The sequence below is a fragment of the Hibiscus syriacus genome, unplaced genomic scaffold (assembly GCF_006381635.1).
Source record: "Hibiscus syriacus cultivar Baekdansim isolate YM2019G1 unplaced genomic scaffold, ASM638163v2 tig00113157_pilon, whole genome shotgun sequence".
Taxonomy (NCBI): Eukaryota; Viridiplantae; Streptophyta; class Magnoliopsida; order Malvales; family Malvaceae; genus Hibiscus; species Hibiscus syriacus.
The window spans coordinates 2,169-146,347 of record NW_024063447.1 but is presented as its reverse complement, the minus strand read 5'-3'; the positions used below and the strand labels follow the sequence as shown (position 1 = coordinate 146,347).

At 35.7% G+C, this 144,179-nt stretch overlaps 10 protein-coding genes, 1 long non-coding RNA gene and 10 pseudogenes across 11 annotated transcripts in view; 13 read left to right on the top strand and 8 right to left on the bottom strand.

Moving 5' to 3' along the window:
* Window positions 1-5,470: 5,470 nt before the first annotated feature.
* LOC120186064 lies at window positions 5,471-6,943 on the top strand (annotated as a pseudogene).
* Window positions 6,944-48,077: 41,134 nt separating this feature from the next.
* On the bottom strand, window positions 48,078-49,609 carry LOC120186044 (BAG family molecular chaperone regulator 1-like). Its single transcript, XM_039190100.1, has 4 exons — window positions 49,192-49,609; window positions 48,848-49,104; window positions 48,608-48,754; window positions 48,078-48,511 (listed from the first exon to the last, which is right to left on the bottom strand). Exons 1-4 carry the CDS (start codon window positions 49,427-49,429, stop codon window positions 48,221-48,223), a joined length of 933 nt encoding a protein of 310 aa, XP_039046031.1. The 5' UTR covers window positions 49,430-49,609; the 3' UTR covers window positions 48,078-48,220.
* Window positions 49,610-55,653: 6,044 nt separating this feature from the next.
* LOC120186051 lies at window positions 55,654-56,537 on the bottom strand (annotated as a pseudogene).
* A 426-nt stretch (window positions 56,538-56,963) lies between these two features.
* LOC120186067 lies at window positions 56,964-65,307 on the bottom strand (annotated as a pseudogene).
* Window positions 62,282-62,584, top strand: LOC120186063 (protein 108-like). The gene has a single exon (XM_039190110.1). It carries the CDS (start codon window positions 62,282-62,284, stop codon window positions 62,582-62,584), a length of 303 nt encoding a protein of 100 aa, XP_039046041.1.
* Window positions 65,308-68,546: 3,239 nt separating the features above from the next.
* On the top strand, window positions 68,547-70,156 carry LOC120186055 (berberine bridge enzyme-like 18). Its single transcript, XM_039190104.1, has one exon. It carries the CDS (start codon window positions 68,547-68,549, stop codon window positions 70,119-70,121), a length of 1,575 nt encoding a protein of 524 aa, XP_039046035.1. The 3' UTR covers window positions 70,122-70,156.
* Window positions 70,157-74,719: 4,563 nt separating this feature from the next.
* On the top strand, window positions 74,720-76,286 carry LOC120186056 (annotated as a pseudogene).
* A 1,568-nt stretch (window positions 76,287-77,854) lies between these two features.
* LOC120186052 (berberine bridge enzyme-like 8) lies at window positions 77,855-79,574 on the top strand. The gene has a single exon (XM_039190102.1). The coding sequence runs from the start codon at window positions 77,869-77,871 to the stop codon at window positions 79,465-79,467; it is 1,599 nt and encodes a 532-aa protein (XP_039046033.1). The 5' UTR covers window positions 77,855-77,868; the 3' UTR covers window positions 79,468-79,574.
* Window positions 79,575-90,151: 10,577 nt separating this feature from the next.
* Window positions 90,152-91,042, bottom strand: LOC120186062 (tripeptidyl-peptidase 2-like). The gene is made up of 4 exons (XM_039190108.1): window positions 90,984-91,042; window positions 90,743-90,893; window positions 90,533-90,655; window positions 90,152-90,241 (listed from the first exon to the last, which is right to left on the bottom strand). The coding sequence occupies exons 1-4, from the start codon at window positions 91,040-91,042 to the stop codon at window positions 90,152-90,154; spliced, it is 423 nt and encodes a 140-aa protein (XP_039046039.1).
* A 1,837-nt stretch (window positions 91,043-92,879) lies between these two features.
* LOC120186066 lies at window positions 92,880-94,936 on the top strand (annotated as a pseudogene).
* A 1,072-nt stretch (window positions 94,937-96,008) lies between these two features.
* Window positions 96,009-98,040, top strand: LOC120186065 (annotated as a pseudogene).
* A 1,131-nt stretch (window positions 98,041-99,171) lies between these two features.
* On the top strand, window positions 99,172-115,502 carry LOC120186053 (probable polygalacturonase). The gene is made up of 9 exons (XM_039190103.1): window positions 99,172-99,195; window positions 99,358-99,470; window positions 104,533-104,755; window positions 104,901-105,021; window positions 105,189-105,280; window position 110,556; window positions 114,453-114,534; window positions 114,622-114,692; window positions 114,779-115,502. Exons 1-9 carry the CDS (start codon window positions 99,172-99,174, stop codon window positions 115,456-115,458), a joined length of 1,407 nt encoding a protein of 468 aa, XP_039046034.1. The 3' UTR covers window positions 115,459-115,502.
* A 249-nt stretch (window positions 115,503-115,751) lies between these two features.
* On the bottom strand, window positions 115,752-116,947 carry LOC120186054. The gene is made up of 3 exons (XR_005522175.1): window positions 116,898-116,947; window positions 116,121-116,227; window positions 115,752-116,044 (listed from the first exon to the last, which is right to left on the bottom strand). It is a non-coding gene; the product is annotated as an uncharacterized LOC120186054 (long non-coding RNA).
* Window positions 116,948-117,000: 53 nt separating this feature from the next.
* LOC120186061 (protein REVEILLE 6-like) lies at window positions 117,001-118,937 on the bottom strand. Its single transcript, XM_039190107.1, has 5 exons — window positions 118,685-118,937; window positions 118,007-118,064; window positions 117,450-117,831; window positions 117,240-117,344; window positions 117,001-117,152 (listed from the first exon to the last, which is right to left on the bottom strand). Exons 1-5 carry the CDS (start codon window positions 118,843-118,845, stop codon window positions 117,001-117,003), a joined length of 858 nt encoding a protein of 285 aa, XP_039046038.1. The 5' UTR covers window positions 118,846-118,937.
* Window positions 118,938-122,450: 3,513 nt separating this feature from the next.
* Window positions 122,451-123,775, top strand: LOC120186060 (probable WRKY transcription factor 27). The gene is made up of 4 exons (XM_039190106.1): window positions 122,451-122,805; window positions 122,916-122,949; window positions 123,030-123,140; window positions 123,226-123,775. The coding sequence occupies exons 1-4, from the start codon at window positions 122,451-122,453 to the stop codon at window positions 123,773-123,775; spliced, it is 1,050 nt and encodes a 349-aa protein (XP_039046037.1).
* A 1,050-nt stretch (window positions 123,776-124,825) lies between these two features.
* Window positions 124,826-126,231, top strand: LOC120186046 (annotated as a pseudogene).
* Window positions 126,232-127,811: 1,580 nt separating this feature from the next.
* On the top strand, window positions 127,812-128,977 carry LOC120186058 (hydroxyproline O-galactosyltransferase HPGT1-like). Its single transcript, XM_039190105.1, has 4 exons — window positions 127,812-127,966; window positions 128,068-128,140; window positions 128,273-128,393; window positions 128,865-128,977. The coding sequence occupies exons 1-4, from the start codon at window positions 127,887-127,889 to the stop codon at window positions 128,975-128,977; spliced, it is 387 nt and encodes a 128-aa protein (XP_039046036.1). The 5' UTR covers window positions 127,812-127,886.
* Window positions 128,978-131,307: 2,330 nt separating this feature from the next.
* On the bottom strand, window positions 131,308-133,081 carry LOC120186045 (annotated as a pseudogene).
* Window positions 133,082-136,474: 3,393 nt separating this feature from the next.
* On the top strand, window positions 136,475-139,303 carry LOC120186050 (annotated as a pseudogene).
* Window positions 139,304-139,940: 637 nt separating this feature from the next.
* On the bottom strand, window positions 139,941-141,162 carry LOC120186057 (annotated as a pseudogene).
* A 2,212-nt stretch (window positions 141,163-143,374) lies between these two features.
* The window catches only part of LOC120186047 (serine/threonine-protein kinase prpf4B-like), a gene marked incomplete at its 3' end in the record, with an annotated part of 2,468 nt that continues 1,663 nt past the window's right edge, over window positions 143,375-144,179 (top strand). Inside the window, exon 1 of the mRNA XM_039190101.1 lies at window positions 143,375-143,464. Within this exon, the coding sequence (XP_039046032.1) occupies window positions 143,416-143,464 (49 nt within the window). The remainder of the gene's footprint in view (window positions 143,465-144,179) is intronic.

Here is a 144,179-nt window from a genome sequence, read left to right as displayed (position 1 = left end):
GAGAGAGAGGGCGATGGTGATAAGACGATGAGTGATGTGATGGTTTGAAAGTGAATAAATGGAGAAAAAAGAAAGAGGCTAAACAGCGCACACGTATTGGCCGTATAGACGGCTGGCCTGGCGCAACTCTTAAAACCCGATTAGCTGTATATTATCTGGTTTTTCTCCACCTCCTCTTGTTATATCCCATTATCCAATGGATTAATCCCTAGTATCACATGAGATGATAGTTGAGAATGATTATACTCATTATAATTATAAATACATTATTTAATTAATTTTTTATTATAAATAAATTATTTCATATTAAAAAACATATCTCCAATATAGTTTAATATAATTATTTTTTAATTTTTAAAATTATATATCCTATCATAAAACATTACTAAGTTATTACTAAATTAACAAGGGATTAAATAAAAGAACAAAGATGATAATAATAGTATTTTTAAATATATATATTATTAAATTAATTTGAATTAAGATTAAATTGATATAACGTATAAAATTTTACGATTAAAATTATTCTATATTAGATTACATAACTATTCTTTCAAAAAAAATTATGATAACATCATATTTGTAATAATATTTTAATTGAATAACATGTTTGTACAGTTTAAGAAAAAAATTAACTCAATTATCAAATACATGATTAAATGGCATGTAGTATAATTTACCCTATATTAATACAGTACTTAGACGGGTTTAAACTATCCCTATATCTAATAATAACATACATTCAAATTCACATCCAAATATTACAAATTATAATAAGGCTTATATTACAAATAAATATTCAAAATATACTATTTATTTTATCCAATTATTTTTTCAAAATATATATCTGAGCTTATATTTTTTTTATCAAAAATAGGTACTTAAAATATTTAATTTTTTATCAAATTTCTAAAAAAGCTGATATGTGACATTAATTAAAGAATAATTTAGGCACTTAGATAAAAAAAAATAATGAATACATTAGGTATCTATTCTGATAAAAAAAATAAGTTTAAACATTTATTTTGACCCAAAAATATTTTAGATACTTAAATAAAAAAATAAATTTAGATACCTATTTGTGATATAAGCCTTACCATAATAATCATATTAATTGAATAAAAATTCAATCAACATACACAATACCTAATACTCAATTTATATTATTCGATGTTTAAAATACATTCAAATTTATAAACTTTTAGATATTGTCAGTAATTTTTAAAATAAGTGGTTAAAAGTTTCAGTCGATATATTTTTTCTTTTCTTGTAGATTGTAGGTAAATTTCTCTTTCTTCTCCTAAGTAGGCATGGTTCGATATAAACTTTTAAATGTTACCAAATCAATAATATCTAAAACAATGAACGAAATGATTAAAAATAAATAGTAAAAGTATGTAAATATATGTTGAACTATTTGATTGTGGCATTGACCCGACCTAGGGTTTAATGAGGAGAGAATGGTCCCCCTACCCCTTGGTCCCTTTTTTAATATTAATATTAGAAAGTATAAATTTATGAAACATTTGTTAGATATCCTATAAAGACTCCCACGAAAGATAATGCAGCTATCGTTAAATTTCAATGCAATTATAACTTTAGTTTAAAACTATGCATTCTCCACAGAACAATTATATTTGATAAGATTGGTCCAATTACTAAAAATAAGATTGGTCCAATCATATATTTTGTAGAATAAAATAATTAGTAGATTGGTTTTTAAGTCAGAATCGAGAATCTCAAATTTGTATGATATATGAATATCACATATGAGAAAAATATATATGTATTTTATATGGTTATAAAAAACCATTTAAATTATAATAAAATAATATTATAAATATTTACAATTAAATTTAAACAAAAAATTAAAAATTCGCCTCGACTCGAAAAAATTTCAAGTCAACTTCAAGTTATAAAATAGAACTTGTCAAATCGAATAACTTGAAATTTTGACTCGACTGGATCAAACGCTCAATTCTATTTAAACATTACTGTATAAATGTTATATATTATTTTCAATTTAATTTAATTATATATAAATATTATTTAATTTATCAACGTGTTCATACTTTATAGTAATTCATAATTTATTTTTTACATTTGAATTATATAAATAAATTAAATATTTTTAAATTTTATTGTAATTATTAAAATAATTATATTCATGTAATAATATTTTAGTTGCAATTAAAATTCCGGGTACACACTAACAATCAGTTGATCTAGTAGGATGAAATATTAAATTTTTTAAAAAAATCAAAAATTTGAACCCTAACACTTACGAATAAAACAAATTAAGTTGAAAGTGTCGTGTTTACCTCTCAAATACCAAATCTAAATCAGTATGTTGTTTAACTTTCCCAAATCTTGTACACGAACCAATCGTTCCTTGCTAAAAACCTATTAAAGGCAACACATACCACAGCAACACCCCACCCCCCCAAAAAAAAACCACAAACACACACACACACACAAAATTCCCGCCACCGCCAGACTTGGATTTCATGGCAGATATTTTAGTAGAATCGATCTCGCCGGAGAATGGAACGTTAGCATTGGTCGAGAAGCGGCTGTTCGGCCCTTTTCCCGACCGTAAGACAGAGTTACGAATCATACTAACCCCGGAAATCAGGTGCCGACGTTGAGCGTGTTATGCATGAGAATGTGGTTCCGTACTCCGCAGAAGCAGGCAAGTTTTTTAACATTCTTCTTCAATTCATCTTTTTGATATTTTTTTATCTGCGAATCTTTTGAGCCAAAGACTATTTATAGACTTGAGAGTCGTATGAATCTTTCCTAAATCTGTGAATCAAAATGGAAGGACTTTGTCTTCAAGTTTCAAACCCACAACTATTCTTTTAGAAACTTAGTAGGAATTCATGAATGGGCTGGCTGAATTTGCAGATTTCATTTTCAGTGGTTGGCTGAATTCGTGAATGCGTCCAGTGCTGTTGACAAAGGCTAGCAGTTAAAGGCCAAATATATATTTTCATTTTCATATGATATTCTTTTATTATTTTCCAAATTTATGAATTCGTTGAATGCATATTCGGTGGTGGATTTAAAAATTTTGTACATCTCATCTTTCAAATATAATGTACACGTTTCATTAATGTCACTGATTTGTACTTGGTTCCCTGCTGCTCAAAAAAATCTTCGGAAGTTCGTATTCCCAGCTGCTCAAATGTTTGTGCCCTTGAAATTTATATATTCACACTCAATACAGATAGAGCCCTAAATGCATGCAGTCAAGAAAACAAAAGATACAAACAAGCATACCCTGTGAGATTCTCCATATTTAGTATTTTCTGCAACTCTCTTTCAGGGAATTTGATTACGAGTTTTCAATTAAGATTAGTGACAAGTATCTCGACTCTTAGTTCTAGAGATCTGGCCCAAACCATGATAACATAAATATATAAGTTAGTGACAAGCTTGCATGTGATGTAATGTTGGAGTAGCAAATAATGGATGTGTTGGGGTTCGAAATCCGCACAGTTGAATTCTATAAGCAAAATTCGACATGCTTTAGAATTAGCTTATGGATCAAATTGGGAGCAAATATGATTAGATACTTTTCTTCAACTTGAAAACTAGCCATCTTTATCATTCGGTCAGGCATAATTAATTTACATAACTCGCTAGGGATAGCATATATCTACATATAGCTTTTAGTGGCTGAAGAAATTGGATGCTCTTCTTCAATATTTTCCTTCAACATACTGACAAACAAACACGTACAATTACACTTGCTTACCCAGTGGTATCGTCCTTATCACTTGAGCCATCAACCTTAAACCTACCCACGTTATTCTCTTCATATGATTGCATGCGTGCGAAATGTATCTACAATGCGAAAAGAAGAAAAATGAAAAGGTGTTCCCATTCTCAAACCGACAGGAATGTGAGAAAAAGTGTTGGGGGCGGGGCAGGGCAGACCCATTCAAACAAAGATTGATGTCCGACCATGAATTCAGCACAGTGTTGTGACAGTGGTCGATGATGCTTGGGATTCAGCCCCTTTGAGGATTAATCGTTCCACCACTGCTTTTTCAGCAAAAAAGGCTCATTGTCTTTTCTAGGTTTAAGCTTCTTGTTTTTTAACTGATTTTTTACTTCTAGGTATCAGATTTCCCAATGATATCATTTGATAGATGATATGTAAGTATTACTTTTGATTTTCTTTTACCCTGTACCGGAACAATATCGTTTTGTTGTTTCATTTGAATACTTCTACCAACCGAAAGGTGGAAGATCCCCCCCTAGCCGCACAACTCGAGATGCGGCCAAAATGGTGGTGGTGGGACTTCACTCATGAATAAGAAAAGTTAATGCATAGGACTGGGTGTTAAAGGTAACACTTTCGGAAAGAAAATGAGAAACTCAAGTTTCTGGATAATCAAGCAAGTTATCAACTAACGAAGCTTTTATGAGTGCGTCCATATATAGTTCTCAATCTTTTCATGTTTAGATTTTCTCCATGTCCTGCATGTGAAGGGCTCAAAATGAATATATGTAGCAATTACACATAGTAATTTACATTATTAAAATGGACTAAACTAAAGTACATGAATATGTACTAGTTGAGTATAATATTGGAGGGAACGATGACGTAATTTAACCTCTACTCTAAAAACCAACCTAGACAATGTTCCCTTTGTTTATAGGATCTTTGTAATCTTTCATTTCATTCAAATCTCCCACGGCAAAAGCTTACTTCGGCTGTTACAAATCACCAAAACACTCAAAGAAACAATACCGAATGGGTTCTCAAGGAGCAACAGAGAGAGAACAACTGAACTAAAAGTTCCCCCTGAGGGACCTTCCAGGCATACACTCCCAATATTCATTTTCTCATGCAAAAAGTGTTGTGTATTGGAAACCCAATATTCATTTTTTGTCCTTTTTATCTGTGTATCACAGTTAAAAAATTCAACAGTTAAATCAAATTAAAATTTTCAGAAACTAAAATGATACTAAAAAACAACTTCTAAGATCAAGATATTCTTTAACTTAAGGGATCACAAGTGTTATATTTTTTACTCTTCCAAAAATTAACAATTTAATTTAAACCGTTTGTAAATAAGGAAAAGAATGGATTGCTTGTGATATCAATCAATAATTCATTTTAGCCAAATATATATATATATAATTACAGACACGATTCACCGGTTTAAAAAAATATATATATTTTTTAATATTTACCCATCACATACTAGTGTGCACTTGTGTCGATGGTTGATAGCACAAGACGACGTGTACAACTTAGAAGATTACAAAAGAGAAGTGGCTTAGTGTCAACTTTAGTAAAAATGCGTGTTAAGTAGCTAAAAATTCAAAGCAACTTTGAAATCATGAACCCCAAAACCCATTATAAAACCCTCTACTCCCCTTCAAATCCTTCCCACAAACTCTCTTCCTCAATTCCAACACCAAAAAGAAATGTGCCAGCTGAATCAATTGCAATTCAAATGTGCCTTACCTTGTTCTCATAAAGAATTCCAACATATACGAACCCTTAACCCCCAAATGTTCCAACATAACAATCTCCGCCCAGAAGCTTAAAAGTGCCCCTTTGGTCCCTCTTGCACTCGAGGAAACCTTTTCAATAGCTAAGATAGCTCTTCCCATGATATTAACGGGTCTCATGTTGTACTCCCGCTCATTGATTTCCATGCTCTTTCTCGGCCGCCTCGGGTCATCGGTTTTGCTAACATCACCGGTTACTCTATCCTTTCGGGTCTGGCAATTGGAATGGAGTCCATTTGTAGACAAGCCTTCGGTGCTCGAAAATATACTCTTCTAGGCATCACGTTGCAAAGAACGGTGCTCTTGCTTTTGGTTACCTCGTTGCCTATTTCTCTTATGTTGATGAACATGAGGAAAATACTCATAGTTTGTGGCAAAGATGAAGCTATAGCCATTGAAGCGCAGTCTTATCTTGTTTACTCTATCCCCGACCTCTTGGCTCAGTCCCTTTTGCACCCATTAAGAATCTATCTTAGAACCCAATCAATAACCTTACCTCGTATCGCACCTTGAATTAGGTATCAAGGGCGTTGCTCTTAGCGGGGTGTGGACTAACTTCAACCTAGTAAGCTCATTGATAATTTATATTCTCTACTTTAAAGCTCACAAACAGACATGGGGTGGATTTTCAGTGGAGTGCTTTAAAGAGTGGAAACCACTGTTGAATTTGCCCATTCCCAGCTGCATCTCTGTCTGCCTCTAATGGTGGTGGTACGAGATCATGATTCTTCTATGCGGATTGCTGTTAAATCCCAGAGCTACGGTCGCTTGGATGGGCATTTTGATTCAAACCACAGCGTTGATCTACATATTCCCGTCTTTAAGCTTCAGTGTGTCGAAGAGGGTGGGCAACGAACTCGGCGCCAACCGCCCCAACAAGGCAAAACTCGCGGCCGTCGTAGGTCTCCATTGTGGGATCATGCTCGGGTTTTCGGCCCTCGTGTTTACCGTAATCGTTAGGAACGTATGGGCAAGCATGTTTACGGACGATAGAGAGATCATAGCATTAACCTCTCTTGTTTTGACTGTAATCGGTTTATGTGAGCTCTGGAACTGCCCGCAAACCACCGGATGCGGCGTGCTGAGAGGCACTTCCAGGCCGAAAGTCGGGGCGAACATAAACCTGGGCTGCTTTTATCTGGTCGGCATGCCGGTGGCAGTATGGCTAGCTTTCTTTGCCGGGTTTGATTTCAAGGGATTGTGGGTGGGACTATTGGCTGCACAGGGCTCGTGTATGTTGACCATGATGGTGGTGTTTCTTAGAACGGATTGGGATTTGGAGGTTGTAAAGGCTATGGAGCTGATTGGAGCAGAGGAGATTGTTGGTGACAGTGAAGAATCTGAGCACAGGGCAGAATTCAAGGATTCTTCTTCTTTATTAAGCAGTTCAAATCATTATTGCCTCGTTTAATTAACTTCTTTTTCGAACTTGTCACATGTACTGCTCAACTTATTCCAAGCATAAACTATAGAAAATGTCACTTCTGTTTCATTTTCTTCTGATTTTAGCCATCCAAGTTTTAATTGTTACATTTCAGTCACTTGCATTATCGACTAATTACAATTTGATCACCGAAATATTTATTCATGTTACATTGAGGACGTGACATGTTAATAAAAAATATTAATTTTTAATTTAACTCCAAAATTTGTTAAGATCTCTCAACAACACTCTTAAGCACCTAAAGCAACCACAATCCTTTCTTAGTTCACCAGTGTTTATCACCAACACACACAATTGTTGAACCAATTAAACCCCGCCACCACTTGAGACGCAAACCCAAATCAAAGATACCACACGACAAAAGCCTTTACCCAAATGGACAAAAAAAAAAAAAAAAGCTCAACTAGAGGAAAGTTACAGTATTTGATTTCAAATTAATCTTACGATAAAAAAAAGTTTTAGAATTTAATTTTATCTTGAGATTTGAGGGATTTGAAACATTTTTTTGGTGCGTCTAAAGAGACAGATCTTTAGAGAGAGAAGTGAGGAGTCAAAAGACACTACTCATACATGAACATAACGTTGGATGGTGGTGCTACAATGATTTATAATAACCACACAATTTTTCTCGATTTAAGTTTCAATGTTTTAGTAACCAAATTATCGTTAATCGATAGTGTAAGTGAAATAATCGAAATAATTAAAAGTTAAATGAACAAAATCAAAAGAGAAATAACAAAAGTAACATTTACTATCGTTTAGCGCTAATTTTAACTGTATAAAAAAACATGATAAACAAATTAAAATTAAAAATTATAAGATACGCACAATTAGAATAATAGAATTGTTATTGGTGAGACAAAAGATCAGAATTGAAGTGCTGTGATTTATATAACATCACAAATGGAAAGGAACATATGCAGATGGAGTGGCATAAGCTCAAATTGCAGAATCCTTTGTGATGGAAGTCTATCGCATCGACCAATGGAGTTTGAAAATCAAAGTTGCCACTTGATAAAGCTATGTTTCTTTTGATGCATTAAAGTTAGAACCATGTGATTTAGTGTGTCTGAATAATTTATATAAGTAATAGCATGAGCATGGGGATTTTGATGTATACAAGTAGGCAAAGATGACAGGTCATATTCAGAGTCAAATGCATTAGATTTCATTCCCTTATTAAAAAAAATAAAAAAAAAAGAATACTATACCCATAGACTCTAGATAGAGAGAGAGATGGTTATACTATAAAATGGCAGTAGTTCAAGGAGACAAGACAGGCACGGGACCAAAGCTGTAATGGTTGAAAGAGATCCGGCCTTGGGTTGGAAAAATTATTTTATAGTCTGGTTCACCATATGAATCATGGTTCCAGTGAATAGGAGTCACAAATTATAAAATAACTTCTAAATAACAATTCATTCTTTATTTACATATAAGAAAGAGATAAAGATTTAGCTTAAAAAAATGAGATGAAAAATTATTATTAATTGAGATTACAGATTACGTGGTGAGTCGGATCTAATAATTTTTTCTTGGTTGGGATAAGTGTTCGGTATTTACATATAAAGTGTTGAAATTGTGGGCTGATTTTGCTTGAATTGTGGATATTATTCCCTGTTCAAAGAAGGCACATACATCTCCCCCTGGATCAGTGATCCCCAATAAAATACTAATAAACATTCTCACCCATTTCGGCTTTGGGGAACACAGAATTTGTTCTTAGCCATCTCTCTCTCTCTCTCTCTCTCTCTCTCTCTGAGGGAACATAATCTTTTATCTTCATTATGCCATGGAACTCAATTTCTGCATTTTATCAAACTCTATATGTCTTCTTGGGATTGCACAACTATTCTTTTCATGAGTAAAATGAATTTGAACTCAATGTTAATTATCATTTAATAATAAAGCAATCCAAAGATATCAACTATACTACCAATGCTCGTCACGGCTTATCTTCTAGGGCTACGAAACTTATAGAATTATACCAAAGATAACATTATTATTAACGTTCGTGTTGGGGATTTTTTTCGTAAATATGTTATTAATTAATATTTAAATAAATAATTAATGATATGTGAAAGTCAATGAAATTTTCAAAAGAATGTACCAATTTTTTTTTTTACATAATATATTAATTTATTTTATTAAAGATCGAGATCTAAAAAAGGAAGCATCTTTGCCTATTCAATGTGCTTTTTATTCCATGCAATATGCTAAATTGTCATGCGAAGAATATTACGTTTGAAGGCAACGCAAATATAGTTCTTTTATGAGTTTCTATTCAATGCAAAAAAGAACTATAAATTTATATCGTACCAGTTAATGACACCGAAATATATTATTAACAAATATATACTTAAAATTTATTAAAATAAATAAAATAATGATATTTTTAATAACAAATGATATACTTACATGAATTTAAATACAATATGTATATCGTATAAATTAATTTTAAATGCCGTTGATGTGTTGGCGGTAATGGGCAAACGCAGAAATCTTGAGATGCCAAAGTCCCATATTCTGCAACTCACGATATTCCGCTAGAGGTTCTTGCATCAGCACCAGTTCAAACGAATGACTCCACGCCATCTTCGCAAGCTTATCCGCAACTGAGTTACACTCCCGAGGCACATAACTAACGTAAACCTCCCAGTCTCGTCGGCAAAGATCACGCAAATGTGGAAGCAACGAAGAGGCTCCCCTTACTCCAGGAACATTATTTAACAGACCAGCAGCTTCCTTGCCGTCTTCCTTTGTTCCAAGCATCTTGGAGTCCCTCAAACAAACCCCGTAGCTCTGCATCCAAAGCTGAGCAACATCCGACAGTCCTCATGAAACCCGTGTAGACACCCGTTTTTGTCCGGGTCTTTTATATTTTTTTTATTATTATTTTTTATTTTATTTTATTAATTATTATTATTATTAATTTTACATATTACATCTTTTTTTGCAGGCTTAGAAGCCCAATTGGCCCAATCCCGGAGCCCAACAACCCATCAGATTAGGGTTTCAAACCCTAAATCAGATTAGGGTTTCAAACCCTAAAACAATTTAGGGTTTCAAACCCTAAAACAATTTAGGGTTTCAAACCCTAAAACAATTTAGGGTTTCAACCCTAATCCCCTAACTACACAGCCGCCGCTCAAGCCAGATTCCAATCCCCAGCCGCACGTTGATCTTCACCGAGCCACCAAGCCGAGGTGTCCCGTCGCCGCCGACTGCTCTCCTGCGTGAACAGTGACCGGTTCCTGTAAAAACAGTAACCCAATCAAATAACAGTGGCCTAAACTTACCCAAATCTAAAAAAAAATCCATTAGAATGGCACCCTAAAATCCCGAAAAATCTGGATTTTATTCACCCAATCAGAGAAATCAAATCCTAGCTACCTAGATATCATCATCATCTCACCAGGAATCCAGAGGCAAGCAAAGATAAAAAAGAACAGAAAAAAGAAACGAAGGAGGAAAAAAAAAATTTCGAAACAAAAAAAAAGGAGAGAGGAAAGAAGAGTTTTACCTCCTCCTCGAACCACCACCGTGAACCTCGTTGTGACCTTCTCCGATCCCAGCTAGCCCCGTATCTGAAGGTAAAGCCTTCTCCTCTTCTAGGTTGGTTAGGGTTGGAGTATAGTGGGTTTTGGGGTTTTGATTTGCTTAGGTTTTTAGGTGAGAGAGAGATGAGGTTACTCCCCATGGCCACCGATCTACGGTGGCCGGGGAGTTTTGGGTTCTCCGTTTGCTAGAGAGAAGGGTTGAGAAGGAGGAAGGTTGAGAGCCTTTTCGGCTCTCTGTTATGAGGGAGCGACGAGTGAAGCGGCTGAGGAAATGAGGGGGAGAGTAAATGATTTTAGGGTTTCATAATAACCCTTAAAAGGGTATATCTCAGACGTCAAACGACGTCGTTCTGAGACAGGGGAGGGTTGGATGCTGGGTTAAAAGGGGATAATGACAGTATGGGTCCTCATAACTTCTTCCGTGTTTTGTTATTTTCTTAGGATAACTACATTTTAAATCCCTTTAGCTTTGTAATGGTTGTAATATGATCCTAAATGAAATTTCATCTTTCTATTTTGAGCTCTTTATTTATTTCTTGTTCCATTTTAATCCTATATGATTAGTATTATATTTTCTAAGTGTTTAGATTTTTGGTTGCTTGTTTCGTATAATATTCGTTTTAGTCCTTATTTGCATGTGTTGTGTGATTTTAGCTGATGTTCGAATTTGGCCCTCAGATTTATGCATCTTCTGTTTTAGTCACTGTTTTGGCATTTGGTTTAAATATTTTGTTGATCCTTCATGTTTTTTTGTGTAATTTCAGTTTAGTTCTTTAACTTACGTTTCTTCGATTTTTGCCCTTTAATTTTCTGTACTTGTATTTTGGTCCTTAAATTTCTTTTTTTGTTGTTATTCTAGCCCTTCAAGCTTGGTTAAACGTCATTTTGGTCCCTGAAATTATCATATGTGCTTATTTGGTTTGTAATGTTAACTTAGTTTTATTTTAGTTATTTATGTATGAATGTATTTTACATATTTTATGGTTATTTGTATTATATTTAATTCAATTTAATGTAAATGTTTATATTTCCAATTGCATTTTATTTTCATTATATTTTATTTTATTTTCAAGAAAACATATTTATAGAACGGGCGTGGAAAGTATCACTTGATCGAAGTGGTACAATCCGATACGACGATCAAACAGAATAATAAAAATGCAAATTCTTCCTTTTACAAGCTTATAGAAATTATTTCTATTGTTTTTATTTTTTGATTAATTTATTTGATGGTCATATTGTTTAATATTTAAATTTTAATCTTTATTATTATTTCTTCATTGAATCTTAATATGAGTGATGTATGTTTTGGAAAAGTATAATATGATGTATTTTATGTCAATTTTCGTCATTATCTTTTAATTTAAAGAGAAAATATTCTTTACAAGTAAGAAATAGACGAGGTAGCTTTCCCGGCGGAGGATTGCAAATCTCGAGATTTCTTAACGAGAAAAGGATTTTTTATTTTAACTAATATTCAATAAATAAATCATAATTTATTTATTATTCTATTTTCATAATTTTTATTGTATTAATGGTTGTTATGTTAATATTAACGATACATAAATTAAGCATATTGTATTTTCTACTCATGACGATATTATTTAGTGGTAATTCAAAGATAGGATATACTTTATAGATAAGAAATAGATGAGATAGCTTTCCCGTTGGAGGATTGCAAATCTTGAGATTTCTTACCAAGTGAAGTATTTCTATTATTTTAATTTTAACAAATATTCAATAAATAGATCATATTTTTTTTTACTTCATATTCAAATTGTAATTTCCACCATTTACGACGATGTGTAAGCTACACAGTACCAATTTTGGGCGTTGTGGGGTGTTTACCCTTCCCCACACGTAACCGACTCCCGAACCTGTTTTAAATGAATCTTTGGTAACGTAGACCAAATTTTTGTCTTATAAAATTATTTTTCTTAAAATTGTTTTTAAAAGACGTTTTTAGGTATTCGACCTACCTAACCCAAAGGTCGATGGCGACTCTTTTCAATTTTATTCAAATCCGTTCAAAATCACCAAATTTTTTAAATTAAAGTCATAATTGTGTTTTAAAAAAAATAATATTTAATTGTTTTAAAAAAAAATAGTTATGACAGCTTGGCGACTCTGCTGGGGAACTCTAGAGAGTCAGGCTGTCGGTTGCTTATATATGGTCGTTATGGTGGAAATTATAAGTTCGGATCTTTAGTAAAACTATGATCTATTTATTGAATTTTTATGTATTATTTTATCTCTTTATTTTTATATACTAACATTTTAATTGTTTTCATTTTTTCAGATATTTCTTAGTTCTCGTTGGGTGTTATTTTTTTTATTTTTTTTATTTTTATTTTTTCCCTGTTTTTGAGTCAAAGGTTTGTTTGTTTCTCCTCACACACATCGCTTTCATTAGCATAACATGAGCTCTAGACATGAGTGTCGATCCAAATTAGTTAGGGTGATTGCTTTACTCTCGTAAGAATTTATTCTTCGTATGAGTTTTAGCAAATAACCCATGGGATACATACCTTATACCTTCGTAGGAATTTATTCCTCGTATGGGTATAAGGCAGTGAATCCCCTCGAATTGAACTCGGTCCGTTTGAAACCTGTAATGGGTGAGGATTGAGGGTTTGGTAGCCCAAGGGGGCACTGACATCAAGGACGATTCGAGTTCCTTTTTTCCTGTTAGAGCTGAAACCATGCATATAGTGAACCATAGAACGGTCACACTAGGTAGAATCATACTGAACCTCTGTCCGTCAATAGGTACCCAAAATAGGCGTACACAATGGAGAAACCCTCTAACCTTTTTATTTTATTTTATTTATTTATTTTTGAGTGTGTAGAATAGATTTATTCTTTTAAAGCATGTGAAATAGAATTTAGGTGCAGTTAGAATTTAATTAATTTAGGAGGGTAGAGAGCATGTTTGGGTAGGACCCTTTTTGAGGAATATTATTCGGGTAGATAATACATAAATAAAATAGATTTATTTCCTGTTTTATATATCCTTTTATGTTAAATTTATACAATTGTTTTGACTAACTGTTTTGTTTGTTTTGTTTATTTTTTTTTTCATACTGCATAGACATATCATTAGAAAAGGCGATTGATCTGTGAGTATCGATAAAGTGGAAAGACTTTCACGATGGAAAGGAGTTTTCTAAACAAAGAAGTGAATCCAGCCGATGTAAGGAACTGGTCCGAAGCCAAGCAGAAAGAGCAGGGAGATAGTCTATCAGGGAACTACGTGTCAGATCTGTCTGATTATACACCAGCTTCTTTAAAACAGAATGAGCTTCAGGGATTGAAAACAATTTGGGAAAGTTGGAATCTTATTGAGAGGCAAGCTTTTCAGCAGACTTATGGGGATATATTTCATCTGATATACGTGAAGGTAGACCCGGTTCTCATACGATGCATAATACAGTTTTGGAATCCGGCCTATAGTTGTTTCACATTCAACCGAGAGGACATGACTCCAACCCTCGAGGAATACCAATTTCTGTTGAATTTGCCAAGCATTAAAGTAGACAAAGTTTACTCCCGATCGATAAAAGGGCCTTCTTTTAAGTCAAAGCTTGCAAAGATCTCGGGCACAAGCGACAAATGGGTAAATGATCGCTTACAACGCAAGGGAGAAAGTGAGGGAGTGTCGTGGTCTCACTTACAAAAGATAGCTGAAGCACATGTAGATAAAAACGTGCGTAGAGATGTATTTGCTTTGGGTATATATGGTTTGGTAATCTTTCCAAAGTGTTTGGGGCTGATCGAGCTAGCAGTAGTCGATTTGGTTGAGAAGTTAGGAAGAGAGGTGAATCCAGCCCATGCAATTCTTGCTGAAACTTTCCGATCTTTGAATATATGTAGAAGGTTGGGGGGAGGTCGTTTTATGGGTTGTGCTCAATTGCTTACTGTGTGGATCAGAAGCCATTTCTGGAAGGAAGAAAAGGTCAACTATAACCGTTTTTTGAAAGATTATTCTCCTGTCGCTGAGTACCTTACGAAGGAGTGGCCTGAAGTATCTCAGAAAGATCAATGGATTGATTTCTTCCGGAATCTACAAAGTCAAAACATAGCATGGCGAACACCGTGGCTTATGCATACACAAATCTTGTTCAAATGTGGAGATTTGGATTGGATTATATTACTGGGACTGTGGGGAGGAGTGGGATACGCTCCTTTGTTGATATTGAGACAGTACGGTGCCCGACAGTTTGTTCCCGTGACTCATGGGTTGACTGGTGCTGAATTTGATTATAAAGAAGGCAATTATAGAAAGAAAATCAAAGATGTGGCTGATTCTTGGAGGATGACTTTTAGGACTAAAGTAGTGGGAGCAGATGTCATTTTAACGTCTGATTATGAAGCCTGGAGAATCAGGAGGGCAAATGATAAGATACCTTTAACATCTGGAGAGGGATCAAGGTCGATAGAAGAACAAATCAGAAATATCCCTTCGAATTTGGAAATCCAAAGAATTGAGTTTGAAATGGAAAAGGCTAAAGATTCCAAGAAAATAGAAGAGATGGAGAGAGAAAACTTCATGTTGACTATTGAGGCTGAATTTCATGCCAGACAGTTTATAATGATGAGAGAACGGAAAGAGGAGGTGGAAGCCGATTTAGAAGACTTAAAAAAAGATTATCAAAGGGTGCAGCAGGTGAGAAAGAAACTTGGATCCAGAGAATTAGCGGCTGCAAGACGGCGAATCAAAAGTCTGGAAATGGAGAACAAGTGTCAGATCAAGAAGATAGAAGCTGGAAAAGCAAAAGTATGCGAGCTAGAGGCCGATAAAAAGGAATTGATCAAGCAGTATAAAGCTGAGGCTCGTAGAGCTCAAAAACTCCAAGAAGAAAAAGAAGTCAGCTTGAAAGAATTAGAAGAAGAAAAGAATCAAGTCCAGGGGTTAAAAACTGAGATGAACAGTATAATTGAGGACTTTGAGGACAAAGATCGAAGAATTTTAGAGCTCGAAGAAGAAAGAAAGCAAAAGAAAGAAGAGATGTGGTCTGAGAGACAGGGATGGAATCGATTCCTCGATAGAAAGCAGGCAGAGATTGGATCGTGGATGCAGAGATTCTCGACAAAAAGTCAGCAAGTAGATGAGCTCACGGGAGAAATGGGAGAATTACAGATGAGATTCGAACATGAGACGAACCAATCTCGAGCTATGAATGATGAGCTCAAAAGTCATGTATCGAACCTCGAGCAATCCCTTCTGCAAGTGCAAGTTCCTCCCGCTTCAGTGGACCTAAGAGTTGCTCTCGAAGAAAACAAATCATTCCAGAAGGAAATCAGAGAATTGAAAGGTGAACTCCAGAAATGCTGAATTCATATTACCAGTCTAGAAAAAGAAATCAAACGCATCAATAAGGGATGGGAAAATACATACGAGCATTATCGATCCTTAGTAGAAGAGCGCGAGCGCATGATGGGGGAAGCTATTGCTCAAATGGGTGAGGTGGCTCGGTACATGAACGAATTAGCCAATAGAGCGGAGATCATCCAACTGCGCACAAATCCGGTTTCTGAATATACAAGGGAGATCATCGCCATTATGAATGAAATTGTAGAGCTGAGTCTGAGGGCTAGGCCTTATATGTAATAGAACTCCTTTGTAATGAGTGAAACTTTTTATCCAATGAAAGTATTTCCGAATGGTTACTGCTTGGGTCAACGCCTTTTATTTGCATTTCATACTTGCATCATTCATTATGCATAAGAATATTCATCATTTATAATGCATCACCAATAAAATGTATCATTTATAGCACATTACCAATAATATGCATTCGAATTTAAAAGAACAATAAAATTAATTTCCGAAGGGTTATGTGACAGACGATTCTGGCAAGTAAGAACTCCAATCCTTATCACACGCGAAGTAGAGCCATGGAGGCCAAGCTTGATCAATTAAAGAAAGAAATGCAAGAAGATTTACTAAGAATACAACAAGAATGGCAGGCAAAGATGGATCAGTCACAAAAGTCAATTATAGATCAAATCCTGCAAAGCCAGGCTAATATGATGAATGAGATGATGACCAAGATGTCTGGGTTACGTACTGAAACAGTTAAAGAACCAAGCGCTGCCTCTGTTGAAGTTTCTAGGCAGGAGTCTACCCCGAGACTAGTTATCTCACCTGAAAAGCTAGTGGAACATCCTGCAGGGTCTTCAGCTGTAAAGGTTCAAATGGCCACGACTAACCCTCAAAACAGTCCTTATGAGTATATTGATGTAGATCCTGAGGAAATGGAGAAACCTAAAACGGAAGTACCGGAGCATTTAAAGGACTGGTGCAAAGGGTTTTTTAAAGAAATGGGAAAGCAGGGTTCTCAAGACGGAATGAATGCAGAGGAATTGAGTCTTGTGCCAGACCTAGTATTACCACCAAAGTTCAAAATGCCGGAATTTGAAAAGTATGATGGAAAAACGTGTCCTGTTGCTCACTTGACCATGTTTTGTCGAAGAATGACAGGATTCGTGAAGGATGATGGGCTATTAATTCACTGTTTCCAGGCCAGCTTGACGGGGTCAGCTGTCAGATGGTATAACCAATTAACCCGAGCTAAAATAGGGTCTTGGAAGGATTTGGCCAATGCGTTTAAAGAACAATATCAACACGTTACCGATATGATGCCTGATCGTGTTACTCTCCAAAATATGGAGATGAAGCATAATGAGACCTTCCGACAATACGCTCAGCGCTGGAGGGATATTGCTGCTCAAGTGCACCCACCACTTATTGAGAGGGAGTTTATAACCATGTTCATAGATACGTTAAAATCTCCTTATATTGATCATATGTTAGGAGTGGCAACTAAGAGCTTCTCTGATATCGTGATGTGCGGAGAGATGATCGAGAGAGCATTAAAGAAGGGGCAGATTGTCGGTAGCCAAACTCCTGCAAAGAAACCCTATGTGAAAAGGAAAGAAGGAGAGGTGAATAATGTAAATTTCTCTGTGAGTAAGCCGAAGATGGGAAATTCTTCTTCATCCCAAGGAGAGACTAAGCGCGAGCATAACAATGAAAGGATGACGTTCACTCCCATACCAATGACTTACAGCGAGCTCTTCCATGGATTAGTCCAAGCTCACGTAGTGTCACCAAAATTCATTGATCCAATTAAACCACCTTATCCAAAATGGTTCAACGAAAATGAGACATGCGAATATCATGCAAATCTCAGAGGACATAACATTGAAAAGTGTCTCGCTTTTAAAAGAGTGGTGGAAGATCTGATCAAGAGAAAGGTGGTGTCCTTTAATGATTCTGAAGCACCATGTGTTGCTGCAAACCCGCTTCCAAATCATCAGAATCAGGGAGTAAACGTTATTGAGGAAAATCAGAGAGTTAAAAGGAGAATTGAAGAAATAAAAACACCACTGAAGTGGGTATATGCTCAAATAAAGGAGAGAGGGTTGTTGAGCCCTAGAAATGAATGCTCAATGGAAAAAACAGAGAACTTTTGTGAATACCATGGTGAAAATGGTCATCAGATTCAGGACTGTCAAGAATTCAGGCAAATAGTCCAAGAATTAATGAACAAGCAGGAGTTGCAGTTCTATGAAGAAAGAATGAGTGAGAATGAAAGATATATTTGCGCTTCTGAAGAAAATTCAAGGGAAGCCGAAAAGAATTTAAAAAAGCCTGTCCTGGTCATATCGAAGCCAAATTACGAGGCCAGCAGTGGAAGTATAACATCTAGGGTGGTGATCAAAACCCCTGCGCCTTTTGCCTATAAGAGTAACAAGAGTGTTCCCTGGGACTATACATGCCAAATTAATACTCCTGAGAGTAAGAAGGAAGAGGTTGCTGAAGTTGGATTTTTCACCAGGAGTGGAAGATGCTATGCTCCTGGAAAGGCTGATAAAGCAAGAGATGTGGTTATTAAAGATCCTGAGGATAAATTGAATGAGCCTGTTAAGATTGAGGAGGCTCAGGAATTTTTAAAGTTTCTGAAACACAGCGAGTATAATATTGTGGAACAGCTTCATAAGACCCCAGCGCGGATTTCAATGTTATCTCTACTGTTGCATTCGGAAGTACATCGAAATACTCTGATCAAAGTGCTGAATGAAACTTTTGTAGGGAAGGATATACCAGTGGAACGGGTGGACAGGATGGTAAATCATATTAATGCAGATAATTTTATTTATTTTTATGATGACGAAATACCTGAAGAAGGAAAAGGCAGGGGCAAGGCTTTACACATTACGGCTCATTGCAAAGGAGTTATCGTCTCAGGTGTATTAATTGACAACGGATCGGCCTTGAATGTTATGCCATTCGCCACTCTAAATAGACTTCCTGTGGATGTATCACAAATGAGGGTTTGTAGCAATGCTGTAAGGGCATTTGATGGGACGGAACGCAAGATAATGGGGAAGATGATTATCCCTCTCAGAATTGGCCCTACAACATTTGAAGTAGATTTTGTTGTCATGGATATTCATCCGAGTTATAGTTGCTTGCTAGGGAGACCCTGGATTCACATGGCTGGGGCAGTTCCTTCCTCCCTTCACCAAAAGCTCCGATTCATTGTTGATGGGACTCTGGTGACCATCAAAGCGGAAGAAGATATCATTGCCTCTATCACTACAGATGCACCATATGTAGGGGTAGATGAAAATGCACTAGAGTCCTCCTTCCAGTCCTTGGAATTTGTTAATGCTACTTTTATTTCTGAAGGCAAAAGAATTCCCATTCCTCATCTTTCAAAAAATACAAAGATGCAATTAAAGGAGACCTTAGCTAGAGGAGCAAAGGTAGGGAAAGGCTTGGGAAAGAAATTGCAAGGAATCACTAAAGGGTCGGCTCCAGTTCCTAAAAGAAATTATTTTGGTCTCGGATACAAACCAACGTACCATGATAAAGTCAAGGATGCACAAAAGCTTAAGGAAAGGAGGAAGGCAAGAGTAAAGGGAGAAGATCTTGTTTGGGGACCCATGGTCATTCCACCACTCTCCAAATCTTTTGTGTCTGGAGGATTTGTGATTGACACGCTGAAACAGTTAGGGGATATTGAAGATACAGAGTTTTGTTGAAGATTTATTGGGAAGCCTGAGCATCAACGTTATCACAGAAGAGTCTACTGGAGAGTGTTCATTGGCATCAATCCGTCCGTGTCCTCCTGGCTATGTTTTGAACAATTACACTGTTGAAGAACTCCCTGTGTTCTATAAGCACTTTTCAAAGTAATGCATAATAACAAATCTGTCTCCTTTTGACCCAAATATAATAGGGCTTTTGTAAAAGGACAAATTGTTATTTGTCATTGCTTTAATGAAACAGTGTTCTTCTTTCATTCTAATCTTAGCAAGTATTTTATTCATCTCTTGAGTATTCTTTATTCTTTATTGATAATTATTCTCTTAATAAATATTAGATAAAATTTTTGTCCACAGCCAAATATACTCCTTTTGATTCGCAGGTCTTCAGATATCAACTGTTCGAGTAATGATACTTTTGAACCACAAATTGATTTTGAAAATGACATGTGTCTCGAAGAATCTAAGGGTTATAAAGATGAAGAGGAGTGTGAGTTAAACTCTGAGCTTGTTAGAATGATGGAGCAGGAAGATAGACAAATATTGCCCCACAAAGAGACAACTGAAACAATAAATTTGGGAACAGAAGAGGATATAAAGGAAGTTAAAATTGGCACTTCACTCTCACCAAAAATAAGAGATGGTCTTATAAGCCTTCTTCGGGAATATAGGGATGTGTTTGCTTGGTCTTATCAAGATATGCCGGGGTTGGAGACTGACATTGTGATGCACAAGCTACCAATAAAACCGGAATGCAAGCCTGTTCAGCAAAAACTTCGAAGAATGAGACCAGATATGCTATTAAAAATCAAGGAAGAAGTGAAGAAACAATTCGATGCTGGATTTTTACAAGTGGCCAAATACCCTGAATGGGTAGCAAACATAGTGCCAGTTCCAAAGAAAGATGGCAAAGTTCGGATGTGTGTTGACTACCGAGATCTCAATCGAGCGAGCCCCAAAGATAATTTTCCACTCCCACATATCGATACTTTGGTTGACAATACGGCTGGTCATGCTCTTTTCTCTTTCATGGATGGTTTCTCAGGTTACAATCAAATTAAGATGGACCCAGAAGACATGGAAAAGACAACTTTTGTGACAATGTGGGGTACGTTTTGCTACAAGGTGATGCCCTTTGGACTTAAGAACGCCGGGGCAACATATCAAAGAGCCATGGTTACGTTGTTCCACGATATGATGCACAGGGATATAGAAGTGTACGTGGATGATATGATTGCCAAATCACAAACTGGAGAAGAACATGTAAAAGTCTTAAGGAAACTATTTTTAAGATTAAGAAAATACCAGCTCAAGCTTAACCCAACCAAGTGCACATTTGGAGCTACTTCAGGGAAGTTATTGGGATTTGTAGTCAGTGAGAATGGGATAGAAATAGATCCTGATAAAGTCAAAGCAATTTTGGAATTACCTCCCCCTAGAACGCAAAAGGAAGTACGAGGTTTTCTGGGAAGGTTAAATTATATTGCCAGATTCATCTCTCAGTTGACCGAGAAATGTGATCCAATATTCCGATTACTGAGAAAGCAAAACCCAGGAGAATGGGATGATAGTTGCCAAGAATGCTTCGATAGAATTAAGAGTTACTTAATTAATGCTCCTGTCTTGATGCCACCAATCCCAAATAAACCATTGATTTTATATTTGACTGTCTTTGAGAAGTCAATGGGATGTGTGTTGGCCCAACATGACGAAACTGGAAGAAGGGAACGAGCTATTTACTATCTCAGTAAGAAATTCACTGATTGTGAGACGCGATACTCCTCTATCGAAAAGCTGTGTTGTGCTTTAGTATGGACTACTAAGAGGCTGAGACAGTATTTGTTGTATCATACTACCTGGTTGATATCAAGACTGGATCCGTTAAAGTACCTGATGGAATCAACGGCTCTAACTGGAAGGATGGCGAGATGGCAAATGTTGTTGTCCGAATTTGATATAGTCTACATGAACCAGAAATCAGTTAAAGGAAGTGCTATTGCAGATTTCCTGGCAAGCAGAGCATTAGAAGACTATGAGCCAGTAAAATTCGATTTTCCGAATGAGGACTTGATGAGTATATTTGTTACTGAAGAAGATACTCCAAAAAATGAAGCATGGAAAATGAACTTCGATGGCGCTTCTAATGCTGTGGGACATGGAATTGGGGCAATACTAGTTTCACCTGAGGGAGATCATTATCCTTGTACTAGTAGGCTCGCCTTTGAATGCACTAACAATATGGCAGAGTATGAAGCATGTATCTTGGGTATTCAAGCTGCAATTGAGCGCAAAGTTAAAAGCCTAGAAGTATTTGGCGATTCTGCTCTGGTTATTTATCAGCTTCGCGGGGAATGGATGACTCGAGACTCCAAGTTGATAGAATACAAGAACTTAGTGATGGAGTTGATCAAAGAGTTTGAAGAAATTTCTTTGCATATCTTCCTCGTGAAGAAAATCAAATGGCAGATGCCTTGGCTACGTTGGCAGCTATGTTTAAGGCCGATGATCAATCTCGAATGATGCCTATTCGGATGAGTATAAGAGAAATGCCAGCTCATTGTTGCAACATAGAGGAAGAAGAGGATGATAATCTCCCATGGTATTATGATATTCTCCAGTATGTGAAGTATCGGGCATACCCAGCGGAGGCAACTGAGAATGATAAACGGACCTTAAGAAGATTAGCGATGGGGTATGTCCTTGATGGAGATATATTGTATAAAAAGGGCAAGGATCAGGTGCTTTTGAGATGTGTGGATAGAATCGAGGCCAAGAAAATACTTGAGGAAGTCCATGAAGGAGTTTGTGGAACACATGTTAATGGATTCACAATGGTTAGAAAAATCATGAGGTTTGGGTACTATTGGTCCACTATGGAAGGAGATTGTATCAGATTTGCTCGAAGATGTCATAAATGCCAGATTCATGATAACCAAATACATGTTCCTCCTTCACCACTCCATGTGATGAACGCACCTTGGCCGTTTTCAATGTGGGGCATCGATGTCATTGGGGCAATTTCACCGAAGGCCTCAAATGGACATCGTTTTATCTTAGTGGCTATAGACTACTTCACCAAATGGGTTGAAGCTGCCTCTTATGCTAATGTCACAAAAGGAGCAGTGTGCAGATTTCTAAAAAGAGAAATCATTTGTAGATATGGAACACCTGAAAGGATCATCACAGATAATGCATTGAATTTGAACAACGATTTAATGAAGGAAGTTTGCACAAAGTTAAAGATCAAACATCACAATTCGGCTCCTTATCGCCCAAAAATGAATGGGGCAGTAGAGGCAGCGAATAAAAACATCAAGAAGATCATCACAAAAGCAACTGAAACATATAGGGACTGGCATGAAAAATTACCTTTTGCGTTGCTGGCCTATCGCACGTCCGTTCGTACATCTACTGGGGCAACACCATTCTCTTTGGTATATGGGATGGAAGCAGTTTTACCTGTTGAAGTGGAAATACCTTCTTTGAGAGTGTTGATGGAGTTGAAACTGGACGAGGCTGATTGGGTACAAAGTAGGTTTGATCAATTAAATTTGATTGAGGAGAAAAGGCTGAGAGCTATCTGCCATGGCCAAATGTACCAGAAAAGGATGATACGAGCATATGACAAGAAAGTCAGACCTCGAGAATTTCGTGAAGGCGATTTGGTACTAAAAAAGATCCTACCTATGCAAAAAGACTTTCGAGGGAAGTGGATGCCGAACTGGGAAGGTCCCTATGTCGTAAAAAGGCATTCTCAGGAGGAGCTTTGGTGTTAACAGAAATGGATGGAGAAGATTTGCCTAATCCCGTAAATTCCGATTCGGTCAAACGATATTACACTTAAAAAAAAAAAAAAAAAAGAGGAAAAAAAGAGGAAAAAAATGAAAATATGATGAAAAAAAAAAGAAAGAAAAAAAGAAAATAAATAAAGGAGGGTTCAAGATGAAAACCCAAAATGGGCATCTTGAAACCAAAGGAGGATTCGAGTTGAAAATCCGTAATGGACGGCTCGAATAATCAGAAATTGAAATGGTGGATTCCCTCGGAAGCCTAACAGTTTAGGGAAAGACTCTCATGCTCACACATCTTTTGTACGATCTGAATCTTCGAAACACATGTCAACTTTCGAGAAAGATTTGGGGTGAAGAAATAGAAGGACTCAGCATTTGGATATTCACTATTTTTGTCCATTGTTTTTCCTTTGTATATACTTATTTTCTTATCCCATAAGATTGTACTTTCTCATTACCTATCTTCAGTGAAATTTTTGAATTTGATTCAATATCCTCGCATATATTCACCAAATTGCTAATCAATAACATCGGTTATTATGCCTTACTCGGAAAAGTGTCAGAGTATGGGGATTTTGAAACAGGTGTTCGCCAGAGAACACATACAAAGGCACGCTCCCATCAATCATTAAACAAATCATTGAGAAAAAGAGGGTTTAAATTAAGGAAATCAGTTTCAACATAATCATAATTTTCCCAAGCAAAGAAGTCCCAATTTAAAGGCATGCAACAAGGAAAGGCCATTCTGAATGAATTTTCTCTGAAAAAAATCAATCAATGACCAAAGAATCAAAGAGGCAAGATAAACTCTCTCGGGGTAGATCAGAAGGACCAAGTCAAAGAATATTTAACGAGAGGTCAAGGAAGTAACCAGGCATGGACAAACGCATAAGTATCGCATATTCCGGGCAAGGAGTATGGGAGATTCCCAATGCCAGGATCGAACTGAGCATAACTCTTTAAGCATGCATTTAGATCATCCTTAGGGCATATTGCTAACATGAAATCATGGCATATGACCATTTTTACAGGATCTTCGAGACTTATTTCATTATTGAAGCAATGAATCAGTCAACATCAACTGACCAGATCTCCTCATCACGTAGGAGAGTGTCAACATTAGGATAACCAGCCGTCCTCATCACGTAGGAACCGAGTTATCACCCTTCCTAACGATGGCCAGAGTTCTTCATCATGTATGAACCATGTCATCTACCCTTAGACGACCAGACTTCCTCATCACGTAGGAGCCGTGTCAACCTTAGATAATCAGCCGTCCTCATCACGTAGGAACCGAGTTATCACCCTTCTTAAAGATGACCAGAACTCTTCATCGCGTATGAGTCGTGTCATCCTTTGACCAGATTTCTTCATCATGTAGGAATCGTGTTTCCCTTAGACGACCCGAACTCTTCATCACGTATGAGCAGTATCGTCCCCAACAATCAACATTATTCAATTTCTAAATTTGAAAGGGAGAACCAGACAAAAACGTGTTGGCTTGTCGTCTTTGCACTGTTCTTGTTAACACAAGTATGTGCAAAGAGGGGCAGCTGTAGACACCCGTTTTTGTCCGGGTCTTTTATATTTTTTTATTATTATTTTTTATTTTATTTTATATTATTAATTATTATTATTATTAATTTTACATATTACATCTTTTTTTGCAGGCTTAGAAGCCCAATTGGCCCAATCCCGGAGCCCAACAACCCATCAGATTAGGGTTTCAAACCCTAAATCAGATTAGGGTTTCAAACCCTAAAACAATTTAGGGTTTCAAACCCTAAAACAATTTAGGGTTTCAAACCCTAAAACAATTTAGGGTTTCAACCCTAATCCCCTAACTACACAGCCGCCGCTCAAGCCAGATTCCAATCCCCAGCCGCACGTTGATCTTCACCGAGCCACCAAGCCGAGGTGTCCCGTCGCCGCCGACTGCTCTCCTGCGTGAACAGTGACCGGTTCCTGTAAAAACAATAACCCAATCAAATAACAGTGGCCTAAACTTACCCAAATCTAAAAAAAAATCCATTAGAATGGCACCCTAAAATCCCGAAAAATCTGGATTTTATTCACCCAATCAGAGAAATCAAATCCTAGCTACCTAGATATCATCATCATCTCACCAGGAATCCAGAGGCAAGCAAAGATAAAAAGAACAGAAAAAAGAAACGAAGGAGGAAAAAAAAATTTCGAAACAAAAAAAAAGGAGAGAGGAAAGAAGAGTTTTACCTCCTCCTTGAACCACCACCGTGAACCTCGTTGTGACCTTCTCCGATCCCAGCTAGCCCCGTATCTGAAGGTAAAGCCTTCTCCTCTTCTAGGTTGGTTAGGGTTGGAGTACAGTGGGTTTTGGGGTTTTGATTTGCTTAGGTTTTTAGGTGAGAGAGAGATGAGGTTACTCCCCATGGCCACCGATCTACGGTGGCCGGGGAGTTTTGGGTTCTCCGTTTGCTAGAGAGAAGGGTTGAGAAGGAGGAAGGTTGAGAGCCTTTTCGGCTCTCTGTTATGAGGGAGCGACGAGTGAAGCGGCTGAGGAAATGAGGGGGAGAGTAAATGATTTTAGGGTTTCATAATAACCCTTAAAAGGGTATATCTCAGACGTCAAACGACGTCGTTCTGAGACAGGGGAGGGTTGGATGCTGGGTTAAAAGGGGATAATGACAGTATGGGTCCTCATAACTTCTTCCGTGTTTTGTTATTTTCTTAGGATAACTACATTTTAAATCCCTTTAGCTTTGTAATGGTTGTAATATGATCCTAAATGAAATTTCATCTTTCTATTTTGAGCTCTTTATTTATTTCTTGTTCCGTTTTAATCCTATATGATTAGTATTATATTTTCTAAGTGTTTAGATTTTTGGTTGCTTGTTTCGTATAATATTCGTTTTAGTCCTTATTTGCATGTGTTGTGTGATTTTAGCTGATGTTCGAATTTGGCCCTCAGATTTATGCATCTTCTGTTTTAGTCACTGTTTTGGCATTTGGTTTAAATATTTTGTTGATCCTTCATGTTTTTTGTGTAATTTCAGTTTAGTTCTTTAACTTACGTTTCTTCGATTTTTGCCCTTTAATTTTCTGTACTTGTATTTTGGTCCTTAAATTTCTTTTTTTGTTGTTATTCTAGCCCTTCAAGCTTGGTTAAACGTCATTTTGGTCCCTGAAATTATCATATGTGCTTATTTGGTTTGTATTTTGGTTTGTAATGTTAACTTAGTTTTATTTTAGTTATTTATGTATGAATGTATTTACATATTTTATGGTTATTTGTATTATATTTAATTCAATTTAATGTAAATGTTTATATTTCCAATTGCATTTTATTTTCATTATATTTTATTTTATTTTCAAGAAAACATATTTATAGAACGGGCGTGGAAAGTATCACTTGATCGAAGTGGTACAATCCGATACGACGTTCAAACAGAATAATAAAAATGCAAATTCTTCCTTTTACAAGCTTATAGAAATTATTTCTATTGTTTTTATTTTTGATTAATTTATTTGATGGTCATATTGTTTAATATTTAAATTTTAATCTTTATTATTATTTCTTCATTGAATCTTAATATGAGTGATGTATGTTTGGAAAAGTATAATATGATGTATTTTATGTCAATTTTCGTCATTATCTTTTAATTTAAAGAGAAAATATTCTTTACAAGTAAGAAATAGACGAGGTAGCTTTCCCGGCGGAGGATTGCAAATCTCGAGATTTCTTAACGAGAAAAGGATTTTTTATTTTAACTAATATTCAATAAATAAATCATAATTTATTTATTATTCTATTTTCATAATTTTTATTGTATTAATGGTTGTTATGTTAATATTAACGATACATAAATTAAGCATATTGTATTTTCTACTCATGACGATATTATTTAGTGGTAATTCAAAGATAGGATATACTTTATAGATAAGAAATAGATGAGATAGCTTTCCCGTTGGAGGATTGCAAATCTTGAGATTTCTTACCAAGTGAAGTATTTCTATTATTTTAATTTTAACAAATATTCAATAAATAGATCATATTTTTTTTTACTTCATATTCAAATTGTAATTTCCACCATTTACGACGATGTGTAAGCTACACAGTACCAATTTTGGGCGTTGTGGGGTGTTTACCCTTCCCCACACGTAACCGACTCCCGAACCTGTTTTAAATGAATCTTTGGTAACGTAGACCAAATTTTTGTCTTATAAAATTATTTTTCTTAAAATTGTTTTTAAAAGACGTTTTTAGGTATTCGACCTACCTAACCCAAAGGTCGATGGCGACTCTTTTCAATTTTATTCAAATCCGTTCAAAATCACCAAATTTTTTAAATTAAAGTCATAATTGTGTTTTAAAAAAAATAATATTTAATTATTTTAAAAAAAAAAATAGTTATGACAACCCGATACTCATCTTTCCATGTGATCTCGAAGAACACCTACACAAGTTGCTAGCCCAGACTCCGATTTGCGCGCGCCATCAGTATTAAGTTTGAACCATCCATTTGACGGTCTCTCCCAGACTCGGGATCTGTTTCCAGTCGAAGAGTGCTGTTCGACATTTTTTGGGGGGTTTCCTTCACTCGCACAGCCCCTAAAGTTGATCTCTTGCTTTTGTGCAATATGCTCTCGGATGAAGAGAACTCCGGGTCAAAAACCAACGAATTTCTCCTCCTCCAAATGCACCAAATTATATTCCCCGATAGTAGATCCCAGTCAGTCGACACGATCGAGAAAACAATTCGATCCTCCAAGTTTAATTCTATCCACCTACTCACATCAAGTTGAATGAATTCTTCCATACGATCCAATTTAATTACTTTATTTCACGTCTCCCGCGCAGCCACACACTCTCTAAATATATGAGAAATTGATTCGACCGTCGCTCCACATATTGCTCATCCAGGATCCAAAGCCATATTCCGACGCACCTGTTCTTCATTCATTAACAGTCTGTTCTTACAGATCATCCAAAGCAGAGATTTACCTCTCGGTAAATCCGGATACTTTGCTAGAAGGCCCCAAATAGGTTGGTCAATCATAGCAACATTCACGGTAAAAGGTCGTTTGCTATCCCACTTCCAGCTTGGAATATCAGGTCCCCCAATCGACAATGGTGGTTTAACTGCCGCAATATTGAGCAATACATCGGACGGCAATGTGGCTCTCAACCAAGGCCAGTTCCACTCACCATTGGAATCTGTCATCTCACACGCCTTAGTCTCTTCTTCCATCGGATTCATGGGCAATGATAAAAAATTCAACAGAGGTCCAATCTCCCAACTACGAATCAGTCCAGAACTTCACTAACGTTCCATTCCCAAGAGTCCAAACGAGGTCGTCTAGCACATCCTCCCAAACAGTAGTCAAACATTTCCATAAACGAGATGCCCCTTTCGCTCTATTGACATCGGCACGACATCCCGCTTTTTATATTTATCCCGAAGAACCCGTGCCCACAATTGATCTCTACTTGAGATAAAGCGAAAAGCAACCTTCATTAGGAAAGTGTCATTTTGAGCATGTAACCGCTTTATTCTAAGACCACCCTGTGTTTCCGGCACACTGACATCCTCCAAATTTACTAGATGAAAGCCCCTCTTCTCTTCCGTACCCCCCATAGGAATCGACGAATTAGCTTTTCCATATCATCACATATTCCTTTCGGAAGGAGGCATATCTGTATGGCATAAGACGGCAAGGCTGCCAGGACAGTCTTTACGAGAACCACTCTCCCCGCAAACGATAAATACCTTGCTTTCCATCCTGATAATTTACCCGAATCTTCTGCACAATGAACTGATAAGTCGCTTTAGTGACACGCTGGTGCAAAAGCGAAACGCCCAAATACTTTCCCAAATCTTCCACTCACGAAAATTTGAACTCATCACTATCCTAATTTCCATATCCACATTCCTCGAATATATACACATATATATATATATATATATATATAGGTTTTAGGAAGACTTACTTTATGTCCAGAACTATGGCAATAATCCATCAAAATTTCCTGAATAATTGCACGTTACGCGGTTGAAGCTTCAACAAACAAGTTTAGATCATCTGCAAAGAGCAGGTACGATAACATCGGGCTACTTCTTGACAATCTAATTGGTTTCAACAAACCCTCCCCCACCGCCTTGTGAATAGCATGACTCAACCGTTCTATACACAAGATAAATAAAGAGAGAGACAATGTAATGCCTTGGCGAATGCCACGAGAGGGTACAAAGGAGTGCATAGGGGATCCATTGAATAAGAGTTGTGTAGAAGCAGACGACACAGAGTTCATGATAAGCTGTGACAACTGTCGTTTCGATGTCAAAATAATTTCTTATTCTCAATCAATAAATAAAGAAATACGTAGTATAGAGAAATAAGAGTCGAATCCTCAAGGACTTAGAAAATCACAATTTAATGTTTGAATGGTTCTAACCAGACGAAAATAGTAAAAAGGGGTTTGTAATATGAGATTAAAATGGTAAAAATAAATAAAAACAATTTAAATAAAAATAAGAGTATGAAGATTGTTTTCAGGCTTACCCCAAGTGAGTATTTATAGCCTCTCAATGACTAAAGGATAAACAAAGAAAATAATAAAATAATACAAAAGATAATAGTTTTTAAATTTAAATTCAAACTTAAACTAGTCTCCTAATGCAACTCTGCTCGTCAATCTTCCAGAAGGCGTGTGGACGAAGTCTTCTAGAAACCGCCGCTGACTGGACCTTCTAGAAACTGCCACGTCAGACCGCGTCGTGCCCAGAGTCGTGCCCATGTCTCCAGCCGTGACCAAATAATAAAAAATTACAGAATTCGCCTGTTTTGTCACAAATTCTGGAAAGCAAGAACCTGTACAAAAACAAGTATAACATGACCAATTCAGCAGCAATAATTCGACAAAATCGAAGAAATAACGAGAAAAGATTAATGATTTTAAACACTCATCAAATTCCCCCTCACTTATCTTATGCTTGTCCTCAAATATGATTAACCAAATCAGTTAAAAACTTCATTAAACGTTCTTTCTCAAGTTTCACATTTAGGGAAGCAAAGTAGAGACCACAATAACTATTCAAGTCAAGAAATCAATCAATTGAACATCACCAATTGGAACAAGTCAAGTGCAATTGTAATATCCATTCATTAATTAATTTCAATGCTCATAACTCAATACCTTACCGGGATTCACTCAAATCACTCAATGTGTTTGGGGTAAAGAAATGCTCAATGTCAGAATCGACACGGCATTACCATAAGCCTGCAAGTAAATCAAATATCCACTACTAATAAGAACGAGATGCATAAATCAAAGAGTCTTTTATTGGTTGCAACGGGGATTAGGTAAAGGTGGGGGAAAAGGCTAAATATATGGCTAAAAATTCAAGCCAATGAACTAACAAATAATAATCTCAACTCCATTAAAACATTAAGTACAAGATAAAAAGATGATATATCAAACAACAAATTTTTTTTCGAAATGCATTTTTTTTTCTTTTTCACACTTTATTGTTTTGTTTTCTATTTTTTTTCTTTCATGTCTTTTTTTTCTCTTTTTTTTCTTTTTCGAACAGCTTCTTTTTTTTCGAATTGTTGTTTTTTTTCGATGGAGCATACAATGGAAAAAATTATTCAATTGCCTTGAAAAAGATAGAAAAGAGGGATAAAATAAAAAGGTTCGGGTTTATGAATATGGTGAAAACAAAGAAATGGGAGAAGGCTCAAAAATGGTTAACTAAGGGGAAAATGCATGGGTAGGCTATTTAGTGGGGAAACGAAATGGTTAATCCTAAGGTGCCCAAATCATCTTTAAGCATCATGTTCATGTGTAATCTCGACAGTATTTAACATACAGGTTCTAGAATACCAATGTCAAATTTGACACACTCAATCAAACAAAATGAGAGCAAAAATGATATGCTCGTAAAGGCTCAAATCTCACTAAATTGTTTCATGCATTGAGCTAATCACATTTCAACCAACAAAGTCATGGAATATAACAAAAACACCAACTTATCACAATTCATGCTATTCGATATCAAGAACATCCTAACTTAAACAATCATGTGTTCCCAAATAATCATAGCATTCCGAAAATTTTCAACAAGACAAAAACAATCAATGAAATTTCCGACCAATTCAACCAACACATACTAGATTCAAAGCATAAAGACAAGCGAAATGAAATTCAATCCTACACTATACTCCCTCTCACTTAAAGCGTTTCGCCTCAAAACGAAAAATTAAAGTGCAAAAGAAGGAATAGAGTACTCCCCGAATTTTGTTACCGGCCACGACCATGGTGGGAGGCGCTAGGACAGTGAAGTGTGTTGCCCGGTTTGATTCCGTGAACTTGAAACATTATCAGGTGGTGTTGTCGGTGGAAAACCAATATCTAAATCCCTTGTAAAACTATAAACCTGATGAGTAATAATTGAATAGAAATATGATCAAAATTTACCTCCGAAGTATTTGCTAAATCGTCGAACATGAGAGAGACGGTGAGTGCGAACGCCGAACGATGTGGTCAGAGTGTTTGGTGCTAGTTTTGGCATCATCGTGTTGTTGGTTCCTCATGCGCACCATCGTGGATGGAGGGAATAAAACATGTTAACAAGACGTAGATGCCGCTGGTAGTGAGTAGAAGGAAGGCGATGGTTTCGTGCTTTGGGAGGGGAGCGATCGGGGATGGGGGAGATGAAAAGGAGAAGGTTGGTTGAATTAGGGTTATTTTGTCACTGCCGTGCGTGGGAGGGGGTGTTTAAATTTGAGTCAAATTGGTATTTTTTGTTAGGATAATGGGTGTTGAAAATTGAAAAAGTAAATGGATGAGGATAGGGGTGGGGTTCACGACAAGGTAAAAAGGGGAGAGAAGAGAAGGTGGGCGGCAGAAAAGAAACAAAATGTGAAAAAATTATTTTTGGGTTTTGCTATCGTGCGCCAAACCTTCCTTGGATTTTGCTAACGTGCGCCGTTAATGAAACGGTGCGCACAGCTGGGCTTCTTCTCTTTTCCTACTTTGTTCGACTATTTACTGCTCAACAGTCTCCGAAATTAGCATTGTTCGAATCATATTCTCACAAATCCTCGTCGTTTAAGTTTGAATAAAAATATTCGGTTTCTGCAAAATAAAAATAAAAATTAAATTAAACATGCTTGAATAAATAAAAATAAAATGAAACAAAAAGTAAAGATAAAAATAAAAAATATAACGGAATTGAAAACAATGGGTTGCCTTCCATGAAGCGCTTTTGTTTAACGTTGTTAGTTTGACGACCTGATTCAGACTACAGGTTCCGTGACAGACACTTTCACTTCATTCGATTTTTCCAACTAAGAAATTCCTTATGAGAAATTTGAAAATTCTCACAAAGATTTCTTCGGATATTTCCTAATTTTAAAATCTTGTCCAGAAGAATGGCCGTCAAAACATCTTTTTTACCAAAAAATGATTTCTTCAAACGGCTCCTTGATAATTTCGACTTAATTTTTGGTGCCTGCAAAAAGGAAGGTAAATCTTTAGTTTTTAAAGAAGTTGAGATCAAATTTGAATCAGCAACTGAAATATTTTTCAACTCCCTTATGTTATCTTTTTATAATCCGATTCATTGCATAAATCATCAACAAAGTTAGATTCATCATCAACAAGTTCAAAAATGCCAACAAAATTAATACTATGAACGTTATCCGGATATCTCATTACTTTATAAACATCAAATTTTAAGATCTCACCGTCGAACTCTATAGTAAGAATACCGCTTCGAACATCAATTTTTGCATTTGCCGTGCTCAGAAAAGGACGACCGAGGAGGATTTCAGAACCAATGTTGCTACGATCATTTTTCATATCAATCACATAAAAATCAGCAGGGAAAATTAAGTTTTCTACCTCCACTAGAACATTTTCTATGAGTCCTTCAGGATAAATTATTGATTTGTCGGCTAGCTGAAGTGTAACTCTCGTCTCCTTCAAAGGCTTGGTGGAAATTAAATTATAGACGAAGAGAGGCATTACATTGATAGAGGCACCTAGATCGCACATAGCTCGCTTGATTTTAACCTTACCAATTTTACAAGGTATTAAAAACATACCTTGGTCTTTATACTTCGGTGGAAGCGGTCGTTGGAAAACTGTTGAGACGTTCGCGCCTAAATCCACTTTCTCGACCACGATAAGCTTCCTTTTAGTTGTACAGAGATCCTTCAGAAACCGGCAATACCTTGGAACTTTCTGGATAACTTCGAGGAGAGGTATGTTAACTTCCACGTTCTGAAGTATGTCTAATATTTCCTTTTCCTCAGTTTTTTTATCCTTTTTAACTAACCTTGATGGAAAAGGATGTGGCACGTCGTAGGGAGATGGCTTCGGATCGTCCATTTGTTCTTCATCGTTCTCTTTCTAGGATCTTGCGTCAACTGTTTCTTCTTCCCTTTAGGAGTTCGAATCTTCTTCTTTCTTATGGGATCTTGCGATCACTTCCTTTGGGTCTGGTTGTTCAAAAATTGTACCACTTCGAAGGGTGATGGCGCTAACATTATCTATTGGATTCTGTTCAGTTTGTGATGGTAGCCTCCTTTGTGACTCTAATCTCCCCACGGTTTGAGCCAGTTGGCTCAATTGCTTGTCCATCTCTTGGAAGTGGGCTTCAGTTCGAGTCTAGAATTTCTCCTGGGATAGTGCTAACCTCTCGACAATCGATTCTAATGATGACTTTTGCGGTGGTGGAGGTCTCGCTTGATAGCCTTGGTTTGGTCTCGGGTTTTGCGTATAATTGAAGTTCGAATGATCCCTCCATCCTGGGTTATATGTATTACCATAAGGATTATAAGCTCTTTGGGGAGGTCCCGGAAAGTTTCCGACTGCGTTGACTTGAGCTGTTGCGTCGTCTTGAATCAATGGACAACCGTCTGTTGGATGATCAGGTAGTGCACATATTCCACATAATTGATTTTGTCCTGTCTTTCTTGCAACAAGAGAGTTTACGACTTCAGTTAACTTGTCTATTTTATTTTCTAAGGAAGGTGAACTTATCTCATGAACCATTCGAGAAGGTTCAATATTTGCACGGAACTGTTGGGAATTTGCAGCCATCGTCGATATTAAGTCTCTTGCCTCAGTAGGAGTTATATTCACTAAGGCTCCACCGCTGACTGCATCGATCATCTTCATTTCCAGGGGAGATAATCCTTCATAAAAGTATTGAATGAGTGTTTGTTCGGTTAACCCATATTGTGGGCAACTAGAACATAACTTCTTAAATCGCTCCCAGTAGTCGTAGAGTGACTCTCCATCAAGCTGTTTTATTCCAAGTATTCTTCTGCGTAGTTCACTTACTTTTGCCGCAGGGAAAAACCTGTCAAGAAAAAGACGAGTCATGTAAGCCCATGTAGTTACAGAATTAGGAGGTAGATAAAATAACCACTCTTTAGCCAGATCGGCTAAGGAAAAAGGAAAAGCTCTAAGTTTGATTTGGTCCTCGGTTACTCCCTGTGGTGTCATGCTAGAGCAGACCATGTGAAATTCCTTGAGATGTTGGTGTGGATTCTTGTTTGGCAATCCACGGAATGTAGGGAGGAGATGAATAAGGCCGGTCTTCAACTGGTACAGAGTTTCGCCTTGGGGAAAATCAATGCACATAGTTCCTTGTTCAGTGGGTGCCGCAGCTAACTCCCGAATAGTAGGTTCGGCCATCGGAATTGTATTAGCGAATTCACCTGAGTTTGATTCTTCTTCTGGATTTGTTTGGTACCTCCTTCTTTCCCGAAGTGTCTGTGCGTGGAGTCTCCTAGCTTCAGCTTCGATCTCCGGGTTGTACTCCACTAATGTGCCCGGATTAGTCCTAGTCATAAATCAAAAGCAAACAAAAAATTAGTAACTTTGGCGAAGTCCCCGACAACGACGCCAATTTGACAACTGTCATTTCGATGTCAAAATAATTCCTTATTTTCAATAAATAAATAAAGGAAATACGTAGTATAGAGAAATAAGGGTTGAATCCTCAGGGACTTAGAAAATCATAATTTAATGTTTGAATGGTTCTAACCAGGCGAAAATAGTAAAAAGAGGGGTTTGTAATATGAGATTAAAATGGTAAAAATAAATAAAAACAATTTAAATAAAAATAAGAGTATGAATATTGTTTTTAGGCTTACCCCAAGTGGGTATTTATAGCCTCTCAATGACTAAAGGATAAACAAAGAAAATAATAAAATAATACAAAATATAATAGTTTTTAAATTTAAATTCAAACTTAAACTAGTCTCCTAATGCAACTCTGCTTGTCAATCTTCCAGAAGGCGTGCGGACGAAGTCTTCTAGAAACCGCCGCTGACTGGACCTTCTAGAAACTGCCACGTCAGACCGCGTCGTGCCCAGAGTCGTGCCCATGTCTCCAGCCGTGACCAAATAATAAAAAAATGCAGAATTCACTCGTTTTGTCACAAATTCTGGAAAGCAAGGACCTGTACAAAAACAAGTATAACACGACCAATTCAGCAGCAATAATTCGACAAAATTGAAGAAATAACGAGCAAAGATTAACGATTTTAAACACTCATCAAGTTGTCTAAGGCGATCCGGGCATCCCACATTCATTAGAGTCTCATCGATGAAATCACATTCCAATTTATCATAGGTCTTTTCAAAGTCAATCTTTATTGCCATCTATCCGACCTTGCCTTTTGTAACACCCTCAACCCGTATCCGACTCGGATTCAAGTCTGAGGTGTCACATTGACTTTTCAAAGCATTTTCTTTTACAAAGTAACTAAAATTTTCATTTGACATTTATTATAAAATAGAATAATTTCTATTATATAAAACATATTGTTTTACAAAACCTATCATAGCCCACTTGATCCAAATCTTTAATTACATGCCAACTACTTTCAATAAGCCCAAAATACATATAATTCAAAATGCTTTTCTGATATGATCTTTGGAAAGGAGAAACTAACATGTCTTGCTCCTCTCTGTTCCTTAATCTTCTCGAAACCTACGTGTGAAACACTCACACGCTAAGTCGATGACTTGGTGAGACATAAATAAACTGAAATATAACATCTCAATAATAATTCCAACTATGCACAATTCATATAATCATCTTAATTATAAAACACATTATGTATCACACATAAATACATGCATATTCATAACATATCATTATCCTTATTATTTTTCTTATCATTATTAGCCTTATTTCTATTCTTATCTCTTAGTCATATGCTCTTGTATCTAACATTCTTAACCAAGCCATATATACATCATCATATCACATATATCACTTCACAACGAAACAAACATATAATCATATCAAGTTTATTTATATTATCTTTTATTAGCCCATGTATACATGTGAGAACTAAAGATATGTGAGTACATTGAGGTTGTGCACACATATGCTGTCACAATAGCTCGAATAATTCCCACTAGGGGCACTTAGAGTTTGTCCCGAATGACCACTATCCATATGTCCCGAAGAACATAGGTAACCTGTCTATATGTCCCGAAGAACATAGATAACCTATCCATATGTCTCGAAGGACATAGGTAACCCTCGACTCTTGGCATGCCAACTATACATCTAGCTCTCATTTCACATAACATGGACGTTCTCTTTCATATCATTTACTATATTCATATAAACATATGGTTCACTTTCACTTATCACATAACTTATCACATATTCACGTAATCACGTAGTTCACTTACATGTAAATCATTTTCACATATTTATATATCATATATATCACATAGCTGATATCTCTTGATCATTTAATCACATGCTTCTTATCACGTAGCTCATAGTCATATGGATTATCTCATAGTCATATTTTCATATATTCACCTAGTCATATAGTTCATTCACATATACATTTTCTCATATAGTGCATATCATCTCTCACACAATCACATGATGTAATTGTATCATTTAAAATAAGTTTCCATACCAACATGCATTCACATAACTCATTTAACATTCATAATATATCATGTAACTCATGCAATAACATATGACACATACACTCATATTCATAAGCTCTAATATGGAAAATAGACTTATCACAAGTCTTATTTCCATCAAACATCATATATTAACTATTATGCACTCACCTGAGCCTAACTAGCCATTCCTATACGTATAACTCTTGTGCACTCTTATAACTTCAAACCATCTAAAACTTGTATTCAATCGATATCTACAATATACATATAATCGATATGAATATCATAATTCTAATCACTTATAACCAATCATCAATAATCTAAACTAAATGAAGTATCCAATTCACATTTCACTTTGAGTAGTATCGGTACCCCCATGCATGGTACTGATACTTCCTAGCTATGGTATTGATACCAAGCTTGGGTATTGATACCCTTTTTGCATTCGAAATCCTTGTTTCAAAAATGGGTATCGATACTGACCTTATGATATCGGTACTCTTGGTATCGATACTGACCTTATGATATCGGTACTCTTGGTATCGATTATACCTTCCAGGTATCGATACCCTTTGAATGCGTTTGTCAAATTTAAGCTTATAATATCAATATTGTTCAACCAGTATCAATACCCCTTTACCAAATATCATTGTTTTGTTCTTGAAGTATCGGTACTTCTCAACCAGTATCAATACCCCTTTACCAAATATCACTGTTTTATTCTTGAAGTATCGGTAATGGATGAAGCAGTACCGATACTCAATGCCCAAATTTCACTTTTTAATCCCAAAAATTTACCCTTATCAGCTCAATTCCTTCATTTCTTATTTCCTCTCATATTGTTAACTCAAGTACACATACTTAAACCCATTTGTACTCATCTAACACATCTTTATCTTCAAAATTCTATCATTTATATGGAAATCAAGATTCATACCAAATTTTCAATATGTTCTAATTTCAATACTATCATTTCATATCTCTTAATTAAACTATTGACAAGTCAAATTTAATTTTCAAATCCATTTACTCATTCTTTTTCAATAATTCACTTTAAAACTCATTTTATTTAATCTCTCATAACTTGAAATTCTTTGAGTATAAAGCCATCTTAAGCTCCCCTTAAGCTTACCTAACATTCCAAGAATAGAACCAACTCAAAACTTGCAAGAATTAACCAACTGAAAGCATTCTCACCTTAGCTATGGAGACACGAGAGGAGAAGAAGCTTGCATTTCTCCAGACTTTTCCTTTTCATTTCCCATTTCCACGTGTTATCTCCTTTAAAAAGAGAAAATAAAAATCTTATCTTAGAAAAGACCATAATACATTTATTACTTTCAAACTTTACTATTAAATCCAATATCAAAGTTCTCTAATTAAGTCCCTAAACTTTTCAAAATTTTAAAATTGAAAACAAAATTTTCATAACTTCCATTTTAGTCACTAACCCTGTTTTGGAATGCTACACCTTTCTTCTTCTTCATCGAGTGAATGACTTCCTATGCAATAATTATAATATCTAAAATACTTAGACTTGAAACAAAACTTGTTTGGCTTTTAATTGTCCACCTTGGAAGAAACGACTTTAACCTATTGAGAATCAACTCGTAATAGTCTTGTACATAACTGTGTAGAGGCTGATAAGTAAAAAAATCACTAATCCTTTCTGGGTCCTGCACCTTCAGTATGAGAACCATTAACATACGGTTAATCTCTTCAGGGATGTACCCATGCAAAAAACAATATTGTACAAATCGAATCACACTCGGACCACCAATATCTCAATTTCGATGGTAAAAGAAAGCATGAAAGCCATCTACTCCATGGGTTTGGTCGATTGCATCTAAAAAATCACTTGTTTGACTTCACAATCCAAGACTGGAGCTTCTATAAAATTTGCCTCAGTTTCATTTAATCGCAAGAAGTAGCCACAAACTTCATAAGATCGAAAGTTACCCCACCACTCTTGAATAAAGTAGAGAAGAATCAACCGCGAATCTTTGCAAGAGGAGAGCATCCAAACACCACTCACCATCTTCAAGTCGTAAAGAAGTGATCGCATTCACTCGTATCATTCCTTTGGCACAAGCATGGTAGAATTTAGTATTTCTATCTCCTCTAAGAGACCAATCACACCATGTTTTTTTGTCTCCATATGGCATCTTCTTGTTCTAAAAGAATATCAAATTCTTCCTTTAATTGGACTTCAAGATCAACAAGGAAATTTGAGTCCCGATTGGTAAAGAACTTGTCAATTACCCTTAATCGAGGAAGAATATGCTTCTTGCTCCTCCCAATTTCTCCAAACGTATTTGAGTTCCAGTGGTCTAAAATTGGTTTAACCTTCTCCAAATTATTACGCACATCAACAGACATGTCCAATGAATTCTACAAGGCATCTTTAAAAGAATGATGCTCCTGTCATGCAAACACAAAACAGAACATCCTTGTGGGAGGATCAGAGAACCCCTTACTAAACTACGCAAGAGTGGGCCTATGGTCGGAACCCAAACGATCCAAATGCAATGCAGCTGTTACCGTGAACAAATTTAGCATACAGTTATTCACAATGCAATGGTCCAACCGTTGATGTAGTGCTCCTGTTGACTAAGTAAATTGACTTCCTCGAAAACCAATATCCATAAAAGTGTTATCAAACACAAATTCATTAAAACCCCTACTTACTCCGTCTCTATTTTGGGCACCATCAATTCTCTCGTTTGAGTTCAAAATAACATTAAAATCCCCCTATGAGCCAAGACATTATTTCAGTAGGATTAATATTTGACACTTGCTGCCACAAAGTGTTCTAAATACAAGCCTGCGGACTAGCATGCACAATCATCAAATACATCGGAACATGAATTATCGGGGAGTTAACTAGGACTTGGACAAACTAATTCGAAATGCACATAATCTCAAATCTTATTTCCTATTTCTAGAGGAGCCATAAACCACCACTAAAGCCATGAGCTTCGATGTGAAAATAATTCAAAAATCTCAATCTTCTTATTACATCATCCGTTCGTCGACTACTCACTCTTGTTTCAATTAGAGCCAACGAAGGCTTAAATTCCTTGACAAAACACTTGAAATACCATCGAAAAGAGGGACTTGTAGCACCTTGACAATTCTAAAACATGCACCTACTCATAAGGACAAAATAAATAAAATGAATGATTAAGCACTCTCACCCAATAGTGAAACTAAAACTTCTCCTTCAGCACACTTGGGCATGCCCTCAACATTTTTCTGTCTTGTACGAGTGTCAATACTCATCCCATGGGCAGATGTGACTTCCTCAATGATATTAGAAGTCGAGTTAATCCATTTGCTCAGAAGTGGCCTGTAACACCCCCAACCCGTACCCGACCTGAATACGAGTCCAAGGTGTCACATTGCCCGTTCAAAACGTTTACTTTGACAAAATCTAATGAAATTCAGTTAGAAACTTCCAATAAAATCCAAATAATTTCTATTGTATAAAATGTATGGTTTAACAAATTGGTCAGAACATATTAAGTACAAATCTTTTATCTTACATGCCAACTACATTTCTTATGACAAAATACATATAATTTAAACATATTTCTGATCTGAATTGTGGAAAGGAGAATCTGACCTGTCTTGCTCCTCTAAACTTCTCTTCTTGCTATCCGGAACCTACGTGTGAAACACTCACACGCTAAGTCTATGACTTAGTGAGACATTAAACACATAAAAGTAACTCTAACTACTTAATCATGCATGAACATATCATATCATGCTATCACACCAAACAATATAACATTTCATGTAATCAAATGTACATATATACACATCATTCATTCTTTCCATCATTAACATTACTTTACTATCAATATGATTATTATTTATATCTGGTAATCATATCCTTTCATACGTAACATTTTAACCAACATGACTCATTTAACCACGCAATACACATATCATCATTCAAATCATATGATACAATTCATCTCACAAAAGCATATACATCACATTTAATATATTTATTGTTATATCCTTGTTTAGCCCATGTACACTTTTGAGAACTATAGATATGTGAGTCTATTGAGATTGTGCACTATGCTGTCACCACAGTTCATATGGGGTCCTACTAGGGGCTATGAAATTTGTCCCGAAGGACCTATTTATTGTATTTGTCCCGAAGGACCACTCCTTAAGAACCATATACATATTCCAGTGGATCAAATTTGTCTCAAAAGACCTTGTAAATGTTCCAAATGATACATATATGTCCCGAAGGACCATGTAGACCCTCGACTCTTGGCATGCCAACTATATCTCTAGATCTCATAACACATAAAATGGGCAATATCTTTATATAATCATATGATTCACTTTCACTTGTCACATATACTTTTTCTTTCATATATCTCATGTCATATATCACTGGGCTCTTTATCTCATTCTCATATGATCATATAATCATGTAATTCACTTCTCATATCATTTTGCATGGTTTTACATAAACATATATCATATCTTATTCATATATATATATATATATATCCCCAAACACATGTAAACATATATTTTCTTATCTTATAACTTATGTTACCTATGCCTGTAATCTTATGACTTTTTGTTAAGTAACTCAAATAACATTGTATAATTACATACTTTATTCCATAACCATCTATTCACATAGCACATATACACTCATACTATCAAGCATACATACATTTCATATTAATCACATACTTCATGTACTATACTATCGGAATAGACTTATCGTAAGTCAATTTCCATATAATTATATCCAATAAGATGCACTCACCTTGGTATCACTAAGTTCCAATCCACTTTTGATTTCCTTTCTTTCGATCGAATCTTAATTTGATGATCGTTCTGGAACTTGTTCGAGTTCGATATCTACATAATCATACACGGATCCATATCAGTATCCAATTGATATATTCTAATATATCATTTCTTAGACCAAAAGAAATGTCTATTTCAATTTCCCTTTGAAGTGCATCGATGCATTCTGCAGTGCATCAATGCATTCTTTAACATGTGCATCGATGCACTACCCATGCATCGATACAAATCACCTTCGATGTTTTCATTTTAAGGGGATGCATCGATGCACTCCTTATGCATCGATGCACCAATTGCATTCGATGTTTCTTCTTTATAGAGTGCATCAATGCACATTGCCCAGAATTTGCATTTTAAGCCCAAACATTATCAATTCTTCATTCAATTCTTCTATTTTAAGCCCCTATTATGTCATTAAATTCATCTACCATTACTTAAACCAACTTATATCCATGTAAACCATCTTTATCTTCCATATCTCATCATGATTCTTAAAATTTAAGAATCTTACTAAACTTTCAACTTTGTTATTAATCCTTTCTAACTTCATATATTTCTTATTCTTAGTGATGACAAGTCAAATTCCTTCTCAAATTTCACTTATTAACTCTTTTCCAGAAATTCATCTAAAAACTCATTTTCTTTAATCTCTTCTATATCTTTCATCTTGTTGTTTTAGAACAAATTAAGCTTTCCTTAAGCTTAATTATCATCTAATTATCATAACCCAACCTTAAAATCAATAATTAATCAACAAACAAAGAAACTCACCTTTGAGTCAAGCCTTCACGTATGAAGAAGGAAGAAGAGAAGAGAAGAGAACTCTGGAACCTTTCTCTCTTCCCACGTGGTTCCTTATCTTATAAAAAAAAAATCTTCCTTGTCAAATGACCCTTTTACCCTTTAATTCATCTTATAATTACTAACAACTTTTATGATTTATTTCTAAATAAATCATTGAACAAATCCATGGTTCTACTCTAGTCACCAAATTCTGAAACTTTACAATTTGATCACTAACCCGGTATTGAGGATGTTACACGGCCACCCAGGAACTTTACTTGGAGTTTTTTTACCTTCATATTCTTCTTACTCAAAGACATCGACCCCTTTAAAATATTCGAACGGACCATGTGCCCTTTATCCCTTCCAACATTCCGATTGTTCAAAGATCCATCATTAATGGAGACTACAATATGATTCCTCCCATAGTTGTTCGCGACTGAATAGAGATAGATGGTTCCCTATTCCCTGATAATGGGGAGAATTTCACTACAACTACTCGTCTGTTTCTATTCGAAACTTCTACATTTTTCCCAATAGTGTTTTCTCGTTGCTCTCCCAACGGTATCCGAGTATTTGGTTCATGAATAATAACTCTACTCTTTTCGTCACCCTACTCGATTCACCATTTTTTAGTCGACACTGAAGCTATCCATGTCCCCTAATTCCAAATACTTTCCTCTTGCCTTGGTCGAACATTCTTCAAGACTCCCTAACCAACTATGTTTGGATGTTTTCACCACCGAACTACCTGCATCCCGTACCATATTTTCCTTAGCTTGTCTAGGACTTCATTTACGGTTTGTAGCGATCATCTAAGGACTATAGATTTCCTAGGAATGACTTTCATTTTCTTGTTGTTGAACCAGATTTCCATTTTCATTTTCCGCAATCTCCGATGCACTTTCATGCCTCTTATCACATTCCTCCTTTGAATGACCATATACACCACATTGAAAGCAGATATAAGGTAATCCCTCATACTCCTATCGTTGAGCAAATCCATCAATGCCAATGCACATAAGTAGCGGTTTATTGAGATCGACTACAACTACTAGTCTTACGAACTTCCCCCTCTCGCCAACGCTTGTATTGTAATCGATCTTTATGACCCTCCCAATTTTCGAGGCTATCATACGAAACAAAGATTTAGAATAATACCTGTAAGGGAGACCATGGAGGCAAACCCATGCCATAACCTGAGAGGGATAATTATATGATGTGTATTCATAATCCTTCTCAAATCGAATGAGATAATATTCATTCTCTAGGTCCATCAATTGAAACATACCCTGAGGTTGCAATAGCAACATAATTTTGTTCCAAATGACCCTATAACCAATCTTTCTCCCCAAAAGTCAAACAATTATTGACTTTTTCATATTTGCATCAATCGCATCATGCACTCTATCGGAGAAGTGAACCATAGGGTATGGCCCTTTTCTATCGACACGAACGTAGCCCTCCTGTAGTTCCACATCACAATCTAGAAAAACAACATCAACCAATCCCCCATCCCCCGTTGCCCCCATAAGCGTGCAACATAGGTTTTTGAAGCACCTCCTTCAATGTCGTTTGAGCAAGGCTGTCTAACATTAATCGAACCAGAACCAATATCGCCCACGTCCATCATTGACACCTCCTTCGAGCTCATCTGAATATCCCCCACATCTGATTGTAAATTCACAATCCAATCATCCCCTACGACTCCATCCCCCCAGATCATTCCTCGTTTTCTTAGCACTCCGTTGATTCTCCTGTGGAACCGGAGATCCCGATCATTCAAGAGTCACCGAAACATCGTTTAATCATGCAAAAACACTAATATCAGGAAGCCCTAAAGTTTATTTTATTTATTTATTGGCTCTTTTAATTAACTTTGTAGAATGTTTCCATTGTGGCATGACAGTACTGCCCAACATTCCACCGTTCGACGTTTGGTTTTATATAATATTGGAGATAAATTTGTAAAAAGAATAAAACCGATTATTACGAAAGTCTTAACCGTCATTCACTATATTTAAATTTTAAAAAATATATTAAGATTTTAATCCCAATTTTAGGTTTTACAAATTTACATATTAATTAAATTAAACTTTGATTCTCTCATTTTGTGATTGGGATATGAATCAAAGTCACTTTAATAAACATAATTTTTTTACTTCATTTTTTGATAAACATAAAAAAATTATTGCATTCCGAATTTAATCGATCAATTAATCACTTTAATTATAGTTTAAGTTATAACTTTTTTCCCCTTTCAATTTATTTTTCATTGCAATAGATAAGAATGTAGAAGAAAGCAAAGTGGATGAAAAAGTGAAAAACGAAATGAATATTAGTCTATCGACATCCATGAAACCGGCAAGCAAGTCGTGCCCCGTTGTTTTTCTTCTTCTTAAATAAAAAGATAAAAGAGTGTCGTATGGGTGGGTATAAGATCCCACATATTGGAGATAAAAGAAAAACCCATTCTTCCTTCAAAAGTAAAAGAAAGCAGCCAAAAAATATAATATTAGATTGCATTGCAGTAGATGACATTGGGAAGGATAAGTATGTGACGCATTGCTTGCAGGCAAAGAAGCACTTTAGAGAATATTAGAACAGAATAGTTGTCGTTTTCAGAGAACAAATATGAATAGAATATTTGGAGATAATGGGAATACTACGGGGATAATGGCAAAAGCTGAGGTAGTGGAGCCCTCTCATGCAGACAACCCTCGGATTATGACCCAGACAACCCGTGATCGGAGGCTTGGCTCCATCATCCTTCATTTCTCAGACACACTAGGACTTGGCTGCTCAAATGCCCCTCCAATCCGTCTCAACTTGGAACTCTCCTTTAAAGTAGGCAATACAATATTCAACATGTTACGCTACTGAATACCATCACACTACATTATCAACATCTCTTCAACTCTCATTAGTTGGAATATAATAATAGTATTACATTATACACCTTTATATCAAGTTTTATTTAGCACATGGAGATAATTTTGTTAAGATCAAATGTAAAATTTTGATTATCCAACCATAAACATATCAACACATAAGCGATTGCGGAAAGAGTATGCAATTTTACCTATAAATTAAGCTTCAATGAATGTTTGTTTGTTTGTTTTTTTCCTTAAAGAAGGCAGTGAAGAAAAAGATGCTTCTTTTGACAAGCCCTCTTTATTTACCCTTCATTTCTTGTTTAACCAATGTGGATTCACACCAAAATATCAGCCTTTGACAAGGACAGTAAGTAAAAGTTCTCACGGGTGAAGTACATTATAATCATTAAATCGTATAGAAATATCTTTTTGACCAATAATCTTTAAAATAGTTATTAAAAGATTATTATGAGACGGCCACTAATCTTTATCGAACTGTTATAGAATAGTTTTTAGATTTATATAATTATTATTTAAATATATCATTGCTTTAACGTTGCAAGGATAAAGATTTAATTATAATTGTGTAACAGTTAAAAGATTAGTAAGCAAAAAAGTGCTTTGTATTGTTCGATGAAGTGCTTTATAGGGTTAAAGCTAAGTTGGGGCAACCTTCACTAAATATTATTAGATTTAGTGGGCCGTTATAGTGACATTCCCCAAAGCCATTTTGGACACCAATCAATTAAATTACAATTACACTTGTTTACCTTCTCTTTAAACTATGGCTTTCAACTTTATATTAAGCATTAAAGATAAGTATGATTAATACACTAAATATTAACATCAAATATCCAAAGTGATCAGATTGTTATGCATTAACATTAATTTAACTTTCTCAATCATAATATATAAATCTATGGTTAGGTTTGAGAAACTGTCTTGGGCTTCCAATTACAACTAGAAATCCAGGTGATGGTAGAATGTGGGCTTAGTTGTTTTAGCCCATTTGTTCCCATTCGCTGGACACAAGGTTTTCCTATGTGTCCCCAAAATACAAGTGTACAAGCTAGGCATTTCAATGGTACATCATGTAAACACAGAAATAAAAAGAAGTTGAAATTTAACTCTATTTTTCATATATCAAATTGTTACTATTTTTTTTTGAATAGTCGTATATCAAACTAAAAAAATTAATTTGGTTGATTTTTTAAAATAAATTAATATTGTTACTATTCTAATTGTAATTGCATTTTTCCATAAAAGAAAGTTGCAAGATACATGTAGCAGAACACTGGGTTCTTTTGTCTGTAAATGACAAATTTTATTCTTACGATAAGAATTTATTTGTAATTTTTAAGGGGGGCGACCATCCCACCCTCCCCACCTGGTGGTAGTGTATGTATATGGACTCTGACTGGGTACACCCCTGGATCTCACCCCGTCCAACTCTGAATATAATATGAATTACGAACATCAAAATGTGTTTTAAGGACCATATATGGAAGGTTTTTCTCAACCTGCCTTTATTCTGTAAATGGGATCACTTGACATTTGTAAAAACAATGGTATCCTGACATATACAACACAACCCCAATCATTTCTTTGAGCCCATTTCATGATACTTGGCCTCCTATCATTGGACTGCTTAAATTATCATAGTCTTCCTTTTTGGTCTGTTTAAAGTTGGATGATGTCCCCACTGTAAGTAAGGTGTGAGGATTAAAATAGTTTGTATCTTCAAACCCTAAACTTCATCCACCGATGGGCTTATTTTAGTTCAATTAATATCGATGCCCATATATTTTATACGAAAATTTAAGTTTAAATTCAATTAAAAAAATATTAAGTTTAAATATATTTAATATTTGTTATATTTTTCGTATTCAAAAAAAGATATTTATTATCTTTTAATTTATAAGTGAAGAAAATTTTGGATAAGATACGAAGGAAAAAAGAACAACTAACCCCTTATCTTGTTCGAATCGGAACAAAAAGGTTGACAATTGTTGAAACTCGGTACTTCCGGTAAACTCTAATTATCAATCGAATTGTACACTAAAAAACTGAACATAAACATTTAAAAAAAATAAACACAAAAAACTAAATACGTGTTTGTCACCGTCAAATGTAGGAAAGTACAAATTGGGATATGAAAAATAGAGAGAAGTACCAGCTCCTTTTAACTGTAGTCATAACTTTGGTGGAAGGCCCCCATTTATTTTCCTGGTGAACTAAATGAGAGTTGCCCAATACAAATATAAGCACATAAAGAATGAAGCACATACCGAAAGAAGAAAAAGATTGCAAACCCAACTGCAAAGCAAACGCAAACGCAAACCTCATCCAACACATACAGTGAGTAACAGACACAATGGCTTATTTGCTTAGTCAAAGAACTCCCAAGGGAACTTTGGCTGGACTGAATTATTGCCTTTCGATGTCGAGGGGATCGGCAACAACGCCCGTGAAGAATCAAACGTCTCCCAATCCGTCGTAACCACAACCCCTTCCGAACCCGAATGCTTCGACTGCTGCTCTTGAATTGGGGCTAGGTTTTGCCCATTGGTGTGCCTATGCTGAGTCTGCATCTTTGTTTGAGCTCCATTGTTGCTTGGCATGGAGTTTTTGATCTTCAACATATCCAATGTTTCAACATATTTTTGGACTCTTTTGACCTAACATAAACAATGGCAAATAATTAAGCCTATAAATCCCATAAATTAACATATACTATCAGTAAGTTTATGAAATATTAAGCTTTTTCCCATTACCTGCATTTTTCTTTGCAATTTGACATCTCCATCACCCATAATCCCATCTAATTTGAGCAACTGGTTCATCAAAAGTTCAATCAAAATGACCACATCTTTCTCACCTACTCTCCCACCCTTTGAAATGATTGATTCAAACGCCGAAACCTAAGATAACGACACCGAAATTGTAATTCAAACCTTAATCAAAACCCAGAATAAGGACTGCATGATCATACGAGAATTTGAACGTAATCTTACCCGGCCGGCGAGACTATCGACTTCCAAGCTGATTTCGGAGATGGATTTTGAAGCCTTCTCCATCTTAGCATTCTTCCTCATCTCCAATAATCGTTTTTCTTGACTAATCGGGTCTTCGATTAGAACAATCTTGGATTTGTCCTTCACACCCGCCATATCCAGAAACGCCTTGGAATCCCTCTCTTTCTCTTTGTATAACAGCTTTTGATCTTGATGGTGTAATCCGGTTGGTACGGTCAACATCTTCTTCAATTCCCCTGCAACAAAAAACCCAATTTGATTTGATTAATTCACTGGAATTAAACTGATTTTTTTCTGCGGAAAATAGTTTTTTTTTTTTTTACCGAATGTAGCATGCGAATTGATGTGGATTTCGTGGTAGATGGAACCATATTTGACTCTAACACTAATAGTCGGTGGTGGGATTGAGATTCGATCGGAATCCGGGCTTCGCTTCTGAACCAACATGCCTCCGGGTCTAAGCTCCCATTCACGGGCGGCCGGTTCACCTCCACCGCCTGAGGCTAAGCGGCCGTGTATCTCTGCCGGCAGCGTTGTCTCTTTAGTCTTCATTGCCATCATTTTTTTTAAAGTAAACGAAAAATATTTACGAAGGCAAGGGAGAGTGAGATTGGTTTTAGATCTCTACGAAGACTGAAAGTGAGCGATCTCTGTAACAGAAATCATAGAGAAAAACATTTTTCAGACAAAGGTAGTTGAAGGACGGACATATTACGAGTCCAACTCCTACGGCCACGCGTGTTTACGACGACAAATGAAACTGAACTGGATGACTCTTGGTCTTCTTCGCCTTGTTGGTTTCCTTTTTCTACTTTTTTTCTTTCCAATGGCGCCTTGCAAAAGGCAAGAAAAAGAACAGAACAACACCTTCGATCCTTTCGCTGCAAGAAAACCCAACCAAACACCCGGATCGCTGACTATAACAGAACAGAACCTTAATCTCAGATCTCTTCCGACATTAGTGTACCCGAAATAGCTCGGAATTTGCTGGGCGGAATATATTGAGAATATGGGATTTCCCCCCCCCCCCGAGATAATTACCGGAAAAATTCAAATGTTAAGCAGGGGGAAAGAATATAATCTAGAGAAAAGAAAATCTCTGGGGATAACCGAATAAAGAAAAGAAGGAAAATGAATAAAAAACCAGAGGACAGCTAAATAAGCAGCTGTTGTGTTCTGACTTGAGAGACTGTAAGTTATGTATGTATGTGTGTATATATATATATATTAATATTTGACATTTTATGTATTCCTATAAATTCACATGCAATTTTTTTTTATAACGTAGAATATCCAAGGTCATCCTGAAGAATCCGATCTTACAAGGTAACTTCTGGAGGGGCTCAAAAAATCCACCACTCTGTTCTCCCGCTTTTTTCTAGGATTCTCAACCAACGTAGTTCGAACTTAGGACATATAATTTTTCTTTCAAATAATGCAATTATTTTAAATTTATTTTATATATTAAAATATTTTGATAATTTTACTCAAAATTTTCATAAATAATTTAAGCACATAAGTAAATTTGACATTTTCATCTGTATATTATTAATTACATTTTTCTTAAATCGCGTTTGATATAATGTATATTTACCTTATGTAACATTGGAAGTGTTATAAGGTGCGTGTCTATTGAAGGATCAATTTCAAAAAGAATTTTGATAAAAAAATAAATTTTATCTAGAAAAATACATGATGTATGTGTTAGCGTAAGTTAACTTGAATGAAGACGGTAGTTCGCTTTAGATATTTATTTTATCAAATAGTTAAATATAATATGTTATATATATATATATATATCCTAGTTTTGATTCATATAATTATATTAACACATGTATTCAATACATGCCGTTTATATATATTTTTCTTTTGAAACTAAATTCATTTATCTTTTTGTTGTTGTTTTTTCATTTTATCTTTGACTGTGCCTTGCTCAAAATATATGAAGGGTATGCTTAGTTATCGAATCTTTCATGGGTCTTCTATATTAATAAAAATACGTCATAACAGTCATAATTTCTTAAATTTAGCTGTTATTAGGGGCGGCCATCAGCGAGAAAAAATCGAAAACTTAGGGATTCAAACCGACCTGATATAGAATAATCGAAATCTTTATCTACTAGGATGGGATGAGGAAAGTTTTATTCCTGAAGTACATATGGAGATAGGGAATGAGATTATTATATACGAACCGTGAGGATCATCGTACCGTACCCGTATCAATAATCATGGACATCTCCGAAAAATATCCGTAGAGATCCCAATATTTTACAAAATTTTAAAAATATATTTATAATCATCTATCTATATACCCTTAATATATATTTTAATAAAAAATTATATATGATAAGATTATGAGATTACGTGTTGTTACTGTTACATCTCAAAAGGAATTGAAATTGAAGTTTAGATATTTTATCATTTAATATACATTGATTTGTTGCGCTTGAAAACGGTTAAGATTGTATATACATTGGGTGTTAGATGAATATTGACGTTTGAAACTTTCATATTATAGTTAGAGATCAATTTGAGACAATCTGATATATCTGACAAGTTTTAGGTCTTACATTAATTTCAAAAATATTTATTTATTTTTTGGATAAAGATTAATCAAAACCCACAAAGATTCATAAAAAATAAGTATGGAGACAAAAAAAATCTTCAAAACATATAATAACGATTATCCAAATCTATACCTACAAATATTAAAGACATAATGAATAACACAAAAACGTCACCGCCCTGCCCCTTTGCCACCCTAACTGTTACGTATAAGAGATATCCAATCATTCATATATTATTTTAGTTTCAAGTAAAGATTATCATTATTTTAATAAATGATCGAAAATGAGTATTATTTTAGTATTTAATTTCAAATTAATATGTCAACGCAAAATTATATGTAATTATAGTTACTTTAATAAATATTGTATGTATAAATATATAATGAAAATTAAAAACAATTAATTAAACTTCCTACCAAATTGTGGGTTTTTTTTTCGTTTAATTTCAAGGTTTTACAGGATGAATCTAAACTAACTCAGGTCGAATACATAATTTTACAAGATGAATCTCTTAATAAGAATTCTCTACATAAATAAAGACTCAAATCTAGGTCAAATTCTGCTTCCTTAGGGTACTATTTCAGTGCAACACGGTTTTACTAATAGAAGTAGGGCCATAAATGCAGACGGACGAACGCCTATGGTCTTTATAGGATGTTGGCAGATTATAGATTTACTGTGAGAACTAATTTACTGCCGCATCAGATGATGTCAAACGAAAAGAAACAATTAAATACAATTAAATATCCACCACCGACGCTACCCCATGCGTGTGAGGGACACGTGCGAGAGATGCATCAGTGATGTTCTCCAAGCCGGTTGCCCGGCCGCTTCTTGTATTTATTGGTTTAAACTTTCAAAGGATATTCGTTAATTTTAAATTTGATGACTATTTGTTTTTTATATAAATATTCGATCATTTTTATATAAATAAATTTATTTACTAAACTTATATATTGTACTTATACCCAAACAAATTATATTCATTATAAATTAAATTAACAGAGTGATAGGTGTCTTCGAATGTATTTAAATACAAGCGTATTGGGAACAAGCGTAGTTGAATGTATTTAGTAAAACTAACAAATGTCGATATCTATAAATTTGTGGGTATAATAATAGGGCATTTGGGCATATTTAATAGGGGACAGGATACCGACCAAATGGCATATAAATTTTGGGGTAATGTGATGACCAAAGGCATTTGTTCCTAACATTTATGTGAGGCTTTTTGGTCCATGTGGGGCGATGTTAAAAATAAACCCTTCTTCAAATATATATACACATAATCATCAAATTGATAATAAGATATGATTTCCAAATAAGTTGGGATTGCTTGTTGAGGTGACATTTGGTGTTTACCTCTGGAATGTTTTTGCAAGAGAATGGGCGGAGGTTGTGCGGTCTCCTTCCAATAACCGTAATCGATAGAGGACATCACCGCCGTTGAGCTTTACCTAACAAAGCAAGGTAACGTGATCAAACATCCGGCATGGCATGTCTTGTAAATTCCACATTCTAATCGTTCAAATTTAATTTATTTTTATGTTTTGGATTTGGTTCCTTACCATACTAAAATTCTTATTTTTAAAGAAAAGGTATGTAAATATAAGTATAAACAGCGGTGGCAATGGGGTGGGCGGGGACAGTTTTGCATTACCCATTCCGTCCTCAACACTTGCAGGTACAATTTTAAAGAATTTTCATTATGTGTTTTTGCGGATTTTTCTTTGTCCCCATATCCATCTTTTATGAATCCCTGCATGTTTCAGATAATACTCATCCCAAAAAATTAAACAAACATTTTTTAAATCCATACAATACTTATAACTTGTAAAATATATCATATTGTCTCAAATTGGTCTCTATCTATAATATGAAAGTTTCAAACGTCAATATCGATCTATCACCCAATGTATATATACAATCTTAACCATTGCGGTATTAGAATATATATAGTTAAGTTTTTTTATCATATATAATTTTTATTAAAATATATATTAAAGGTATATAGGTAAATGATTATAAATATATTTTTAAAATTTTGTAAAATATCGAGGATTCCTACGGATATTTTCTAGGGATCTCCACGGTTATTCACATCAGTACGGTTCGGTTATCACTATGGTTTGGATATAGCAATCCCCGTCCCCATTTGAGCTTCGTGGATAAAACTTCCCTCATCCCCATTTCCGTGGGTGAAGATTTTGGTTATTCCTCAACTGTCGGTTCGGATTCCCAAGATTTTTTATTTTTCCCCACCCAATTGCCACCTCTATGTATAAATTTACATTCTAATAAGTAATATTAATTTAATTATATTTTCCCCTCAAATAGTTTTTAATAATATTAAAATATAAAAGCTTATTTGTTTTTTAGATATAAAAGTTGTTTTTTTCAGCAAACGCTCATTTTTCGCATGTTTAGTTTTCACTACTTTGATTACGTTTCAAAGAATCAAAAAGATATTGGGACGGTAGAACTAGAAAGTCTATATATTGTAACTTAATTTCGAAAATGAATATCAAATAATAAAGATATCTATATAATAACATAACAAATATATATCGTTATCTGCACTAATGTTGACCTAACGTTTATAATATTCGATCAATAATGAAAAATCCTAATTATGATGAAGTAATTTAATTTATTATTATTTTATTGCCTTCCATGATATCGTCCGTATGTATGTATCGACCATGTATTAATTAAAGGAAGCTAAAAAGAGGCATAGGAATTAGGCAATGTCATGGCTCAGAAGCAACACGCTGTTGATAGAAAATCAACAAATTTCACACATTTTTTTTTCTGTATGTTATTCGGATTTAAACGGGTAAATATATATATAGAATTAAAGAACCTTTAAATTTATATCAGATACAAATATTTCATAAAAATAAATGTGTGAACAACATAATTTGTACTACATGATATTGGTAAGCACCAAGGATGGTGCGGGAGAGGGAGCCAAAGAGGGAAGGATAAGCCATCCAACGGGAGTTGAAGTTGAACCAAAAGTAAATCGATTTCATCACAACCACCAGACTTTACCTGCAAGGAAAAGATACCTCTCCCATCATGAAGCTTCGTTTCATAGCTAGATCCAATGGAACAAGAAAGAAACATACGATATCATGATCTACTCCAACCTATCTATACCAGATTCAGTCTGTTGAATCACACGATTTCTGTCCATAAAACACTCGTCATAAACTAAGTGGTGTTAGCGCTTACATCTCTAGATCATGTATACAAAGATGATAAAACAATATATACATTTTTTATAATTTACGTAATTAATGGTAGTAGATCATCTGAACTCCAAAGTTGGCATGGGACTTTCTTTGCGGAACCATAACCCATGTCATTTTCTTAACCCATTTAATTTGCAATTTAATGCAAATTATTAAAATCTTGGAATCAATTTTCGTTAATGCAAATTAATTTCACTACCTCACGAGTGAGTGGGGCACAAATAAGAAGAAAAACCTAATAATTTATACGCAAAACAGCTCTAACAAATTTCAATGGCCAAGTGCCTTTCGAAGGCTACATTCTATGTTGCTCGAAACAGAAAGATGAACATGGCTTTAAATGTGTCAACTAACATAGGTTTGAAAGGCGTCATCCTAGATTAGTCTCTTTACATTACCAGACCAAATCTAAGCGTTATAACTCTTACAGCAATCACACACTAGATCGAGAAGCAATCACATAATCAATCGCCGATGATGAGTTTAGAGCAAAGAAGAAACATAATATTAGTGTAACTGGCATGAAGCTTTCTCACTACTCATGTAATGTATAGATTGATATGGATTATAGAAACTTGACTATAAACAACTTGCTTATGAGTTTAAAATATTCAAGGTCAAGCATGGGATGTTGGTACGAAGCAGACTAAGTAAAGAAGATAGATTAAAACTTTTTTGACAAGCCAAGAAACTTTCACAAGGTTTTCTTACCTGGTTGACAAATTATGATAGCACACGTTTGCTTATATGTATTATTCCTATCCCCCGTATACAATCCAAAAACTTCCTTCAAGCAATGAAAGAACATAACCGAATAGAGTCCATTTTACGCATATGTGATACTCAAAACATGTATTGCAAAATAAGTGAGTAAAGTGGCGGCCTCATGTCTTTATACCCAGCTAAGCTACAACACCAAATTTTCTCGTTGAAACAACACAAAATGCAGTCATAAACATAATCATACCTCGAGTGGGTCAGTCTCTCCCTCCAACTCGACCATAACAGGAGCATTCATACTGCTCAGCAAACAACATGAAATAGAATTGTTGAAGCATATCACAAAGCAAATAAGAGAATCTAAAGTTATACTTAGCCAACCTGATTTGCAGGGCTCGGGTACCAAGATTCTAGCACGCTCGTATTTGGTCACGTACTTTGACGTTTTGCGAGTAGTTTTGTCTTTAGCTTCTTGGCCTCCGATGTCGTCGGTTTCAATAGGTTCCAGAGGAACATCATCATTGTCAGCGTTTTCCAAATCCTCCTCTGCTCCTTCCTGTCCACCAAACAGAAAATTCGTCCGACAGTAAGTAACTTTATAAATTACATTAGATTTCTTACAGCAAACGATGATAAAAAAAAAACTTACTTCAATCTCGAGCTCTGGTGGCTCATCCTCATATCTACAGCAACAATTTTAACAATCCCAAGTTAAGTTCTTGAGAAGCAAAAAGAAACACAAAAATATTTCAATTTTGAAGAAAAGAAAAATCAAAACAGATATGATATAAATAATATGCCCCTATGTTTTGCTTGTTTAGAAAAATTAGGGTTCATTCTCATGCCCTTATTTTAAAAAGGAAAAGACAACATATTGGTAACTGATGAGCAAAAACTAAAAAACCCAAATCGTGGATTTGCTCTGTTTATCCGAGTTTCAACAGCAACAAGGAAAAATGATGATCGAATTTTAGTATTGACTACATAAACACAAAATAGAAGAATATAGAAGTGAACAAAGAGAGAACCCCATGTCCATGTCATTATAGTCTTCGTCCGCCATTGTAGGTTCTTCCTAGAGAAAGCTAAGAGTGTCTGTATTCTCGCAGGCTTTTGGTCAAAGCTTCACTTTGGTGCTTGCTCTCCGTAAAACCCTAACCCAACAGAGAGGGTTTTGTTATAGAGTTCTCCTAAATTACAGCCTAATTCAAAGAGGATTAATGGTACTTTAGCCCCTATAGTTATAACTCTTTATCACTTTGATGCTTAAAGAAATTGTTTATTCAATTTAACCCTTACACTTTCCAACAATGATGAACGTTATCCAAATATTTTTCTTGAAGTTTTTAAATATATTTTTATAAATTTTTAACTTTTTAAATTTAACATGTATCAAATGAAATATTTTTAGAAATTTATAACCAAAAAATAAATTAAACTAATGTATAGTACGATAAAAAATAAGAGTTAAATTAAATAAGAAAATCTTTAGAGACAAATATAATAATGAAATATAATTTAAATGATCAATATACTATTTAACACTTTAAAAGACCTAATAAACCTAACTTAAACCATGTTAGAATGCTAAAGATATTTTATTAGACATAATTTCAAATTAATAATGGTAATTTTAAATTCTCGATTTTTTGAACAATCAAATTCGGGATTTTAAATATGAGATTGGAAGGTTTTTTTTAAAAAATGGACATTGGATTTTATTAATAATGGAAGGAATAAAAAATATAACGTATAAAATTATAGAGAAAATTTTGAAGATAATAGTCACCAAAATACTCGTACAAAAAAAAAGTTAAAATTAAAGATATAAAGAAAATTAAAATCTTCCAATGAAAATGAAGACCAACATCAAAACTCAGTAACATAAATAAAAACTCTTTGACTGTGTCGAATCAAACACTTGAACGAAAAGATAAATGAGTGGAGAGCGAACCAAATAATCTGACAGGCTGTTTCGCTACAGAATCTGATTACATCAGCAGACAACCTTTTACCAAAAGAGGGGATCTAACTATACGTGACCATCGACTAACCAATCAGAATATAAATATCTTGAATATTTTTGTGCGAGAACCAAAACGACTGCAGAGGTATGCGAAAAATATACTAACAACCATGAGGATCGTGCTACAAGAGAAGAAAAACGCGTGCTACAAGAGTAGAGAAAAATCATGTCACAAGGATAAAGAATCTTATTCAAAATTAAAAAGACTCAAGAAAAAAATATAAAAGACATAATATAAAAAAAGAAAGAAAAATACGACACAAAAATATTGAAAGAAAATGTCACACCCCAAATTTTTAACAACAACAACAACAACAAAACCCAATTCCCATATGTATGGGGTAAGGGGGAGGTAGGGTAGTAGGCTACCCCCAACGCCAGGTTGAGAGTAGCTTCCGTGGAAGACCTCCGGCAGTCAGAAAATTAAAAATTTAGATTAAATGCAATGCATGTATAAATAAATACATAAATACATAGCTAATCAGTATTCATATGCAGTCATTAAAATCATATGTGCGTCTGTAACTGGAATTTATCCCTGCATAATAATCCCTGCGAAAGAATCTCTGCATATAGACAGAAACATAAGATCCGGCTAATTTAAAAGAGGAAACATGAAGAGAATGATACACAGAAGTCAACGTTAGCAAGCCCAGTTCTAATCCTTCATAAATACCAATAACAGAAACGTATTAAAAGTATAAGTCATGGAAAATACTACAAAGACATTAAAAGAAGACAGAGATGATACACCCTATAGATGTGACCCACACTACTCGACTACCCTAGTCTTTAGCCTCCATATTTTCCTATCAGAGGTCATGTCTTCGGTAAGGGCTAAATCCCTCAAATCAGATCTCAAGCAGTCTTCCCACTTTTGCCTTGGTCGTCCTTTCCTTCTGGCACCGTCGACTGTAATCGACTCTACCCTCCTTACCGCATCCGACGGTAGTCGCCTAAGGACATGCCCAAACCACCGTAGTCTTCCCTCCCTCAATTTTTCGGAAACAGACACCACCCCCAAGGACATCCTAATAGCAGAGTTTGTCGTCATATCCCTCAGAGTCCTACCACATGTCCATCGAAGCATTCTCATTTCTGCGGCCTCAATCCTCCTCACGTGATCCTTCTTGGTTGCCCAACATTCTGATCCATACAACAGCGCTGGTCTTATTGCCATTCTATAAAATTTTCCCTTAAGTTTTAGAGGGACCTTCTTGTCACACAGAACTCCAGTAGCGGCCCTCCACTTTAGCCATCCCGCCTTTATACGGTGTGTAACGTCATCATCTACACCCCCATCTTTATGTATCATAGACCCTAGGTACTTGAAACAATCCTTTGAGGGGAGAACGTGTCCTTCTATGCATACTTCTACATCTTCATCATTTTGGTTCCCATTGAAGTTTGAACATACATACTCTGTCTTTTCAATATTGATCCTTAAACCTTTTTCTTCCAAAGCAGTCTTCCAGGTAGCCAGTCTACTATTCAACTCAGATTTTGTTTCAGCAACTAAGACAATGTCGTCAGCGAAAAGCATACACCATGGTACACCGTCTGGTGTCGCACAATAGATGTCGTCCATAATCAAGGCGAAGATGTAAGGGCTAAGAGCCGACCCCTGGTGGAGTCCGATTTCCACCGGGAATGCCTCGGTGTCGCCAACTGTAGTCCTGACGTAAGTAGTAGATCTACAGTACATATCACGAATCGCCCGGATATAAGCAGTTGGGATCCGTCTAGTTTCCAAAGTCTTCCAGATCGTATCGCGGGGAACACTATCATAAGCCTTCTCAAGGTCAATGAACGCCATGTGAAGATCTCTAGACTTTTCCCTATATTTCTCCATAAGCCGTCGAAGTAGATGAATCGCCTCCGTGGTAGACCTGCCTGGCATAAAGCCAAATTGGTTTTCCGAAACCCTAGTAACTTGTCTCAACCTAGCCTCTATCACCCTTTCTCATAGCTTCATGGTATGGCTGAGGAGTTTAATACCTCTGTAGTTACCACAACGTTGAGGATCTCCTTTATTTTTATAGATTGGTATCACCGTAGACTCTCTCCACTCCTCTGGCATCTTGGCAGTCTCTAAAATAATATTAAAGATGTTGGTCAACCACTTAACTCCCTCTTCTCCTAGGGCCAACCACACAGTGATAGGAATTTGATCAGGACCGACAGCTTTGTCCCTTCCCATCTTTCTAAGAGCCATTTTGACTTCCTCCAACCCAATCCTACTTGTAGAGCAGTCATTGGCCGTAGTATGATAGTCGGCTAACCCATCAACGATACTATCTCTACATGGAGAGGCACCGTCATTAAATAAGCCAAAGAAGTAACTACCCCAAACCCTCTTAATATCGTGATCTTTCGCTAAAAGAACACCATTGTTGTCCTTAATAAACCTAATGTTACCTAGATCCTTTTTCCTAATCTCCCTAGATTTTGCAAGTCTGAAGATGCCATTTTGTCCTTCCTTGGTCACACCCCAAATTTTTAAGTTTAATGTTAAATGTTTAATTAGTATATTTTAGGGACAAATTTGTGAGATCTTGAAGATTTTAGGGTTATTTTTAAAAGCTTTAAAAGTTCAAAGACCTAAACTTGGATTTGACCCTCTTCTATCATCAAAGAAAAAAATAAAATCACTCTGGTTATATCTGAACCTTAGTAAATTCTGATATAAAAGTTCCTAAATACATTTCTAGTGTATTTAAATCCTAAATGTTCTTGAAGAAGCAATTTCTAAAGGTCTAATTAAATCACTCAGCAATCGAACCCTTTTTGTAGGAATCTTATTTCTGAAATCTTATCAACTAGCAGTAGTCTGTATTTCCTTCCTAACATTTACCTAGTGCCTCCGAAAAAATATATGGATCGTTTAGTGGGTTCCCTTTGCACAAAGATATTTTATCTGGTTATAAAAAGTATGACTCTAATATCTGAAATAAAAAATCGATCTATGATCTCTATTTTGTGATATATGATATATCTAGCTCCTGATATCTTATATTACTGGTTCTATATGATCTGATTTTTTTGGGTATTGTCCCGGTAGGTTCTTGGAGTTCTAAGGTTCAACTCTGATCAAACTGGTAATTCTTTACAGACCTCATGTAACCCTTGAGTAGGCCTATAGGCCCCAAGATACTCCCTTAGGTTGGCTCTTATGCCCAATGAGCATAACGTAAGTCCTTATGGATGCAATTCGAGTATTTGGTTGGAGGGTTAACTTTGAGTTTTAAATAAAAACATGATCTCTGATCTCTGTTTTCTGATACAAATTATTTCTAGCTCATGATTTCTAATATTAATGATACTGTCTGAAACTGTTTTATTTGGTCATTGTCTAGGTAGGAGTCTGGAGTTTTGAGGTTTAACCCTGATCCATCTAGTAATTCTTTACAGACCTAAGGCGACCCTTGGGTAGGCTTATAGGCTCCAAAGTACTTCCTTAGGTTGGCTCCTACGTCCAATAGACCTAGGTTAAGTTCTTATGGATGTAGTTCTGAGGAACTGCATATGGAGTGTTCAAGTGGAGGGTATTACAGTGATTTTGAAAATCTGTTTTACTGAAATAAACTATTATTGTTTTTAAACTATGATTACATTTATTCTGATTTTGTGGGAACACACTAGACATCCTATTTTTATCTCCTAAATTTGTTTATTAGAATATTTTTCTCTAAACTGTAAGTTTCTTGACGATTACATGAAGGTTAATAGTGAAATCTCAACTCATCACCATGACTTGTATATGTCTGGATAACTAAAGAAATTTCATGCTTTACCATATACATGCTTGTCCTTTAGCATCTTCTGGTAGTTTTGTATTATTGAGCTTTCCCAAAGCTTACTCTATTACTTACCATTTCGGATTAAAGGTATTGCACCTGATGCAGTTTGACATCAGTTTGGGAGTTTGTTTGGTGCTGCTCACGGAATACGGTACAAGTGTAATTAAGAGGCATGTAGTTCACATTTGATTTTATATTGAGTCTGAGATTAGTATGATATTGTGTACGATTAATATATTGATTTTAATATGTGAATGATTTTCTGAATTTATGTTTTATTCACAAATTGTTTTATGGTTTTTAAATAGTTTATCAAAATTTTATTTTTTTAAAATTTTTATCGTGGGTCGTTTCGGTGGCCCTAATGTAACATTTCGATTCGATCGGACCATCCGTATCGGGTTGAAGGTGTTATAGAAAACTATATTGAAAGAAAAGAGAGGTTGTAAGGTTATTTAAGCACGAGTATAAAGACTAAAAACAATAAAACATAGTTAAACAAGCAAGTCCGCGTCCACCTAACAAATAACAAAAACAATTACAACCTTACAAACATAAAAATTTAATACATAGAGGTATAAACAGGGAATCAATATTATACTTATCAGTTGTATATATTAGTTTTAAACCGGTAAATGTCGATTCATTTTAATTAGTATTGATATAGATATTTGAAGATTCGGTTGTATAAAATTTTAGTATTTTAAATAATTTTTTTTGTGAAATTATATTTAAAAATTAATATAGTTATTAAAATAAATTAGTAAACATAATTAATAATCTTACTATTTATATTTTATATCAATATAATTGATGTATATTTACACCATATATATTACATATGAAAACAGACTGTAAAATTCTTTCCAAATTTACAAATGAATCCTTCAACTGTTCTGAAATGAACAAAGTTACGATGTGCTAAAAACTTTAAGACAGGAAACTCACACAATCAACATTCAAATTTTACAACTATAAAATCTCTAAAACTCCATTGGATAAAATCTCACAACTGAACAAGAAATCAATAGAGATCATAAACCATGGTAAGTCTCAAGTCACTGGTATCTCTCAGTTCGTATTCCCCCGCTGCAGCGCTACTCATGTTGGTGGTTGCAGTGGCAGTGCTGCAGAGCCAGACGGTAGAGTCACAAAGCTGCCCGACCGAGCTGGCGAGCCTGAACGTCTGCACACCGTTCGTGGTGCCCGGTGGGGCAGTGACCGCCCCGAGCATTGACTGCTGCAATGCCCTCCAATCTGTGCACCATGACTTCCTCTACAGCACTCTCCAGATCGCCTCCCGACTCACTTCTCAATGCAATATCCCACCACTCACCTGTGCTTGATGGATTAATATGCAAAACTGTGCTGCATAATATGTAGAAATAAGGTCGTGATTTTCATCTTCTGTCTGTTTTTGCTTTAATTGCTAGCAATGGAGCTCAAAGTAAACTTTATTAGCATTGAGAAATAAATTTTACCTTTCGGTTTAATAGTAATAATTGAGTTTTTGATTCACACTAATCTCAAATTTAACCTAAATACTTATCAGAAAATCCCATGGCACCCACAAGCCAGTAACGCGACAAAATCTGCATTTGAGCAGTATATTTAACGCAGACAGGCAAAATCGAAACCTAGTTCTTACATAATAACTGTCACGGAATCTAGCGGGCGACAGCCTACAAGACTGATTCTTATATATTTATAAAATAATCTAACAGAAAACATAACTATTTATTATGATTCGGCAGTTTCTCTTCTTATATATTTGTAAAAAAAGGTCGTGGTCCACACATCATAATATATTTGTAAAATAACCCGACATAGTTATCTTCTTCTTGGGGCAGTTTCTCTCTGGGCATTGAAGTACACCGCTGCAACTGGGAGGCCCAAACCGTTCTCGATTGAGAAACTCCTGGTGTTGAAGTAATCTCTCGAAGACGGTGGACTCACCGTTCTTCTTCCTCTCTGTTTGAACAGTATGAATACGTATCTGTGGATGCCGACTGCCGGATTATAAATTTAGTGAGATAAAATGTTATATAAATTATTCATTGATTTAGTGAGATAAAATGTTAGATCTTTTAAATAATGTTAAAGCTATAATTTTAATGTCATAAATGAAATAGGTTAGATTGAAATATTCATCATAATGAGCATATATATTACTATCCAAATTATTATTCATTATATCTACTATTAGCAACAAACAATTTAAATAACACCACAAAATAATTATTACTACAATTAATCACATATAAAGTTCCAAATATTGTTTACATATTACTTCTACTAAATGTTTATACATTTTTTTCACTTTAAGTTGTATATATTTTAAAATCTACATCCAATATAAAGGTTTGTAGCTTTGTTCCTTTCCAAACTAATGAATAAGATTGAGAGAGGAGTTGTTTTAATCTTATTCTAAAGAGAGAGAAAAAGGGCAAGATGTCCAGATGTACGTGGGGAAATCATGGCAGCCAACCACACAGAATTATCTGATGATTAAGGATGGACCTAGGCAGGCGGGTGGTGGAAATAATTTAAAACTATTACATATTATAGATTTTAACTATATATATATATAATTAAAAAAATTATTTTCATCTTTTAAAATTTTATAAATTAAAATTTTTTCTTTATATATTTTAAATCTAAATTTATCCCTTTTAACATAAAATCTTACTTTCATCATGTTGCATGAGAATAAATCCCTATGAATTCGACACGTTGTTTTCATTTTCCCAGAATATTTTCTTTGGTCTGACAGAGAATTGGAACAGTACTAGAAAGTTTCAGGGTTCCTAGATTCTCTCGACTAACAGACATTGCTTTTTTCTTCAGCTGCTTCCTCGACGATCAGCATGGATCCATGAAAGAATACATGGTTTTAACACGTGTTTCGTCCCAGGTTCGGATCCACAACCTAACCTATACCCGAACCAAAAGTTCAATTGCAGACCCTCTGATTAGCTCGGTGCAACTGCCGAAGCCACGGCGCGTCTTGTATCCCGCGATCATTGTTACGCCCCAGGTTCTCGCAATCCAACGGCTCCAATTTGATCATCTCACTCTCACCGGGCTGCTGCAGATGTAAATGTGTCTCGTCCACCCCCTCCGGCGGCGCCGCTGCCGGTGGTACGCCTTCCACTAATTCCCTTGCGCGTTTCGCCGCTCCTCCGATTGGAACGCCAAACAACCTCGGACTCATTTCTTCATCCACCGATCCTTCTCCTATGCACGACAACCGCTTTGACGGCAACAAGTCTAACGGTTTCGTCGCCGGAGAACTGCTCTCCGACTGAGAAGCGTAATTTGACATCAAACTGCATATATTATTGCACAAGCTCTTCATCTCAGCTAATTGTTTGTTGAGCTGCACGTTCTCTTTCCTCAATTTGTCGTTTTCTCTCGGCCACAACGGTCCCTGCTTGGCTCAGCCTAGTAGGCGATGAGCCCGATGAAATAACCGGGGATTGCTGGTCTCCGGAATTCGAAGGAGATATAATAGGTTTTGCAACTGGAATCGCCGCGATTGTAACCGGCATAACCGTAACAGCCGCTGCAGTTGGCGACGAAATCTTCCGACGTTGGATTTCGCACAAAAGTCGCTTTTCACCTCGTTGGAAATAATCGTTGGAAAATTCCCATCGATCTGGCACCAGTTTTCTAAATCCCTAAAACAAAGCAACAAAAAAATCAACAAAAAAATTTCCAAAAAAGATATCGCTCGCATAGAATTAAAATCAAGAGATTCTTTTGTTTGGCTCACATAAGTATTGAGCTGACGAACGAAACTAGAGAAATTGTTATGCTTGAAATATTTAGGAAGCAAATCTCGAGCAAAAACCGTGGGGTTCCAAACGATGAAAGTATATCCGTCGTCGTTCCACGAAATCACGTCGTCGATCGTATGATCATCGACTAATTGGTAAGTTTTAGTCAAGAACGGTGTGGGGATAGACCTTTTCGAGTCCGTCACGGCGTCTCCGTTCTGCTCTACCGGTGGCGGAGCCATCACTGAAACGATAATAGTAATAATAATAATAACTCCTCAAAGAAGATTCCCTGCGACGTCTGGTTGTTTCCGGATGTGAGAAATCTGATTGTTAATTTCTAGAATGTTCAGATTTCACAAGGGAAGTTGAATTAAAATAAAAATGAAACGACCAAGGAAGAAAAAACAAAGGAAAAGTGAATGGAGCGGAAGAAGAGATGAAACAACGAGAAGCTACGTTACGTCTCGTCGAGAAACTTCCTTGCCGATGTTATTCTTTGTACGTGGCACGGCATGAGTGGGTACCACTTTTTTTATTGTTATCTTGAAAATTATAAATATTTTATTATGGACCAGACCAATAATTTTAAATATTTTTAAAAATCTTATTTAATAAAAATTAAAAATATATAATTCTATACAATAATTTCTTGAATAACATATATTACATAATAATTGAACTATTATTGTTTAACATAAAATAAATGTCAAAATAATGTTTAAAAATTTAAAATAAATATAAAATGTATGAATCTATTCATTTTAATTGAGTCACTTGAAATCAAAACAAAAAAACTATATGTTTAGCTCGGTGGTTCAGAGAGAAGGGCAGATTGAAACTACCAGGTCCTCTATCTATCCAAAGTCCCCATGTGTATCATAACAGTTTATGCGCCTCATAATTTTTTACCTTTCGATTTTCATTTAAACTAATTTGAATTAAAGAAATTATGTAGGAGTATTAGGTTGAACTAATTTATCTGCATCTAAATTACCTCCTTCTTTCATCATTCAAAAATATAAATTTCAGAAGATTTTAATTCAGTCTAAATCTGATTCGATAAGATAAAAATAAATATACACACCTACACCTATTCTACGTCGGCCTATAATTTTTTTTTTTTTGTTATAACCCGGAAAGATGGAAACTAGTGCAATATAACGCTTCTTGTGTCCGCAGCCAAGAAAAGGAACACCTCAGCCGGAGGAGAATCAAAAGCAACAAGTTCATCGAGACTACATCCTACCTTTCAAAGAGCATTAGCACAGATATTGTTCTCACGATAATTACGCTGGATTTTTAAGATTCAATTGTGAGCTTCGAGGTTTCGAATGTTCTCAATGATAGTTCCCAAAGGATGTAACGAGCCATCGCCATTTTCAACAAGTTGGAGAACCACTTCAGCATCGATTTCACACACAATTTGTTGTATCCATATTTCCAAACAAGTGGTAACCGGTGGTCCGTATGCCGTAAAGCTCAACCGCTTCATTAGTGCATATTCCCAAATGAGCCGTAAAGCCCGTAGTCCAATCTCTGGTTTTGTTTCTTAAGAGAGCACTTATATTAAAAAGTTAGGCTAAAGTATATAAATAGTCCCCGTACTCTTAGGACACTTGCATTTTGGTCACCCAACTTTTGAAACTTGCAATACATTTATCGAATTTTTAGTTCGTTTTCAGTAAGGTCCATGTCGTTACCTATCGTTACTTTTTTCCTGACGTGGCACTTCCCTTTAAACCCCTCCTCCTCCTCTTTTATCTCTCGTTCACCCCATCTCCGATCAACAGTGGCTCACGCTGCTATCACCATCGTCACCGCCTAACCACACCCGACCCTCGATTCATAATCACCGTCCACCATTCACCCCAAAATCGCGAGAAGACCTCAACGCCTTTTTTTCTATTTTTAATCAATGGCAGACGGAGGAGGGACGGCGGCGAGAGGGCAAGACCGTTTGGGTTTTGGCTGGTATAATGTGAGGACTCCAATGGTGGTAGCGGTGTGGCGAACGAACAACCCAATCAGTCGAAAATAGATGAAAACAAAAGAGGCATTGGGGTTTTTCGATGAGATTCGGGGCCCTCTTCACGGAGAACAAAGGTGAGTCTCGACAAGTAGCTAGTGGGGTTTTGGTCGGAATGGAGCGGCGCTCCTACTGGTACCGATGGTAACAGTTACCGACGATCGACGACGAAGATCGAGATGGGTCTTTGAACAATCTTCTCTTGATTTGAGTTGAATGGTGGAATGCGAATATGAATCGAGGGTCGGGAGGCAACGCCGGTGACGATGGTGATAGCGGTGTGAGCCACCGCTAACCGGAGGTGGGATGAACGAGAAGAAGAAGAAGAAGAATGGGGGTTTGACAGGAGTTAAGTGTTGCATTAGTAAAAACTAACGGGAGGTAACGACATAGACCTTGCTGAAAACGAACTAAAAGTTTGATGACTATATTGTAAGCTTCAAAAGTTGGGTGACCAAAATACAAACACCAAAATTCGAAAACTATTTATATACTTTACCCTAAAAGTTAATGTATACTTAAGAATATTCAAACCAATGATTAATTGAGAGAAAGTGTTAGGACAATGTACCTCCTAAAATTTTATAAATTCTTATATATTTTAAATATTTTCTTTATATTTTTATTAGTAATAAAATTTTATACTTTCAAAATCTTATAATTTCACATCAAATCAACAATCTTTAAAATATTACAATAACATCAATATAAACTTTGATTTATCTTGTCCGGGGTATAATCATGAAGCTTGTTATTAAAAAAAAAACAATTGATAGTTTATTGATGTTCGATCAAAATTCTTTATTTTAATAAAATTATGTTTATTGTGAAAAAATATCAATATAATCTAAGTCTTATTAAACCATTACTCGTTTCCTTTGAAAAGTCAAAATTTAGTAAGGTGGTTAGGAATTTTCTTTCTACAAAAGAATTTGACTTTGATCGAGTTACTCCATTAAACATGTTTTCTTTTAATAGGAGTTATTAAACATGTTAAAATCTCGTATTTGATATTTATTATTTATAAAAACAATATTATTATTTGATTGCATGATCATTGTTACCGTTGTCTTTGTTATTTATACTTGAAACCGTGCCCTAATGTTGATGTTAAAGTATTCACGTAAACTAAAATAAATAAATAAAATGTTGGGTATGTCCAACTTTTTTTTTTAGATAATACAGATTAGTTTGCTGAGTTATGATCCTCAGCACCCCAATCGATTGTCCCTTGGGGAACGGATCAGCCACTTTATTCACCTCTCGACGTATACGATAAATCTTCGAAACTCAGTTCCTGTTCACGGATCAGCAGGCCGATGGTGTTTCCAGAATTAATTTGGTTGATCCAACTTTTTAAATATGGTAGGTCCAACCTTTTTTTTGGTCTAAATACAACTGTTTTTTTTTGTAGGTCCAACTTTACATTATATGTACTACTATAAATATGGTAACTTCAACTTCGTTTTTCACAACTAACAAGTTTTTTTTAAAAAAAAAATGAAATTCCCTTATTGCTCATCGATCGCCTTTGTTTTCGCCATCCTCTTGATCTCATTTTCTTGGGCGATCGAAGCTCATTCACATGAGAAATTTCTTCAATGTCTCTTTCTTCACTTGAACGATTCATCTCTCATTTCTAACCTCATTTACACACAACGCCATAATGCATATTCATCCATATTGGAATCTTCCATCCAAAACCTTAGGTTCACTACAAACGCTACCGCCAAGCCTTTCGTCATTGTCACACCTTCGCATGCATCCCATATCAAAGCAACGATCCATTGTTCGAAGCTACATGGTTTGCAGATCCGAACTCGAAGCGGCGGTCATGACGCGGAAGGTCTTTCGTACGTTTCTGACGAACGGTTTGTGGTGGTCGATTTGGTTAATCTTCGTTCAGTTGACGTTGACGTCGAGAATGGCAGTGCAAGGGTGGAAGCCGGTGCAACGATAGGTGATCTCCAGTACAGGATTGCTGAAAAAAGTAGAACCCTCGGCTTTCCAACTGGTACTTGCCATACCGTAGGCGTTGGAGGATACATTAGTGGAGGAGGGCATGGCCCTTTGTGCCGAAAATATGGTCTCGCCGCCGATAACATCATTGATGCTCAACTGATCAATGCTAACAGCGAAATTCTCGACAGAAAATCGATGGGGGAAGATCTGTTTTGGGCAATCCGAGGCGGTGGTGGAGGTGGCTTCGGGATCGTTCTTGACTGGAAAATAAAATTAGTTCAGGTTCCGTCAACGGTGACTGTTTTCACTCTCACGAAGACCTCACAACAAAATGCAACCAAACTCATCCATCAATGGCAATTTGTTGCACCTAATCTTCCCGAAGATTTACTCATTTTCCTCACCATATCTGGTGATGGAAATGGATCAATTCAAGCCACGTTTAGAGGTTTGTTTCTGGGCAGGGCTGATAATCTCGTTTCATTGATGGCGGAAAGGTTTTCCGAGCTTGGATTAGTGAAAGAAGACTGTACCGAAATGAGTTGGATTCAATCCGTTGTTTACTTTGCTCAATTCCCTATAGAACCCATAGAGATTCTGCTGGATAGGAATGCATCAGCAAAATCGTATTTTAAAGTGAAATCCGACTACGTGAAACGACCGATCCCGGAATTTGTATTCAAGGCAATGGGGCGATGGTTTGCAGAAGAAGAAGGAAGAAGCGCGTCGATCAACTTTGTCCCCTACGGTGGAAGAATGGGTGAAATCCCGGAAACTGAAACTCCATTTCCCCATAGAGCTGGCGTCCTTTACGACGTCATGTACGTTACGGGTGAAGTGGAAGAGATTTTGGATGTCCAAAAGTATATAAATTGGATCCGAAGATTTTATCGTTATATGACTCCTTATGTTTCCAAATCTCCACGAGAAGCTTACATTAATTACCGGGACTTAGACATCGGAGTTAACGATGAACACAAGACAGGTTACGATCAATCGAGCACTTGGGGTTTTAAATATTTTAAGGACAACTTTGAGAAATTAGTGAAGGTGAAGTCGTTGGTTGATCCTGAAAATTTCTTCAAGCATGAACAAAGCATACCTTCGATCTAGTGTAGGAGAAGAAACTTCATCGGGGTTATTATTAGTTTATTCAGTACAATCAAGACTTGAATTAATGTTTTGTTTATTCAAACCAAGTGTCAGCTTTAAACACTTTGTATAACTTCATTGATGAAAATTGGAAGGAAAGTGACGTAGGAAGAGTTTCTCTCCCTTCATCTGAAAGGTTAAGTCGATTGATTATATATCCCACATACGTCATCTAACTTTTAAAATACTTCTATTTTAGTCACCAAATACTAAAATATCACTCTATTTGATTAAATAAAACTCTCTTTTGATTTATAAATAAGAGTAAAATCTATTCATTTACTACTTTTTTTTATAATTGCTAAAGGAATATTTCTCAACAATGATTTTTCATTTTGAGATTAGTTTGTCAAAAAATTACTTATTAATTATTATTTTCGAACAGTAAATACGATCCATCGGACTAGTCGGGCCGGCCATGGATAGTCAACTATCTTCTTGGTCCAGAGTTATACCCGGAATAAAATTGTTTAGTCCAAGTCAAGTTCACACAAAATAATCTTGTATTATCTTCTTGGTCCAAATTTATTACAAGTATCAATTTAAACATGAATTCAGCTACACTGAAAAATCATTTATTACCTTATCAATATAAATAATAGATTTGCACTGAATAATCATATTTGTATTATCTTATTAATTCAATATTTTAAACCTTTTAATAAATAAACCTAATTTTAATATTAAGTCAAATAAGACTGCTATACCTAAAATTTTCATGGGTTTGGTAAGACTTTTACAACATAACTTGCTTACTTGAAATACTGCCATACATAAATGGCTAAAAATATAAGTTTAAGGAATTTTTAATGTATAAATTAATAAGGAAAATTCTACAATGCTCAACGAGTACCGATAAACACTGATGAACATTATTAATTTAATTTATAAAAATTTAAAATTCTAAATGCCTCAACGTATAATTATAAATTAGTTGAAAATTTAAAGGTAAATCATTTAAAATAAAAGGTAAATTATACAATGACCACCTAACTATTGCCCCTTTTATTTTGATCACCATTTTTTAAATTTTATCAATCATGTCACTCAACTATTTAAATGCATTCAATTAAGCCACTTATCATTAATATTTAACGAAAAAACTGATATGGGAGTTAAAATATTTGATATTATTACACATTTGATCCATGTTACTTATATATTCTATCGATTTGGTCTTAATTTTAATAATTAAAATAATCTTAACCCTCAAATCAAATGGTGCCAAAGTAGTCTTTATTCATCTTATTCTTTCAATCTATAGGAAAAAAACGAAGAAAGAAAAGAAAAGAAAGTTTACAAAAATTCATTGCATTTTTGAGAAATTAAAAAAAAACATCTATATTAAGTAAAATCAAAATTTAAACTCTTAAAATTAAATAAAAACAATTAGATTTTACTTATGATGTGACGAATTAGGTGAAAGTAAAGTTATAATACTTGGATAGCCGAGTAACAAAAAATAAATATTTTTAAACAAACGGTCAAAAAGTAATTACAAAATAAAACATCTAATTTAAACTACTAAAATCATTGAAATATATAATTTAAACACATGAATTTGTTACACTAATTATTTTGCGTGTATCAATGTAAAATATAATACTTTACGCTAAAAAACGAAGCACATGGAGAAATGTTGGCCCGTCTCATCATAAAGCATTGGCATGTTTATTTTACTTTATTATTAGAAATAATAAAAGCCGATAAAGAGAACATTAAAATTGTATTGGCTCGCATTACATTGGATTCCTATCCAATTAACTACTTTGACATATTTGAGGGTTAAATTTATTTTAATTTATTAAAATTGAGATCAAATTGATAGAATATATAAGTAACTGTGGTTAAATGTGTAATTATACCAATTATTTTAACTGTCACATTAACTTTGCCGTTAAATATTAACGATAAGTGGTTTTATTGAATGCATGTAAATAGTACTTGAGTGATCTGATTGATAAAATTTCAAAAATGATGGCCAAAATAAAAAGGGCAATAGTTAGGTCATCAATGATATAGTTACCTTTTATTTTAAATAATTTACCTTTAAATTTTAACTAATTTATAATTATACATTGAGTCCTTTAAAATTTTAACGTTTTATAAATTAATTTATCAGTACTCATCATTAGTGGTGTTCATCGCGATACGTCGAAGGCAAAAGAATCATCCACATAATAATCGGTGTCAAGGCTCTTGATTTTGGAGAGTAGACCATCATGGTTCCTTGAAACCATAAAATATACTTTAATTGACTTTATTTTAAATTTTGTTATTTTTTTAACAGTTTAGTCAGTTTTTTGCCAACCTAATTGACGTAACCGTCCTTTGGGTGACCCCTGAATCGAGTTCCGATTTAAATTGATGTGTTGGAGCCGCCATTGATCATTTTAAATTATGTTGATCGAATACCTAAACTTACCTTCTATATGCTCTAAGATTTACCAGAAATTAATCGGATTCGGGTGTCGATAACAGTCAATGAAGGATTAACAGTCTTGTACTGCCCTTTTGGTACCAATTTGATTTCCCGGTTGTCTTAATTACAAAAATTGCAATTGAAATTAAAATTTAAAAATTTGATCTGAATTATTTACCTTTGACCAATTTAAAATTGCCTAAAAACAAAGAAAACTCATTGTTAAACAAGATAAAATAAAAGAAAATAAAAATTAAGGCATGAAATTAAATAAAACAAATATTGAGGGGGATTAAACTAAAAAGAACTAAAGATTGAAGGTGAAATTGATGTTAATTAAAAGTTGCAAGGAAAAAATAAAAAGTTCAGGGGTTAATTTGCAAAATATAAGAAATATAAACGGGATTAAATTGAATTAATTCAAAATTCAGGGGTAAATTTACAACATGTGACCAAAATGAATTACGCATCAGAATTATAGGGACTGTGAAAATAATTTAAAATTTTCATAATTACACTTTGGTCATTCCTATAAATACCCCTTAAAACCTAAAAAATTTCATTTCCCCTCATATTTCACAAAACACTCTCTCCCTCTCTAAAAATATTCTCTCAACTCTCTCCCCACACCGGCCTATGGCCGACCACATCCTCACTGCCTGGGTCAACGCTGACCGCCGCTCCGGCCACCATCACCGGTGGCCGAAAAACTACAAACATACCCCCAAAGCTTCATCTCAACGTCCCAAACCAAAAATCGAAGCCCAAACACCCAAAAAATATCCCCACTGGCGTAGATCTAGTATCGAAAGTCTCAGGTTTACCTTTCTCCGACGAGCTTTTACGATTTCTGGCAACCTTTGACTTTCCGTGACCGTGCTTTCCTTCGTGCAGTCCCAAAACCGAATCCTTGATATTTTTTGTGATTTTTCTTGCTATTTCGAATGTTTTTTCTGCTTTGTTCTTGTTGTTTCGATTGCTTGTTTTTGCTTTGTTTGCTTGGTTGCTTTGGTTGCCCCGGTGATGATTTTTCCTTCGATGGTTATCGGGTTTATATAGCCCCTCCACCTGGTGGTCATTCCCAAGTATCTCGGGGTTGCTTCCTTGTTTCCCGATTCATTCGGGTTGTTGCTTCACGTACGAAAAATAGTTGTTCCTGATTTTGCCGTGATTTGGTTTCGGTTTAGTACGTACCATTTCCTTCGTCAGCCGTTATGCGTTGGCCGACCGCAGGCTTGTGGCGTTCCTGTTACTTTAGGGTTCATGAGGCCCTAACCTTTGGTGGGTCAGGCAGATGAGCTTCTTTTGTTGGGCTTGGCAGCTGGTCCACTGGGTCAGGTGGACCTGTTGTTGTGCTTCCAAGATTTGAACATTTCCTCTGGACTTTTGGACTCTTTGGACCTAAAAATTGAAAAAATAATATTAGTATAATAATAAATAGAATATAACTATAACTAATATAATATAATACTATAATATTAATATAATATACTATATATATAATATAAGTATAATAATATACTTTAATATGTACTATGTAATATATATAATAAGTAATATATATTTTATAATGTATATGCTATATAACATATAATATATAGTATACATAATACTACTATAATATATATAATATGGAATATAATATATAATACTACTATATAATATAATAATATATAAATATATACTATCGGACAAAAATAGGTGTCTACACTAGTGAAACACATGCATGTTGCAATCATATCCCGTCACATATGATATTATATTCTCATTTGCCGATTGAAGAGTGCAAATGTAAGAAACAAAAGTTAGAATTATGTGATTAGCACTTATGTAAAAACTGTGAATTGAATCTTTTATTTCTAATTGTGAATTTGACCAAAATAAAACTAAAGTTGATTTCGACATCCTAAACTTCTTAATTCATAGAAAAAAGAAAATGCAGCAAAATTTCCACCGAATTAATCTGAAAACTTCAAGTCAAGAATGAATTGAATTGATTGTCAAGTATGAATGGTTCAAAACCATATATAAAAATACACATGAGCCGCGTTAAGTATTCGGTTTCTGCTAAATGAGGCTATAAATAAGGAGAAGTCCCCAGGGCTTTCGATGTTATTCACTCTTGTTTTGACTGCTTTCTTCTGGTTTTCAAGGGCAACTTTGCCTCATGAAAGTTTTCTTCGGTGTCTTTCATTTCGTCCAAATGATCCTTCCATTTTTAAAACTAATTTTCACACTAACAAATTCTTCCTATGAATCTGTTTTGGATTCTACGTTATGGAATCTTAGGTTCAACTCAACCAATACCCCGAAACCATTGGTCATTGTGACACCAACGCAAATATCCCATATTCAAGCAGCCATTCACTGTTCCCGAAAACATGGGCTGCAAACAAGAACCAGAAGTGGTGGCCATGATTACGAGGGTCTCTCGTCGATCGCCAAAGTCCCCTTTGTTATCATCGATTTGGTTCGCTTCCGATCGGTGGATGTTGACGTTGACAATAGAGTTGCATGGGTTCAATCCGGTGTGTCGCTCGGTGAACTTATTATAGAATTGCAGAAAAAAGTACTACTCTAGCCTTCCCAGCTGCCGTTTTCCATACGATCGGCGTCGGTGGCCATATTAGCGGTGGAGGTTTCGGGTTACTGCTCAGAAAATATGGCCTTGCTGCTGACAATGTGCTAGATGCTCAATTCATCAACGTAAACGGAAGGGTCCTTGATAGAAAAATCAATGGGGGAAGATTTGTTTTGGGCTATTCGAGGTGGATGCGGCGGTAGCCTTGGGATCGTCCTCGCCTGGAAACTAAGTCTGGTTTCCGTGCCTGCAAACGTAACAGTGTTTTCTGTCACCCGGATCCTCGAACAAAACGCGACCGAACTCGTCCATCGATGGAAATACATCGCTCGCGATCTTCCCGATGAAGTGTACTCAACAGTTATACTAAGAGGTATCAATTCAACCCAAGATGGAAGGAAAACTGTTCTAGCGATGTTTAGTTCGTTGTTCTTCGGCACCATTGACGAGCTTCTTCCATTAATGGAGCAGAGATTTCCCGAGCTAGGATTAACAAGACAAAATTGTACTGAAATGAGTTATGTCCAATCACTTATGGTAAACAACGGACTCCCAAACCAACCCTCGGAGATTTTCCTTTCAAGGGTCCCCATTGTAAGCCCATCCTACAAAGCCAAATCCGATTACGTAAAGGAACCTATCTCCGTAGCCGGGTTGAATGGCTTGTTTTCTCGACTCACCGATGAAACCGTAGCGTTAACCACCATCGTCTTTGTCGCTTTCGGCGGAATCATGGACCGAATTCCTGAGAATGCGATGCCGTTTCCACATCGAGCCGGAATTTTGTACAAAATCTTTTATGACGTGGGTTGGCAAGAAGAAGACAACATACCTCGATTGGGCTCGAAGTACTTATATGACTCCTTTCGTCTCGAAATCTCCACGAGAGGCTTATATCAACTTTCGAGATCTCGACGTTGGCTCCAACAATATAGGTTATACGAGCTATGCACAGGCAAGCATTTGGGGTCACAAATATTTCAAGGACAACTTTGATAAATTAGTTCATGTGAAGACAATGATCGATCCAGAAATTTTTTTCAAACATGAACAAAGCATCCCTCCTCTGTATCCTCACGTGTATTTGCATAACATTTACACATAATTTTATCCTTTCAATTTTTTAGTCATTTTGTTCTAAGGTTAATAGAAACAATGATTAAATTGATAAATTTTTATAGTAATAATTAATTTATGTGTACGATACAAATGGAGTGAAAGAAACTCCCAAACACTTCATTTGGTAATCTTATTTGTATCTAAACCTTTTATTGCAATTTGTTTCCTTAACGAAGAATATTTTATAGAGATGGATGCTTGGTTCATGCTTGAAACTTGTCTGAATGTCTAACAATAATTAATTAATGATAAATGATTCATAGAGGTGATTTGAAAAATATATATTATCAATAGAATGGCCGGCCTCATGACTTTATCTACAATTTCGCTTCTACAAAATATACAAGTACTACTAAAAACAAAGTTTAGTCGAGTTGATTCTAATCACGAGGTGAAGTTATTAAGTATTTAGTAGAGCCTTGAACGAGCATTTTAATATATAGTATATTTTGTAAAATCGACTTCTTATATTATATTTTATTTTGAAAAATTAATGTCTCCTTGATGACGTGAAAACTCCCTTAAATAAATCTGAGATTTCCATAGTCAAACATAAAATTAAATGATCCAAGTAATATGTTTCCAGTTCCAAAAGAGAAATGAGAGAACAACTTAGAATCACAACCGGTGGCCATCATCTTTCATATCTAAATCAGTATATTAAGGTTGGGTTTAGATGATCGATAACATTTTAATAAAAAAGACCGAGTTTATAATGTATGAATAATTATGTGACTATTTTATAACTTTTAATAATTGAATGATTCAACCAAACAATCTCATATAGTCAGGACCAGCTTTAATAATGAATGGACTCAATACGGTATCATCCTATAATAGTGGAACTCAATAAAGTAAAAACCATTTGTGTATATTTTTTGAATACAAATGAGAATGAAGACAAATATTTTAAAATTTACTAAGAAAATTAATATATAAATTAAAATGATCGACATTAACATCAAATTGCTACCTCACTTAATTGTTAATGATTTATTTGTCGAGTACTTGTATTGAGTTTAAAATCAAAATTGAATAAGCTTTTTTAAAATTTAATCATTATCTATAATTTAATTATATATAGCTTAGTACCTAACCTTAAGATATGTTTTAATTTTGTTTTATCGAATACTCCCGATGAAGAAAAATAGTCGAATGAAACCATGATAATAAAAACAATTTCAAAGCAGTACAAATCGAACCTTTTCTATTAGAAAAATGATGATACGAAGAATGAGATTTCCTCTAGAAACATTTTCAGCCCTCAGCACTGACTTAATAGTTTTGGAAAAGTCATTAGAGGTGGCTTTGAATACTTTAGTTTTATTTATTATATTCTAAGCAGCTGTAGAAACAACGCATATTGCAAGGATTAACACATTTGACATTTACAGATCAAATCTTCGAACTTTACTGTACAAGGCATCGCCATGTACGAAAGCTTCAATTTTAGGGGTTTTGAGTTCATAATAATAATATTCGTCGAATAATTTATTATTATTATTATTTTCTGCAAAACCATACTATAAATATGCTGCTTTCTCATTTGATTTCGATGCACAGAAAGCAAAAGTAAGGTTAAAGAAATGAAATCTCCACCGTTTTCGATGTTAGTCCCTCTTCTTATGGCTGCTCTCTTCTCGTTTTCATGGGCAGCTTTGCCTCATGAAAATTTTCTTCACTGTCTCTCCCTTCGTTCAAATGGTTCTTCTTCCATTTCCAATTTGATTTTCACGCGAAGAAATTCTTCGTATGAATCGGTTTTGGAAAGTAGGTTATGGAATCTTAGGTTCAACTCCACGGATACTCCAAAACCTTTGGTCATAGTAACACCAACGCAGATCTCTCATATTCAAGCCACCATTTATTGTTCTAGAAAACATGGGTTGCAGACAAGAATCAGAAGTGGCGGCCATGATTACGAAGGCCTTTCGTTCGTGGCCAGAGTCCCGTTCGTTATAATCGACTTGTTTAATTTCCGATCCGTGGACATCGATGTTGAAAACAGAGTTGCGTGGGTTCAATCCGGTGCGATACTAGGTGAATTTTATTACAGGATTGCAGAGAAAAGTACAACTCTCGCCTTCCCGGGCGGTGTTTTTCATTCCATTGGTGTCGGTGGCTATATTAGTGGAGGAGGTTTCGGGTTACTGTTCAGAAAGCATGGCACCGCCGGTGATAATGTTTTAGATGCTCAGCTCATCGATGTTAACGGAAGAATTCTCGACAGAAAATCTATGGGAGAAGATTTGTTTTGGGCGATTCGAGGAGGAGGCGGTGGTAGTTTTGGAATCGTCCTCGCGTGGAAACTACGTCTTGTTCCTGTACCGGCAAACGTGACGGTGTTCACCGTCGGCCGCACCCTCGAACAGAATGCAACTGAACTCGTCCATCGATGGCAATACATTGCCCCTAATCTTCCCGATGATGTGTACGCTTCCATTCAATTCAGAGCCATGAATTCAACTCAAGACGGAAGGAAAACAGTTGTAGCCGACTTCATTGCATTCTTTCTTGGCACAACTGACGAGCTTCTTTCCCTAATGGAGCAGAGATTTCCCGAGTTAGGATTAACAAAACAAGATTGCACTGAAATGAGCTGGATCGAGTCGATTCTTTACAACAACGGAATCCGAAACCAGCCCCTAGAAATCTTGCTTAACAGGACTTACAGAAGCCCCGTTAACGTCCCATACTACAAAATCAAATCTGATTACGTGAAGGAACCCATCTCCGAAATCGGATTGAACGGTTTGCTTTCTCGTCTCACCGACGAAGTCGCCACATCGACCGTCATCCTCTTCTTCGCTTACGGCGGAATTATGGATCGAATATCAGAGCACGCGACGCCGTTTCCACATCGAGCAGGCAATTTATACAAAATCTGTTACAACACGGGCTGGCTAGCAGAAGATAACGTGAACTCTCAAAAATACCTCGATTGGGCTCGAACAACTTATAGTTACATGAGTCCTTTCGTTTCGAAATATCCACGAGAGGCCTATCTTAACTATAGAGATCTTGATATCGGCTCCAATAATATACACTATACAAGCTATGAACAAGCCCATATTTGGGGTCGCAAGTATTTCAAAGATAACTTCGACAGATTAGTGCATGCGAAGACAAAGATCGATCCACAGAATTTCTTCAGACATGAACAAAGCATCCCTCCTCTGATATAAATAACATGTTATTCTCTGATCTGTTAGTAACATATATAATCGTGTATTATCTACAATTAATTATATACGAGAAATAAATTCATTACATGTGAATGTAAAATCATTGATTGAATATAAGATAGACTATATGTGATTGAAATATTGTATTCTTAATAATCCTATGAATCATCTTTGTTTGCCTCTATTCTCTTAAGTCACGAGTTCTAGATTTGTTAGGAGAATTTCTCTTTTCTCCTCTTTCATCCCCTTTCTCATCCCCTTTCTCATCCCATCTAAGTAGGATTAGAGTTAAATTTAAAACTTCTCAAAAAAAAAATCATAAAATCTATACAGACTATCGTTAGAGATGGTAATGTGTTAGGTTAGGTCGAGATTTTGGTTTATTTGAACATGATTCAAATATAACATTCCTCTACATGTCATCTGACTCGATCTATGTTCAAGAAAATTCCATTCAAATTGATTTTTGAGAGGAAAAACCCACACCTAACCAACATAAATATATAATTCTTGTTTTTATTATGTAAAATGGGGATCTAATTAAAATATATAGAGAGGGGGATGTCGTAGCGACTATCTCTAAATTCAAATATTATTTTTGGGTTAGATCAAATCAAATATTTTCACCCTAAATTCGAATATGACCTTAATATAACTTCTTGAAGGAAAAAAATTCCAATCATGTAAAATTAAATGAGTAAAAAACAAGTTAAATTAAGATCAGATGTGCATTCCTAATTATTACACTTTGATACTTTGTTTCAGTGTCTAACAATATTAATTAATTATTTAATCTTATTAATAGAATGACAAGTTTATCTACATTTTTTGTTTCTAGGCTATATACGGTTTAAAGAGTTCCTTTTGCTTAAAGCATAGCTGGGGTCCGACTCAATAACAAAGCCTGGTGGTTGAGTCACCCAATTGATATCCATTTACATCTTTTACTAATTCGAAATTTTTGAGTTAAAGAATAGTAATAGTAAAACTCTAATAATTATGTCGATACACCTTTAAAAAAATATTAAAATTTGAAACAGTGAAATAAGTATTAATATGAAAATTCAGATTATGGATTCTTCAAGTATTTAGTTTACCTTTTATAAAATAACATTTTAACCCCCAAAAAAATAAAATATCAAACAATAGGAATTCAGATTATAGATTCTTCAAGTATTAATATGCTTTTTGGTTATTAACAAACAGAGATACGTAACTTTATATTAAATAATTGGATGGTCAAATCTATGCACCCATTAATTTCATTGAAATTTAAAATAGGAATTCAAATGATTGCTGTGTACACAAAACACGAATCGTAAATTACCAAAATCGGTTCACATCTTTTTATAATTTATTTATTTGTTTTAAATCTCATATAATTTTATTTTTTTATTTTTTTACGAGTAAGAGTTATTAATGAATCAAACTTTAAAATTAGTGTATATGTCCGGAGCGTGTAATGTAGAGATGCTTCTGTATACGTACGTAGCTTAACCAACACAATGCGTTTTGGACATTAACAGACAGAGATACGGTTTGGGAGTCTTCTGCTCAACTGTCTTATTCGTCTCATACAAAGAAAAAAAACAAGTCTCCTCTTGATTTTGATGGATACCATTGCCGTTTAACCATATTTTATTTTATCCCAATATATGTAATACGGTAATTTTTCAAAGTCAGTATACTGCAGGCGACATATGTATATAATTAATGAGTGATATTATATCAAATTTTAAGGGAAAACAGGTGACTTTTTTCAAAAAGTTTACTGCAGGTATTTAATTGACAATTTATTTCATCTTTAGAATTAATTTTTTTTAAAATTTCGTCTTCTAATATAATGATAATCAAGTGAATTTTTATCTACTATAATCAGATATCTACATATTTTCGTATTTAATGATTAATAATTCAATCATAGAGATTATCAATAACATATTTTTGTGCAAGTGTGTAAATTATTTTGATTTTATAAAATAAAAATTCTTAGAATACTTTACAGAATGATAATAGCGCGTGGTAGGGCATAAGAGTAGCCGAACTTATTAACTTAAATTGACACGAAAAATATAAATGTTTTTCTAAAATTCCATGCGCCATAAAAATGTTGTAATTTATTTTATTTAAGTACCATTTCTTCCAGTTTGATACTCAAATCCCGAGTAGGAATGACCTCAATCCCCAAGAAAAAAAATGAAGAGATCCCATATCCTTGAGAGAAAACATATCACCTAGCTGCTTAATAATATTTGCCACAAGAGTTGAATTATTTCCAGTAATGAGTAGATCATCAACGTAGACTAAGAAATAACAAGAGTGGAGTCTTGGCTGTAAATAAAGAGAGAAGAGTCAGCCTTGGAATTCTGAAAACCCAATTGAAGAATGGCATTTTTTAGGGCAGTGTACCATGCCCGTGGAGCTTGTTTAAGCCCATAAATCGCCTTGTTCAACCTGCAAACATGGTGAGGTTTGGACAAATCTTTGAATCTCGGGGGTTGTGCCATAAAAACAGTTTCAGTCAATTTACCATTTAGAAAGGCATTGTTGACATCCAATTGCCTCAAATCCCAACCATTCATTATTGCAATAGATAAGATAGCTCTAATAGTTGTTGGTTTAACCACAGGACTAAATGTTTCTTTGTAATCAACACCAGGACATTGGTGATAACCTTTAGCAACTAGACGTGCTTTGAATCTGTCCACTGACCCATCTACTTTCCTTTTACTCGGAAGACTCACTTACAGCCCACGGGTTGACAGTTGGAAGGTGGTAAAACTAGGTCCCAAGTCCCATGTTTCATTAGAGCCGTTAGTTTAGTGGACATGGCTTCACGCCAGTGAGGTTGAGATATGGCTTGGCTCACACTCGTTGGTTCTATGGTCGGGGGGAGAGGATATTTGGACACATATGGATCTGTTTGGGTTTAAAAATTTGATTCATTGACCGTGTGGTCATGTTGTGAGTACGTTGAGGGGGATTATTTGTTGGGGAAGGGTTTGTGAGATTCAGATTTGAGGGATTATAATCAATACCTAGATGGGTATCCATAGAGAAAATAGGAGGAGATGGTGGGAGGTTTAATGAAGTAATAGTCCTATTTTCAGCTAAAGGAGGACTCGGATTAGAGATGGTGTGATCTAGAGCATGAAAAGAATCATGAAGTAAAGAAATAGGGGGTTCGAAATTACTTGGGGAGGACGTGACAATGGCAGGAGGACCTTCCGGAAGGTGCGATGGTGCTGATGCACAGGAAGGAACTACAAGTTGTTGAACACCGAAGAAAAGAGGAATGTAGGTCTGAGGGTCAGGGGTGTTTTTGGGTGAGACGAAAGGGATAGGTTGAAAGAAGCTGGAGTAGTGGTTGGTCTCATCAAACAACATGTGTCATGAAAAGAAGAGTATTTTGGTTTGTGGTTCAAAGCACTTGTACGCGTTTTGAGTTGGTGAATAACCAAGAAAGAGTTTCAAATGGTGATTTTGAGGGGATAACAAAGGCAACCAAATTTTTTTAATTTTAAATAATTTGGTTTTTTGATCAAAAAGAGTTTCAAATGGTGATTTTTCGTGAAGAAGGGGAGTGGGATGTCTATTTATGAGGTAAGAGGTTGTTTGAAAGGCATGAGGCCAATAAGAAAAATCAAGATTTGTATCATGAAGAAGCTTAAGGCCCGTTTCAACGAGGTGACGGTGACGACGTTCAAAGACACCATTTTGTTGCGGGGTTTTCGGAGTAGTGGTGTAGTGAGTTATTCCATGAAGTGAGAGATATGATTTCAAAGCAATATACTCACCTCCATTGTCTGAATATAGTGTTTTGATTGATTTTTGAAAGCGAGTTTCAACAAACTTTTTGAAATGTGGAAAAATATGAGAAACACTGGATTTAGTGATCATTGGATAAAACCATGTATATTTTGTATAATGATCGACAAAAATAAGGTAATATCGTGATCCAATATCGGTATAACTAGCAGGACCCCACACATCCGTGTAAATCAGTTCAAGGGGCTCATGACTTTGAAGACTATTGACACAAAAGGGTTGTTGATGAGCTTTATTAATACAACATGAATGATATAGTGAAGACAAATTTTTATTGGATGAAATAGGAAGAGAAAAATTCTTAACAAGACGATGAACAATTTTAAGAGAAGGGTGCCCAAGATGCTTATGCCAACCATCAATAGAAGTCCGTTCATGTACATTAGCAACCTTTTTGGATGTCACCATTGAGTCTGGAAAGGTGTAGATGCCATTGTCACATGCTCCTTTTAGTAGAATCGCCCCCGTTATCTTGTCATTCACAAGAAAATAGAAAGGGTGAAATTCAACAATGACATTGTTTTGTTTGGTGAGATGATGAATGGAAATTAAATTTTTGCAAAGGTTTAGAACACAAAGGGTATCACGCAATGTAAAAGTGCGGTGAGGGTAGTACAAAGACAAAGAGCCAATATGTGAGACTGTCAAACCTGAACCATCACCGAGAGTTACTTTGTCAGTTCCATCATATTCAAAATGAATAGATAAATTAGAAAGATCACCCGTGATATTATGAGAAGCGGCCGAATCAAGTAGCCAATTTTGTCCTTTCCATTGGAAGAGGTGGCACAATTGATAGAAACATTCTGGGAGTTAAATTTCGGACAGTACTTTGCAATGTATCCCAGCTGATCACAAAGTTGGCATTTGGGTTGATAACGCCGATTAGAATTGTTGGGCTTTCCAGAATTGTTGTTGGAGCGACGCCCACCACGTTGGGTTCCATGATTATTGCGGCCGAACTGAAGCCTTGAGTTCCACGTGCATCATCATTTTTCTTGAAGGACCAGGATTGATTTCCCCCTTGTGTAGACTGCTTCGTCTTCGTGAAGTTTGCAGAAGAAACTAGTTGCAGCTTCCATGCATCGTAGATAGGCTTCATGTCCAACCAGAAGGTCGTGTAACTCCTCAAAGGCCAGTGAAGATTCTCGGGCTCTAATTGGCGCTGCTATTTCTCGAAAATCTGGACCTAAACCATTCAACACATAAAGAGTTAGGTCATCATCCGAAATGGAATGATCAATGATGGCTATTTCATCAGCCAAGGCCTTCACAGAGTGGAGATATTCGGTGATTGACCGATTTCCACGTTGAATTAGTGTGAGTTCTTCTTTTAACTGCATAGCACGAGTTCGAGATCGACTAGCATATAAATTTTTAAGCTTTTTCCAAGCTTCATGGGAGGTCTTTGTCGTAGCAATAAGGGGGTGATTGAAGAAGATGTGGAAGCTAAAATAGCACTCAGGATTAGTTTATCCTGTCAGACCCAATGGGTCTTGTGCAGCGCATCAGCAACGGTACCAACGGAAGAGGGGCACTGAAGGGTGCCTTCGACATAGTCGAGTAAATCGTAACCAATAAGGGGGGCTTAGAATTGAGCACGCCACTGAGGAAAGGTGGAGGGAGTTAACTTTTCATTGAGTTGGGCAGTAATGGTGAGAGCAATAAGTGGTTTATCAATTGCGAAAGAAGGTTGGGTATTGAGAGTAAAGGTTGGATTTTGATCGGATGAGGAAGACATGGGAGTGGCTTGGATCGGGGACTCGGTAGAGATTGGCTCTCCTGAAACCATGTAAAGAAATGAGTTTTGCAGTAATTTTCAATGAATAATTTTCCACTCTTTTCATTGATAGATGATTGAAATTATATACAGAAAGTTGTACAGCTAAGAAAAGGAAACAAGTAAACCGCAAGGCTAAAACTAAGCTATTATTACAAAATATAATACTGGAAATTAGCCTTAAAACCATTCTCCAAATATAGAAAAATTGACAGAATATTAACCATGATTTTCGGCTATACATGCTCTGTTTTGGTTTGAATGGAATCCTCGCATGCTTCCCTTATACAAATGTTTCTGAATCCAATTTTACAAATGTTGGTTGGGGATGTTTCATAAGATGTATTTTAGTTAATATGCACAATATATTTTACTAACCCAAAATGCATCTGCATTTCTAATTGGTTTCCTTTGCATTCATTTTTACTATAAAACATTTTCAAGAAATTAATTGAATCCTAATTGATGATTTATTACTGTAAAACCACATATTTAAATCCTTCGCCAAAACATTCTCAACTCTCCTTAATATTCCTAATCTTCAAAACTTTCCCAAGCCTCCAATTATTATTTCATATACATAATTAGAAAATTATTCCATTTATGATTGTATTAAAGGATACTTTTAATTAAAAAAATTCTTTTTAAGGTGTATTAAGAATTAAAAAGTACTTAAGCAATCGTAATTAACAATAATTTACTAATGATTCAAAGAAATAAAATAATAATTGATGATTGGGTCAACCAGATTTTCTAAAATAAATAATAATATTATTATTATTGTAAGAAAGCATCTTAATTATTTGCATGACACTGTTTTTATATCAATTCATATTAAATGATTGGATGGTCAAATCTATGCAACAATTGCTTCGATTGAAATATAAAATAGGAATTCAAATGGTTGCTTTGTACACAAATGCCAACTGTCGGTATAGAAAAGGAACATCATAAATTACCAAAACCTGTTCACATCTTTTTATTATTTGTTTTAAAAAAAATCGTGTTAAATAAAATAAGCAAAGTGGAGGGATTGATATGCAATAATTTAAAATACTAATCACCCCACCTACCTTGTTTAACATTTAATCCAATCGGTTTCATTGGTTAATTACAAGTTGTAGTCTTGTAAAATTTAATCATCGTCTTAATATCGATTATTTTTAAGGTAGACCGTTCAATATGCTATTTGGTCCCTTTTCAAAACTTAAAATTTCAGTTCTAATTCAAAGCTATAAGGATAATGCGATTAAATTATAAAAATGTAACATAATTAAATAAAAAAACTAAATAGATTATAACTAATAAAATATATATTTAATTTGAAATCAAAAGAATTGCAGGAAACTATGTATCCAATGCATAAAAACAAACAAATATACACACATATATATATATATATATATATATATATATGATTAAGTTTAATGAAAAAGTCTGCTAAAGCTGAAAAGTTAAAGCAAATTCAACGAAATTATACTAACCTGGGAGATACCAAAATTGCAGAATATATTCCTATGTACTGATTAATAAATAAATTTTATTTTTTAAAATAATTATATTTGACATCTAGTAGCTAAGTTTTCCCGTAAGTGATCCAAAGGCCTGAGAGGATAAACTTGTTAATTAACTAAACTTGGCTTTATTTTAAACTTTAATGATTCTTTAGGGGATTGCCTATTTATTGCTTCTGCTGCTGTTCCTGTAGCTTGCCCTTTAACTGTTACGGAAGACGGTCGTCGGATAGAGCAAAATCGCAACTGATAATTTGAGAAAATAAAAATGAAGATAAAAAGAGACACAAAATTTACGTGAAAACCCCATAAATAATATAGGTTAAAAACCACGGACAACGGTAGAAGAATTTCACTATGAGAAAATATGAATTACAACTTCTCTCGATCTACCGAGGAGAAAACAATGATAATTCTCTCTTGATAAATAGGAGAAAACAACTCTCAAGAAACTCTCTAAATTCTCTCTAGTATTGGAAGAAAGCTAGAATGCTTTGGGATGATTTTGAAGCTAAATGAGCTAGGATATTTATAGTTGAAACATAAGAACTAATTTGTAGATACCCTAAAGTACAATGACTAAATTGAATTATCCCATTTAATAAAAATTTCCATGCACCTTTCGGTGCATTAATTCTTGAAAATAATTACCAACTTGCTTGGCACTTTCGGTGGTGCATGCATTTTCAACAATCTCCCACTTGAAGATTTGATTGAAACAATCATATCTTCACATCATTCTTTCTACCTTGCACCATCATGTTGCTTATGTCTCTGACAGGCCACAAGAGGATCGACACCAGGTAAATTTATCAGCATTGATCGCCTTCCTCATGAAATCTGCTATGTTGTCTTTGGTATGGATCTTCTGCATATCTACTGCCCCTTCTTCCACCTTTTCACGAATGAAATGGTACTGAACTCGTATGTGCTTTGTCCTTGAATGAAATGCTGGATTCCTTGCTAGATGCAAGGCGCTTTGACTGTCACAAAACATATAGACATACTCTCGATTGTGCCCAAGCTCTTCCAATAGCATCTTCAACCAAATTGCTTCTTTACTGGCTTGTGTAGCTGCTACATATTCTGCCTCTGTTGTGGATGTAGTCACAAATGACTGCAATTTTGAAACCCAGATTACAGCTCCACCAGCAATTTTAAACACATATCCTGTAGTAGATTTGCTTTTATCCAAATCCCCTGCATAGTCAGAATCAACATACCCATTGACAAGTAAATTTGATCCTCCGTAACATAATGCAATATTTGAGGTCCCTTTTATGTATCTCAGGATCCTCTTTATTGTATTCCAATGCTCTTTGCATGGATTCGCCATGTACCGACTAACCACTCTCACTGCTTGTGAAATGTCTGGTCTTGTGCATATCATAGCGAACATTGAACTTCCCACTGCTGATGCATACGGTACTCGAGACATCTCCATCCTCTCTTCTTCACTGCTAGGACTCATACTGGAGGATAATTTGAAGTTAATATGAAGAGGGGTAGAAATTGGCTTACAATCTTGCATGTTGAATCTTGACAAGATCTTCTTCAAGTAATTTTTTTGTGAAAGCCAAATCTTCCTATTACTTATGTCTCGGTGAACTTGCACCCCTAGAATCTTGTTTGTTGATCCCAAGTCATTCATTTCAAATTCCCTAGCCAGTTGTGCCTTCAATTCTTCAATATGATCTTTTTTGGGTCCTGCAACCAACATGTCATCCACATACAACAGCAATATAGCAAAATCGTTATCACCAGACCTCTTAAAATAAGCACAAGGGTCTGCATTAAGTCTGTTGTATCCAAGGCACATAATAAAGGAATCAAATCTCTTATACCAACACCTCGGCACCTGCTTTAGACCGTACAGAGATTTGTTCAACCTGCAAACCAAGTTCTTCTTTTCTTTTTCTTCAAAACCTTCAGGCTGGAGCATGTAAATCTCTTCTTCAAGATTTCCATGAAGAAAAGTTGTTTTAACATCTAGTTGCTCTAGATGTAAGTTCAATGTAGCACACATTGCCAAAACTACTCGAACTGTTATTAGTCGAACCACAGGAGAAAATAATTCATTGAAATCAATACCTTCTTTTTGAGCATATCCTTTGACCACCAGTCTTGCACGATACCTCTCAACTTGATCGTCACCATTTCGCTTGATTTTGAAGACCCATTTGTTACCAATTGGCTTCCTTCCTTGTGGTAGTGGCACAAGGTCCCATGTATTATTTTTATGAAGGGCTTCAATTTCTTCTTGCATCGCCATCACCCACAGTGAAGCAACTGAGTTGTTTATTGCCTCCTGGTATGTTGATGGCTCACCGTCCTCTGTTAAAAGGCAGTATGCAATATTACCTTCTATAACATAATCTGAGTGCCAATTGGGGCGTCTTCTCACACGATATGATTGACGAGTTGTTGGTGCTTCAGAACTCTCTGGTTCTTGTTCATCATGTGCTGGTTCTGCTTCAGAAGAATCTCCTTGTTCAAACTCCTTTTCCACATTTATCTGTGTAGTCTCTGACTTTTCAGTGCTATCATCGTCTTCTTTTCTTTGTAGTTTATCCTCTACAAAGATAACATCCCTGCTGATGATCATTTTGCGGGCAGTGGGATCCCACAAGCGATACCCCTTGACTCCATCAGCATACCCCAAAAATTTGCATTTCCTAGATTTTGGATCCAGCTTTGAGATTTCTTGGGAGTTGTACATCACGTACACAATAATTCTCTCTTGATAAATAGGAGAAAACAACTCTCAAGAAACTCTCTAAATTCTCTCTAGTATTGGAAGAAAGCTAAAATGCTTTGGGATGATTTTGAAGCTAAATGAGCTAGGGTATTTATAGTTGAAACATAAGGACTAATTTGTAAATACCCTAAAGTATAATGACTAAATTGAATTATCCCATTTAATAAAAAAATTCCATGCACCTTTCGGTGCATTAATTCTTGAAAATAATTGCCAACTTACTTGGCACTTTCGGTGGTGCATGCATTTTCAACATTAACCTCATTACTTTTGTTCATCATTTGTTGTATCAAATAAAGCCTACTTTTGTAAGCTTCAAGCAGAACAAAATGGGTTCCAAATCATCGGAGAAACCCAGAATTAAGCACAGGAAGGGGTTATGGTCACCTGAAGAAGACCTTAAGCTCAGGACCTATGTCCTTAAACATGGATATGGTTGCTGGACCACTGTTGCCCTCAATGCAGGTCAACTTCTTCTTTCCTTTTGTCATTTATGATCTGAAATTTTATTTGGTTCCAACTGAAAAGTTGTTTATGCTGCTGATTACTGAAATGCACCGGGGGTCCTTGATTTTGCTTTGATAGCTATTTCTGTTGCTCTTGCTTGTTGATACCATCTTGATCGGTACGAGTATCGGATATAGATATAGATTCGAAATGCGTTCGGAAGATAATACCACCGGTTATGTTATGATCGAATATATGTTACACTCACGCTAGATATGTACAAATACTTAAATAATAGAGCTAGATATGTACTGCTGCTCAAAATGTTACCCTGGTTGGCACAAGAGGAGCAGACAATCATATCCCTTCACCATTTGTTAGGCAACAAGTATTCCGAGATTTTTCTTTTATATGTTCGTAGCTCATGTTGATCATATCACATTTACGCTGTCAAAGGAAAAAGAGGTAAAAAATCCAAATGGAAATGATTAAAATGAAACATATTGAAGTTAGTGATATCATACACTGACAAAAAGAGACGACATGCTAGAATAGCTACCCATCAATACTAAATGCATATATACATAGAAAGATATATGATCATATTTTCTGTGTTCATATTGAAGTATGGAACATAGCCTGGAGGTACGCCAGACGGTTATAACTAATCAAGTTAACAAATGCCTCGAGGACAGCACATATGTGATTAGATCATCATAAAAATGCACTTCTACCCACCTCGACGGCAGCTATCAGTGCCCGTGTCAAGCCAGTTCCAGTCTCCATTGAACCTAAGCATGAATCTCCAATTTTACATAAAATTAATTGTGCTCCAGGTTCAACACCGTTTAACAAGGGCTCCTATACCATCGTGCAAATAAATAAACATTTTTTTATTGTAAATCAGAAAAGAAAAGGCCATAAACCAGTTAGTTGAGCGTGAAGTGCCTCTGGGTGGAAAGCAGTGGCGATACCAGCAACATGAGTAGCATGAGGAGAGCTGTCTATAACGATACTTAAGATGTTTCCCTCATCATAAACATTAACAACAAATATACAAGCATCTAACTTGCTAAATATGCCATACTTATGTTCAATCCTGCAAGGATGGTTTCAGCAGAGTTATTATTTTGTTTTCGAAAGAAAAAAGCATAAAATCAAAGAGGGACGCTTAACATTTTTTTAAGACCAGTGCTTAACAATATGACAATATGAAAATAGAATGCCACGTGCAACCAGCCAAATCATTGTTTAACATGGAACTGAATCAGTATTAATATTCTTCATCATTAAAAAAATGATTTCACCAAGAGGGACGCTTAACATTTTTTTAAGACCAGTGCTTAACATATGACAATATGAAAATAGAATGCCACGTGCAACCAGCCAAATCATTGTTTAACATGGAACTGAATCAGTATTATATTCTTCTCATTAAAAAAATGATTTCACTGCCCTTATGTAAATGTCTACCAAAGAAAGATTAGCCAACCAGGTGATAAGATAAATGATAAAGATGGAGAACTGTAATTAGTTAGCGGCACAAAATTAGCCAGTTTCCCACATTCAGGATCATCATGAAGACTATGAGTGTCAAGAGCAACCCTCCACAATTCCCCATCATGCTATACAACAGCATCTATAACATGTCATTTATCATTGTAATTCTAGCACATGAACATGAGGACAGCTCTTAGGTAATTAGGAGTTCCATTAGTCACTAAAAACTATCTGAACTTGACTGCCAGCCTCTTCTGGATAAAATCAAGTTAAGGTTGTATCATTGGTTTAGTAAGTTGCTCAGTTATGCGGGAGACTTGAATTAATCAAAACAGTCTTTTCAGTGTGGCCAATTTCTGGTGTAGGCAATTCATGCTTCTCAGTCTATTATTAACCGTATAGATCAGCTTGTTCTCGGTTCCTGTGGAAAGGAACTGATCAGGCAGCTTCTGGGGCGCGAGTCAGCTGGACAAGTATTTGCTGTCCTAAATCAGAAAGTGGCCTAAGTCTGAAGATCTTAAAATCCTGGAATATTGCTTGCATGATTCAGTTAATTCGAAATACTCTGTCAGGAGAAGAATCCCTTTGGGTGGCTTGGTTGCACTGCTATGTTCTCAAGAATAATGACTTCCATGACATGGATGAAAGCAATGCACACAGTTGGTGTACTAAAAACTTCTGAAGCTGAGACTGCTGCTCTCCCAATTTTGAATGCTCGAACAATTTACACTAAAGATATTTGGGAAGCAATCAGAGATAGAAAGAGTAAGGTGACTTGGCATATAATCATATGGTTCCCTATGCATATTCCTAAGTTTAGTATGATAGCTTGGATGGTAATCCTATACATACTCCCAACTCGGGATAGACTGTCAAGGATGGGAATTCTTAATGATGTTTAATGTGTCCTATGCAATGAGGCTTTTGAGTCTAGGAACCATCTTTTTGCAGATTATAGCTTTGCTAAAACTCTGTGGAACTCTACCTTAAACTTGACTCACTTGCGTAAACCCCAAATATCTTGGGAAACAATGATTGAATGGGCTTGTGTTGAATGGAGGGGTAAATCTTTAATCTCCACCCTACTGAAAATAGTATGGACTTCCTTCATCTATGCGATCTGGGAGGAGAGAAATAGAATTTTCCAGCAAAGAACTAGGGAGGCTACACAACTTCTGTCACCTATCAAAAACTTGTCCGAATCAAGCTTAGTGGAAAAAATGTCAACTGAAATTATCCGATTAACTATAACATTTGTTGTAAATGGGGTTTAGACTAATCATTATTTTGTTGTAATTATTGTTTATACTCCCTTTTGAGACGATTTTTGTAATTACTTTTCCTCTGGATAATAAAATCTACTTATCCAAAAAAAAATCAATTAGATACCGGTGGAATTAAAAAAAAGACAATTAAAATGGACCGTCGTCACTGCTTTTATTTGTATCGATGAATTAAAACTCCATTGACACTTTTAAAAGTGCCTAAGAATTGACATTTGGCAAAAGTGATATCACTTGGTAGTGAACCGACCCTAATACGAACCAAATATCTCGATCTCTCCGTTGTGTCCTGCGCCTTATCCATGGACTCCTCCAACACCAAGACTAGTGTGCCAATTGACTTGAAGAAGCCATGGGAACAACCCCTACTTCTTCACAATCGTTGGCACCCCGACATCCCTCCGGTCACCATGTTAAGGCCGGTGAGCTCATTAGACTGGACTGGAGGTGCCATTAAAGACGATGATTCTGCAACCGATGTCAAATTCTTAGACCTCTCCACTGTAAGTAAACAATCATGTATGATCTTTAATTTTTATGTCCCATAAATCATCTTTGAACTAGCCTGTTATATGATCAAAATGACATATTAATGATACACAGAATCATTATATGAGTGGGACTATAAGAGTTGAAGACAAGGATGGCATACCTGCCATGCCTGTGGAAATATGTAATTTGAGTCCTTTGCCTGGTGATGAGTGGGGTTATACGGCTACTTTCGACAGGGAAAATGGTGGAGGGATTTTGACCGATCATTTCCCATGTGCAACAAAAGCTATTTGGTTTTTCGAAGGGATTTATGCTTACTCTCCTCATATACCGGATGAAGTTTCGATCCGTTCCCACTAGTTATAAGCTTTTCAAACACTTTCCTTCATTTCTGTTATCTACAAATTGCAGGGGTGAGATTTCGGGGGTTGACTCTCCGGGAATAATCGGAACGGCACCGTCGGTGGAACTTCTGAATAAATGGAATGAAAGAGAAGAGAAGTAGAAGAGAACGGACATAAGTCCCTAAACTATGTGAAGTTTTGTATACGCGACCATTGGCAAATCTTCCATCCACCAAAGGCTGCCATTTAGGGAAGGTTGTTTACATTAGTTTTCTTGTTCAGAACATGTAATCTCCAACCATAGAATGATAATATGATGACCTGTAATATAGAAATGCACATTTGTAGATCAAAAAGGGGACTACCGAATGGGAAAAGATCGCTAACGAGGCGACGAGGACTATTCCGGAGAGAGAGAATGGTGGAAATTGTGACATCAAAAACCTCAGCAGAGGTTCAAAAATATTTCTTCCTGTCTTCGTTGAGATAACCTTAGCACAGGTGACATGCATTTTTCTCAAGGTGACGGTGAAGTCTCGTTTTACGGAGCAATTGAGATGAGTGGTTATCTGGAGCTTAAGTGAGTTATTTAGCTTCTACAATAATTTAGACTAAACTCTGCAATAGCTCTCTGGCTGTTGCATGTATTCAGTTGTTTAAGTAATTGGTGTGTGGTTTTTAATAGGTGCGAAATCATAAGAGGTGGAATGAAAGAGTACCTCACTCCAATGGGACCAACCCTGCTTCATGTAAATCCTATCTTTGAGATCGGACCAGTAGAACCGAGATTCTCCGAATGGTTGGTGTTTGCGGGAATAAGTGTGGATGAGAGTGGAAAGCAACATTTTCTTGACGCTAGTGTTGCATACAAATGTGCAGTACTCAATGCAATCGACTACCTCTCCAAGTTTGGATACTCGAAAGAACAGGTAGGTTGATCCCTAGATATCGAGCCTCTACTCGAACAAATCACCTATGGTTAAGCCATCACTGATCCATACGAAGCAATGGTGATCATCAGATTTACCTTCTGCTATCGTGATGCCGTTGCGAAGGACGGATATCTGGGATCGTAGACTCACCAAACGCCGTCGCAACTCTTGCAATTCCAACTGCTATCTTCGACCAGGTATCGTTCACCCGAAAATTAACACATAACATCATTCTTGATTTTCAGGCCTCGTAAACTTGAATTTCATGATATAAGTTTTAAAGAAAAGGCCGATGTGCAGGACATTCGTCTGAAAGCAGGAAAGGTGCCCGTCGGGCCTCGGCTAGTGAGAAAACCCGATGTGTTAAGATGCAGTTACGATGGAAGTCTTCCCACAACGAAGAATTCAGCTGCCTTGATGTAACTTTAAGCCTACGAAACTAAGAGAAAGAAACCGTAATTTAGGGTTTTTACATTATCTATGCCTAGTGGGGCTTTAAGCAAATGGAAACAACTATGGATTAACAGCCGTGATGTAAAGGATAAACTCCAACTTATGGATTAGCTGGAAACAATGTTTTAAACACGGACAAAGTCATAGCCTTAATAGAATGTTCCTCAAATATAGACCAATGAACATGATATAATCTTTAATGTCAAATTGTCTCATTTCAAGATATCAATATTTTTATCAATTTGAATTTTGTCAATATTTTTGACATATAAATAATAATAATATATAAGAATAATTATATCATATGCTATCGAAGTTTAGACGGTATAACACTGAACGTTGATTTTAAATTTAAAGTAAACATTGAACCTTTAAACTATCAACACCTAGCCGATGTGTTAGTTTGGTGTTGACATGAAATTTAGTTTGTGTATTAATTTTGTCACTAAATTTTAAAATGCTACAATTTAAGACATTGAATTTTAGTTTGTGTATTAATTTTATCATGGCCGGGTCAATCATCACCTCTCATTAGTTTTCATTCGTGGTAATATCCATACCAAAACATTTACATTTCACTCATATCTCTTCTCATCGAATCAGTTTTCCACGAAACCCACAAAAAATTGATGAGAATCCATCCAAAGGCTTCGGATTAGATGTTTTCTAAAATTTGAGGACTTGTAGGCGTTTGTTTGAAAATTTGAACGGTGAGAAGAATTCTTTCAAGAAGGCGAACAATATACCTCAATTTTTTTTTTCATTACACGATCGTCGAAGGAGATAAGAAAATTAGAACATCGAAACTTTAGATATATTTTTATCGAAATAGAGTAATTTTCATTGATACCAATATGAGAAAAACAAATAAGAGTGAACTACAAACATTTTGGTATTATTCTTGACATGCATGGTTATTGACGAGATTAATCGACAACAACGACAATGACCAAATTGGTATGTAAATTAAAGTTTAATGATAAAATTGATACATAAAATAAAGTTTTTAGAAAAAAATGACAACTTCATTGAAGATTTAACGATCTAGTGTTTGTATTAAATACTAAATCAAAATTTAACACTAAAATTAAAACAATTAAAAGTTTAAAAATAAAATCGATATAACTTAAAGTTACATTTTATGTAATTTACCCTAATAATATACTAATAATACCAATCAGTCGATAAGTAGTAGCTAAGAGTCAAACTTAAGAGACTAGCACAATATCTCAACACTCTCTCTGTCTTGTCCTGCATCTTATCCATGGCTCCTCCAGCACCAAAACTAGCGGTGCCAATAGACTTGAAGAAGAAGCCATGGGAACAACCTCTACCTCTTCACAATCGTTGGCACCCCGACATCCCTCCGGTTACACATGTTAAGGTCAGTGAGGTTTTTAGAGTAGAGATGGTAGACTTTACCGGAGGTGCCATTAAAGATGATGATTCTGCAACTGATGTTAAACTTATGGATCCCTCCACTGTAAGTTTATAGCCTTAATCGTATCTTAATTTTAAGTTAGATAAACCATCTTGAACCAGCTGGTTATATGATAGAAATATTATAAATGATGCACAGACTCATTATCTGAGTGGGCCTATAAGAGTTGAAGACAAGGACGGCATACCTGCCATGCCCGGTGATCTTCTTGCAGTGGAAATATGTAATTTGGGTCCTTTGCCTGGTGATGAATGGGGTTATACGGCTACTTTCGACAGGGAAAATGGTGGAGGGTTTTTGACTGATCATTTCCCATGTGCAACGAAAGCTATTTGGTATTTGAAGGAATTTTTGCCTACTCTCCTCATATACCGGGTGAAGTTTCGATCCGTTCCCACTAGTTGTAAGCTTTTCAGACACTTTCCCTTCATTTCTATTGTTATTACAAATTGCAGGGGTGAGATTTCCGGGGTTGACTCATCCGGGAATAATCGGAACGGCGCCATCGATGGAACTTCTGAATATATGGAATGACAGGGAAAGAGAAGTAGAAGAGAGTGGTCATAAGTCCCTAAAACTAAGTGAAGTTTTGCATACACGACCATTGGCAAATCTTCCATCCACCAAAGGATGCCATTTAGGGAAGGTAGTTTTACATCAGCTTCCTTGATCAGAACATGTAATCTCCAACTATAGAATGACAATATGATGACATGTAATCTACAAATGGACATTTGTAGATCAAAAAGGGGACTGCCGAATGGGAAAAGATCGCTAACGAGGCAGCGAGGACTATTCCAGGAAGAGAGAATGGTGGAAATTGTGACATCAAAAACCTCAGTAGAGGTTCAAAAGTATATCTACCTGTCTTTGTTGAAGGAGCTAACCTTAGCACAGGTGACATGCATTTTTCTCAAGGTGACGGCGAAGTCTCATTCTGCGGAGCAATTGAGATGAGTGGCTATCTGGAGCTTAAGTAAGTTGTTTAGCTCCATCTCCAATAATTTAGACTAAAATCAGCAATAATTCTGAGGCTGATGCATGTATTCAGTTGTTTAAATAATTGGAGTGTGGTTTAATAGGTGCGAAATCATAAGAGGTGGAATGAAAGAGTACCTCACGCCAATGGGACCAACCCTTCTTCATGTAAATCCTATCTTTGAGATTGGACCGGTTGAACCGAGATTCTCGGAATGGTTAGTTTTCGAAGGAATAAGTGTGGATGAGAGTGGTAGGCAACATTTCCTTGATGCAAGTGTTGCATACAAACGCGCGGTACTCAACGCCATTGACTACCTCTCCAAGTTCGGGTACTCGAAGGAACAGGTATGTTGCCTCACCATTGAGCCTTAAAGAAATTAAGACTTTTGCTGATCCATACGAAACAATGGTGATCATCAGATTTACCTTCTGCTATCCTGCTGCCCTTGTGAAGGACGGATATCCGGGATCGTAGACGCACCAAACGCCGTTGCAACTCTTGCAATTCCAACTTCTATCTTCGACCAGGTATCATTCTTGAATTTCAGGCCTCATAAACTCGACTTGCATGAAATAAAGTTTTAAAGAGACAATGTGTGCAGGACATTCGTCCGAAAGCTGGAAAGGTGCCAGTTGGGCCTCGAGTAGTGAGAAAAGCAGATGTGTTAAAATGCAGTTACGATGGAAATCTTGGCACAACCAAGAACCCAGCTGCCTCGATGTAACTCAAGTCTAAGGAGCTAACTGTAATGTAAAGAATAAGTTCCAACTTTCTGCTTAGGTGAAAACAGTGTTTCAAATACGAACAAGATCATATCCTTCATAGAATGTTGTATGTTATAATAAATGTTTTAAGACAATCTGAGTTCATGCTTCATCTAGTTGAACACTAACACCGATCATTAAATTTAGTCAATATAATCCAGTAAGAGAGAGAGAGAGAGGGTAGAGCAGGGGACTGCTATAAACTTTAAAAAGGGAAGCAGAGAGAACAAGGATGATAGAATATTATTTTCTTGTGTGATAGAAAACACTCAAGTATGTAAGTTTCCACATAACCTTATCGAAGTAAAATAATACTTATTATTTTCTTTTGTAGTGAGAAACATCACTTGAAGGAAAATAATTGTTCTTTTACAAGGGTCCATAAAATTAATGTTATAACTTACACTTAATTCATCAATTAATTATAGATAATATTTTTTTTATTAATTTACAAGTGATAGTATGTATTCTAAAAACTCAACTATTGATAAACAACATTCAAATATTTTGCAATCGCCAGTGTTCGAACTCGGAACTTCTAGAAATAACAACTCTTTCTTTAACTATTAAAATCGTTTAGTTCATACAGTTTACAAAAATATTTTTTTCCGATAAATATATTAATCAAACATTCTACGAATCTTACAACAACATCTAGATCATAATACTCTCGAATAATTGCATATAAAAACTATGCTCTTATGGACATAAACTATAATAATAGTATCAAGCTCTAATATCATATTATAAAATCTTATATATATATTATTGAATTAATATTCAATCGATAACTAACTTATAATTTCATATATTATTATTTAATAATCTCTAAATCATGTGGTTAAAAGCTTTTATTTGACACATCTTCATTCTATTAGGTTTGTAAGTTCAATATCTATTATGAGTGAAATTTCTCTTTCCCTTTATCTGGGGAAAAATTGTTAAAAAAATATATATTATTAATGAATTAAATAATAATAAATTTATGTATAATTTTTCCATTACCGTTACATAATTTAAAAACCTTTGGTTTTTTCTTTAATGATGTTTAATTAATCCTCATATTTATGCCATTAAACCAATATCTCATTCGCGATTACGCTTACCATATACAAGCTGCTTCATAGTAAAACATTCTCTAAATAAGTTCTATTTCAGCACATGTGTATCTCAATTGTTTCCAGCTATGGAGTTCTCGAGGAAATCCCATGTAATATTTTCTGTTCTTTTTATTTTCTCGAGAAAATTCCTCGTCGAATATCTTATTCTCAACATGTTCGACTGAGATTTATACTTTCGTATTATAATTCTCTCGAATTGTTGTTATTTTTCTTAACGATGAACTGCTAAGCATGTTGGCTTGTTGTTTTAGGTGATCGAGATGTTGGTCTTAGCCATTTTGTTATTTGAATTATTGAGTTCGAGCGTTGCGGGATTTCGAGCCGTCGAGCATGCGACAACGCTCGAGTTTCCGGCGCTTAATGTTGAAAATTCAATATTAGCCTATATGTTCACACCTAAATTAATTTGATGTCATTGCTTACATCAATTTAGTTTTGATGTCATTGCTTACATCAATTTAGTTAGGTGAAAATTAAGTATTTTTCTCATGTTTTAATTTCAATGGTTTAGATTATTTAGTGTTTATTTTAATGAGTGGTTTAGATTGTTTCTTGTAACCTATAAATACCCTACTTGTATTTGAGTTTTATCATTCAACAATCAAAGCTTAATTATAAGCATTTGAAAGCTTTCTTAAGAGTTCTTCCCTTTAGCAATTTTGTGAGATTATTCTAAAGAGAGTTTTTTTTTCTCTCGATCAATTAGAGTTTTTACTCTATTTTGATTCTACAATTGGTATCCGAGCCACGTTTTAAAGATCTCTTGAAATTCTGAGTATGCTCTGTGGCTGCAGTTTTTAACTGATCTTCCACATCAGAAAATATTTCTTGAGTTATTGTCGAGGTTATTACAAACCTTGTGGAGCTTCTTTGTGTTTAGAGTAATTTAGTACTCTGCACGTTTGTTACTCAAGCTTGTTCGGTGTAGTCAAAGCCTTGCCGTTAAGATGGGTGATCTTCAAGTAGTTGGAGGAATCAAGAAGCTCAACAACAAAAACTACAACACGTGGGCAACATGTATGGAGTCATACTTACAAGGTCAAGACCTTTGGGAGGTTGTCGGTGGTGGTGAAGTTACACAACCGGCGATAGAAGATGCCAATGGAATCTTGCGAAAGTGGAAAATTAAAGCAGGCAAAGCAATGTTTGCTTTAAAGACCACAATTGAAGAAGAAATGTTGGAGCACATTCGGGATGCTAAAACACCAAAGGAAGCATGGGACACTTTTGTTACACTCTTTTCAAAGAGGAACGATACAAAATTGCAACTTCTTGAGAATGAACTTCTATCAATGGCGCAACGCGACATGGCGGTTGCCCAATACTTTCACAAGGTGAAGTCGATATGCCGTGAAATTTCAGAATTAGATCCGACAGCTGCTATTGGGGAAGCTAGGATAAAAAGAATAATTGTCCATGGTTTGAGACCCGAATATCGAGGGTTTGTTGCCGCTGTACAGGGATGGCCGACACAACCATCGCTTGTTGAGTTCGAAAATTTGCTTGCAGGTCAAGAAGCCATGGCCAAGCAAATGGGAGGAGTCTCGCTGAAGGGTGAAGAGGAAGCGCTCTACACCAGCAAAAGCAGAGGCACTTTTCAGCGGTATACTGGCAATGGATCTAAAAAGGATGGTGACAAGGTGAAAAATTACCAAGGAAAGGGAGGCCCTCATTCAGGGGGAGCTTCCAAGAATCGCGGTAATAGTAGAAAGTTCGATGGCAAGTGTTACAATTGTGGGAAGTTGGGCCACATGGAAAAAGACTGTTGGACCAAGAAAAAGCCTGTTGAAAGTAATACTGCTACTTCTTGTTCGAAGGAGAATAGTGAAGATGGCTGGGATGCTGAAGCGTTATTTGCTACAGAGGAAGAAGAATTAGTTCTCACGGTAACAACACCAGAACGGATTGACTACAAGAATGATTGGATCGTAGATTCTGGCTGCTCAAATCATATGACGGGTGACAAACAGAAGTTACAAAACCTGTCTGAGTACAATGGAGGTCGTGTGGTGGTGACAGCTGACAACTCAAGGTTACCGATAACTCACATCGGTAAGACAATAGTTACTCCTCGATATAATACTAACCAGATGCAACTCCAAGATGTTTACCATGTCCCAGGAATGAAGAAAAATTTGCTATCTGTGGCTCAACTAACATCATCAGGCCATTATGTCTTATTTGGTCCCCAAGACGTGAAGGTTTATCGTGACGTCAAAATCACAGAAACACCAACAATGGAGGGACGACGTTTGGAATCAATTTACGTGATGCCAGTAGAGTCTGCATATGTAGACAGGACAAGGAAAAATGAGACATCAGATCTATGGCACATGCGGTTAGGTCACGTTAGCTATTCCAAGCTAAGTGTGATGGTGAAAAAGTCGATGCTTAAGGGGCTTCCTCAACTAAACGTGAGAACAGACACGGTCTGTGCGGGATGCCAGTATGGTAAAGCACACCAATTACCATATGACGAGTCGAAGTTTAAAGCAAAAGAACCTTTGGAGTTGGTTCACTCTGATGTGTTCGGACCGGTTAAGCAACAGTCAATTAGCGGTATGCGGTACATGGTAACATTCATTGATGACTTCTCCAGGTATGTGTGGGTTTTCTTTATGAAAGAAAAATCTGATACTTTCTCAAAGTTTAAAGAGTTCAGAGACTCAGCTGAAGGAGAAGTGGGAAAGAAGATATGCTGCTTGCGCACAGACAACGGAGGAGAATATAGATCAAATGAGTTCTCTCAATACCTAAGGGAATGCCGAATACGTCATCAGTACACTTGTGCCAACACGCCACAACAGAATGGTGTAGCGGAAAGAAAAAACCGGCATCTTGCAGAAATTTGTCGAAGTATGCTACATGCAAAGAACGTATCTGGAAGGTTTTGGGCTGAAGCAATGAGGACTGCAGCCTTTGTGATCAACAGACTTCCTCAACCAAGGTTAGGATTTGTTTCACCCTTTGAGAAACTATGGAACATAAAAACCTACAGTTAGCTACTTTCGAGTATTTGGATGTGTATGTTATGTGTTTGTTTCTGATCATTTACGGAGCAAATTTGACAAGAAAGATGTTAGATGTATCTTTGTGGGATATGACAGCCAGAGAAAAGGGTGGAAATGTTGTGATCCAATTAGTGGAAGATGCTACACGTCACGAAATGTGGTATTTGATGAAGCATCTTCTTGGTGGTCCTCAGAGAAGGAGGTGTTGCCAGATTCGAGAGAATTTGGAGACAAACTACAACAAAAGATGGGGGAGCATGATGTTCAACTTCAAACAAGTTCAGATGAATCAGAAGATCCAAATGGCGATGATGTCGAACAAAGAATGACTCAGAATCCGTGGCAAATTGGCGTGTATCAACAACCAAACGAAGAAGGTGGGCCTAGTGAAACAGAAGAATCAATTCCACAATCTCAACTTCGAAGGTCAACAAGAATACGAAGGCCAAATCCCAAATATGCCAATGCAGCCATAATTGAAGAAGCAACAGAGCCTGAGACGTTCGAAGAAGCATCGAAGAGTTCTGAGTGGATGACAGCTATGAAAGAAGAGATCGATGCACTTCAGCAAAATCAAACTTGGGATATTGTACCAAAGATAAAAGATGTGAAACCCATATCTTGCAAATGGGTTTACAAGATAAAGCGCCGTCCAGATGGGTCAATCGAGAGGTACAAAGCGCGATTGGTAGCTCGTGGTTTCTCTCAACAGTATGGATTAGACTATGATGAAACATTTAGTCCAGTGGCGAAACTTACAACCGTACGAGTCTTACTTGCACTTGCAGCCAACAAAGATTGGAACTTGTGGCAGATGGATGTGAAGAATGCTTTTCTTCATGGAGAGCTAGATCGAGAAATCTACATGACCCAACCAATGGGTTTTCAGAGTCAAGCTCATCCTGAATATGTGTGTAAGCTGCGAAAAGCACTCTACGGGTTGAAACAAGCACCTAGGGCGTGGTATGGTAAGATTGCTGAATTTCTAACGAAAAGTGGTTATTCAGTAACACCTGCAGATTCTAGCTTGTTTGTCAAAGCCAATGAAGGTAAGCTAGCTATCGTGCTAGGGTACGTGGATGACTTAATCATAACCGGTGATGATGAGGCAGAAATTCTTCAGACGAAGGAGAATTTATCAGTTAGTTTCCAGATGAAGGAACTTGGACAACTTAAGCACTTCCTTGGTCTAGAGGTTGATCGTACACACGAAGGAATATTTCTATGTCAACAGAAATATGCTAAAGATTTGCTGAAGAGGTTTGGAATGCTCGAATGCAAGTCAACTTCAACGCCAATGGAACCAAATATCAAAATGTGTGCACATGAAGGAAAAGATTTGGAAGATGCAACAATGTATCGACAATTGGTAGGTAGTCTGATCTACTTAACATTGACCCGACCTGACATTTCTTATGCAGTTGGTGTGATGAGTCGGTATATGCAAAATCCAAAGAAGCCTCATTTGGAAGCAGTTCGACGAATACTGAGATATGTGAAGAATACAATTGACTATGGTCTTTTGTACAAGAAAGGTGAAGACTGCAAGTTAGTTGGTTATTGTGATGCTGATTATGCATGAGATCATGACACCAGGAGATCAACAACTGGGTATGTGTTTAAGCTTGGCTCCGGAACAATTTCTTGGTGTAGCAAAAGACAACCAACAGTATCATTGTCAACCACTGAAGCTGAGTATCGAGCAGCAGCAATGGCAGCTCAAGAGAGTACATGGTTGATACAGTTGATGAATAATCTACATCAACCAGTAGATTATGCAATTCCGTTGTATTGTGACAACCAATCGGCAATTCGGCTGGCGGAGAATCCTGTCTTTCATGCAAGAACTAAACATGTGGAAGTACATTACCACTTTGTTAGGGAAAAAGTTTTGCAAGAAGAGATTGAGATGAGGCAAATCAAGACAGATGAGCAAATTGCTGACTTGTTTACAAAAAGCTTGAGTGTTGGAAAGTTTGAACATTTCCGTCGTCAGCATGGCGTGATTCAAAGAATGGAGGCTAACATTGAGGGGGAGTGTTGAAAATTCAATATTAGCCTATATGTTCACACCTAAATTAATTTGATGTCATTGCTTACATCAATTTAGTTTTGATGTCATTGCTTACATCAATTTAGTTAGGTGAAAATTAAGTATTTTTCTCATGTTTTAATTTCAATGGTTTAGATTATTTAGTGTTTATTTTAATGAGTGGTTTAGATTGTTTCTTGTAACCTATAAATACCCTACTTGTATTTGAATTTTATCATTCAACAATCAAAGCTTAATTATAAGCATTTGAAAGCTTTCTTAAGAGTTCTTCCCTTTAGCAATTTTGTGAGATTATTCTAAAGAGAGTTTTTTTCTCTCGATCAATTAGAGTTTTTACTCTATTTTGATTCTACACTTAATTATCGGAAACACAACACGGTTTTAACCGATTTTGGTGGAGTCGGAGATGGTAAAACCTCCAACACGGAGGCGTTCAAAGCCGCGATAGTGAATCTCAGCCAGCTGGCGGCGGATGGCGGTGCACAGCTTGTTGTCCCGCCGGGGAAATGGCTAACAGGGAGCTTTAATCTCACCAGTCATTTTACTCTTTTCATCCATAAGGATGCAGTTATTCTAGGAGCTCAGGTAGTCATTGAATATGGATTTATCTTTGATGCTATAAGATTTGGCAAAAAACTGATTAATTTATAAATAAAACTTGAAACTATGTAAAGCTTTTTCTTGTTTAAAAGTAACATCGTGAGCATGAATGTTTTTTCATGATAAACAGGATGAATCGGAGTGGCATCATCTTCCAGTTCTGCCTTCTTACGGTAGGGGAAGAGACGCTGCCGGTGGAAGGTTCAGCAGTCTTATTTTTGGCACCAACCTCACCGATGTTGTCATTACGGGTAAACTCGAAACCAAGACTCACCATCTTCCGTTACTAGGCTAGGTAAACTCGAAACCAAGACTCACCATCTTCCGCTAGGCTACGGGCTGGTAATGGAGAGTGACTATTTTGTTATAAGTTCGAGTTTAGAAAAATGATTGTTTTGTTTTTGACTTGCAAGTTAAGGTAACAACGGCACAATTGATGGCCAAGGTGCATACTGGTGGAACAAGTTCAAAGAGGGCACATTAAATTTAACCAGGCCCTACTTGATCGAAGTCATGTAACACCCCCAACCCATACCCGACCCGGATATGAGTCAGAGATACTACATTGACTTTAAAACACAACTCTTAATAAATAATAGTAAAATATTGTACTTGTATTAAGAAAATACAATAATATACATACTGAAATATAAGTTTACCAAAATATTCAGAGCATACACAACTTAACCCTTTAATTACATGCCAACTGCTATTTACATCACAAAATGACCTACTGATTAAGTTGCTTCTGATCTGATGGTTGCAGGAGTAATACTGTCAAGCTGCTTCACCTGTCTCGTCTAATTCCTCGGATCCTACGTGTAAAACACTCACACGCTAAGTCATCGACTTAGTGAGGCAATAATAATAACAAGGCAATATAATGTAATGAAAATGTCAGGATCATATGAGATGAGATGCAAACATGTACTTAATCAATGTAGTATACTTCATTAATATCCATACCTGTAAGCGTATGACTGTAACATTCATGAATCTGTATTAATAAGTTTATTGGCCCATGATAGCATATTGAGAACCTAAGGTATTTGAGTAATGTGAGGTTGTGCACTATGCTGTCACCACAGCTCATATAAATGCACCGAAGTGCCCCGTAGAATTGCACCGAAGTGCCCGTAGAATTGCACCGAAGTGCCCGTAGAATTGCACCGTAGTGCCATATAATGATGTCCATAAGGACCACATAGAATTCCTTAAGAATCATATACATATACTATGGATCAAGTATGTGTCTTTCAAGACTTCACACAGGTTCCAAAGGATATACATATGTCCTAAAGAACCGAGTATACCCTCTACCCTTGGCATGCCAACTATACCTATAGTTCTCATCTACATAACATGGGCTTATACATTTCCCGTAGTTCATATCACGTAGTCATATTATTTCCATACCTTTATCACATAGTCATATCATTTACATACCTTTATCACATAGCTCATATAACTTTTCTGCATATTCATGTCATGCAATACATATCATATGAATTCATGTCATGTAATACATTTAATATAAATTCATGTCATGTATCATAATATGGAATGTGATCATATGTCAAAATATGGAATCTAGACTTATCACAAGTCTAGAACTGAATATAATACTATATTCATGCTATGCATATGCACTCACCTATACTTCTTTGCCTTTTCCTCGATCAATTCTACTTGTAGATTGTTCCCAAACTCGAGTAGGCTCGGTATCTACATAAACATAATTTTCAAGATGATCATCAGATGTCTATGTCTTGAAATTAAGCTTTAATAGCTTACTAATTTAAAGAATTTATAGCTTAGTCTTGCTTTCTTTTCTTTCTTTCTTTTTTTCTCATGGGGGAATCGGTTCCCCCCTGGGGGTATCGATTCCCCTCTAGCATTCTGGAATTTCATATACGATGAGGGGGTATCGGTTCCCCTGGGGTATCGATTCCCCTCTAGCATTCTGGAAATCATATTCGTTGAAGGGGTATCGGTTCCCCTTGAATGGGTACCGATTCCCCTAGCCCGAAAATCCTAATTTGAGCTCGGAAATCATCCCATTTCAGCTCAAACATACATATTTCACTCTCTTTACTACTCTTAGCTTTCATACACTTACTTTAACTAATTATTATCCATTAAATACCTCTAAAACTTAGAAATCTAATTCTCCATGTAGAATTTAAGAATCCAACCCAAATTCCAATATGTTCTAATTTGAATTCTAACACCTCATACTTCTTAGTTAGCTTCTTGACAAGTCAAAAATCTTATTCAACCTTCAAAAACTCATTCCTATCAAAATTTCATCTAAAATTCATTTTCCAATCATTCTCTAAAACACTTATCTTGTTGTTTTAATGTCATATAAGCTTTCCTTTAGCTTATATAACATCCAAGCTTTCATTTCCAATCTTAAAAATCAAAGAAACTACCAAGGTTCAGATTCTTACCTTTACTTGCAAGCTCCACGTTGAGAGAAGGAAGAGAAGAAAATAAGGAAGAAGGGAGAAGAAATGGGAGGGTTCTGGAACCTAATGTCACACGTGGGTCTCATATAACCCCATAACATTTTATTTTTAATTAAAAATTACTTACAAATGACCATTTGGTCCTTACTTCCATCTCAAATTTACTAACCATACATTTTAAACTATGTAATTATTCTACTTTAATCACCAAATGTTGAAACTTTGCAAATTAATCACTCACCCGACATGGAGGATGTTACAAATCTCTCCCCCTTAAGAAAATTCGTCCTCGAATTTTCATTGCACAAACAAATGTGGGTATTGATGTCGCATATCTTCTTCACGCTCCCATGTTGCTTCTTCTACTTTGTGATTTCTCCACAATACTTTGACCAAAGGAATAATCTTGTTCCTCAATTGCTTAACTTCATGTGCTAAAATTTGAATCGGTTCTTCCTCATAAGTCAAGTCAGGACGAACCTCAATCTCTTCTGGTGTCACGATATGAGAAGGGTCAGATCTATATCTTCGAAGCATTGAAACGTGAAAAACATCATGTATCTTTTCCATCTCAGGTGGTAAAGTTAGCTGATATGCTACAGGTCCTACTCTCTTTACAATCTCATATGGTCCAATAAACCGAGGACTCAATTTTCCTTTCCGACCAAATCTCAACACCTTCTTCCATGGAGACACTTTTAAAAACACTTTATCTCCAACTTGAAATTCAATTTCTTTCCTTTTAAGATCAGAATAGGACTTTTGCCGATCAGAGGCCACTTTGAGGTTATACTGAATTTCTCGAACTTTCTATTCTACATCTTGAATTAAATCCGGACCAAGAACACTTCGGTCTTTGAGTTCATACCAATTTAATGGAGTACGACATTTTCTTCCATATAATGCTTCATAGGGGGCCATCTTTATACTAGACTGATAACTATTGTTGTAAGCGAACTCTGCCAGCGGTAAATACTTTTCCCATGATCCTTTAAATTCCATTACGCACGCTCTCAACATATCTTCCAATATCTGAATAGTTCTCTCTGATTGCCCATCAGTCTGAGGATGAAAAGCCGTACTAAAGTTTAAACGAGTCCCCAACGCTCCATGCAAAGATTTCCAGAATCTAGAAGTGAATCGAGGGTCCCGATCAGAGACTATGGAAACAGGTACTCCATGCAATCTAATAACTTCTCTAATATACAGCTCTGCATACTTTTCCATAGAGAAATCTGTTCTAACCGGGAGGAAATGCGCTGACTTAGTTAATCGATCAACAATTACCCAGATTGATTCTCTTTTGTTCGGGGTCAAGGGTAACCCCGAAACAAAATCCATCGTAACATTTTCCCACTTCCATTGAGGAATGAAAAGCGGTTGCAATAATCCTGATGGAACTTGATGCTCGGCTTTGACTTGTTGACATATCAAACACTTAGACACAAATTCTGTGATGCTTCGCTTCATCCCTGACCACCAAAATCGATCCTTCAAATCCATATACATCTTGGTTCCACCGGTGCATCGTTAACGGACTGCAATGAGCCTCTGTTAATATCTCCTTCTTCAAGTCGTCATTGTCGGGTATTACAATTCTTCCTTTACAATATAGATTTCCATCTGACTTAATCTCAAAGTCTTTAATCTCTTTGTTCTTTACTTGCTCAATTATTTTCAAACACACTTCATCTTTACATTGCAATTCTCCTATTCGTTCCAACCATGCTGGTCTAAGGGTTAATTCTGCACAAAGACCATCGTCTCCCGTTAAAGATAATCTTGCATCCATAACTCGTAAAGCTGCAAACGTCTTTCTACTCAGAGCATCTGCTACCACATTAGCCTTTCCGGGATGATAGTCAATTATCATCATAATCCTTTAAGAACTCTACCCATCTACGTTGCCTCAAATTTAATTCTTTTTGAGTCATCAGGTACTTCAGGCTCTTATGATCAGTATATAAGTAACAACGCTCCCCATAAAGATAATGACGCCAAATCCTGAGAGCGAATACTACAGCAGCCATTTCTAGATCATGAGTGGGGTAATTCCTTTCATGTGGTTTCAACTGTCTCGATGCGTACGCTACCACTTTTCCTTCTTGCATTAATACACACCCAACCCGTTATGGGATGCGTCACTGTATACTACAAAATTCTTGCCAGATTCTGGTTGAACCAATATCGGAGTTTCCGTCAGAATTCTCTTTAAAGCTTCGAAACTTTCTTGACATTCAGAAGTCCAAATAAATGGTACATTCTTTCTCATTAGCTTTGTTAGAGGCAGCACAATCATCGAAAAATTCTTAACGAATCTTCGATAGTAACCGGCAAGTCCAAGAAAACTCCGAACTTCAGACACATTCTTAGGAACTTCCCAATCCATTATAGCTTTAACTTTCTGAGGGTCTACTCTAATCCCAACTGCCGAGATCACATGCCCCAGGAAAATTACTTCCTTTAACCAGAACTCACATTTGGACAATTTGGCATACAACTTTTTATCTCTTAAAATTTGCAAGACGATCCTCAAATGTGTGCTATGCTCTTCATGGGATTTCGAGTATACCAGTATGTCATCAATAAAGACAACAACAAACTGGTCCAGATAGGGCTGAAAAATCCTGTTCATGAGATCCATAAAAGCAGCAGGTGCATTCGTTACTCCGAATGGCATTAATATGAATTCATAATGACCATATCTCGTTCTGAAAGCTGTCTTCGGAATATCTTTCTCCTGGATCTTCAATTGATGATAACCCGAACGTAGATCGATCTTCGAAAATACCGAAGCTCCTTTTAGTTGATCAAACAAATCATCAATGCGCGGAAGAGGATACTTGTTCTTGATGGTCACCTTATTGAGCTGTCGATAGTCAATGCAAAGGCGCATTGATCCATCCTTCTTTTAACAAATAACACCGGAGCTCCCAAGGCGATACACTTGGTTGGATAAATCCCTTCTCTAGCAATTCTTGTAATTGATTCTTTAACTCTTGCAATTCTTTCGGAGCCATTCGATAAGGTGCCATTGCAATCGGAGCTGTTCCCGGCATTATTTCAATTTGGAATTCTACCTCTCTATCCGGAGGTAATCATGGCAATTCAGCAGGAAAAACATCAGGGAACTCTCGAACTCTTGGAATTTCCTCTAACCTTTTCTCTTGAGCTCTTGAATCAATCACATTTGCAAGGAAACCCTGACATCCTTGTAGCAATAATTTCTTGGCAGACATCACTGATATTACATTTGCTAAAGGATTAAACTTTTCACTGCTCACACTTATCTCTGTTCCTTCTGGACTTTTCAGAGTTACCTTTTTCAATCTGCAACTAACATCTCCATAATAACGGAACAACCAATCCATTCCCAGAATCACTTCAAACTCGTCAAAGGGTAATTCCATCAGATTAGCAGGGAATTCAATTCCCTGAACCTTTATGGGACACCCCTTACAGACTTTATTCACCCGGGCACTATGGCCTAACGGAGTTGTTACTATAATCTCATTACTTGTAGCTTCTAAGGGAATCCCCAACTCCTTTACTAACTTACTTGTAATATAAGAATAATTAGAACCCGGATCAATCAGTACCAATACTAATTTATCATACAACTGAAAAGTACCTGCTATAATATCAGGGTCATCACGGTCTTCACTTGTCTTTAGGTTGTACACTCGAGCAGTGGATCGAACTTCAGGTTGAGCAGAGAATTCAGACGGGTTCCTTCCTCTGCCTCTTCCTCGTCCTCTTTGTGAGAAAGAACCAGCTCTTCCAGATGGTGCCGGCTCACCAACAATCAAGGGATAATCCCGGACAAAATGTCCGGCCTCTCCGCATCGAAAACAAGTCCCAGCAGCCATACGACAATCCCATAATGGTTTTTCCCGCAGTGCTCACACTGTTTCCTTTGACCCGGAGTAAATCTCCCAGCACCGGATTCCACTGACTGCGTCTGTCTAGTTCTTGCCTGACTTGCTCCCCTAGTAGACGATGCAACTGATTCTGATCTAGTTTGTGATCGAAATCCTGAGTCTCTTCCCCTTTTTGTTGGTGTTGAACCAGAATAAGTAGTCGTCCTCTTTGATGTCTGAACCCTTGAGTCCCCGAATCTTTCATTCTGAGCCCTTTCAAGAGCTTTTGCACGATTGATCACCTCCTGGAACGAGGACAAGTTTAATACTATCAACATTTCTTTAAGTCTAGGGCGCAAGCCCTCCACGAACCACTCGCAAGCATCTTTTTCAGTAGGCACAAGTTCAGCTGCAAACCTGCTCAGCTTATTAAACTCACATTCGTACTCATACACAGAGCGGCTCATCTGCTTCAAATTCATAAATTCCTGCTTCATTTGTCGGATAAACTGATCTCCAATATACTTGTTTTTAAATTCTTCTAAAAACAAAGACCAAGTCAACTGGTCGGTTGACATCCTCATGGTGACATTCGTCCACCATATCCTCGCCTGACCCCTTAATAAAGACACAGCTCCATCTAATTTCTCCACTTCGGAACAGTGGAGACCATCTAACATGATTTTCAAATCATTCAACCAAAGATCCGCTGACACCGGACCTTCCTCAGCTTCTCCTTAAATTCGGGAGCTCCTAAACTTCTCAACTCTTTTGCTACATTAATTTGTGGAGTTAGTGGAACAGGAGGTTGAAGACGCGTCAGAATAGCGTCTAACGTTCTGAAGAACGTATCTTGATCTTGTACAGGCACTCCTTGAGATGCCTGTTCTTCACCTTGCCTGGCCAGGGCAGGTGAATTACTGCTTTCAGCAGCCTATCTTCTCCGCTTCACTTCGGGAGCTATTATGTCCGGACATCTAATAAAAATAAACATTGTTCTATTAGCAAAACACATACTCATACTATACCAGATCAGAAGTTCTCACTATTTGTTGGCATGTATTCCATTTAAAGACTCCATAGACTCTGGTTATGCCTAGAATCGGCTAAACCATAGCTCTGATACCATTAAATGTAACACCCCCAACCCATACCCGACCCGGATATGAGTCAGAGATACTACATTGACTTTAAAACACAACTCTTAATAAATAATAGTAAAATATTTGTACTTGTATTAAGAAAATACAATAATATACATACTGAAATATAAGTTTACCAAAATATTCAGAGCATACACAACTTAACCCTTTAATTACATGCCAACTGCTATTTACATCACAAAATGACCTACTGATTAAGTTGCTTCTGATCTGATGGTTGCAGGAGTAATACTGTCAAGCTGCTTCACCTGTCTCGTCTAATTCCTCGGATCCTACGTGTGAAACACTCACACGCTAAGTCATCGACTTAGTGAGGCAATAATAATAACAAGGCAATGTAATGTAATGAAAATGTCAGGATCATATGAGATGAGATGCAAACATGTACTTAATCAATGTAGTATACTTCATCAATATCCATACCTGTAAGCGTATGACTGTAACATTCATGAATCTGTATTAATAAGTTTATTGGCCCATGATAGCATATTGAGAACCTAAGGTATTTGAGTAATGTGAGGTTGTGCACTATGCTGTCACCACAGCTCGTATAAATGCACCGAAGTGCCCCGTAGAATTGCACCGAAGTGCCCGTAGAATTGCACCGAAGTGCCCGTAGAATTGCACCGTAGTGCCATATAATGATGTCCATAAGGACCACATAGAATTCCTTAAGAATCATATACATATACTATGGATCAAGTATGTGTCTTTCAAGACTTCACACAGGTTCCAAAGGATATACATATGTCCTAAAGAACCGAGTATACCCTCTACCCTTGGCATGCCAACTATACATATAGTTCTCATCTACATAACATGGGCTTATACATTTCCCGTAGTTCATATCACGTAGTCATATTATTTCCATACCTTTATCACATAGTCATATCATTTACATACCTTATCACATAGCTCATATAACTTTTCTGCATATTCATGTCATGCAATACATATCATATGAATTCATGTCATGTAATACATTTAATATAAATTCATGTCATGTATCATAATATGGAATGTGATCATATGTCAAAATATGGAATCTAGACTTATCACAAGTCTAGAACTGAATATAATACTATATTCATGCTATGCATATGCACTCACCTATACTTCTTTGCCTTTTCCTCGATCGATTCTACTTGTAGATTGTTCCCGAACTCGAGTAGGCTCGGTATCTACATAAACATAATTTTCAAGATGATCATCAGATGTCTATGTCTTGAAATTAAGCTTTAATAGCTTACTAATTTAAAGAATTTATAGCTTAGTCTTGCTTTCTTTTCTTTCTTTCTTTTTTCTCATGGGGGAATCGGTTCCCCCCTGGGGGTATCGATTCCCTCTAGCATTCTGGAATTTCATATACGATGAGGGGTATCGGTTCCCCCCTGGGGGTATCGATTCCCCTCTAGCATTCTGGAAATCATATTCGTTGAAGGGGTATCGGTTCCCCTTGAATGGGTACCGATTCCCCTAGCCCGAAAATCCTAATTTGAGCTCGGAAATCATCCCATTTCAGCTCAAACATACATATTTCACTCTCTTTACTACTCTTAGCTTTCATACACTTACTTTAACTAATTATTATCCATTAAATACCTCTAAAACTTAGAAATCTAATTCTCCATGTAGAATTTAAGAATCCAACCCAAATTCCAATATGTTCTAATTTGAATTCTAACACCTCATACTTCTTAGTTAGCTTCTTGACAAGTCAAAAATCTTATTCAAACTTCAAAAACTCATTCCTATCAAAATTTCATCTAAAAATTCATTTTCCAAATCATTCTCTAAAACACTTATCTTGTTGTTTTAATGTCATATACTTTCCTTTAGCTTATATAACATCCAAGCTTTCATTTCCAATCTTAAAAATCAAAGAAACTACCAAGGTTCAGATTCTTACCTTTACTTGCAAGCTCCACGTTGAGAGAAGGAAGAGAAGAAAATAAGGAAGAATGGAGAAGAAATGGGAGGGTTCTGGAACCTAATGTCACACGTGGGTCTCATATAACCCCATAACATTTTTTTTTAATTAAAAATTACTTACAAATGACCATTGGTCCTTACTTCCATCTCAAATTTACTAACCATACATTTTAAACTATGTAATTATTCTACTTTAATCACCAAATGTTGAAACTTTGCAAATTAATCACTCACCCGACATGGAGGATGTTACAAGTCATGTATTCGAATCAGGTCCAGATATCGAACCTCACATTGGTTAACTCCCCATCATGGAACGTTCATCCCATATACAGCAGGTCAATCCCGTCTCCATTTAGTTATAACCAATTTTGCTTTTTTATGCACATTTTCGTCTCCATTGTGACTCGAATACGAAATTGCAGCGATATAATTATCCAACACTTGACCATTATTGCACCCATTGATTCTCCTAACACAGATGGAATTGACCCAGGTGCGTTTGCATTTTATAGGTTAAAATTTTAAACTCGTTTGTTATGAGCCTTTAAATGCTAATTTCGTGCCTTTTTCTTTTTCCAGATTCGTGCACAAACACCAGAATTGAAGACAGTTTTGTAGTCTCAGGTGATGACTGCATAGCTGTTAAAAGTGGTTGGGATGAATACGGGATCAAGTTCAACATGCCCACCAAGAACTTAGTGATTAGAAGGTTCACCTGCATATCTCCTGACAGCGCCACCATTGCTCTCGGAAGTGAGATGTCCGGCGGGATCGAAGATGTAAGAGCCGAAAGCATCACAGCAATCAATACTCAATCTGCTGTGGGAAGAGGAGCTTATGTGAAAGACATTTATGTTAGAAACATGACAATAAGCACAATGAAGTATGTGTTCTGGATGATAGGCTCTTACGGCCAGCATCCAGACCCCGGATTCGACCCGAAAGCAATCCCGATAATCAAAGGAATCAATTACAAAGACATTGTGGCTGATAATGTCACATATTCAGCGAGATTGGAAGGGATCAAGAATGATCCTTTCACCGATATTTGCATCTCGAATGTCAATATAAAGTTGACTGAAAAGCCGAAGGAGTTGCAATGGAACTGCACTGATGTTCAGGGAGTTACCAACCGAGTGACCCCTGTTCCATGCAATTTGTTGCCTCAGAAGGAGATTGATTGCCCCTTCCCCGAGGCCAGGCTGCCTATTGAAGATGTCCAGTTGAAGACTTATTCGGTCACCGGATACTTTTCATAATTTGTACTCTACCCTTAATACTAATAACAAACCGTACTTTAGCATCTGGGAGAAAATGAACAAAACATTTAATGAAATACCTATACTACTCGAGACTTAAGCATGTTGGATTCGGACATGTCCAACACGAGTATGGTTTAACTTTTTCTATTTTTAAATTTAAAAATTCTTTGAATAATATATTTCGTATTCATACGTCGTATATCGATATTTCAACAAAAATAATGCAAAGAAAAAACTCATATTTCCATCTACCTGCATAGCAGCAGCATAGAAAATACTTTGTTTATATTAGAAAGTAGGCATAACATCACAGTAAGATTATGCAGTCGAAACTTGAATAAAGAAGATGAGACCCAGAACTGTACAACATAAATACCCCCTTCAAAACAAAGATAGAGCACGCACTGTACACTTTCTTTCCAACTCTTCTCCTTCCGTTCTACACCCGGTTGTCCAAAATTCCCTTAGTTGCAGAATGAATGAGGAGAATTATTTGGAAACTTTGCAGCCGATGATCCCTACAAGTAGCATATATACTCACTGAATATCACGGTCCAGAACTCTCTTTGATTTAAGTCCTTTCCTGGCATGAAAGTAGAGTCTATTGATTATACAAGTATAAAAGAGGTAATGCACAGCTGAAATTAGAGAAAACCTACCTACAATATTAAGTGATTCTTTTAGATTGGTCGTCATCAACAGCATTACAAGCATCGTCATTGACAATTGTCTCCGTGTCAATCTCATATGAAGAAAGCAATTTTCTCTGTATCACAAAGCAATATCTTATAGGTTTAGGAACAAATATATAGATTAACCAAAGAAAATACTAGAAGTTAGAAAGTTTTAAGAGGTAGACGTTTTACCAAATGGTAAGTCAAAAAGAAACAAGAAAAGTCGGGGACAGCTATGGAGCTACTAAACGAAATCATCCGACATCAAGATATCATTAATATTTAAACAGGCATATATGTGTGGTGATGCATTGAAAACATAAATCTCTTCATCTCTTAAATTTCAGCCTAATATCACATAACGACTTCCAAGATTCAAAACAAATCATGCACAGAGCCAATTGCATCATGCAAGACTGATCAGTAATATCTTAGGAATCATCATCATACTTTGTCAAACTGTTGTATTTATAAATGCTGACTACAGAAATCTCATTGTGGTTTACGTAGAAGAATGCACGGTGCTGCAAATTGTATACCCCAAAGGATGATCAGACCCATTTATCTCAGGCTGTGGCGTTGCAATTCAAACAATATCTACCAACATAAATTTTCTTGGTGTTCAACCCCTTCACCTATTAGAATTTAGAAGGAAAGACTAAACTACTAGTAGACCAACATTACTCCTTTTATTAATCGAGTCTCATCATGCATATCGTGAAGGAAGTAAACGTTAGAAAGAGCTAAGAAATAGAAACTCACATGATCTTCAAAAGTCAGGGCTTGTCAGATTGATGGAGAGATTTCTCATCAACAAAGCACCTAAATAGAACAAAAAGTATTAGCAATCATGTAAGCAGCAAGATCAAGTTGGATTGTATAATTGACATTGTAAAAAAAAGCATACTGTTTCAACATCTATTGGATCCATCTTCTTAAGTTTCTGCAGATGACCGATAGTGTTTGGATCAAAGACACTACCAATAAAACTGTATATTTGAGCAAAGTCGGGCAACACTGCACCAAGCAAAATGCTAGTTTAAAGGATGTGAGGATACATAGCTAGCATATAAGATTATAAAATTACGGTAATTTACAACAAACCTCTCGGTGCATGACCTTGATTTCCCTGATCAGATATCTCCCGAATTTGTCTCCTCTTCTGGGTACTTTCAGTGCTACTACATGAGTTATTGGTCATCCCAATACCTATAAAAAAAATGCAACACCAATTAAAATCTTAAATTTTTAAAGGGGCTAACCCTACCAAAAAATGAGTATAATGTTAGAATACTAGAATTTGGGGGGGGGGACCTCTTCTATCTTGTGCGAAACTGATGGTTTGTGTGTTGTTTGTTTGGGAAGATGCAGAAGCTCTAGTAACAGGGTTAATAAACATCGTTGGGGGATCGGATCTAAGAACAAATCCAGCATCAAGTAAAGTAGTAGGTGACTGCAGAGGCTTGGATACTTGTGGGTGTCCAAGAGCTGCCACATGTGACACACAGAGGCGGTTATTAATTTGAGTTTGCTCCGTGATTTTACGGCGATGCTTAAGATCAAATATCCTCACCGTTTTTGAGGCTTTTTGAGGATATGGACGGGAGGCTTTCCTTTTAGGTCGAGGTGGAGGTAGGTGTTCACTTGTTCCATTCTTTTGAACCTTTAGAAAGTACTTCTGGGCATGGCTACGGATCTATAAAAACCAAATGGCACTTCATTTCAAATGTTTTTCATGGGCATTCCTTTCTGCACCTATTGCTAAAAGCAAAAATAAAGCTTTAATACTGGTTTTTACAGCATCCGGGTTTCTAGCCTCTATCCTTGCAAGTTGCAAGATACAAAGCCAATACAGTAAATTTTAGTTTTACCTGAATAACAGTCTTCGATCCAACATAAGCTTCAATCTTTTTCCAGTCACGATCGAATCTGAACAGAACCCAGGGAACGAAAACAACAAATGCAAGTGAGACCAGGAAAACCATTTTTGGAAAATATAATCACACATAAAACATGACTGAAAAAGTTCTGAATGAAAAAAGAAAAACTATATAACAGCTGCATAATTAGGAATTTATATTGCATTATTGATGCAGCGGATGCATTTTCAGTCGGACTGTGTTATTGCAATTGCCAATGCATTGAGCAGTAACACAGTGACTTGCATTACATACCGACTATGAATATCCACAAGAAGAGCCAAAACAGCAAAATATAGACCATAACATCGCGTCCACTGCCGCTATCTAAAATCTCTCACATCTTCAAATATTCAAATAGTTTATTTCAATTCTGATTCTTTTCAGTTAAATAAGAAGAGTAAAGGTAACAGAATATAAGAAGGAACGTATACAAACTTAACATAAACCAATCTAGAAATTTCAGCTACTTAAAATAAATAAAATAATACAATCTTAAATATCGAATTTCATTAAAAAAATCTTAAAACTGAATAGCCAAAGAAAAGTTATAAATTTCCTTTTTTAAAACCCCTAATTTGAAATGGAAACAAAGCAATTTCGTAGCGCAGAGAGAAATTTGTTTGTTACAGTTGGAGAGCTTCGAGGAACTTGTCGTGTTCAGTCCAGCCTTCTCTAGACTTGCTTATAGTGCAGGGCTTTCGGATTTTCTGATTCGAATCCTCCGCAGATGAAACCGTGGCCGCCGCCGTATCCACCGTGCCAAACGGTCCTAGGCCGGGCAACGCCATTCCAATCGAATCAAGGTAAAATAACTCAACCGCGTTCGGGTTTTAAGAAACCATGTAAGATACTGGCGGCTGAGGTTTGCATATAATCGTATCAAGAGGGCTCACGGTTTGGATTGGAGAATGGACACATCCTGGTTTTCATCCGATATGAGAATTGGCGAATAAGAATCCGCCACATATTATTATGTTAATCAATTATTAAAAGTTAAAAAATAGTTTTATGTATATGATATTATTTTGTTGAGTTTTATGACTATTAAAAATTATAAAATAGTCATATAATTATTCATACGTTTTAAATTTATTTATTTTTGTTAAAAATTAACAATTGTTTGAACTGGACGCTAACTTGTTGACTCAATAAAATAACATTCTAGTGAGGTTTCTATTGTTTTTATCATATCACAATTAACATGTTAATGTCCAGCTCAGACGACCATCAAATTTTTAACTAAAAATGTCGAGTTTAAAACATATGAATAATCAGGTGATCATTTAATAATTTTAATAGTCGAGAGACTAAAAAAAATATTGTAGTCAATGGACCATTTTAAAACTTTTAATAATTAAAAGATTTAATAAAACAACACTATATAGTCGAGAGACCATTTGTATATTTTACCCAATATTTTATGAATTTGCTTACTAAGTATGAAAATATAGTTAATGGATTAGATTCTATTTTGTTCATTGAACTAAACAAGCAATATTAAAGAAAAAAAATTTGCTCATTTAATAAATGAATTGCTTTAATCACTATGTAATAAATTAACTAGATGTTGACATATTGCAATACGAGAAAAAGAAAAATTATTCAAAAATTTGTTATAAATGGAAATAAATGTAGAATTTTATGTAAAAGGTTAAAAAGTTGCATTATAATTTAGAAGATGTAAAATTATAAAATTTCTTAAATAATCAAAAAAATATAAAACACTTAAATTATATGAAATTTTAAAACTTTTAAAATGTGACTGTACGATGGGTCCACCCTTGATTATAAGTAAACAGAAAGAGATTAATATATAGATTTATCATCTAATTTTTGTGTAATTAGGTACTTAACTTTTTAATATCATTTGGTAATTAAATTTTATTTAATAATACGATTAAGTACTTAATGTTTTTAGATTACAATAGCCTAAAAATTGAACACCTAATTATTAAATTTGTAATCCATTATTTCTTTAACTATACTATACTTAATTATACAATATAAATAAATATTATATTACACATAAATATCAAAATGATATATTAAAAATTTATTTACCCAAACTACAAAGAGCTCGAGTGTATCTCATGAGAAAACCCAAGATAATCTGATACATATTAGCCCAACACAACATAATACGTTACTTTACATTTTGTCATTGATCGAGTCCAAAAGACTAAAAGTACATCATTAGATAATATGATAATACGCGAGAAATTGTGAACATGGATAAATTGAGGGGGTTGACTTAAAATTTTAAAATCAATAAATTAAACAAATAAAGTATATATAATTAGTATAAATCTTTATAATATTTAATAATGATTGATTAATAAATAAATTAAATATTTATACTTTCTGTAATTCAAATTATGCTCGTCTTGTTTGAATTTAAAACCTAATTCAATTATTATTGAAAATTTAATGGTGTCTTGCTGAATATAATTTATGGCACTGTCTTTTCAAACTTCCACTTGAGAAACTAAGAAGAAGAAAACACCATAGTGCTCCACCTGTTTAAGGACATCAAATTACAACTGGTGACAAAGTCATATAATCATAGACAATAAGAAATAATAAAGAAAGAGAACACGTGGTGACATTGTTAACTTCTCCTTGCTTTCGGGGTGACCCCGCCCCTCCTTTTTACCTGTCAAAACAAAGAGTTGAAGGGAATTAAATTGATGTTAATGTGAGTGTTATATACATTCTTATTATAAATCTGAATTAAATTTAAATTTGGAATAAATTAATTTAAATTGAATACAATCTAAATTAAATTAAAGTTGAATGGTTTATTATTTGTAAGCAAATGATAATTTATTTTAAGGAATGAAATCGGTGATAGTGGGGAGGACCTAAATTGGATAAGATACAGCTCTACAAAGCTATATTCATAGGCCGGGGTTTCATTTGTCAATCTCAACCTAAGCAACTAAGAGAAGCAAACCAAGAGAATTAATTCAGTCAAAAGTTGGAATTTCACCATATTAATTAAACTTAAAGCAAGTATTTTGTTGTTTCAAATATTCACATACATTAACTTGCTTCTAAAACATCTAATCCTACTCAAAAAGTTCCAACAATCTGCTCTATTATAAGTTTGATAAATGCTGGTCCACTTCTTAATATCATCATCATAAGCACTACTCCCGTAACCTGCTTATAAACAGTGAAAATTAATATTTATACAACTTTTCAAAATTAACATTATAAAATAGATAAATAGTTAAAACTAATTCGAATATCTTCATCAATGGAGATTATGAATGTAATACAGATGCAAAGCAGGCAACCATTTCCTTAAAAGGCATGTGAATGAGCTCTGTAGACGTGATTGGACGGTGAGTAGTCAACATTCTTGACAGGGGGGAAATAAACTGGTTGACGCATTGATTAAAAACGTGAAGACGGATATTCTTGAAATTGTTCATCATGTTATTCCACCGGATTGGATCCAACCGTTGTTACGTGGGGATATTATGTTTAATTAGTTTGTTTTAATATTACTGCGATTACTCTTTTTCTTTCATTTAAATTTAAAAATTTTTAATGAGATTTCTATTAATATTCTCCTTTTATGACTACCTCTCATATAATTAACAGTTGACAAGGAAAAAAAAAAGGCATGCAGGAATCAAAATATAACGAAGTGGTGTGCAGTGGAGGGGATTCCACGCCCAATAGGAGCGCTTGATCATTCCAAAACATTTTTCATTAAGGCAAACTCCGTACGCGTGTAGGATAATTGGAAGCACAGAAAGCATTGGCCTTCCGAGTTCCACTGCCCATATTGGCTCTTGGCTTCTGGCCCCACTATTGACATTTTTATAAAGTCAAAGAAAAAGCAAAAGTTGAAGATAATGAAACTAAAAAACATTTAAAAAAATTATCTCAAGGTATTATATTTTTTAAATAATGTTAAAGTTTAATAATTGTGAATAGAATAAATTGAATTGAAAAAATTATTTTTATATTAATTTATACAATATTTTATTTAAATTAATCAATTGATATATAAAATATCGATAATTATAAAAAAAAAACATAACAAAAATCCTATAAGAATCGAGTGGAAAAATAAGGCAAATGATCGCCAATCAAGAAAATTATGTAATGATAATGTTTTATTTGCATTGCATAAATTTAAGACTTTAATTAAAACGGATGAGTAAGACCCATTTTCTCTCTTTTCTGTCGTGTAAATAATAGAAAGCAATTACCTAGTCAAGTGCACACCGTTTCCTGTCTCTTCTTTCTCTTTCTAACCGTCCTATGTCCCCTTCCCTTTTTATCTGCTAATTTTCTTCTCTTTCACACCCCGGGTGAAGTCAGCGCCGTCATTTTCTATCTTCTTTCCTTCCGCCTACGTTGATTTTGTGCATACCAAATGGCTACTGGCTGGGATCTTTACGCGGTGGTGAGGAGTTGTTCGTCCACCATCAACACGGCCAGCTCCGCCGTAGGAAGCAACCGGTCCTCAAAAGGGAATGGCAGCGGTTGCCACGAGGACCCTTTGGCTTGTTTGGCTTCGTCGATGTTCGAGGAAGAAGATGGCCCGTTTGCACTTCCTACTCTAAGTAAAAGTGGTTCTTTGCAAGATTCTCACGAACCCTTGTTGATACACGCCGACCCCACCCCCATGGGCATTAATCGAGCCATAGATCCGAGCTTTTCGAGACCTGTTAACGGAGGATCCAGTAGCGAACATCATCAGATAAACAGCAGCAGCAGCAGCAGCAGCTGCAACAACAACAACAACCCACCATTAGGACGAGCCCAGCTGCTCCTTTTTTCACTTTCGGCCAATTTGTAAACCAGAGACAACCACGACCGCTACAGTTGAAGAAACGAGTTCAACAGCATGAGGTTCCAACACCAAGAAAGAGGTGATAGTTTGTTCAAAAGATTGAAGCTTTGCAGTTCTTTGCTAGTATAAAAACTGTCCATTTTTATCTGGTTTTTGTAGGAAGAATCAGAAGAGAACCGTTTTCCATGTAACGGGTGAGAATTTATCTTCAGATCAATGGTCATGGCGAAAATACGGACAAAAGCCCATCAAAGGCTCCCCCTATCCAAGGTTGAATCAATTTCTGTGCCCTCCAATGGCTTCTTTCCTTACTATTTTTTGTTGTCTTTTAATTACTTTTTGTTTGTTTGTTTAGACACTACTACCGATGCAGTAGCTCAAAAGGGTGCTCAGCGAGGAAACAAGTCGAGCGTAGCAATTTCGAACCCGACACCTTTATCGTTACCTACACGGGCGACCACACTCACTCTTGGCCCACTTACCGGAACTCGCTCGCCGGAAATTCTCGAGACAACAGGTTATCGACTATTCGAAAGGTCGCTAATGCTTCCTCCACCTCTTTGATCTCTCCAACGACACCACTTTCGGCTTTTGAAGACGGCGGCAACGTGCATAACACGGGTGATAGTGGAGATAAAGAAGGTGAAACCGTGAACAACATGGCTCTTCAAACGTCTCCCGACGCAGAGAACGATGATGATAATGATGTTATTTTGATCCCCAACGTGCATGTTAATGAAGATCTTTTCAATGGGTTGGGAGAACTCATTGGCGGTGCTGGCGGTGGCAGTAATAGTATTTGTAGTGGATTAGAACCCAACTGGCCAGCCTTCCGTGGTCACTTTCCTTCTCAGGATACCGGCAACTCTGCCTCAAGCGCCGGAGCCCCCGCTGGTCGTGAGTGATATGCTGATTTCAACCTTTATTTTGCAAAGTTGGGGTTTTCATTCCCTTCTTTTGGTACATAGAAACTAAGAATGCTCGAAGGAGCTGAACTTAAATTATCATCCTTTAATGCTTAGACAAGTTAACTAATAGGATAAAGCATATTAGAGGCATAAACTTAGGATCGTTTTAGTTATTAAAGGATATTTTATAATAATCAGATACAATTTAATGATTATTGTATAATAATTAGATAAAATTAAAGCATGTTGGGATGCCTTTATCACGAGACAAAAAGCAAAGATATCCTTCTATTTTCTGTAGATTCACAGGGGCGGAGCGGAATTTGACAATTTGCTAGCTGGATCGGTTCCATGGTCAAATGTTTCTTATAAAAACACGGAAGATCAGTCAAACTTATTTTATATGATTTATTAATATTATATATATAATTAATTGGTTTAATTGATTAATCCAATTTAGTGTACTATTTGTTCCCTCGGACATGTAAGATAAAAAAAAGTTCCATTCATAATGATCGATAAACTACATAACTATTTATTTAAATCACTATAATTAATTATTTAAAAATCACTATATTTAAACTAGGGTAAATTACACCAATCATCACTTATTTTTTCTTACTCTTCTATTTCATTCACTGTACTTTAAATTCCTTCAGTTTTCTCACTGAATTTAATACAAATAGCTTTTTTGGTCACTCAGCCATTTTCTCACTGAACGGTATTATACATGGGCTGTTATATATATAGGTGTAAAATGACATTGTTTTGGTGCAAATTTTTGTTTTTCTAAAACGACATCGTTTTAACGTCGTTAACTTTTTAATGGTTGAGTGACAAAAAAAATTAATTGTATTCAATTTAGTGAGAAAATTGAACGGATTTAAAGTAAAATGAATAAAATATGAGAGATTAAAGTTCATTGATGATTGATGTAATTTACCCTTAAAACTATTCATTATAAAGTATATAAATTAAATATAATTTAAATCAAATGAACTATTGGGTCTCGGAGCTACCCTTCCACTATGTTGGGCTGTTCGTGTTTTGACCCAAAGTGCAAATCAAGACTTCGAAAATCACCCGGATGAGAGCGGAACCGTCCGATTTTATGGACTTGGCCCGCACAAGGAGCAGTCGGCTGAGATTTATTACGCGATTTCACCACCATTTAACTCAACTAAAAACGTTCCTGCGATTGATCTCGAGGCCGTTGTCGGCGAAGGTGAAGGAGACGATGGGGATCGTCGGATTAGACGTGGTCCCTAATGCCAGGGAAGTTCTTATTGGTCTCTACAAGGAGATCCAGGTTGTTCCCGAGGACGAGGGATACCGTTAGGCCGTTGAAAGCTTCACGCGCCACCGTCTTAAGGTTTGTTTGTCAAGAGGAAGAAGATTGGGAAACGATCGAGAAGCGCCTCGGATGTGGCCAGGTCGAGGAGTTAATTGAGGAAGTGCGAGACGAGCTCACTTATCGGGAAAATGATCGGTTAGGACCATTTAATCTCTCTTTTTTTCCCATTCTCATTTGATTTTTTTTTGTTCGAAGGTATATGCCGTTGTTGGGTATTAGTTAAGTCGGAAAGTTTGAGGCTGATGAAGCTCAATCTTATCGTTATGCCAGACTTTGTGTTAGATGTGTTCTTTGCCTAAATGACTGTTCCAGTTTTTCTTTAATCAAATCTGTGTGCATTAAAGCTTTTATCAGCTGAGAATTCTTTGGGAGCCGAATATGCATATATTTCATAGGGCTAGCATATCCAAATTAGTTAACATTAATAATTTCTTATCTATGCTGCGATTGGCGTGTTCACCAATTTCCTCGATCTTCAGAATTTGATGTATTGAGACATTAACCATTACTTGGTTACTGTTACTCTAACGTTTCGAGACTTTACGACATGCCGTTTTTCTGATTGCTTTGCTTGCCCCGTTGCATTATTATCTGTTGCTCGTAAAAGCTTTGGTGCCTTGGTATTTGTAGGTTGTTTGATGTTCTTTGAGCTGAACCCTTGCGTTTAATTTTGTAAATTGCAAGAAAATTTACGATATTTTGCATTCTTCTTAGTCCTAATGTTTGTTCTCTGCCGTGTTGGGCTACAGAGTGGGATCCCTGGGGTGTTCCCGATGACTACGAATGCGAGGTTATCGAAAATGATGCTCCGGTTCCGAAGCATGTTCCGCTACACCGACCCGGTCCTCTTCCAGAGGAGTTTTACAAGACGTTAGAAGCTGTTTCTAAGAAGGATGAGCCTAGAATCACGTCCGGGGAGCTGCAGATAAAGGAGTAGGTTGCTGTAGGCACCGAGGTTTCAGAGTCAGATTGAGTTGTTCTCTTGTTCTTGTTTGTTAATCTTGTATTGTGCCTGTTTCCATCGATGGAATCGGGATTTAACCGAAGATAAAAGCTGGACTGTAACCCTTCAGTTGATAATAAAATCGAATGCCAGTGGTCCCAAAACACTACTGAATCTTTGTTGGTGTGTTCTAACTATTGTGTTTTTTGGGTGATTCAATCGTAAATTAATCACATAATTAGGATTTTTCGTAACCATTAAAACAAAACTAGCAACTTAAGATCACGTAACGATCATATAATAAAAGATTAAAAATGTAACGACCATATAGAAAAGATTAAAAATCTAGTTAAGAAATTTGAATAAAGATAGATATATAATCATGATATGTATTAATTAATCTAAATAAAATATTATAAAATATTAATTTTGGATATACAATATTAGTTTGAAATTTTAATTAAATTAAAACTCTTATTGTTACAATTTTATCAAGATTTACATTAAATTAAGGTTCCGTTTGATATGTCTTTTTAAACTCACTTTTAGTAAAAAATTCTATTTTGATTGTAAAATTAATGTAAAAGGGTCAAAAATAAAAAAAATACGGTGGAAATGGTGGTTTCAAACCAACGGCAAAAACTATGATTTATAATTTTTTTATTTTCAACTTTTCGTTTGGGAGGAAAATATAATTTTACCCTTATTAATAGATAGACTCCACTTAATTATGCATTTACATTTTATTTTAATAATCTAATATTAACAACTTTAAAAAATAATTTAATACTTAATAATTTATTTAAATTATTTAAAAGTGAATAAAATGCATGGTTTATATATTGAAATATTAAATGGTGAGTTGTTATAAAATATATTTTTATTACAATTTGTTTCAATTTTTATAGATCAAATCAACTTTTTTTTTATTTTGTTTAGCTGGCGGCAGCACCAGTTACAATGTTGGTTGTTGACCGTCGGTTGTTTTTTCTCTTTGTTTTTTTTTGTTTTTAATAAGAATAATTTTTTATAATGTTTTATCTCTACCTTTATAGCACGTTTATCTATGTCTTTATGGCATATTTTTCTCTGTCTTTTGATAGTTTTCAGTCGTTTGGCCATTGTTTTTGTCTATTTTTTTTCTCGGGGTTGGATTTGAATTCATCAAGATTGATCAATATGACACTTATTTGTTATCATGTTGAGCTTCTATGCTTTGGACTCTCGGAAGATTTGGATACGCGTTTTGCGTTAGTGGATAGTTTTCTCACGTCGCTTGACTCTGATTTACGATTTGTCGGTGGTTTTTCTGTTGCTTTATCCTCTTTTATGATTCGTTTACCGATGCAGTCATATTTGTTAGTATCTTTATTTTATTCGAGCATTGATTAATTTTTTAAACCTTTTAATTTTTTGGTCCTTTTATGATCTAGTTGGCTAGTTTTTATGTCAATTGGTTATAAAACAATGTCTAAATTATAATTTAGTTTACATTGCGGTTATGCTTGTAAATCTTTATTGTGGCACTAGTGACTTTCGATCAAAAATATTTTTATTATTGTTTAAGTGATATATTTATATAGCATCGTAGTATTAATAAGTGTAAATATAATTTAAATCTTGTAATTTTAATGTACAACATAATGTCTATAATAAATATTTTATCTTTTCAAATTCAATTTTTGACAACAACCTCGAATAACTAAATTTTAAATTACATGTTTGCTGCATTCTGCGTTTGTACTGAGAGACAAGGAGATGGATTTGTGGATGATGATATATTTTTCGTTCGTTGGGGAACCAAAACCTGAATGTTTGATTTTCCAGGAGCAACTTTGAAGAAAATGGAAAAAGAGAAGGGCATAGTTTCACGATTTGTCATTGGAAGAAGGTATACTTATCTCTACCAAATTTTCATTTTTTGTTCCTCAGGGTCTTGCAAATTTATGAAGATGTAAGCTAGAGTCATTCTTAAGTTGCATGGTTTTACAGTGCGGACCGTGGGGACAATTTGGACAGGAGCGTTGATGATGAAAATAGGCAAACAAATGACTTTATGATTCTTGTAAGTCAACGGTACACATGCTATGCAAATTTTCTTCTTTTAGAAGTCAGTTGAAAGCACTTAACTTGCTCTGTTTCATAAAGTTGGATATCGATGCAACTGTATGATGATTTCTATATACTTCCTTAACAGGATCAAGTGGAAGCACCTGGGGAGCTTCCAAAAAAGGCCAAAATGTTTTTTGCTCTTGCTGCAGACAGATGGAATGCTGATTTTTATGCAAAAGTCAACAATGATGTTTATGTAAATATCGGTTAGTACTGCAATCTATGGAAACCTTTATCTTTCTTGATCCCTACCTTCTGCATCAATGAGAAGTTGGAGGAATCGTATGCAGAATTCTCAACTTCTCAAAGTTGAGCACTTTGTTCTATATCAGTTGCTTTACTTTGTTACTCGATTTCATGAACAACCTTAGTTATATCTATGTGAGGTCGAATTCACCATGATGATGTTCCGGGATGATCCTATGCAGTTGAAAACCATTTCTAAGATCATAAGCTGACTTAAGTGACAAATACCAAAATATCAACATATCAGAGATTTATCTTTTAAATATGTTGATTGCGGATGTTGAATAACATTAACCATGGCTTACTGCTCGAAAATCTATAGAGTTCATTACCTGCATTCTCTGTAGTATCCTGAATTTGTTCTATCATAGTGAAAGATAAACACTTGATCGGTACACGTCTTAACACTATCAACAACTTCATGTTTTCAGATGCCTTTGGAGCTACACTTACATCTCATCTCGACAAAGCTCGTGTTTATATTTTTTTTTGGGATAAATTTGAATTTATTACCCAAGAGCAGAACCTGCTCAAATTTACATAGTTCTTAGATCATCAGGACAATTACATACAAAAGAATCAGAATCAAACAATGTCCCAATGCTTACAAAGATTACAATTAACACTATCAACGGTATTTAAATTTCTACCTCTGAGTTGGATACCAACTATGTACTTAATGGCTTGAAGCAGTTCATGTGCACTTCTGGAACGTCCTTGAAACAATTTCTTGTTTCTTTCTTCCCAAAGAATGTAAATCAGGGCATTAAGAGCAATTTTCATTATGAAAGTAAGCAAAGATTTTCCTTTCCAAGTAGCGGAAGCCCATGCCAGAAAAGAATCCCAAGAGCGAGCTTTATAAGGGAGACCAGAAAGGGAGAAGATTGAATTCCAAGTAATCAGCCATAGGACAATGAAGAAATAAATGGTCCCTATTTTCCGAAGGATCATCACAGAACATGCATTGGCAATCATTGATAAGCCCCATACGAAGTAGTCTATCCTTGGTAGGAAGTCGATCAAGTAAAGCCATCCATGAAATCAAGCTATGTTTTGGTATATGAAGGGGAAACCAAACAAGTTTCTGCCAAAAAACAAGGGGTCTCTTTACCCGAATATTATCCCATATACTCCTTACTGTCGTTGAAGCAGTGGACAGAATGGAGTACGCTTCAGTAGATTGAAATTTTTCCTTAAATTCCAGCTGGTACAAGGTCGGATTTCTGCATTTCAAAAGTCGTTATCTTTAAGAAATCAGGAGAAGTTTTTTCAGAACCGTGAGTTTGGCTTAGATATAGAGCCTTCAATTTAGGATATGAGTTTGATATATAATTGAATAGCCTCTATCTCTTCTCATGCTTGCAACTCTTGATATTGGCAGGTGCCATGAATGGTATGAACCAGATTGGTGGAAGTTTGGTGATAAAAAATTGTAAGTTTTGCTGCCCCTGGTTTCATCTTCTAGCCCACTATCTGTTAATATTATTTATCTGCCGACACTATCAAGATCCCCATTGTCGGTTTAGTTGTAAAAGCACTTGTTCTTTCCTTAATTTAAGTTCTGAAATCATCAGTTAAAAATATGTTTCAAGTGTTTAGCTATCTTACGTATGAACGGAACTTCGAATATGTTTATCCTGATATTTGTTCTCCTTGTATGGAGTTCTTTTTTTTTTCTGGGGTTTGACAGATATTTCCGCCATGCTTCAGGTGAAATGTATGTTACATCAGGCGCTTAGGCTAAATTTATTTCAATAAACAGGTCAGGTCCTTCTTGTTACTGCACAATTTTGTGGCGCTTATGCTACAATAAAGCAAGTTGATCCTATTTTGTTTACTGCAGAAACCTTCTGCACACGTATTCTCATGATGATGTCGGCGCTGGATCGTGGATTTTAGGGCTTGATGTCAAACATGTAGATGAAGGGAAGTTTTGCTGCTCATCTTGGTCCACAGGTCTCTCTTCATCTCTCTCTCTCTCTTGCACGTGCACACATATGATGATGTTATGCATATTTGTAATTTACTGCAAGAACAAGCTATGCTGCTCTAACCCTTTTACCGACCCATATTTGGACATGGGTGAAATGACCATCCAGCTCAGTTGGTAGAGCACAAGGTTCTTAACCTTGAGGTCGTGGGATCGAGTCCCACGGAGGGCATTTCATAATTCGGAAGTCTCTTACGAAAGCTGCTTTGAACTTGGTGTTGGGGATATGTGAAAAAGGGACAGCCATTTGGACATGGGTATTGTAGATATGATCTTCCGAGAACCTTCAATGCATGAAAAACACTTACTTGCATTAGACGCATACTCATATCCGACACCTAAATTCTAGTAACATAGGATAGATCAAGTTGGTTCTTTTCTTGGGGTAACTAACATGCATGTTTTCTTTAATCTGGTTTCAGGAGCTATTTGTTCTGGAATTTGAATTCTTTTACAGATACCGGAATGCAAATACGAGGCCGATGCTATATAATAGGATGTATTGTTTTTCCAAATAACCACAGTCTGCTCTCATTAATTAGATCAAACGCTCCTTAAGAGTTTGATTAGAGGGCTTCTTGCTTGCACAGTAGTTGTTTTGACTGCCCATCTGATGAACCGTTGAGAGTATAGTTTGAAAATGACACGGTGACGATTATACTATTAGAGTTAATCATAGAAGCTTTAAGAGGCTTACATGATTCATTTTTATATTTGTTAGTTCTTTAGATTTGTATTAAGTTTATTCTCCAGAACAATGATTTAGGGAACAATGCAAGACACCCATACATTTAACACCAAAGATGTATCCTTTATTAGAGACGGCAAATTATAGAATGACTATTTGTACAATCTTTTTAAAGCGGCAAAACACACGGAAATTAATGGTGTAAATCATTCCAGTTTTCATTGACATACAAACTATTTAGTTTACCATATCATGAGCTGTTAAGGAAATGTGCCAATGCCTTGTCCGTGTCATTGTCATACATGAGTAAGGCTTCAGCCACATTGTTAGATGAAAATCCCATTCTCGCAGTAGGTTGTAGCCGGTGACAAATTCCCGAACCTACAAAGCAAATAAACAACATAAAGATATAGCAAAAAAAGACATTCTTTAATGAAATTTTGAAGACGCCGGCTGCATAACCAGTAGAATTGATGAAACTACTCGTGCTAAAGCAATTGAACAAGTTTCTCCCCCATTACAAGACTGCTTATTTTGTGCTTCGACAACATGATTTAAAGGAACCCAAGTCATTGGTCTCGGAAATTAGTGATTCCTCCTCCAACATTATGGTGCCAAAAGAAAAAGAAAACAAGTAGCCAAAAAGAAGCTGAGCATGCCAATAAACCAAAATTACTCTCTGCCACTGAAGAAAATGCAGCTACACAAGATTCTAATTGTTCACGGTGAATATTTATCCTAGTCTTAAGCATAAAGAAGGTGCAGGACCACAACTAGCTATACTAGAAGATTTGGGAGAAATCGAATCTAACATATTATATAATCTTGGAATGCTTTATAATAGACCCAAGTTTTATGCCATGACTACAATTAAGACATACACTAGGTTCTGATGATAAGTGAGCTCGCTAGGTTTTCATAATACTTTGATGCAATAACATATGCCATCATACCTTGGTCGGATTGTCACCATAATTTGCAACAGCAACAGTCACCGCTTCTCGACTGAGTCCAGAGGCAATGTATTTGCTCACCACAGGGTCTGAATTTGCACCCTGCACATTCAAATCATTCATTTTTCTTTTTTCTAAGATAAACCCTTAACGCTAAACAAATATAAACTAATTCAATTAAAACAACGTCGTCAAGACAAAGCACCGAACAGATCAGTTAAAATGGTAATGAAAGATATAAAAGGTCTAAATCTGTAGTGGGAATAAGAATAACATCATACCATTGATGAAGTTGTTTCGTTAGGCTTCGGAGCAAAGTTTTCCAAGCCAAGCTTGCTCCAATTAATGCTTTCTTTGTCTGCTTCAGCCAAGATTTTCCTCTCAAACTCGAAATCAAACTGGAAATTGATGCGAGAAATATCCGCAACTTGAGGAGACAATCGAGGCTGCAACAAAATGACAAATTGATTGGATTAACTTATTATCTAATTAAAACTTCAAAATCAAGCAACTGAAAGCTTACCGGAGGAGTAATACGATATTCTGGTTTCAAAGCAACCCTAATGCCCAATCCCGCTGCCATGAAACAAAATTAGGGGGAAAGCAAATTTAGAAAAAAAATGAAAAAATAGTAAAAAAATTTTTTTTTAGGTATATAGCTTACTGGAAGTGGAAGGAGGAGCAGAAGTCTGGTGGAAGGAGGAGGCGCGGGTTGCGGAAGGGACAACGCTGTGAGCGGTGGGTTGAGCACCGACTCTTGGGTATAACGGAGGTACGTAAATCGGATGGGTAGATGACGATGAAGTGGATTGTTGCCGGTAAATTGGGGTCTGCGCCTCGTACGGTGGACCTGTTCTGTTCCTGAAATCATAATCCATTGCGACTCTAATCGGATCGGAGAGGATAAAAGAATTATGCAATAGAGGAGGAAATTATTAGGAAAACGGAAAATGTCTCCTTTGCGAAGCTTTTCTTCGATGAGGATCTGATTGTTAAGTACGAGCCCACGCAATCTCGGAAATAAATTATTACAAATATGCAAATAAAAAATATTCGATCCGATTAACTTGTTGATCTGATCAAAAAATATTAGATGTATATAATGAAAATATATGATTTTTTGAGCCGGGTATATGACTCCTTATTTTTTTTGGATTTTCGGGCCAGACCCGGATCATTGAATATTGTTTAATCGAGTACCTACCTGCCATCTTGGTACTCATTTTATATATTTTTTATTCATAATCCTCAAATTATTTAATTTTAAAGTTCTAAATTTTTCATTTTTAAAATTTTATTATTATACTCTTCTAAATTTTTAATTTATTAAATTATTTCAACTTAATATTCTAAATTATTTTTAAAATATTTCTTTTAATTTCAAAGCATTTGCAATTTAATTATATTATTTTATTTTAATTTTTAATAAATTTTATCTATCAATTATGTGATTTTAAATGTTAAATTTTTTGTGTAGATTATATATTATAGACGTTTAAATTTTAAATTTTATAAGTTTTCTATATATATATATATATATATATAATATTTTAAAAAAAAAAAAAATTATGAATTAGGTATCGATGACTCAAAAATACAAGTACCTGAATTTTAACAGCTACACGATTTACAAGTACTCAGATATAACGGGTCAGGAGATGGGTTGATATTTTGGTACCAAAAAATTCTAGGTAGCTAAATACAGGTACCCTATTTTGAACACCCTTATGTACAATGTGGTTTTGAATTATTTTTCATTTCATATGATATTTTAATTCAAATAATAAATTTATTGTGATTTTTTATCTATTTCATGATATTGATGTGATAGTTCACAGTGTTAAGGTGATAGTTCACGATCGTTGTTAACATGATAGATGAACTAAATTGATTCTTTGATCTTGTTCGAAGGTCAAATTAATTTTTTATAAAATTTAAAGATTTATTTTTTAAAATAATTAAAAACTATATTAAATTTTAAGTTTAAAATATAAAAATCTGCAAATGTTGAAAAGTATAAATATAAAATCAAAATTAAATTACTTCAAAATAATATATATATATATATATAATAAAATTATTATTTTTTAAAAAAATATATCATGAACTATAAATTAATAATTATAAATTATTAAAAATATTTTTAATATATATATATTATATATATATATTATACATAATACATGCATATAATATAATTATATCATTAACACTTATACAATATGATTTTTACTTTATTACTTATTAATAAGTTGTTCATCTTTATTTCTTATTATTTTTTAAATCACGGGTTCTAAATTCACTCAGAGTATTCTCTTTTTTCTCTTAGAATTTCCTTATCCTTTTTCTAGATAGAATTAGATTTAAATTAAAATTTTGTAATAAAATGAGATTTTAAAAATATGAATTGTTATAATTTACTTTTTTTTTAAACAAGTTTTATTTAGGATGATATAAAAGAGAAACTTGATTCATAATCATAATCTATAATTTAAGAGGAGTAAATTGAATTATTCTTCACTGAACTTTAATCTCTTTTATTTACTCACTGTACTTTAAAAAATTTAATTTACTCACCAAACTTTATACATTAGATTTTTTGTCACTTCTCCGTTAATTCCCTAGTTTTGTTGACATGACATTTTTTATTAATTTTAAATCAATTAATATTTTTTATATATTTTTCACCCTCCACAATCCATCTCTCACTCATCTTCATTAGCATTATTCTTCACCATCCATTTACTACTCACCAGCCCCGACGGGATACCGACAAGGACCTTTTCGTTAGCATTATGTTCACTTTCGATACTGCTCTCGAAGCAAGCCATAAGAATCTCATACTAACCCAAGCTAATTGCTATGATTCCATGTCGACATAAAGAAGACCTGCCGAACCCATAACCCTTGTAGGCCATGGAATTCAATAGTTGGTGTTGAGGGTATTCCTCAAGGTCCGAGTAGGCAACCCGAAAACCCAGTACCTTCATTCAAAAAGTGTATTCCTGGACCGCAAACAACACATGCGATAATATCAGCCCCACGGTAATATTGTTGTTGGTTAGAACATATCCAACCATTGTGGTTGCCAATGTCATATACATAGTTTGCTTCTATAAACACGTCGCCATCAAATAAAACCAGTGAAGCAAGTATCATTTCACCCTCAAATGAAGTCATATGTACAGAGACCTAAGAAAACACCATTAAGTGAAGATGAAAATGCTCTAACGATTATCAGAAATATGTTCCAATAATCATTTTGTTTTGCCATGTTTCCCTTTCCTTAACCCTTTCATTTTAATCTTAGGTTTAGGGGGTTTCAAAATTATATTTTTTAATATTTGATTACTCCATTGTAACACTAATAGATATCCAATTTGTGACGACGATGATGTTAATAACAGGAGTGAATATGGGATGGGGTAATGAAGGAAAGAAGAAGGTTAGTAAATTCTCAAACCCTTTTTTTTTTCTGTTAGCATCTGCATGTAAAGATTTGTGAACTTGATTGTGCATTTATCGATGTGTTATTCTTATATGCTTAGGTTGTGTTTCATTAACCATCTTTATTAGTTTAAAAAATTAGTACCTAATTACATGTTTCTTTCCGGCAGTTTTCAAGTTGCAAAGAAAAGTTAAATGGTCGAGCATATTCCTTAAGAAATGGGCAAACATATTCAAGATAACGAAATAAGAAACAAGAAAAAAATAAATCAACAAGTTCACACAGCTGAGAGGACATTTGAAAGACTAGAAAGAATTGTCTTTGTAATTCATTAATGGGGTTGCTTGATGGAGAAAGAGAAAGGGTTGCTGAGTTGAGATGATTTGCAGAATGATAGGAAAAAAAGTGGACAATTGATAATTTTGGCATTGGACAACAAATGAGGGGTGTTGATTTGATATGGGATTCAAATGGCCTGAAGCATTCATAAAAGTTGGGTTGACTTTGGCCTTCAACTTTTTATTTGAGCCCGTAAACCACGTTAAGAAATTAACGGTAAAGTGAGTAAAAAAATTTAATATACAGTGAGTGAAATAGTAAATAAAATAAAGTTTAGTGGTAAATTATTTAATTTATCCATTTAAGAGAGAAAAGATATTGATTGAGTGCTTTAATTATTAGCTCTAAAAATTATTGAAAATTGTTATAGTTTACTTAAATTATATCAGACATAATTAAAACTTATTTTCACTCTAATTTATTAATTATTTGTATAATTTACTCTATAATTAGATAGAAAATTGCATAAATACAATAAAAGAATTATAATGAAATACCCCCCGGAGGAAGAACACCAATTATGGGACCCACAAGAGAATAACGCTCGAAAGACGGCGGCCCACCCATTTATAAAATCCGCCACTACACTCGATCAAAAAAATCGCCAATCTTTTGTTCGTCATTTCTTATTCATTTCCCCTTCCTTCGATCTAAAATTGCTCTCTTACCCGCCAAAGTTCATTCAGGCATTCAACTGCCGCCCCCCTCTAAAGGAGGATCATCTTTTCAGGTTCGATCTCTAAGATTTATCTCTTTGAATTGTTCCTTTATTATTATTTTTATTTTTTTACCTATGCTCTATGGATCGTAGGTTTCGCGATGGCATCAAAGCGGATCTTGAAGGAATTGAAGGATTTACAGAAGGATCCTCCTACATCTTGCAGCGCTGGTATAACCTTCACCATTTCGCTATTTTTATTAACATTTATCCAAATATTGATGGTTTTGTCACTGTATTACTGCGAGACGGTAGATTTATCGGTATACATGTTTCGAATATAATTGAGGATTAGAAAAATTGTTGATGTAATTGTCAGTGTTTTTCTTATAGAAAGGTTGTTGAAACGATAGTAACAGTTGTTTGCGATTATTCATAAATGATTGCAATTTTCGTTTAACGTTTTGCCTCATAATCTTGTTGATTTTCCACCCCAAAAAAAATCCTATCACCGAAAAGGGAAAATCTAGCTAAAAACGTTTGAAATCATAGTTTTATACTTTTATGAATTAATTTTTTGTCGAACTGAAAGTAGCCCTCAGTTTTCATATTCGGTCACGAATTATATAACATGTCTAAACTATATAGGTTCTGTGAGACACCTGTATATGTATTTTGTCCTATCATGTTTTAAGTTGATGTTGAGAAAGGTATTTGACATATTTGATGCATTTATAAATTGGTGGTAATGACTGCGCTTTCATCATGTGATAGCATCATCAGTTGAATTGTTTTGATTTGTTTGCAATGATTCCAAAGACAGATTAGTAGATGGAAGGAATATGTATTTTTTTTTAATTTTTATGCGATGGATGTTATTGTGCCTTTTCGACATATAATAAGAGGCAGTAAAATGAAGGGTGATATTCATTATCATGCCAATGCTTAAACCGCATCTGTATATGATATGTCAAACACAGTTTTGATAGGGTGAAGTAGGAAGCAGATCCTTAATTTGTTGTAACCCCTTTCTGTTATATAGTTTATGACCATAGTTGATAGCAAGTGTTGTATGCAACATCTAGTTGGATTGATTTGCCTAACCTTGGGTTTGTTGTCTAGTTGATTGGGCCTAACCTTGATTGTCAAGTTGATTGATATTCTCTAGCTTCTCTAAGTTAAGGATATCAATATTTCATAAAATATCTACATGTTTTTTTTCTAATGTTGTTTTCACTCACGTTTTTCTTCTGTTGGTTGTGTATGTACAAGTGCCCAACGAGTATCACTGACCTGCATTACTTGCATATTGCTAATAGTTCATTGGACAATATTGCAGGTCCTGTTGCCGAAGACATGTTTCACTGGCAGGCAACAATCATGGGTCCACCGGACAGTCCTTATGCTGGGGGTGTTTCCTGGTGACCATCCATTTTCCTCCAGATTATCCCTTTAAGCCTCCCAAGGTACTTTTTATGTGCGGTTTTCTTTACCATAGTGGTAGGATATTACCTTGTGACATATGCAAGAGCATGGATGCTATATCAGTCATTTATTCTATGTTGAAGGCTACCTATATAATCCAGATTCAATGTTACATTATTTGAAATATCCTTCCCTTCCCTGCTGTTCTAGCGTCCCCATTCTGTCAAATTTCCTAGAAGTTAAGGATCATGCTTTTAGCAGATAGTTTTTGTTTTTACTTGTTAATGGTGTGATATATGCTCCTGGAGAGTGAGAGATGCTTGCCTTCATTACCACTTTACATGAATCAAAATGCTTCTTTTTAAAACGCTGGTTCAAATGAAAAGTGGACTATCAATTGGGTTATTGTTATCAAAAGCTTGGAATGGCTGAAAATATATGAAAATGAAAATAGAGTTCTTCTTCATGAGTAGATTTCTTTGTTTGGCTCACTGTAAGAATTTAAGTTGCTTAACACAAAATTGTTAAAGCTAGAAGAGTTCTAAAGTATGTAATGCTTCCTTCTCTCTAATTTTTCCATATGAAATTGCTATTGCAGGTGGCATTTAGAACAAAGGTATTCCATCCCAATATCAATAGCAATGGAAGCATTTGCCTAGACATCTTGAAGGAACAGTGGAGTCCTGCGCTGACAATATCCAAGGTGAGAGTGTCCTAAATATCTAGATACTCCTATCCGAAACTCATCTCATATATTTGGCATTAAGGGTGGCAAAAATTGATCCAACTGGAATGAGCCGCCACCACCCGTGGCGGCCAAAACAAATCATATTAGAAGGTCACTGACCTTGAAACAAATCTGATCATCCCAAAAATATGAATCACAATGCCAACCCAATGAGAGATGACCATCTGAACAAAGCAAAAGTGATAGAATCCGACTCAATACCCAAGATGGTATTAATTTTAGTATCGGATTTGTTTGTTTTATTTTGTTGTTGTAGGTGTTGCTATCAATCTGTTCTTTGCTGACAGACCCAAACCCCGATGATCCATTGGTGCCTGAGATTGCTCACATGTACAAGACGGACAGGAACAAGTACGAGACAACTGCAAGGAGCTGGACCCAGAAGTACGCCATGGGCTAACGAGCTTTGTCATGTGTAAGGGGAAACCCCATATTTCTTTTTCTTAATTTTTCCCCATATATTTTGGTTTTAAAGGAAATGTCTATGCATGAATGTTTGTTATTTCACTTGAAACATAAAGTGAATGTGAAGGATTCAACATTGGATGAATGTAACTTTGGAACCGAGAAACTGTGTTCTAAATCTGAAATCGACAACTATCCCATATCATATCTGAGTAACTTTAGACCCTGTAATTTGGATCAATGTTTATTTACTTTATTTAATATTATCCATACAATTATATGTTATATAAGTTCTAATTATACATATATTAAAAAAGTGCATGCTCTCTTTTAATTTAATTTTAAAAAACAAAAAACTTAAAAAATAAGTTTTATTCTGAGTTTATTCAGTAACGTCAAGTCGTAAAATTCATTCATGATTTTATTCTGAATTTTTGTGGATATAATAGATATGAACCTGAATGGCTAATTTTTGTTCTACATCTGGGGAAAAAATGAAATTACATATGTAACTGCACTGGAAAAATAAAATAAAACGAAATGGTTGTCTTCAGTTTTTTTTTCATCGTAAATCACTAATAAGGTTAAAGCCAAAACTTACAAAAACTTGGACCCACTCGAGTAGAAAATAAATTTTATAAAGATTTAGTTGAAATAATATTCATCCAATATCTATTTGATTATAATTAAATCGATTAGATCGATTTGTTATAGAAGCAGAAAAGGCTGGGGGGAGTCTGGTTATACCACCCAAATTGACGAAGCACATGCAATGAAGCAGATGTTTCACGGCAACATCAAAGCTTACAATCATTAGGGGAAGAACCCATTGTTGTCAAATGTGATGTTTTGATCAACTGGGAATTACCCAATGGAAAATCCAAGCCAACTGTAGGCGAGCTCGTCGCCAAATTGCAGCAGCTTGAACAATCTTATACTCATCAGTAACCTGAGTCTGATCATCACGGGCTTGAAAACTGAAGTTGGCCCTTGATGCCGTTAGCGATACGGTATTAGACTGCAAATGGTTTCGGACACCATCATTTTCGGCTAAAGAAGGTGCTGAAAGGACAATGTTGGATGTTGACGAAGTGTAGGGGAATGAATGCCATGTTTGGGTGACGATCATGATGAACTAAATCTTGGGTTTGAACTTTGAGGTCGCTTTGAAAGCTAAGAAATAGATCCTCTGATGATTGTTTCTGGTTATGGAGCAATTGTTCTTGTTCTGATTTTCATCAGAGGTCCTGAGGTAGAATTTAGACTTGAAGTTACGTTCGTACAAGTGTGGTCTCCGATGTATGTAATCTCAAAGATTGTCGGGTCATCCCCCGATCTTTGTACTTGCTTCATTGCCGAACAACCTCGAACGCCACGATGTGTGCATCTGTAATAGCCTCTGCAATCAAGAAACTATACTTGAATACATATATAATATAATGTAACTTCACAAATATAGTATAACTAGACGGACCAATTGATTTAAGTCAAACTTACGAGTATAGGTTTCTATATACTTTACAAACCTTGGATGTTTCGAGCCGAGAATATCCTTTTGTCCATACTTCCTCCAACTGAAACCATCATCAAGAGGTCCCTCCACTGCCATCCCAGGCGCTACTCGAATTTTTTGTATCCATCTTGGTTGAGTACTATTCCTGCGGTATAAAAATCTCCATATGTATCAAATTGAAACCAACAAATTATGGATCTAACCATAATAATAAAATTTCAAATTCAAGTCAATATTATACATATACCTTTTCTTGGAGGCATCTTTGAGCTCCGGTTTCCCGAAATGACGATCAGAGTCTTCACCCATGAGATATCCACACTCCGGCATTGCGATCGTTTCTTCTGGTGCTTGTGTGTCACTATCAACGATGTGTTAACATTGCAGTTCACCATCAACAGTGCCTTCTGATAAGAATCATGAATCTTTTGAACTAAAAGTTCTTTCGTTTCATCATCAGAGGAAGGCGCATTGAGATGAGCCTGGAGTTGCCTCGCTAGCTCTCGTCCCGAGTTAACTCATTGATCAGATTCATTCGCTCCCATTTTCCCATATCCTCCATTAATAAACCAGGCCCAGATTTTCTTTCTTCACTCTATTAGTTCATGCTATACAAATGTTACGTTACACGTATGCATGTGTATAAAGAGAGTGGTCACAGAAGTGGAATTATATGAGAAAAGGACATTGGTTCTGGGTTTTTGAACGTAAGTTTGACTGCAATAGAATCATGGGACTGGTCTTCGGTCATAGAAAACGTGGGGTTCAAATGAAGGAAAGTTCAACTGTTGACTCTTTCCTTCTTTGCAATTAGCTTTTAAACATAATGGAACTTACGGTTTCGGTCTTTAATCATTGATTGTGTTGGGTTGAAAGATTGTTGGCATCCAAACGCAAAATATAAGTAAAGAAATAAATCAATTTGGACGTCATATGTTCAAAAATTTTATATTTCATTTTCAAATTATTGATTCCTACTCCAAAATATTTTTTTTTCTATCTTTCTCTTCCCAGGAAATCAAATCACCAAATAAACTTCAGTTCTACATTCATGATGTAAAAACTTAGAAAAGCAAATAACCACACACAAACACGCAAATTAGAAGTCGTAGCAGCGACCATTGCGTTCCCAATCACCGTACCAAGTGGGCTCCGGGCCTTTAGGCCCGCCAACCTCTCCCGTCTCTCTATTAACGTGATCTTCTTCATCTCCACCTTCAGCCTCTTCTTCTTTATTCTTATGTTCAAGATTTCATTTCACAGCTTCCCGATCTTCGTTGTCGGCCTTTTCCATGTTTCAACTGAGATTGCTGTGCGGAATATGGTTTGACAATAGAGTGCTCCGATAGCGACGACAAAGACAGCTCAGGCCGGATTTCGCCATTTTCAGCTCTTTAGGAAGCGCAAAGGTAAGTGCGGGGACGAACAGGCACCTACAGTGGTTTTATTCTCTGGTAATTAAGGAATTAAAAGAAAAGTGTTGTTGGTTTGGAAACACCAGCACGGCGTCGTGTTGGAACGTGATGCTGCCGCCACGTTTTGATGCTAAAATGTTGTGACGTGTAGACTATAGAATGTGGCAATAGATAATTTGCAATTCCGCCCAAATCAAATCCAAATTGTGTATACTATAGAAGGTGGATATTTGTCAATTATAACGTGTTTTACGTATGCCTTATTCCGGTGAAAGGTTAAAGGAATCGTACAAATCAAATTTTAAATAAATTCAAATTAATAATATTGTACGAGTGGTTTATGATTTAAAATGGTTTTATCAAAATAAAATTAACAAATTAAAACTTAAAATCAACTTGAAATATGATGAATCAAATCAATTAAATTACCAAGGACAAGACAGTAATACGGGTAAATCTCAAGGGTTAATCCTGTCAGATCGACAAAATTATCCGAAGTCTAAACTCGAATTATATATTTTTGAAAAACAAAGCCCATTAAAACAAAAAGGCGCACCCTCTCGTTCTCTTCTTCTTCAAAATCACATGATCTTTTTATCATTTCTCCCAAAAACGCCCCATCTTCCTCCGTGAAACTGAATCCCTAGTTCTTTCACCCTACCCTCCCTCGTAATCCCCCCGGTTATCGATCTCATTGTCTTAACCGCCTTCCGCCTCCACTCACCTCCAATCTTCTCCGTGAGAGGTCCCGCCGCCTTCTCTCCTATTCCACCCAATTAGGGTTTCCACCGTCATTTTGTCGGTTTATTTTTAGAATCTACGTTAGATACCGTGAAAGATTCGATTTTAGGGTTTTTCATATTGAATGTTGATTAGAGATTGGTGTTTCGTTTTTATTCGGAGGGTTTAAAAATTTTCCAGTTAGGATTTTTTTTTTAATATTGAGTTATCGTAGTTGTGCTCCGGTGATGCCGCGAAGTTCAAGGCACAAATCTAAAAGCATAGTTCTAGGGATGCTAGGGACTACTCGGATTCGGAGAGAGATACGTGCTTAAAGGAGAAGGAAAAAAAGGAGGAGAGCAAGCCTGGATCCGGTGACAAGAGAAGGCTTGACTCCAAGGACACTTGGATTTCGGGGAATGGAGATTATGTGTACAGTTCCTCAAAGCGCCGCAAAGAAAAAGTGGATAATGGAGCAACCTACAGGTGGAATGGCGGTGAAGACGGTGTTAAAGGAGAGAAGAAGTCTAGGGGTTCAATTGAATTCAATAGTAAGAACGAGAGGATGCCGAAGGAGATGATGCAAAGAGGATTAAAAGTGAGGGGAAATATAGAGAATCGAGTAGAAAGGAGCAAGGGAAAAAGAAAAGAAAGGTAAAGAAGGAAAGAGCGATAGGTCGATGGAGGCTGATGAACACCGCCCTGTGAAGCAATCCGCTGAAAGATCTGGTAAGATAACTTATTAACTGTGATGCTCTTTTGTGTTGTTGTGTTGTTGTTGTTTAGTGTCAATTTAGCATGTGCAATTCTGCATTTCTAACTATTTTGTGTTCTTTTGTTGTTGTTAAGTAGTGTATGTTAAGATTGATTGTTATTATTTTTCCCAATTTTGTTTACTAGTTTTATTTGGTTTTAGGAGTTAACATTCAACATTGAATAAGGACGATATTTATGAATTGCTGAACCTTTGTAACTTGTTTATAAGTTGTTGAGTAGGGATGCTATCTATTGTTACAAACTTTTTTAGCTTGCCCTTTGAGTGGGACTGTAATAAAGGATATTCAGAACCTTTTGCATTTGTAATTAATGACTAGTCAGTATTAATTTCTGCATCAGTTATCTGATTTAAGAATCTTATTACTGCAAGAGACAAAGAGGAAAAGTAGATGTTTTGTTTGCAGTATGAGAGGCTGTGTTGAGGAATTTATAGAGTAGGTGACATAGTTGAAATTAAAGGGAGAATATAGTTTCTACCGTAGTTTTAATGGTATTGGAAAGGTGTGTATTTTGTATTGTTTTAAGGCCTTCTGAGCGCAGTTACAAAGCAATTAATATCTGACCTTAAAACTTGGTATATTACTCTTTCTGCATTGTAAATGGACCTGGATTAGGTTGTTCCCCCCCCCCCCCAAATTTTTTAACTTCAATGTTGACTTGAAATTGT

What these genes read in the sequence shown, in the direction of transcription:
- LOC120186044 (XM_039190100.1), bottom strand. Translation starts at nt 49,429, where the DNA reads ATGATGGCAATGAAGACTAAAGAGACAACGCTGCCGGCAGAGATACAC. An exon ending in CAATTCGCATGCTACATTCG is followed by an intron (nt 49,105 to 49,191) that starts GTAAAAAAAAAA and finishes TTTTTGTTGCAG; the next exon opens with GGGAATTGAAGAAGATGTTG. An exon ending in AATTGCAAAGAAAAATGCAG is followed by an intron (nt 48,512 to 48,607) that starts GTAATGGGAAAA and finishes TGTTTATGTTAG; the next exon opens with GTCAAAAGAGTCCAAAAATA.
- LOC120186063 (XM_039190110.1), top strand. Translation starts at nt 62,282, where the DNA reads ATGGTAAGTCTCAAGTCACTGGTATCTCTCAGTTCGTATTCCCCCGCT.
- LOC120186055 (XM_039190104.1), top strand. Translation starts at nt 68,547, where the DNA reads ATGAAATTCCCTTATTGCTCATCGATCGCCTTTGTTTTCGCCATCCTC.
- LOC120186052 (XM_039190102.1), top strand. Translation starts at nt 77,869, where the DNA reads ATGAAATCTCCACCGTTTTCGATGTTAGTCCCTCTTCTTATGGCTGCT.
- LOC120186062 (XM_039190108.1), bottom strand. Translation starts at nt 91,042, where the DNA reads ATGATTTGGCTGGTTGCACGTGGCATTCTATTTTCATATTGTCATATT. An exon ending in TGTCATATTGTTAAGCACTG is followed by an intron (nt 90,894 to 90,983) that starts GTCTTAAAAAAA and finishes CCATCCTTGCAG; the next exon opens with GATTGAACATAAGTATGGCA. An exon ending in CCACTGCTTTCCACCCAGAG is followed by an intron (nt 90,656 to 90,742) that starts GCACTTCACGCT and finishes ACGATGGTATAG; the next exon opens with GAGCCCTTGTTAAACGGTGT.
- LOC120186053 (XM_039190103.1), top strand. Translation starts at nt 99,172, where the DNA reads ATGGAGTTCTCGAGGAAATCCCAT. An exon ending in GTTCATCCCATATACAGCAG is followed by an intron (nt 114,535 to 114,621) that starts GTCAATCCCGTC and finishes ACGAAATTGCAG; the next exon opens with CGATATAATTATCCAACACT. An exon ending in CACAGATGGAATTGACCCAG is followed by an intron (nt 114,693 to 114,778) that starts GTGCGTTTGCAT and finishes TTCTTTTTCCAG; the next exon opens with ATTCGTGCACAAACACCAGA.
- LOC120186061 (XM_039190107.1), bottom strand. Translation starts at nt 118,845, where the DNA reads ATGGCGTTGCCCGGCCTAGGACCGTTTGGCACGGTGGATACGGCGGCG. An exon ending in TTCCTCGAAGCTCTCCAACT is followed by an intron (nt 118,065 to 118,684) that starts GTAACAAACAAA and finishes GGTTCTGTTCAG; the next exon opens with ATTCGATCGTGACTGGAAAA. An exon ending in GATCGAAGACTGTTATTCAG is followed by an intron (nt 117,832 to 118,006) that starts GTAAAACTAAAA and finishes TGGTTTTTATAG; the next exon opens with ATCCGTAGCCATGCCCAGAA.
- LOC120186060 (XM_039190106.1), top strand. Translation starts at nt 122,451, where the DNA reads ATGGCTACTGGCTGGGATCTTTACGCGGTGGTGAGGAGTTGTTCGTCC. An exon ending in GTTCCAACACCAAGAAAGAG is followed by an intron (nt 122,950 to 123,029) that starts GTGATAGTTTGT and finishes TGGTTTTTGTAG; the next exon opens with GAAGAATCAGAAGAGAACCG. An exon ending in AAAGGCTCCCCCTATCCAAG is followed by an intron (nt 123,141 to 123,225) that starts GTTGAATCAATT and finishes TTGTTTGTTTAG; the next exon opens with ACACTACTACCGATGCAGTA.
- LOC120186058 (XM_039190105.1), top strand. Translation starts at nt 127,887, where the DNA reads ATGTTTGATTTTCCAGGAGCAACTTTGAAGAAAATGGAAAAAGAGAAG. An exon ending in CGATTTGTCATTGGAAGAAG is followed by an intron (nt 127,967 to 128,067) that starts GTATACTTATCT and finishes ATGGTTTTACAG; the next exon opens with TGCGGACCGTGGGGACAATT. An exon ending in TGATGTTTATGTAAATATCG is followed by an intron (nt 128,394 to 128,864) that starts GTTAGTACTGCA and finishes TCATGTTTTCAG; the next exon opens with ATGCCTTTGGAGCTACACTT.